General features: G+C 38.9%; 4 protein-coding genes across 6 annotated transcripts in view; 3 read left to right on the top strand and 1 right to left on the bottom strand.

Moving 5' to 3' along the window:
• The first annotated feature begins 11,506 nt into the window (after positions 1-11,506).
• LOC136677933 (piezo-type mechanosensitive ion channel component 2-like) lies at positions 11,507-92,168 on the top strand. Of its 3 annotated transcripts, none has more exons than XM_066655652.1 (54): positions 11,507-12,072; positions 18,438-18,533; positions 25,527-25,652; positions 32,823-32,865; positions 38,263-38,425; positions 40,872-41,154; positions 41,705-41,918; positions 44,529-44,697; positions 45,894-45,995; positions 46,633-46,668; positions 47,423-47,540; positions 47,823-48,016; positions 48,192-48,422; positions 48,657-48,771; positions 49,315-49,514; positions 51,205-51,353; positions 51,900-52,073; positions 54,094-54,308; positions 54,896-55,056; positions 55,290-55,466; positions 55,577-55,693; positions 56,040-56,240; positions 56,697-56,901; positions 56,999-57,097; positions 57,440-57,605; positions 59,012-59,255; positions 59,384-59,486; positions 59,880-60,036; positions 60,174-60,263; positions 60,906-61,027; positions 61,324-61,392; positions 63,503-63,600; positions 64,345-64,443; positions 65,157-65,277; positions 65,380-65,445; positions 66,269-66,435; positions 67,300-67,493; positions 69,194-69,367; positions 70,020-70,949; positions 71,873-72,131; positions 72,281-72,460; positions 73,547-73,835; positions 74,186-74,318; positions 74,955-75,102; positions 76,640-76,854; positions 77,149-77,307; positions 78,370-78,517; positions 78,654-78,842; positions 82,318-82,407; positions 82,633-82,802; positions 84,268-84,396; positions 84,490-84,569; positions 85,443-85,641; positions 91,961-92,168. In XM_066655652.1, exons 1-54 carry the CDS (start codon positions 12,009-12,011, stop codon positions 92,115-92,117), a joined length of 8,997 nt encoding a protein of 2,998 aa, XP_066511749.1. In that variant the 5' UTR covers positions 11,507-12,008; the 3' UTR covers positions 92,118-92,168. The 3 variants fall into 3 exon arrangements, with proteins under 3 accessions (XP_066511749.1, XP_066511748.1, XP_066511750.1); XM_066655651.1 differs by lacking the exon at positions 91,961-92,168 and adding an exon at positions 86,376-87,196; XM_066655653.1 differs by lacking the exons at positions 64,345-64,443; positions 91,961-92,168 and adding an exon at positions 86,376-87,196.
• Positions 88,035-97,115, bottom strand: LOC136677934 (gamma-soluble NSF attachment protein-like). The gene is made up of 12 exons (XM_066655654.1): positions 96,956-97,115; positions 95,671-95,738; positions 95,485-95,569; positions 94,111-94,128; positions 93,924-93,954; positions 93,621-93,730; positions 92,536-92,602; positions 92,175-92,245; positions 91,904-91,982; positions 91,650-91,729; positions 91,100-91,229; positions 88,035-90,457 (listed from the first exon to the last, which is right to left on the bottom strand). Exons 1-12 carry the CDS (start codon positions 97,009-97,011, stop codon positions 90,320-90,322), a joined length of 933 nt encoding a protein of 310 aa, XP_066511751.1. The 5' UTR covers positions 97,012-97,115; the 3' UTR covers positions 88,035-90,319.
• A 1,461-nt stretch (positions 97,116-98,576) lies between these two features.
• LOC136678712 (ras-related protein Rab-12) lies at positions 98,577-112,487 on the top strand. The gene is made up of 6 exons (XM_066656819.1): positions 98,577-98,995; positions 102,052-102,112; positions 105,566-105,704; positions 105,815-105,904; positions 107,036-107,140; positions 107,543-112,487. Exons 1-6 carry the CDS (start codon positions 98,758-98,760, stop codon positions 107,648-107,650), a joined length of 741 nt encoding a protein of 246 aa, XP_066512916.1. The 5' UTR covers positions 98,577-98,757; the 3' UTR covers positions 107,651-112,487.
• Positions 112,488-114,684: 2,197 nt separating this feature from the next.
• Positions 114,685-114,918, top strand: part of LOC136678558 (microtubule cross-linking factor 1-like) — an 86,521-nt gene continuing 86,287 nt past the window's right edge. The window contains exon 1 of the mRNA XM_066656602.1: positions 114,685-114,918. This exon is cut by the window's right edge and continues 882 nt beyond it. The gene's annotated coding sequence lies outside the window, so the exon portion shown is untranslated.

Genomic DNA, 114,918 nt, shown 5'->3' with positions numbered 1-114,918 from the left:
TTCAAAGTGGAAATGCTCAGACTAGTTATATGTAACGTAGCAGTATTTTTTTATCCACATTACTGGGCACATTTCATCTCACTTGAAAACATATGTAATCAATGTGAAAGTACTGTGAAGAAAGTACAGTGATTATGTACTATATATCAGCTATATCACCAGTAGAGGGCAGCAGTGGTGTAACGTACATAATACAGTCACGTAATAATGGCCTGTGTAAATTCACACTTACTGTTGAACAAATCATAATATTCCTGTAGAAGTACTATATGAGTGTCCGTTGTAATAATAATGACAGTATTAACAGTAGAAATATAAGAACTTCTAATAACAGTTGGGTAGAACTAATGAGCTACCTGTGATTTTAACATTCTCAAAACACATTAGCCTTGAGTCTACCTTTTTCTGTAGATTCTAGTTTGCATGTGCAGACATTTCCAAAGATGAATTCATGTCATTACAAGGTAGCACTGCTAAGTAGCATGTTAGCATATTAGCCAGCCTAGCTGCTGTAGACTTTAAAAGTTGCATAATATAATAAAATACAGTTATTTAATGTAATAGAATTTTGTAGCTGCAGTTATTTAAGTTGGATTTATAAACAGCTAATTACTGCCTTTTCTCTAGCAAGAATGCACATTGCCTGCACTAAATGCTTGCATCCATCAGTTCCATCATGGGAAGTATTAGGTCTGTTGACTGTACTTTTACATAATTAAATTCTTCACAATAGTGTTACAGCCTCGGATCATTACTCCACTTTTTGACCAGTCAGCAGAGTGCTTTGGGTTGAGATTGCCCTATGATCCAATTAGATGCAGCACGCTTCCCCTTAAATGCAGCCCATCACATTCTGCTTGTCAAATGAGGCAGGTATCTTAACATAATCAGTCAAATGTAGAGATCAGTGGTAATATGCACTCTTATGCTAAAAGCTGAAGAGCAACTAAATAGGAATTAAGCAGGGCTTTTGACTAAATGATGGTAAATGTTTGTTTATTAAGGAATAATTGCAGAAAATTCGATTTGGCTTGCACTGCGGGAGCTAGCATTAAAGTGACATTACACCACATTGTTCAGCCTGTTGTCCATGGAAAATGTGAAGAGACTGAAAATGTATTTCATATTTGGTTATTTATTGATTTATTTTTAATACTGTATAATCCAAGATGTGGGTGGCATGGTGGCGCAGCAGGTAGTGTTGCAGTCACACAGCTCAAGGGGCTTGGAGGTTGTGGGTTCGATACCTGCTCCGGGTGACTGTTTGTGAGGAGTGTGGTGTGTTCTCCCTGTATCTGAGTGGGTTTCCTCTGGGTGACTGTTTGTGAGGAGTGTGGTGTGTTCTCCCTGTGTCTGCGTGGGTTTCCTCCGGGTGACTGTCTGTGAGGAGTGTGGTGTGTTCTCCCTGTGTCTGTGTGGGTTTCCTCCAGGTGACTGTCTGTGAGGAGTGTGGTGTGTTCTCCCTGTGTCTGTGTGGGTTTCCTCCAGGTGCTTCGGTTTCCTCCCACAGTCCAAAAACACACGTTGGTAGGTGGATTGGAGACTCAAAAGTGTCCGTAGGTGTGAGTGTGTGAGTGAATGTGTGTGTGTGAGTGTGTTGCCCTGTGAAGGACTGGCGCCCCCTCCAGGGTGTATTCCCGCCATGCACTCAATGATTCCAGGTAGGCTCTGGACCCACCGTGACCCTGAACTGGATAAGGGTTACAGATAATGAATGAATGAATGATCCAAGATTCAGTAACATGTTGTATTCGTCTGGGAAGGCTTTAGACTAGAATACATTTTTTATGAGAATTTGGTTGCATTAGGTCACAATGGTGCGTTGATGTTCATTGGATGGTCAGTTTGGCATCACAAATGCCACCCCGACGCATTTCAAATGTATTTGAGGGTGCTTCATCATTTCAGAGAGCACAGTTCCCCTGCTCCTTATGCCTGTGGTCATTATAACTCACTAGCCAACACTTGGCATTAAACATTATGACTTTAAGCAAAACTACCACATCTCCAGAGCATTTCATTTCATTTAATCCTTTCTGTGTGCGGACAAATCAACATCTGTGTCCGGGGATTGCTCTTTAAAGTAGCTGAGTTCACTAAACTTTAGATGTGTTTCTCATGTAACTCATCTATACTGATTAAACAGATATGAATTCAAAGTAAAGTGTAAAGTGTATTTAGTGTCCTCTGATGCTTAATGGAAAATTAATTATTTCCATCAGCCTTGGCTTGACCGAGCTGTCCTTACTTAATTTAGTTATGTAACTCGTAAATAAATCTTTCCACAATAAAACAGCATTTCCTAATTAATTAGGACATTTCTCCTAACTGAGATCATTGTTCTCAGAACAGTTAGCACAGTTGTCTTAACTGGATTTATTTTTTTATAGAACAAAGTTATTTAACATTTGACCAGAATATAAGGTGCCTGCATTTTTATAATAAATGTAAAAGAATAAAATAAAAGTTCAAGTCTGATTTTATGTGTGGGACTCAGTAGTAAGTGAGGAGCAGTACTGAGCAGTCTGTAGTTTGAGTCGTAGTCTGAGAGTGGAGGTTTAATTGCCAGTGGTTTTGCACTATTCTTTAAGGCAGCTCTAGTAGGATGTTTACAGGAATGTGAAGGCACTGATGCAATGAAGACAAACTTATTTTTTGGAAGGTTTTATATCTAACTGGAATAACCCACTTTGGGCAGCACGGTGGCGCAGTAGGTAGTGTCGCAGTCACACAGCTTCAGGGGCCTGGAGGTTGTGGGTTTGAATCCTGCTTCGGGTGACTGTCTGTGAGGAGTTGGTGTGTTCTCCCTGTGTCTGTGTGGGTTTCCTCCGGGTGCTCCAGTTTCCTCCCACAGTCCAAAAACATACGTTGGTAGGTGGATTGGTGACTCGAAATTGTCCGCAGGTGTGAGTGTGTGAGTGAATGTGTGTCTGTGTGTCTGTGTTGCCCTGTGAAGGACTGGCGCCCCCTCCAGGGTGTGTTCCCGCCTTGCGTACAATGATTCCAGGTAGGCTCTGGACCCATCGTGACCCTGAACTGGATAAGGGTTACAGATAATGAATGAATGAATAACCCACTTTGCTAATGATTTCCTGATATTGGTTTAAGGGAAATTCTATGGTATTGTGTCATGAAGAGTCATTTGATGTGAAATCATATAACAGTATTTTTATTATAATATACAGTCCATGAATCAACATAAATTTTGAGTTTGAATTTGTAACGTTGCTTTTTGGTGGTGAGTCTGAAGACTTTGGGTCCATTTTGCTTTGAACTGCATTTAACTTGTAGCGTTAGCTGTTTCTGTAAATGTGAGTTTTAAAGTGTCTCTTTCTGTGTGAATGATGTATGCTTGAGCATTTATTTCAGTTGAAGAGGATCTCCTACTTCATGTTTGTTGAAGCGGACATATACAATAACCTATATGCTGTGTTTGCTGGAAGAGGTTGTAAAAAAGGGTGTGGTGGAATGCTCAGGTCATTGAACTGTGTTAAAAGCTTCAGCTGGCTAGCTCTTAATTGCAGATTTGCATGGTACAAATGGCCTTCTGTAATGCACAGCATGATGGGGAGATCTCAGTCCTGGAAGTTAACAGGACATTATAAATGTTTTAGGGATGATGATGATGATGAGGGCAATGAAGATGATACCGGCATCAAGAAACCCAGGAAAACCACATGCGCAGCAATGCATAACTGGACACATAACTCATTACAGACTGGTAATGGACTGTCTTTTATTGACATTTATATTATATTTATGCATCATTATGATTATATGACATTTTGACAGGTGATTGGGTCATATAAGTCATGTGATTCAAATTTGTCCAAACAAAGCTGTATTTAGGAGATTTCTCACTATATATGACAGGAAAGAAAATAATTGGTATCTCCCCTGATTACTGTCATCAGGAGTGGTTGAATGTTGTTAATATAACTTTCATGATGAATGTTTTTTTGTAAATCTAATTTTAAAAATAATAAAAGTATTAAGGTGCGGCATGGTGGTGCAGCAGGTTAGTGTCACAGTCACACAGCTCCAGGGGCCTGGAGGTTGTGGGTTCGATTCCTGTTCCGGGTGACTGGTGAGGAGTGTGGTGTGTTCTCCCTGTGTCTGCATGGGTTTCCTCCGGGTGACTGTCTGTGAGGAGTGTGGTGTGTTCTCCCTGTGTCTGCGTGGGTTTCCTCCTGGTGACTGTCTGTGAGGAGTGTGGTGTGTTCTCCCTGTGTCTGCGTGGGTTTCCTCCGGGTGACTGTCTGTGAGGAGTGTGGTGTGTTCTCCGTGTCTGCGTGGGTTTCCTCCAGGTGACTGTCTGTGAGGAGTGTGGTGTGTTCTCCCTGTGTCTGCGTGGGTTTCTTCCGGGTGACTGTCTGTGAGGAGTGTGGTGTGTTCTCCCTGTGTCTGCTTGGGTTTCCTCTAGGTGCTCCGGTTTCCTCCCACAGTCCAAAAACATACGTTGGTAGGTGGATTGGTGACTCGAAATTGTCCGTAGGTGTGAGTGTGTGAGTGAATGTGTGAGTGTGTGTGTTGCCCTGTGAAGGACTGGCGCCCCCTCCAGGGTGTATTCCGGCCTTGCGCCCAATGATTCCAGGTAGGCTCTGGACCCACCGCGACCCTGAACTGGATAAGGGTTACAGATAATGAATGAATGAATGAATTAATTAATCTTTATAAACTGTTTGTTGTCTTCATTTATCAGAAAGCAACAGACTGCAGAACTATGCAATAGTTAAATACTACCTATCACTTAATATCTGTCACGGTGAGAGGACGAGGAGGCGGACGTAAACACAAGGAATTTATTAACGAACAAATGTAAACAAAACAAACAATGAAAGGATACAAAAGCTAGACTAAACTGAACACAACAAGAAAGAATCATGAACTGATATAGAAACACACAAACATAAGACCAGCACAGAAGCAGATCTCTACACACAACACCAGTCAAAGGAAAACTGAAACATAAGGGTATATAAGCTAGAACACAGACAAGGAACACCTGGGAGGGATCACAGATGGGCAGGACCACAAAGGAGGCACAGGTGGGAACACTGATTATAAAGGCGGGGCTAAAGCAGAGACAGGAACCAAAACAAACAGAGCCATGTGCTAAAGGAGCAAATGATAGACTAGGGAACTCAAAACATAGAAACAGAGCAGGATGTGTGACAATTTCTGATCCAAATTATGTAACTTCTTGTTCAACACTGGTAAACGCTATAAGAAATATCTGTAAATGCTATTAATATAAATATAAGAATTCCAGCCTAAATATGCAGTAGAATTAATGACCTGTCAAACACAGTTAGAGAAAGAGATCTCTTCTCAAATGATAAAGTATATTAGGATATGTTGTTAGATAAGTCCAACAATGATCTATTATTTATACAGAATTTAAGTGGAATGTCAATCAAGTTAATCAATATTATATTTATTTTATCAGGATGATACATTTATTTACAGGATAAAAATTTCAGGACACCAGTGTTCTGGTCTTGATTGTCATTATTAATATCAATTATGGGAAGGTTTATATGGTCTTGGTATAATTAGCTACTTTGCTATTAATTTTGGCACAGTACACCTACGGTGCTTTTTAGCTACACAAATTAAATACTACAGTAGTAAAGCACTATTGTTTAAATGTAGTAGATATCTGTGAGGGGGGAAAAACACTAAAATAAAAGGATGAATACAGGGAGTGCAGTTCTTACACTAAAAAACATAATTATGTTGCCAATTGTAAAGCAACATCAACTAAAGCTACAAAGCATGCAACTAAGAGCAGTGTAAAGGACTTAGTATTATTAGAATACTTACTAAAATTAAAATTCAATATGTTTTATAAAGCATGTCAAGTGAGAAGTAAGAAACTGAACATATCCCAACAAATAATTTACATTTACTGTCGTAATTTAACTAAACCGAACTCAAACCCACCTGACTCCAGACGCTCAACATTAGTAGGAGAGGTCAGTGTAGAATGATCTCATTCCCCCTGTTAACACAGCTACTTTACTCAAGCAATTCTCTTCAGGAAGCAAAGAACCAGCAATAGTGCTTGAGTGGCAAGCAGTCAATCAATACAGGACAAAGTGGGATCTATTGACTGATGTCGATACTTTTTAAGATTGTTCTCCAAAGACCCAGTCCCTGTGACTAACACACACCAGGAAACAATTGTCTTTTATCCATAATTCAGGAGTGGTTAAGTTAAGCTCTTAGACAGAAAGGACGCCATTTTCTATAACCTTACTCCTTTTTCATTGGCCAAGGTTGGGGACTTTAATTGTCCTAAAGTTTCATGTTCATTGGTCATCAAATATGACTGATGGAGAAGCTCTCACTTAATGGTAGACATAATAAAACACATTGATTATAAACAGTGGATAAAAAAACCATTGCAATTGATCCTTTGATAATAAAACAATGCCAGAGGGAATTTGCTCATTCTGCTGAGTCAATTTGTTGGTGTGAAATTAACAAAGAACTTCTCTGTTATATCAGATCCTTAACCCTATTATTAACATGAATAAGAGAATACTATTTATTATTTAACAAGCTGGGCTGTCCAATACAGACGATTAGCATGTATTCTCTCTTCTTACACTAAATTACACCACTGTAGAAAACTAAAAAGAATTAAGCCTTTAATACTTTTATTCATTCATTATCTGTAACCCTTATCCAGTTCAGGGTCGTGGTGGGTCCAGAGCCTACCTGGAATCATTGGGCGCAAGGCGGGAATACACCCTGGAGGGGTGCACCAGTCCTTCACAGGGCAACACACACATTCACTCACATTCTTATAAAGATTAATGTAATTTATTATTTACATATAACAACTTTAATAACGTTGGCAGCACGGTGGCGCAGCAGGTAGTGTCTGTGAGGAGTGTGGTGTGTTCTCCCTGTGTCTGCGTGGGTTTCCTCCGGGTGACTGTCTGTGAGGAGTGTAGTGTGTTCTCCCTGTGTCTGCGTGGGTTTCCTCCGGGTGACTGTCTGTGAGGAGTGTGGTGTGTTCTCCCTGTGTCTGCGTGGGTTTCCTCCAGGTGACTGTCTGTGAGGAGTGTGGTGTGTTCTCCCTGTGTCTGCGTGGGTTTCCTCCAGGTGACTGTCTGTGAGGAGTGTGGTGTGTTCTCCCTGTGTCCGTGTAGGTTTCCTCCGGGTGACTGTCTGTGAGGAGTGTGGTGTGTTCTCCCTGTGTCTGTGTGGGTTTCCTCTGGGTGCTCCAGCTTCCTCCCATGGTCCAAAAACACACGTTGGTAGGTGAATTGGTGACTCATGTGTCCATGGGTGTGAGTGAATTTGTTTGTATGTGTTGCCCTGTGAAGGACTGGCCCCCCCTCCAGGGTGTGTTCCTGCTTTGTGTCCAGTGATTCTGGGTAGGCTCCGCACCCACCGTGACGCTGAACTGGATAAGCACTTACAGACAATGAATGAGTCTTATTTCATGTCATTTGTACCACAGCTGCATTGCTAAATTGAAGGAAAAAAATAGAGCTACACATTTTTAATAAGTCAGTGAAGATGTAGGATTTTGTGTGGCTCTTACCAAATATCTTAAGTTAGTTGCTGAAGAAATGTAACCATTGTTTATTTAGTCAAACCTTTTGAAATTCTATGCATGGTCCTCCTTGAGAGCTTTTGGTTTTGTGCTTTGCTCAATGCTGAAACAGCAGTAGCTTCTGAGTTGGATCAAATCCTTGACTCAGTTTAATCTACCAAATAGAACAAAGTTACAGAGCCAAGTGTATCTATTATTAGTGATGAGGAAGTTATTAGGCACTAAAAGCTAAAGAGACTTTAGATACAGTAGCCTAATTGCATTTGGAAAAAGTGGTGATGCAATTCTGTACCTAAAAGTGGTCTTTAAATGGTTTAAAACATAACACAGAAGCAACTTAAGATAACGTTACTTATTTGTTCCTAATCTAAGCCATTAATTGTTACTTTAAATATACACCTGTTAACCATAACATTAAAACCATCAGCAAGATCCTCTGGTGTCACCAAAGCAGCTGTATGTCCTGTAAGGTTGGAGTCGTGGCTGGATGTTTGTGCCAAATCTCACTGAGTCCTGACACATTTCTATCAGAGCCAGCAGTGACATTTATAGCAATTTGTTCCTCAAAAACTATTTTGTGGCAACATATGTGGGAGCAGACCACAAGCATCACTGAACCTTGGAAACCCATGACCCTTCAGAGGTTGTCTTTCATTGACCACTTTGATACTAAAACAGTGCAGTCTGGGTCCGAGCGCACATGACGAGACCTGCTCTTTTTTGGGGGAGATGCTCTGAACAAGTCTAACAGTCAAAATTTAGCTCTGGTCAAATTCTCTGACATCCTTACACTTCCCAGTTTTCTTGCTTGCAGCACACCTCACAAATTGACTGAACGATTGAGTGTTTTATCCCACTTTGCCTGACAGTGGTTTCAATGTTGGCTTCAAAATGTATTTCCCATTGATTGCAAATGATTGCTTCTTTTATGAAGATCCGTGCTGGAAAAATCCCTGATTGATCAATATCTTAGTTAATGTCTAGAGCAGAGGCGATTGCTCTAAGACTGCAAGGGGAGCTCAGCTTCCCCTAAAATGTCAAAAATTAAGTGATCAAATATATTCTGTTGTGTGTACATGTCAGTGAATAAATATGCCCTACAACGCGCTCGACTTTTGTTCAGAATCAGCTTCTTATCACGCGGCTTTCCTGCAGCTTCACGGTGCTTTAAACAGCGTCCACAGAGTTCAATAGCGAAGCAGCGAAGTGCAGCGAAACGAGACGAGTCATTGGATAAATGCTGGGCTTTGTCCCGCCCATCGGACGCTCAGCGTCTCTGGGGGTTTATGGGGCAGCGGGCTGACCTCGGCTGGCCCGGACGCTCAGCTTCTGCCTGATGATTGGATGATCTGTCTGAGGCTGAATCCCTTTTTGATTGACAGCGAAATGAGCGAATCAGCGATCCTTTGGTGTAAAGATCTGTGGGAGCATTACATTTTCATTCTGTTCTGAGTTGAACCAGACTTTCTTAAACCTCTTAGCGGCATTTTCTTTGTTAAAAACGACTAGTGACAAATTGAGCTTCTATTTCTGGTGGGTTTTTTGTAGCTGCTTGTGTTTGGAGACTGACTTCTATCACTCTTTCTGACTTCTATCGCAGTTTCTGTCCAGCGGGTGCTGCTGAGCCCCTCCACCATCACAAAGCACTCACAGGCGGACACACTTCACATGGGCCAAGGCCGTTTAAGCCTAGCTCTGCTGGCCATTGACAGGACACTAGTCAAGTCCCTGGAAAAGACGCCTTGTTGGTACGACAGGGTCACAGATCTTTTTCTTGGGTAGAATTTACGTATAAATAAACCGACACATTTTATGATGTAGGCCGAAATTGAGCTTCCCCTCCTTGAAAGACCAGCATCTGCCACTGGTCTAGAGTAAATGAAATGCGGTGCTTTTTAAACTTGCTATATTTCGACCTGTTTTATTTCATGATTTCATGACAGATTGAGAGAAGGGAGAGATGGATGTGTCCATTATTTATAGGGAATATTTGGCTTTAATACACTTATATCAACATTTTACAGGGCCTCCATTTACAGGTCATTTAACAGAACTGGCACCAATTTTGATAGCTTACAAATTAGTCTCCCTGTGTCATATAGGGCCAGTTTCCCGGACACAGATTAAACCTGAATATGCCTAGACTAAACTGAATTTCTAATGGTGATTCACCATCGGCCCTGCAGTGTAGTCAGAGACCGGGCTTAATCCGTGTCTGGGAAAGCAGCCCATCATGTCAGGTCTCTTGAGACTTGTTTAGGGACACTGCTGGAGAACCTTGGTAAAGGTAGACCTGCCATATATGTGACCTATTAAGCCCAAACAAATGGAGGTCAAACTCTCACTTCAGATTAAATGGTCTAAATTGAAGGCCTGTTTCTCAGCCGGTCCATTGTGTTGTAAGCTGAGACAAAGATAGGATAATTGTTTGTCTACATTCTTGGCAAAGTGAATGACTTCCCTTTCGGCTGCTTTTATTTTTTTGACTCTTATAAGCCATTTGAATACTCAACAACAGGCTGATAATCGGAAATGGAAAATGGAAGACGGAAAAATGGCTGTAATGTGGCAGAGAAACTATTTATGTTACATGTTAATTAGACTATCTGAAAATAAATCTGGAAGAAGGCTGCCAACAGGAGTAGCCTTTCTTTGGAAGTTCTCATTTTTAATGAGCCGAAGTTCCTACTGAATGCTAGCGCTACCCAATTCCCTTTTCCCTACCCGTTTTAAGACAAACCCCGCCCCCCGGGCGCTGTGATTGGTTTGTACAATATAGCCATATACCATATATAGCCATATATACACTATAACTGACTACTGGTTTATCAGTAATTCTACAGTTGGGTGTTTAGCCCTTATCATTCTTAAAAATGATTTGCTTTTATATGAAAGTATTTTCAAACTAAAATCACAATTTAAGGAAACATTCATTTAATAAATCTCAGCACCAATATCTTATTTTACAATACGTTATTGTTAACAATCACTTAAAGACTCCTTTAAAATGAAGTGTTTTTTAATAGAATGAGTGCTGTATTCCAAAAAAACTCTCAAACTGGAAAAATATAAACAGACAGGACTTTTTATGTGATAAACCTAACCCTGTCAACTTGCCAGGGACATTTAAATTGAAGCCAAGTAGTGGAGGGGTAAGCACTGAGAGAGTCAGGGACTATTGGCATATTCAGATCCATGCGTGCTCAATGAAGACAAAGTGTGCTTTGTGTGCTGTCAGGTTTACATTGTTTACATTGTTTTCAAGTGGAGCAGTGTATTTGAGGGGAAACAAATGACTGTAGTTTGCACGTGGCTGAAGTTGTTTGTAAGATGTCGCTCACAGCAGGAATAGAGCAATACTAACCCTTATCTCAGTTCATGATTTTCAACGTTTAGAGTATATTCCAGATGCCTTTGCCATGAGGAGAGAGAGAGAGAGAGAGAGAGAGAGAGAGAGAGAGAGAGAGAGAGAGAGAGAGAGAGAGAGAGAGAGCATTGGATTGAGTTTTTTTTATAGACACTGGGGATTAATAAACATATTAGACCAGTCTACATCATGCAAACAGACTGGAGATCTAGCAACTGGTGAGGAAACATCTTCTATATTTTATTTAAATAAAAAAACACACATTTTTTTCCCTTCAAACGTCACCTTTAACTCACTAATGGATTTTGGACTAGAAAATATTGAACTGTGATCAAATATATATTTAAAATTGAATACATGAAATAAACCTTTGTAAAGCTATTAGAGGAAACACTAACTCAAGTGAAAAAGAAATACTGATTTGTTTCAGAGTGCATTAGAGTTAGATATTTTAAGAATGGACGCTGAAATGTTTTAGTCGCAGGTTTCACCGGAAAACGGGTGGGGGGAAAAATCGCGGAGTCAGAGTTGAACGCGCTTCTTCTCATTGGTTGTGAGGAGAATGGCGTATGAGCTGTTTTGTTATTGCCCCTCAGTGGGCTCTCAGGCAGTCTCTTGGAGTTTGTTACAGAAGAGCGAAGGAAATTTGCCTTTTAGAAGCCTTTTCTTTTAACGTTGTGATGTAAAACACGATATTTATTCAAGCCTCGAAAGAAAGTGAACTTTTATTGGTTTTATCAGTGGGCAGCGCATCTGAGGAGGAGCCGTTGCCAGAAAAAGTCGGTTGACCGTTAATTTTGAATCCGTCCTCGCCGGTGATAAACGAGAAAAAAAAAAGTCTTTTTCAGCTCTTACCACAAAATGTCAGCGATAAAGTAGTCATTCTTATTTACTGGAAATGAGATGGAAAATGGGGAAATAGCCAAAATGTAAATAGAAAACACTGAGAGACTCATGTAGCGCGATGTCGGCTTGTTCCAGGAGAGAACGAAAACGACCGTTTTCTCTATCTGTAACTAAGCGGATAGCAGGTTCCTGAGTTTTTGACGTTGTGAGGGAATCCGGGCCATGGCGAGTGAGGTTGTGTGTGGGCTCATCTTCAGACTTATGCTGCCATTTTGCCTGGCGGCAGGTGAGTATAAAAAATCCTCACATCCAAATACCTTAACTGAGGACTTATTGAGGCGTTTTATTTGAATTTTACCTCATAACCTCGTGCTTTAAAGTTTCTGTGTCAGTGAGTGAGCGCGGACAAGTTGAGGTCCTTGAGGGAATACTCTAGAAACCTGTGGTAGAACCTGATACCCATACATTTTCTAACGGGAATTGACACAAGGGCTGCTTTAAGAGAAAAATTATCGCCTATACTCAACACAAATGTGTAATATACTTTATTCGAGAGTGTACATTCATGACTCTAATATAATAATATTTTATACAATATATTTAAAGTGGAAGACAGTTAGACAGCTACATTCGTTTAATTAGTGTGGGAGTAATATATCACTACGCACTGAATCAAATAGTTACTTAAACAGTACTTTCAGTGAGTTCCATTTAAAACGCACGAAATGCCTTTTGAGCCAGTCACAGGTCATCTGCTTAACCATTAGGTTCCTTTAAATTGTTTTTTCAATTCATAAGGGAAACAGAGGAAGTTACTAATGGAAAAGATTACCTAAACATACTGGTTCTTAGGTTTTCTTTTGTTTCTTTAACTTTCCAGCAGAAAAATAACTGACAAAATACATGTGAAGTAAAATATCATTGTGCTCACTTTGTAAGTATCTTACATTCTGAGTTTCAGAGTCCTACATGTGGAGTTCAGAATCAGGTGGCAGTTTTTTGGTGAAATCTTTTGAGCCATGTACGCAGGCTGTGTGTGTTTGGACTGTAATCATACACTCCCTTAAAGCTAAGTACTGAGAGAAAATGTGGTTGTTTAAATGACTAATTAAGGCCACTGGAGTTAATGATTCAGTTATAAAAATGCTTTTTTTTTTAATGTTATTTTGTAAAAACATACTTTGACAAAGACTTACATGACAAAAGAAAGAAAGAAAAGGTGTCCTATGATAAGTGACAACATAGTACATCACTTGTGTTCCTTATTTGATAATATTACATAGTTAAAAATGACATACTTAAAAAGAATGCTTAATTCACAATATCATAATTTACCATATTTTTGCCAATAGTTATGTTGATGTGGTGTATTTGATTACTTTGAAACGGTATACACATTTGAATCAAGTAAATGTTAAAACTAACCTTGTTTCATTGTGTTCTTTCAAACAGAATATACACAAGTTCATGTCCAGAAATCTCACAGGGTGTTTTCAGGCACATTCAGTCTTTAACAGTAGACAGATTTCATCACTGCCAGTATTCATCTCTGACAAAAAGCAAAATGGAAATCTTGAGCACGTTGCCAACACAGTTATTGAACTAGACTCAAGATATTGCGCGTTGTGTTAATATACGTTCCTGTAATCCATTAGGCATCAAACACAGAGCATTTAATTTTATGTGTAATAAATGACACGATGCCATTTAATTGTACATTTTGAAGGTCTTTATTTAATGTACGTTGGCCACAATTGACCATAATTAAGCCCATGTCACTCATAAGATTGAGACACACTCTCTCATTGTGAGCATGGGGCTTTCTGTAGATAAGACCCACTCAACACCATAGGCCGATAATGTATTGCTTGACAGGTGAAAAATCTGTTCTTTTTCCTCAGAAAGCAATCTCACCAATCTGTGGTGCATCCCCATTAATCGCTGGAAAGTCGCTTTAACCGCATGAATTAATAATGTGGCATCAGAGGAGAGAAAAATTGACTGCCCATTATCGTAAACACACCTTTAATATTTAATGATTTGATTTTTTTTAAAGTGGGGCTGAACAGAGGTCTTTCATAGGAATGTTCCATAGTAAAAAAGAGACAGAGAATCTACATGGATGATGAGTATGAATAGAACACAATGACTTGTGAGATATGGGGCCATTTGTACATTCAGTAGGTGATCTGCTGTTTCGGTGAATCCTTAATGAACATCACTTGCTGTTTGTTTTCACATACGCAGTGTTAAGATCCTCTTATAATGAAAAATATTGTAAGCTGATGGATGCTGTACTTTTTTTTCTACAGTCGTATGCTTTTATTAAATACCATGGGATCTTTTGTAAATACTTAATTTTTAATTGAAAGTAATAGTATGGTGCTGGTTTTACAGCACTGACACTTTAGTTTATATTTAAAACACACTGCTTTTAGCTTGGTATGCAGCTTCTTACATACAGATCTTTACTCTAGGGAGGCATTATTTATATACAGGACTGTTGCACCATAATATATTTCTGTATGATTATTTGTTAGATCTAGACTGCTAACTGCTGACTGGAAAGCTGGATGTTACATGTACTTATACCAGTCTTAATTCACAACTCTGGCCATAGCCCAGTGTCTGCTATAATATGCTACTATGGGATGAGCTTGTTAAATGAAACATACAACACCAAAGTGTCTGGAAAAACAAAGCAGTTAAAATCATCTTCATTGGGTTAAGAAAAACATGTTAAACAAGGACAACTTGGTGCAAGGCAATGAGCATACCTCATGAATTTAAATGATGTAAGTGTAGTGCTCTAGAAATAACAGATCATTTTTGTCAAATCCAGCATTTTATAATAATTTCTTTTGTGATTATATTTTTTTATTATACTTTTTTTCCACACATAACACATGCAAACAAGAAAAAGAAACAAAGACGCACATGTGAGGGAGAAAGCAAAAGGGGGAAACGAGTGAAAGAATGTTATACACTGCATACAATTTCACAAGTCAGCCAATATGTCTTTAACCAAAGCAATAGCTTCGGACCATCTCTCAACCGTTGTAGCCTTAGCATGATGTAGCCTGGCAGTGGCTGGCTTGCTCCAATAAAAGTACATCCAAATAATAATGCAAAAAAACAGAGTTTAAAGTCAAATCCAGCATTTTAATTTATTCATGGGGCTGTATTCTTCAGCATGCAACATTGCTTTCAAATTCAGCTGCATTCATTGTATACATTACATTGCTGAAGGGTTTTTGCTGTAAATTTGCAGCTGTTTTTTTTGCAGCGCTATCATTTCCCATTTATATTTGCTAGGCATGACATCTCAACAACAGTATGCATTGTAGGTTTTAAATGTCTAAATGTTCCTCATGTTGCCTATTTAGCTGAACATTGTTTTAAAGTTCTTATAATTTGTCTGATATACTGTAGCAAGGTCAAAAAAGTTCTTGTTCTATAACAAGGTGTTTGATGTTACCTAAACATTAGAGGTTTAAATGTTTTTAGACCACATAGGTTTGAACACTGCAAACAGCTGCTATGGCTCCCAATTTTTAAAAGACATCTATTATTCCTGAGTCGGGTTGCTGTATCTGTGGCCAAACCAACCGTTTCTAAACTAGACCTAGTGAGGAGAATATATATTTTTATTACTGCTTTTGGGAATTTATAAATGTTTAAATATTTGGCAGGTCTGCATTTGAAAGTATGCTGAAGTGTGAGGGTCTCAAAATACCAGAACTTTCCATTTGTCTAGAGGTACCAACTGATCGATAAAGCAGTGACCAGTATCTGTTTCTTTGATAAATGTAACATATTGGATATGACCTGTGCAGGAAGATGTGTTTAAGGAATCAACACAACTTTAATACATCGGTTCAGTATCTGTGAGCACTTTGGTGTGTGTTTTCCCTGTGTCTGTATGGCTTTCCTCCAGGTACTCCCAGGTCACAGTGGGTCAAGACCCTATACAGAATCATTGGGAACAAGGCAGGAACACACCCTGAATGCAACACCTATCCATCATAGGGCATAAAACACATACACACACACACACACACACACACTATTAAATAGCCAGTTCACTTACCAGCATGTGTTTAGACTGAGGAGCACCCGGAGGAAACCAATGCAATAGTAATTAAAATAAGTTATACAGCATTAAGTAAGAGTTAAGCTTTGGGTTAAAATTAATACCAAATTAAAATCTGCAGAATCTGAAAATGGCAGGAAGAGCTACAAGAGAATGGATACATAAAGGAATTTAAACTTGCAGTATAACTTACTTTAATTAGAGGTGAAATAGTGGGATTGAGGCTATCCTCCAGCTGCCACCATCTGGATGGCAATGCTTCCTAGCCGTTCAAGTACTTGAGAGCCGAGAGGGGATATAGGCTTCTAATTCTGTGGAAGGCTGCTTTAGCACTTGCTTGGCTACCTGTGATTGGATTTGTAACTTCGTAGGATTTGGTCATTTTAAATTCTGTTGAAGTAGTAATAGTTATTTCAGTCATTTTATACACCTACATATAACATACCACATAGTGTTTTTACAAGTTATAATGGTATCGCCCTAGTGTCTTTTATAATAACCATGACTAAAGGTCTGATCAGTGGGATGTCAGCACTGATACGCTGCATAAATTCACAATAACTTAACGCTGCATTAAGCTGCATTGATTCAATCTGCTGAAAGAAATTAATTCACCATATCATAAATATGTACATTGTCTCAAAGGCTTCACAAACCTTTTATATGCTGTTATAATAATAACATTAGAAAAAAAGTCTTATAGTTATCATGAAAATAAAGATGAAATTTAAGATTACAGGTATGTCTTGTTTCTAACGTTTGTATATGAATATTTTGGACTGTAAAACATTGATCAATGTTGTTCATATATAGTCATTTTCAAAAATATTGTGTCTGGGCAGTTATAATTAACTTAATTTTAACAGCAGAGATGTGGAGACAGCACAGGTTAGCCAAACATAGAGAGAGAGAGAAAAAAGGGACAGGCCTGTATATAGAAGTAACTGTAAGTCACTGTGAATAGGGATGATAGCATGTGGTACTGTGTAGATAAAGCAATTTGATACGCTGTGAGGAGCTGGTGTTTCTTTGTGTGTTTCTCTCAGTCAGTGTGAATAAGGTACTCTTCAGGTTGGCGTCCAACATGTCCAAACCTTTATTTATTTGTTTCCTCTATCTGCTTTATCCTGTTCATTGTTGTGGTGCGTCAGGAGTCTACCCAGAAGCATTGGCACAAAGCAGGAACCAGGCTTGGGATGGGCTTACTTAGCGTGTAGTGATGGATTTTGTTTGTACTGTGTGACGTTTATCTTGTAAATTGCTCCAATAACGTGCCTTTGTTTGTGAGCCTGGTGTCAGATTTGTTTGTAGTATTGCTGGGCAATTAATTGAAAATGAATTGTCTTTGATAATCTTGTCTATATGAATTATTTTTATTCTGTTATGTCCCCATTGCGTGTTCATGTACTGTCTTTTTAAAATCACGCTACAAAGCTGTAGTCACATGATTCTGCCCCTATCTGCCAAATGGAAGCAACCTAAACACAGAGGCCGATCAAGCGACTCAAGCAGCTAGTACCAATAAAAAACACATTGTCTGTGGTTTGGACGTGCTGTTTTTGACTGTAATTAAGACGACACTGAACAAAAAGAAGTAAATGCAGAGACAAAATGAGAGGAACAAGCTCCCAGCAACATTAATAATCGTTCATTAATCCTAATTGTGGTAAAATGTTAAATTAATCGTCATATCGATTTGCGCTCATATTGCCCAAGACTAGGTTGTAGTGTGGTCCAACTGAAGCAAGTTAATGGTATTACTGACTGCAAATTAACAATCAGTTTAAAAGTGCAGTTCACTTTGAACAGTATGTGTCACTTGAATCACTGTCCCCTTTAAAATATATGACACACACACACTGTATTTGCTCTGGCACCGGCCCTGGCAGAAACCCACCCTGGACAGCCATCACAGGGCACCACATGCTCACACATTCATTCACACAGTCACATTTATGGGCACATAAATGAATAGCTGATTCACCAACCAGCATGTGTTTTTGGATTAAGGAAACAGGAGCACCTAGAGGAAACCCCAACAGACACAGGGAGAACACACCAAACGTCTAATAGATAGTGTCCCAAAGAGGTCACAACCTTACGGAGGGGGACCCACAATCCCAGACTCCTGTAGCTCTGTCTCTTGTACTAAACATTCAGTGTTTTTATTCATAATAATATATTGCTAACAGTAATTTTAATTAGATAATGGTAAGATATCATTTTCATTGCTGTGACACGGGTTTATTTAACTCCTATTATTTTCCTCACCTTTTTCTACAGTTTCTTTAAGGTTGCATTGTAGCAAAGGGCATTACTTTACGTTATCTTAATATAATCGTTGGCTCTGGCTGCTTTATACTCTGTTCCCTTTTCTTGGAAACGCACCAGAGCAATATATTACCTGGCAGAGCCATGAAAGGCTTAATTAACCACAGGTTATGTACTGCAAACCTTAATTGCTGAATTTAGAAACTGTGCAGTATGACTTTGCTGTGTTGATTCTACAGTACACCTCTATTAACCTTTCTATCTTCTTTTCTGTGTCTTCTCTTCAGCATGTCTGTTCAGGTACAATTGTCTCTCGTTGGTGTACCTGATCTACCTCCTGCTCATCCCACTGTTTCCAGAGCCCACAACCAAGACTATGCAGGGTAAGAGCTACTCTATTTTACTACAATTCCAATGCTTACCACAGACCTGCGAAATTGAGGAATTATGTAAAAAGATAGTTGAACTACTTTTAGTACTGTGAATCAATAATAAATGATCACATTATTTTGTCTTCAGACATAATGCAGACATACAATTCACGCTGATATACCTTAAAGATAAACCTCCAAAGCTAAAGTCACTAATATAAAGTCACTTATTGCTAGAAACAGAGTGTGTTCTGCTTTAACCTTCCCTTGAACCGCTCCAGAGCTGCTCCTACCACTGACCTATAGGTATGAACCGGCCAGTAGTATGACGATAGTCTGAGGCATAATCAGTTTAAATCTTGATTTCAGTTTGTGGGCAGGACATTGGAGGCATATATCTAAAACTGCACAGCTGCAGCTTCAGTGAGAGGACTGCTGCGCTCACACTAATCTCAATTCTGGTGAATGTTGTAAATGTGAAGCACTAACTAATGGCCACAATTTATGTTAGGACATATTATATTTCTTAAATGTCTGGTCTGGAGCATTTCTTACTGCTGCTTGGAGACAGTTTACTGGATGAAATCTGAATGGCTTACATCATTTTAAGGGAGATTTATTAATATTTCAATTCAGTAACTGAGTAAACAGACGTGTCATTTAGAGTGGGCTGATGTAAAATAGCTCAGATCTCTTTACATTGTGAGTGATAGACTGTTTACTTTTAATGCATATTAAAATGTCTTATAAAATGTGTTTATATTTAGGGAATGAATACACACATAGTTGTGATATAAGCAGGTGGTTTTTTTGGGGTCTGCCTAAGCCAGTTAATATGGGATAAAACAAGCTGTTCTCATTTTTGTGCTGCACCTTAGGCAGAGTGCAGGCACTTGAGAATTGGCATATAATATGCCCCCTTTAAGAAATGAACTACACTTGTTTAGATTGCTTTTTTTAGCCCATCAGATTGAGTTACTGAAAAAGAACATGATGTACTTATTCCCTATAAAATATTTATGTATGTTTGTCTACACAGAAGACACGCTGATATAATTGCCATTTCATTCATTTCTAATGTATCTCTGTTTGTCACCGTGTCTAGCAAGTTCATGACAGTAATTCTCTAGCTGTGTTTATTCATACTTCTTCTTACCTTTTTGTTTTATTTAACATTTATCTAAGAAGCTTTAGCTTGAAGTTTTTTAGTGTTTTATAGTTACACTAAAGATATAAAGCTCATTAAACTGTAATTATTTAAGAGCTGTCCAGAGTCTGGGAAAGGACACTGCATTGTTCCACTAACATGTTGCCATTTTACCTCCCTTGATTAAAATTTTGTAGCTTTGTTTTGTGAAACCATGGGAAGAACCTCTACACCCAGGTTAAATAAGGACATCAGCTAAGTGTAAAATAAACACAGCAGCTTCATTCATGTCTACCACTCTTTTTCTATTATTATAATTATTATTATTTCAACAGGCTAGGGCAGTGGAGAAAATACACAATGCACACAGCTATGAATGGCAATAATAATCCCCAAGCATAAAAAAGATCATTAGTCCTACATTTGAAGCACTATAGGAATGTAGTCTTAAGTGACTTCTGTAAAGACATAGTGGTCAGAGTGGTCAGAGGAAGGGCAGAGACATTACTGCATTGTGTCTCATAGAACCAGTAGAGAGGGGAAAAGGATGGGAGTTTCTAAAGTGGACCACTTATTTCCTCATAAATAGTTAAAGAGACCTTGGTTCATTGTAAAGGAAATGCACTTCACCATGGTGTTTTTTGAAGTCTCATTATATAATCGCATATATAATCTGGAAACATAACACATTTTCAGATCCATAGAGTATAAAGTTAAGTGTTTGTACTCTGGGGATTTGGAGATACAGCGTGACAGAATACTGAAAATGTCACTTTATAAAATCCCATTATTAAAAGGTTAAATATAGGGGCTGCAGATTGATTAAATAAATTAACTAAATAATTTGTTGCAATAAATCATGATTAATGGCATTGTCTCTTCTTAAGACTGAAGCTTTTATTAATGGATATGTAAACACAATATAAGTATCTATGTGAGATCAACACAATGGAATTTTGTTTATATATATGTCTATTAATAAAAAAATAGAATAAAGTTAAAATGCTAGTACTTCCTTGTATTTTTAGGAAGGAGATAAATGTGTAGTGTAGGGGTGGGCGATGTGGCCCTAAAATAATATCACAACATTTCAGTGTATGTTGGCAATAACGATATACTTGGCGATATGAAAAAAACACTGAAAATAATTTTATTAATTTCAAGAACACACTATTTCAACAAAATAAATGTTATATTAATATTAATTATATTTAAATTAAAATTAATCATTCATTCATTCATTATCTGTAACCGCTTATCCAATTCAGGGTTGCTGTGGGTCCAGAGCCTACCTGGAATCATTGTGTGCAAGGCGGGAATACACCCTGGAGGGGGCGCCAGTCCTTCACAGGGCAACACAGACACACACACACACATTCACTCACACCTTCACTCACACCTACGGACACTTTTGAGTCGCCAATCAACCTACCAGCATGTGTTTTTGGACTGTGGGAGGAAACCGGAGCACCTGGAGGAAACCCATGCGGACACGGGGAGAACACACCACACTCCTCACAGACAGTCACCCGGAGTCTTAAATTAATTAAATTTTACTTTAGTTTATAGTACAAATATAACAATTTCAAACATTCAGAAGAAGCAACAAATTAATGTGTAAACATCTGCTTATTATGTAAACAACTGTAACTTACCAAGATTCTGACATTGTATAAAAAATATTTGAATATTGATATTTTTTACATCCAAACCACCTCCACATGACTGAAGTCAATCCTCTTTTGGAGCAAATATTTGAACACAGAGCAAGTTTCCACCTTACCTGTCACTGTGCCTCAATGACTCACGTAAGGAATGTACGCTATATTTCGTGTAACTGCATGATGTCATTACGTAAACATGACAGAATATCATAATAATAACGATATTGACATTTTCTATCGTTTAAAATTTTTTTCGAAGTGTTCAAGTCCCAGGTAACTGTCTGTGAGGAGTGTGGTGTGTTCTCCCTGTGTCTGCGTGGGTTTCCTCCGGGTGACTGTCTGTGAGGAGTTGGTGTGTTCTCCCTGTGTCTGCGTGGGTTTCCTCTGGGTGACTGTCTGTGAGGAGTGTGGTGTGTTCTCCCTGTGTCTGCATGGGTTTCCTCCGGGTGACTGTCTGTGAGGAGTGTGGTGTGCTATCCCTGTGTCTATGTGGGTTTCCTCCGGGTGACTGTCTGTGAGGAGTATGGTGTGTTCTCCCTGTGTCTGTGTGGGTTTCCTCCGGGTGCTCCAGTTTCCTCCCACAGTCAAAAAACACACGTTGTCAGGTGGATGGGTGACTCAAAAGTGTCCCTAGGTGTGTGTGTGTGTGTGTGTGTTGCCTTGTGAAGGACTGGTGCCCCCTCCAGGGTGTGTTCCAGCCTTGCATCCAGTGATTTCGGGTAGGCTGCAACCCACCACAACCCTGAACTGGATAAGCGCTTACAGACAATGAATGAATGAATGGTACTTTAATGTGAAAAACTTAATTGAAATAATTTACATTTGGTTACTGATGTTACGGTTAGGTGTAAGTAATCATTATTGCTATTAATGTCTGTGACCAACTGTGTGTTTATGTGTGTGTGTGTGTGTGTGAGAGAGAGAGGGAGAGAGAAGAGTAAGTAGAGGGGTTAGTTATGAGATGTAATACATATTTTATCACAAATACAATGTATCTGAGTCCATCTGAACTCAGCGGTAGCCATACAGTGTATACATCGCTAGATAACACTGATAATGTGTCACTAGACTCTGTAAAAAAGAGTGAATTATGAGATGAAGGTCTGACAAAGATTTGGTAAATAATTAGAGTAAAAAAAAAATAATGTGTTAAACTCCCATGTGTGGTAAGGCATTAATTTTGACAGCACGAGTTAAATCATTATATCATTAGGTAGTTAGTATTTATTTGTTTGTTTGTTTTATTATTATTTGTTTTTGCAGTAGCCTGCAGAATAGCGTGATTAGCTTTAATACAGACAAAAAAATTCAGAGTGGATTGCCAGTGGCTGGGTATTTGCACTGAGACAATAGTCTCAGAAATCCTAGATGACAATGGGATGTCCAGGACTAGGCTTAATCCTTGTCTGGGAAACCACCCCTTTAAGTTAAACTGACAAATGCTTAGCATATTTTCACATTACCTAATGCAAACATAGTCACATCATAAATGTTTTATATGTTTTTCCAATTTTTTCTGTTGCCAATTTTTGTTTTGATTAGTTAAATTACAGATGAGTTCATGCTTGCAAATATATACGTTTATTCAGAAAAAACGTTTATTCACTTTACAAATTAGCTGCATTAGGTGTGTTGGGATCAGTAAGGGGTTGATAATGAGCTGATCAGGTGTGTCAGGATCAGTGAGGAGTTAATAAGGTGATATAGCAAGTTGTAATAAGTTGGTCTAATACAAGTTGTAAACTCTGTGATCACACATTTGATCATTAATTAATTTAAAATGTATGTAAGGCACAACTGATGCTAGTACTTCAGATCATATAGTAGTGTGTGTTCAGTAGTTAATGATTTATTAACATTAAATAAGTATATATATTAAAACAATAAACTATCCCGTCATGATGTTTCATACTAGTTTATTGTAAATTATGACATTGCAAAATGCATAGATTAATGGATTTAATTTGATTGTGTGTGTGTGTGTGTGTGTGTGTGTGTGTGTTTGTGTGTTGAAGGGTTATGACAGAAGTTGTATTAGTGTTTCACATCTGTCTGATGAGATGGAACATTCCCCTGAAGGGACATTTTTAAGAATAGGTGCAGTAACCTGTGTTGTAGATAAATAGAGCACACAATGCACACAAACATGAACATATAAACACACACATGACACCTGGCGTATGGGAGCTACTTGTCATACCGTGTCATGAACAGAAAAATAGAAATACAAAGAAACAATAGCCTGGTGTAGATGGATTTGAAAACATTATTATTAGTAATTTAAGCTCTATGAATACACTTGTTTTTCTGATTTACAAAGCTGGTTTTCTATCAGTAGTATTTCACATATTTTTCTATATTTTTACATAACAAAATCAAGGATCATAAGGATCATCATTCATGGTTTAATGAGAAATGCACTGTAATGCACTTTAATGTCTGCTCACGTAATGATGGGACTGAACAGAAACAGTGGAATTATTTTAATTTTTGATTTTATGTAGGTGTTCACATAGGAAAAATCTTCATAATACTCATCTAGTTAAAGGGAACGTCTAGAATTGTGTGGAAGTACAGTTCTAAGCTCTGCGACTTTTAATGTGGGACGTTGTCAAAGACTTGTTTTTATTACTATCTTGAACTATGCATTAAAATACTATGAATACCTTCATATACTCTTGTTTGTTTTATATGGCTTTTATATACTTAAATATGAATTGACTGCTTGCATTTGAATATTTTATATTTTATGCACATTTTTTACAGTTGCTGAAAAGGTATATTTATTTGTATTGATTGGTCAGTAATAGAAATAAAAGATTCTATTCTGTTAATTTAAACAAGTAGTTACATTCTCTAATACATGCAGTGAATACATGCACTCTATTATACGGTAGATGTATTTTGTTCAGTATTATATCCTAAAATGTTTCTAATCATTTTCCCTGTCCTTTTTCACAGTTCTAGATAAACAGGGGAATTTGTGATGCATATTCAATTTTATTGACCATTTATCCTAAAATCAGGACTTCACACATCCAGATATTTCTGCACGTCCACTGTGACTATGTCATTACTGTTTAAAATTGTTACATTGTTAAAATAATTGGTTAAATAACAATTTTCTTTAAAAGGTTGAAAAAGCTTTCAGTTTTTCAGATTCTAGTCTTCCCTCATCACTGGTTATTTTGTTTAATGGGGACAAAAGCAGCAGCATCTGGAGTGGTGTGATGTGGTTTAGGGGTTTAGCAGGGAATTTGGACTGTGTCCTCCTGGCAGTCTATGTTCCCTCAGCCTCATATTAACGAGCATTCTCTAGCCTTTCTCGGACTGCCAACGGCAAACTTAGGAGGAAATTAGCACAAATTGTATTGCTCTCTTGGTTTTATGAAGCCATGACCAGTTTGAGCCAGGTCTGAGTCAGATAAGGTAGGTTAGAAGTGCTAGCAGCCGCTAGCAGGGTCTTTGTCTAAGGTCATGAGGCCTTTGTACATGGATGTGTGGCATCTGTGGTGTAAAGATGGGGCAAAAATGGTTAATCAAATCACATGGGTTTTTGGATTTTCACTTAATTGAGTGGTGCTGGTAGTGTGATATCTTCTTCAAAACTAAGATACATGAGAAAATTGGAATACTGCACCAGGGGTTTTGGATAATTGCATTACACTGACTTGTATTTAAATGTGAAATGGTCCTGTGTAAGAGTTATATTAAAATTTTGATTCAACTCTATGGCTGTTTTTAGTGAGAAAAGAATAAATGATTTTCAGTGGTAAATAAGGGGTGTAACAAATCCACACAGTGAAATTATCATTTTAACACCATTTTACCATCTCTTCAAAAATAGCTGTTGGTGCACCATAAAAACTCATCTGCATCACAGCCACACCTGTTTAAATATATAAACCTGCTCATTTTTTATTTAAACCAGAGTATTTAAACCATGTATACCCTCATGGTATACAGTTCAAATTTCCCACATCCACATAACCATATTTTCTGCTAAACCATAATACGGACGTTCTTCCAAACATTGGAGAAATATCTGACAAGTTGTATTTCCCTGCATATAGTTGTACATTGTATTCCTTTTTTTCTGTTTAAATAGCAGTAGGTTATCGACTGAGTATTTGATGTTGATCTTCTCTGTAATCTTGCAAATCTTTGACCTGATATTGTTTTATTGTTCTACAGGCCATACAGGACGTTTGCTGAAGTCTCTGTGCTTTGCCAGTATGACTTTCCTCCTGTTCCACATCATCTACCAAATCACTGTCAACAGTCTGGTGGCAGGAGATGTTGTCAGGTCTGACTTTAACTGTAAGTTCCACAAGTTTTTCAGTATAATCCTCAATCAGATAAAATGTTTAGCTACAGAAGGATATCCAGTGTAATGTACTTAAACTGCAAAAGTCTTTGCCTTTGTCACGCAGTGGCGATTGCTCTAAGACTGCAAGGGAACCTCAGCTTCCCCTAAAATGTCAAAAAATAAGTGATCAAATATATACTGTTGTGTGTACATGTCATTGAATAAATATGCACTACAACGCGATTAACTTTTGTTCAGAATCAGCTTCTTATCACTGGTAAAGACGCGGCTTTCCTCTCAATCATTCGCGCAGATTCACAGTGTTTTAAACAGTGAGGACGCTGAGCGTCCACAGAGTTCAATAGCGAAGCAGCGAAGGGTGGCGAAACGAGACGAGCCATTGGATAAATGCTGGGCTTTGTCCCACCCATCGGACGCTCAGAGTCTCTGGGGGTCTATGGGGCAGTGGGCTGGCCTGGGCTGGCCCGGACACTCAGCTTCTGCATGATGATTGGATGATCTGTCTGAGGCTGAATCCCTTTTTGATTGACAGCGAAATGAGCGAATCAGCGATCCTTTGGTGTAAAGATCTGTGGGAGCATTACATTTTCATTCTGTTCTGAGTTGAACCAGACTTTCTTAATCCTCTTAGCGGCATTTTCGTTGTTAAAAACGACTAGTGACAAATCGAGCTTCTATTTCTGGTGGGTTTTTTGTAGCTGCTTGTGTTTGGAGACTGACTTCTATCACTCTTTCTGACTTCTATCGCAGTTTCTGTCCAGCGGGTGCTGCTGAGCCCCTCCACCGTCACAAAGCACTCACAGGCGGACACACTTCACATGGGCCAAGGCCGTTTAAGCAGCCTAGCTCTGCTGGCCATTGAGAGGACACTAGTCAAGTCCCTGGAAAAGACGCCTTGTTGGTACGACAGGGTCACAGATCATTTTCTTGAAAAGGAACGGAGGGTAGAATTTACGTATAAATAAACACTTTTTATGATGTAGGCCGAAATTGAGCTTCCCCTCCTTGAAAGACCAGCATCCGCCACTGTTGTCACGCCCTTGTCCTGTCGTGTCTGTCAAATGAGCACATGGCTCTGTTTGCTACTGTCCATGTCTCCGCCCATGTCCCGCCTTTCTTTCTCCTCCTTGTCAGTGTCATTTGTAATCCTGCCCCCTCGTTATCAGTCCAGGTGTCCCTTGTGGTGGTGTTCATTTAAGTTCCCTTGTCTCTGTGCTTCTTTGTTGGACATTCCACCTTTAGTATGCTTTCTACCGTCGGTTTGCTTTCTCCAGTCTGTCTGTCTGTCTTGTCTGTTACTCAGTCCCTTTAAGTCAGTCTTTGTATCTCTTGTCTCAGGTCTGTTTGTGTCTAGCTTAGTTCTCTGTCTAGTTTCAGTCTGTTTAGCTTTCTCTGTTTAGGTCTCTGCCTGTTTAGATCCCTCTGTCTAGGTTTGTCTGTCTATCTCTGTCTAGGTTTAGTCTGTTTAAGCTCTCTCTGTTTAGATTTATGTTTAGCTCTATCTGTTTAGATTTGTTTAGCTCTATCTGTCTAGGTTTGTCAGTCCAGTTCCCTCTTTGTCTAAGCCCCTCTGTCCAAGTCTCTGTCTAGGTCTTTCTTTGTCTAAGTATTCTGTCTTTGTTTTGTATCTTTTGGTGTAAATAAAGTCAGTGATATTGCGAGTGCTTCCGCCTCCATCAGTCCGCCCCGCGTTCCTGACAACTTTGTGGTTGCTTCCAAACTGGAATGCCTGTTGTGAAGTAAAAGATTATAGTAGCATGAGTACTAAAGGCTACAGACCTTTTTAAGTATTTAGGAAAACATGTAACGGGAAAACAAGCTATAATTCCTAATTATTGCATTTTATTATTTTCATTATTTGCAGTAATTTTTATGCTGGAGTGCCTTTGAAAAAACACTAGAACAGAATTATTAAATATAATACAGAATATTAAAATATGAGTCTAATATATTATATGTAGTCCAAAGACTATTTGCATAAAGAACAGCTGGGATTTTGGCCCTGACTCTGAAAAGCCTCTCTGGGGCTGAGATATATATGGATAATTAGCTTTCAAAAGCTCATGAAACTCTGCCTCAAACCATTACACTCACATTTATATAGACGGTACTGCTCCTGAACTTGGAGAGATTTCTTGTCATAAAAGTTTATTTTAATATTGTGTATTATGCCTCCACAAACTTGAGTTGTGAATATGCACGCTATTGAGAGAAGTGTTCTTACCATATCTTATTTTATCTTATGTTTTTATGTATATTGTTATTGACTTTGAATAAAGTCATCAAAGTTATTATATGCTTTTATCAATGTGTTTAGATGTGATAAATGATTCAGTCTTTTTTCTTATGGTTTCACTCTGAGATGTCCTTACGATTTCTGGCTTTTTGTTGTGGAAAGTGGAAAAGAAGACAGAACTTAAGCCCTTCACACTGCATGGGCAGTTTGTCTGATGCTCTGATAACAAAAGACCATTGCGTCCGGTTTCTGTTCTTACCAAGGCTCTGTCTTCATGGTGCCAAGTAAGCCATTAATGCATTGACTTAAAGATACTCGAAAAAAATGGAAGAAATGTTATTAGAGCAATGTTTTATTGTAGAGAGCAATGTCAAATATATAATCCTGAGGTACTAACATAGTTTTTACCCTTATATATTTTGAATATAATTGGATAAGCGGTTACAGATAATGGATGGATGGATGGAAATACCCACAGACAACCTTTCTTTTATAGTGGTTTCATAATTTTTGGGACAAAGATGTACATTTGTTTGTGTAGAATTATAAATATGTCCTACAACAGTTCACATGTGGTGTAGTGCACATTCTCAGATTTTAATATTGTTTTTTAAATATTTCATTTTTTTTTATTTTGTAAGTTGCAAGTTGCGATAATTTGTTTAAAAAATATCCACGTGTGAATATATGCTTTCAGAGCTGACCAGGTCTGCTGCTGAGTTAATAATGTCTCACTAAGCCAGTGTTGTCTTGCCTCTCTTGGTCTATCTCAGGCTTCAGTGCATTGTGCTGACCACAGTCGTTTTTTATCACTTTTTAAAGGCATGAGTTACTGCTAGGTAAAAAAGACATATCCTACTGCAAAGAGAGAAGGCAGAAAATAGCACAAGAAGGAGAGAATGCATTTTACAGGAATCATTAAAGGTAACATTTCTGTCAAAAAAAATCCCATTTTGCAAAAGTAATGATCTTAAATGGATCTAAAGCAGTAAGCTGCTCTGAGCAGCACAGCACTACATCTACAAAAGGAGTAAAGAGAGACCAAACCAAACAAAAAAGACACACAAACAAGGAACCGTGACCAGATGGAACCCTGGGAAAACAACAAAAAAACTGATAAATAATGATGAACGTTGTATGGATTCTGAAAATTATCATAACGATTTACAACATAGATGTGTGACCGTTACAATTTCATAATAAACTCATAATATTTGGACATTTCTGATAATGCAAAAACAATAACATTGGATCCCTATGTTCTGAAATGGTGTACTATTCATTGAAACTAATTGAAAGTAATTGCTCTTTCAACAGGAATCCTTATGATCATGATTTAAGCCAGTGTTGTGAACTATAAAAGGCTGAGTCAAATATCTGTAGCTGTTCAGGTGTTTCATCCTTTGGAGTTGAGTGGTTTTATTGCTACTGATCTAATACCTATATTCCCTGGGGATGTGGGTTCAAACCCTGCTTTGGATCACTGTCTGTGAGGAGTTTTATGTGTTCTAACAGTTTCTGAATAGGTTTCTATGTTTTCATGAGGTGCTCTGGTTTTCATGAGTAAAACACATGTTGGTAGTTGGCTTGGAAACATGTCTCTATAAGTGTATATTGTGAGTAAGTGTGTGAGTGTGACTGGCACCCTGTCGAGTGTGTATTCTTGCCTTGCACCCAGTGTTCCTGGGTAGGCTTGGGACCCACTGTAACCTTCAACAGGATGAAGTTGTTATGGAACAGGAATAAATGAATGAAGTCTATTTTAGATGAAAACACACATGCCTTAGTACCTCCACTGCACTTTTGTTTTTCACTTCAGTTGTAGAATCGTGGTGAGTACTCATCCACCTGTTGGCAGTTTGAGTTTGGACCTGACACAGTTAATTGTTACAAATGTAAAGGATCCAGGAATGTCAATTTTTCTTTTATGGAAGAGCTATTCTGAGTCTGACTAGACACTTCTATTTACAGCTGATCTCTTCAGTACTGCCTCAGGCAGACTTGAGTGCACTGTCCAACTGCACTGGGGGATATTCAGATAGCATTGAAACAGGAACACCGGACATGAGTACCAATCTAAAGTTTTTAAACACATGTATATGATATGCTCAGTATGCAAAGTGGCGCTTTTTTACATGTAGATTTGTGCTGTGAATGAGTGAGCCTGAAGCTCAGTAGGGGCTTGATTTTATCATGATGCTTTGCCTTAATAAGCACTTTAAATTGTCCCAAATGCAGCAACAACTAACTGGCATTAAAAGGCACAATCAATTGTCCCAAATTTAATATCTCTTCGTTGGATTTTAATCCATTTCAGAATGCGGTTTAAGGGTTTTTTTGTAGGTTTTTAGCACTGGCTTTTAATTACTTAACTGACATTCTTTAGCTTCATATAATTTGAGAGCCTTGAGATCTTCAGATCAATATCTGAAAGGTCCCCATTCAAGAAAAAATCAAAATGGTGATTAAGCATCCTCAGTGTCAGCACCAAGTCTGTGGAACACTCTCCAAATAGAAATCAAATTGACTCCTTCTGTACTGTCGTTTAAAAAACTAAAACCACAATTAAATAGTTTAGCTTCTATAGGCATGTTGTTATTGTGTTTGTCTCTTTGTTTGATTTCTTTACTGATATATTTATGTATATGCATTTTGTTTTTACATGTTCGCTGATGTAAATGATGTAAGTCTGGTGTATTTTTTTAAAACTTGTATTATATATTGCTTGAGTTATTTATTGTTAATATGTGGAAAATATTGTGTCCACACATTGGAGTAGTGTATTTATACTTTTTTTAAAATTAATAATTGACTAAAATATTTGAGCTTACCACTTTGTTGTTGGTTCTGAAGCTAAATAATGTCAAGTTGTAACTCAGCTTCCAAAGGAATTCCCTAAAGTCCCTAATTAGACACTTAATTTACAAACAAAATAGACAGACATATTGATTTGTCATTATTGTAAACACTCCAGTTATAGACAAAGCTGTGAACACTTCTTGGCAGACTCCAAACACTGGCAATACTTGGCTAAGAATTTCAAGGCAAAGGATACCTAGAAAGTATATGCATTGTCTGGAATAATCATTAGGTGGAATGTACAATGTCTATCAGAGATCCATTTATTTATATTTGTTTGGGGAAAAAGTCCTTTGGACTGTTCAAATGAATAAGATATTGACACAATGAAGATTTTTACAGCGGTTTCAAAACTTGTAAATAGTTCTGGGCGATAAAGCGATATCGATATGGTTCGTGCGTGATAATGATGATAAGCTTTGGGTAATAGAGCTCAATAAACCTTCATTTCTATTCCTGGTTAGCACACTATCAGGCACATATACTCATGCTATTACGGTGAATGAACAGGCGACCACATGAATGTGAGACTACAAACAAGACTATAACAGGTTTAATTCAAGTGCCTGTGTGTATCTAACAAGATTTTCCTCACACTAAATTATTTTCTCAGCTCGCAGATTTTTAATTTGATCCAATGCCATAGATTAGGCTACTGCTCTTAAATAAACACTGCAAAGGTCAGAACTTTTTTTTCCGCCTTGCACTACAACCCTGAACTGGATAAACGGTTACAGACAATGAATGACATAACGTGCAAAACTGTAAAAAATTTCTAGCTTTCTCACTGTTATAAGCACTGTTCTAAGCCTTCTAATGGGTTAAGTGCAATATGTTTACAGTTCAGCACTTGGGATTGTTTATTCATTCATTCATTCATTATCTGTAAGCGCTTATCCAGTTCAGGGTTGCAGTGGGTCCAGAGCCTACCTGGAATCATTGGGCACACGGCGGGAATACACCCTGGAGGTTCACAGGGGAACACAGACACACACATTCGGACACATTTTTAGTCGCCAATCCACCTACCAACGTGTGTTTTTGGACTGTGGGAGGAAACCGGAGCACCCGGAGGAAACCCACACGGACACAGGGAGAACACACCACACTCCTCACAGACAGTCACCCGGAGGAAACTCACGCAGACACAGGGAGAACACAGCACACTCCTCACCGACAGTCACCTGGAGGAAACCCACGCGGACACAGGGAGAACACACCACACTCCTCACAGACAGTCACCCGGAGGAAACTCACGCAGACACAGGGAGAACACACCACACTCCTCACAGACAGTCACCCGGAGGAAACCCACACGGACACAGGGAGAACACACCACACTCCTCACAGACAGTCACCCGGAGCAGGAATCGAACCCACAACCTCCAGGCCCCTGGAGCTGTGTGACTGCGACACTACCTGCTGCGCCACCGTGCCGCCCTGGGAGTGTTTATTTATTTATTAATTTACGCTTCAGGTAGTAATGCCCTAACAAATTTTTCATGACACAAGACATAGATATCATTACTTTTGTGAAATTTGAATTGGTGAATTGTATTTGTGAATTGGAGTAATGTGCATACTGTATAGTAATGAGCTTTGCGCCCAGTGATTCTGGATAGGCTGCAGACCCACCGCGATCCTGAACTGGCCGGTTAGAGACATTGAATGAATTAATGTATAGTAATGAACATTTGGTGTATTCAGTTGAAATTTTTAGAAGGATGTCCAAAATGTTAATACTGTGATATATATCGAGATCAACCAATTTAGAATTTAGACAATTTAAACTTACTGCGATAACATTTTTGGCCATAACGCCCAGATCTACCTATAAACATTGATGACATTTGGCACACACTGAAAGTGTAATTTAAATCAGAAATTTTGATTGTGAGCTGTCTTGACATACCCACCCTTTCAGTCGTATCATAAAGATGGCCTGAAACATAATGGTCAGCAAGCGGTTAAAGGTGTCTTAAATTTATTACAGCTTTGAATTTCAGTGCATTGAATAAAAAATGTGCTCAACTTATATTAAATTCTTCTATTATTTTTCCTCCAGGTTCATTGTGGGAGAAGTCTATACGACAGATTGGATTTGAAAGGTAAATCATTTGGCTTATAATTCTCCATAGATTGTTATATATGTCTGTCGAATACATAATATTGCAATTTTATCTTGAAATAAGTTTGCATTATAGCATATTCCATAGTTGATAATTACAGTTAATGCAATACATTAATTTCCTCTTATATTTCAATTTAAGCCTTAATTACGTCAAATTTTAAATCTTTATATTAATACTTTGCTTCACTGCAGAGCTTAAGATGTCAGACTGCAGTCCAAGAGGGCCAAAGCTTTGCAGAGTTTATAGGTTATTTTCCCCAAATTATCACCCTTGAATCAATTTTTCGGTCTTTAAACCTTTATGAGTGGACTTGAAATTGTTAGAGCAGGGTAAGTGCTAAAATCTGCAGTGCTGTGACCTCTTAGTGAGTTCTCAAACATATTCTCCCCAAAGTGAGTGATGCGTGGTCATAATATGTTCTGCTGTGTAAGGCCATTTTCTTTTGCTAAAGTTTTCAGTTTAATCCACACCATAAATTTTGAGGCTGCTCTGTTGGGTCAATACATTATGAATCTATGCCCTATCATGGTCAATCAGCTCTGAGCACTTGACATTTATGGACACTATTGTGCTTCACTCAGGTGATTGAATTCTTTAAAAGTTAAAGCAAGTTCAGTAAGGAAAGAGTGTATTCTGCAAAGAAAATTGAGAGATGAGGAGATTCCACTGTTAGAGTAACTGTTCATGTTTCATCAAAATATATTTTTGCTTCTATCTTTGCTTGTGTGTCACATAGTTTCAGACCTATAAATGTCATGTATGACGGAAAAAGAAAAGTAAATTCAGCATAAAGTTGTTTAAATGATTATTGCATTTACTAAAATGCAAAAAAGGTAATTGGCCCCATAGGGTCGGGCAGTAGGTTTTTAGAGATGGTAAAACTGTGGTACTGGGAAAAGTTGCTGGTATTTAATAATGAAAATGATAGTGGTGAAACCAAGACTACTCACTATGCCCACTGCAAATCCAGCAAACCATGTTTAGAGCCCAGATGGAGGAAATGCTGGAGAAAATGGTGACAAAGCATTGAATCATTTCAGAAATGTTCAAGTGCAGTTAGTTTATGTAGCAGGACAACATTCCAAAGCACAAGAGCAAGGGTACAACCAAAAAATATGCCTCAAAAGCAAAAAGGTAAAGATTTTAAGTTATGTTTCAAAGTCCCATTGAGAAGCTGTAGCAGAAACCGTAACAGTTTAAGGTTGAAAGCCTTAGTGTGGCTAAAACATGTCGTTTTTTTGTGGATTATCTGTTCAGTGTCCACATGTATGAGTGTCCTTAAGTGTGAGTGATTCCACTTGGTCTTTGGACCCAACATGACCCTGAACAGTATGACATGTATACAGAAAGGGAACAAATGAATGTTTATAAATGTTTTTAGTTTCCTCCTATTCTAACTTTATTAGGAAACCATGTAGTCTGACTAACGTGAAAAAGAAAAAGAATTTGGGAGGGGGCAAATAAATTTTTCACTTACAAGAATCTATTATCTTGGGAGTGGTGACTGTTGGTCAAATTTGGATATCTAAGTGATACAGAGGGGACACAATATATCAAATGATTCCTAGACATTATTTTTGTTTGGTTTGTTATATATTAAATATATAATTATTATTAAAATGTATTTAAATATCATCATCTACCCCCCTCCTCCCCAGACATGAAGCTTATGTTGGCTTACCAGGTTCAGTCAGTCAATCAATCAATCAATTCATTTCACTTTATATATATCTTAGATGGGCAATTTATGTTGGGCACATGGACATCACACAAGAGAGACAACAAATAACACAGTAAATCAAAAAATATCAACAACAACAACAAAACACTCACTTGTGATTAATTAAAATACCTGTGAGCAATTAATGTAAAGGAAACGCTGGATAAGAAGCTAGAGTTTGAAAGCAAAATGAAGGATATCTGATGGATCATTAATAATAGAGCATCTATTTTATAATGTTGATTGTCTGTACAGTTTATTCAGAGATCTCAGGTTAAAGATGCAGAACCTACACAAACAAATGTGGACCTTCATAACTAAAACAAATATGCCATAATCAACTTATTTACACAGAAAATTGTACATCATTTCACTAAAATATCTGCCTTCGGTAATGAAAAAGAATTGAAGTATGTAAGGCTGAAGTTAGATTTAAAACACAGCAGTTATTCCTAACTTTCTTTGTTTAAAACACACATACCACAGTGTTTACACTGTTTATTCGTATATATATATATATATATATATATATATATATATATATATATATATATATATATATATACATACATACATACATATATACGTATATGTATATATATATACGTATATGTATATATATATATTTATATGTACTTTTATTGCTCCTTTAAGTGATATTCAAACAAGTAAATTTAAGCTCCTTTTTTAATGTTTGCCAGATTCATTCAAATATTTATTTATTTATTTATTTTTTGCAAGAGGTACTCAGTGGAACAGTACATATTCATGTGAAACTGAGGGCTGTTAAACAAACATTTATAGTTAAAAATAATGGTAGCTTTTTCTACTGTTATAAAAATAATTGTAGCTGGTCATAGGTAGATTAAATTCTGTTGTTTTTGTCAACAATTGCTTTTCTGATTACTGGCCTGAGGGAGGGGCAGGCCTTGTGGATGAGCATCAAGTTCCATATATGTTTGGCTCAGATATCACTCATGATATGCACAGCAAAACTGATAACATTAAGTGGTGGAAAATCATTGGCTAGTGCACTCTTTCACAGTTGGTTGTTTTGCGTCTAGGTGAAAAAGAGATGGTTGTGATATTTTTAAAGTATTGAACTGCTTGACTCGTCCTTCTTTCGCCTGTTAGCAGAAAACAGAATCAAACAGCATTATGGCACTTATGTGTGTGCTCAGCAGTCTGCCCATCACTTCATACGGCTCCAATCTGTACTCCCCTCTAACCGTGGGCTGAAGATGACTAAACCTAATTATACCTGAACTGCCTTTGACAGCCCTTATTTTTCAGATCCTTGACATATGGATGTGCTTGCGGGACCCTGATCCTATTAGCCGTGGTTTTCCTAAGTGCTGAAAAGTCCTAAGCATGTCTTTTGCCAGCAGCATTGCAAACAGGGTGTACAGGCCCCTGGAAAGTGGCAGGAAGCTGAACTGTAAACTGTTTATGTCCCTAATTGACCTGTTACTTCAACGAAGGCATTTAGCCATGACATTATGGCACGCTGATGCCTCTCTCCTCTTAAACCTGGCATGGAGACACAGAATGGGAGGAAACAAAGCAGCCAAATTGACTTACAGCTAGGATGGCAGGGAGAGATGAGTCTAAAGTGGCTGTGAAAAGGTAGAAACCAAGCATGTTATTATTATTATTACATAGTGTTTTTGCAGAGAGCTGTTATCTTGTATCAAAGTACCCAGGTGTGTTTTAAATTGACTCTTGACAACCAATACCACTGGTATTTAGTACATTTATTGGGTTTTTATCCTCCTTACACATGGTATTTCTTATGTAATACATTTTTGCTTATGTAGAACTTAGCATAAAACTTCTGTCAACATAGAACAGAGAACGGGCAGTAATATAATGTACAAACGTCAGTGTAAAACTTTATCAGTCTAATGTTTGGTAGTGAACTTACAAGCACACACATTTTTGGGGGTTCGGTACATTGCTCAAGGGCACTTTAGCAATGGACGATTTTGTTATTTGTTATAAACAGTTCCATTTGATTTAATGTGTAGCAGGACATGTAAATATACCTTAGAAGGATTAACTTGTCATTTCAAGAACAATGTTAATTTTCATCTTTAAGCTCTTTTTCTCTCCTGAAATTCAGTAATTTACACTTGAGAATTACAAACACCTTTAAAGATTGTGAAGTGTAAAATTTGGCATTTTGGACAAAAGTGTCCCATCAGTTGGTAGCAACTTTCTTGTCATTGCTCAATTCCTTAACAATAAACATACTTATTATTCACGGGTTTCACTTTGTGGGTACTGGTTTATACACCACAATGCCCTTAAAAAAATCAGCCCCCTTCGAAAACAGGATTTTATAGACATAATAATGGAATGCAGAAAAAAGGGATGTTTTGAAGAAATCATTCCAGTCCAGAATAACACTTTAAAGAAAAGTTTACTTTCATTGGGGATGCTTTAAAGGAAGTCAGTGTGTGTTAAATGAGAAATATTTATATCCTTTTAATATGGGGCAAGGCAGATTTTATGGAACAGGGTGGAGAGGCATATAAAACCAACACATTGTAGCACGTAACAGATGTGCAAGAAGCTGTATCTGGAAAATGCTGCAGGAAAAAGCAGCATTCCCAGAAAGTTTCCACGTTTCAATCACTGCAGATGGTTTTCATGGGACCACTGCAAATGGATGTGGTATTTAGTAGTAGGCATTTCAGTTATATTTAGTCATTTTTATTGAGAAATAGCAATTTATTAATTAGTAGCAATAAAGTTTTGATAAGTAATCAGTTCATTTATGTTGCTTTTATTTCACCTAGCATTGTTATATTATATAAATATATCTATTTTTAAAATGTACTCTTTGAGATTTATGTTTTGAGATAAACGTAACATAAATATAGGCAAATGTAAAAAGATAAGCTCGTGTTGATGTAGTCTGTGTCTCTGTGCTACACTGTTAGGTGTGTGGCACTAATGGCAGTTTGAAAAGAAGATTTCCTGGTATTACTGCATGCAAGGCAACAGTCCATCACAGGGCAATACACACTCGCACATTCACTCACACCTGTGGACAATTTTGAATAACCAGTCTGCCTACCAGCATGTGTTTTTGGACTGTGGGAGGAAACCAGAACACCTGAAGGAAACCCACACAGACACGAGGAGAATGCACAGACTGTGACCAAAGGCGGGGCTCAAACCCACAACCACAGAACCCTGTAGCTATGTGACACAGATTCTACGTGTTGAACCACCATGCTGACTTTGGGATTGAGAAATAATAAAAGAAAACACACACTTCTTTGTTGACTGTGTATTAAAGCAAGAGCACAGTGCTGCAGTGTGTTGAACTGGTTTATTGTGACTCAGATGACAAACTGCACTGGCCAGCGTTTTGTTCAGATATGTCTTTTGCGTTAGTTCAGTCTGGAGGATTAAATATGAGAACAAATGAAAGAGAAATGCTCAGTGGTATACAATGGATTATTCTTAATTATTGATCGGTTTCCAAAAGTTTTTTTTAATAATTTGACTAGTTGAGCCATCCCTAGTATTTAACTGACTATTGGCAGATGAATACCAGCCTCAGGAACTCTTCCTATTAGAATCTTATCAAATACTAGTCATGAAACTCAGCAACTCATTCCTGCTCTTTCCTCTGTGATCAGCGTTAGAGGGTCAGACGCGGGCAATGGCATCCGGGTGTTTATCCCCGACATCGGCATGTTCATGGCAAGCCTGGGAACCTGGCTATTGTGTAGGAGTCTTGAGCAGAAGAGGCCCGCAGAAGAAATGGCTCAGTTCAACCATGACTTTGAGGCAGATGATCAGGTGAGATTTATACGAGTTGTTAAAGCATAATATTAGCCTTATATTTTATCATCTAGGGCCCAAAGCAGAATTTTTGTTGCATGTTTTTCTTTTCTTTTTCCTCATCCATTCATTCTTTTTTGAGACATATCAGTGCAGTCCCAAATACTTTTAGTAATTTGATGTCTGAGCTCTGGGGCAATCGATATAGTTGTTATTAAGAATGAAAAATGCTTCTGTGTTTGATTAGTACATTGAAATTTTATCTTTAATGGCTACAGTTCCACATCCTTTCACATCCTTCCAGGCCTATTCTATTACATTTAAAATATATGTGCTTTTCTTGTGCAAGAGAAAATAAATATTTCTGAACATTTAATAAGATAAAAACAAGTAGGTATACCAGTAAATGTAAACCAAGAATGCTAAATGTATCTGATGCCACAGTTTGACTTATAATAGATTTTATGCTGCAGGAGTAGCTGTAGAACCGTAGGTCAATAAAGAAGTAGAGGGTCATTTACTTGATATTACTTTCATTGATTCACTTGCACACTGAAACGTGACCACACGGAGAGTTGAACAGTCAGACCAGTTGACACAGTAATGATGATAAAGAGATCTTCCCAAAATAAAGTGCTTTGACATTCTTACACATCCATACTTTACTGCTTTGTTCTGTGTATCAAATCAGTTCATCTTCATTTGCTTTTTATTACTTTTAAAGCAAATATTTTGAAAAGGGCTTGTGGCAAATTCACTATATATATTTTCTTGTAATAAAACCATATTATATTTAAAATTTGATTGACCTGTAAACATCAGAAACACAGTTAGAGACCATAAACAGAAAGCCATTTTTACCCATTGTTCCGGGTAGGCTCCTGATCCACCACAACCCTGAACTGAATAAGTGGTTACAAACAATGAATGAATGAATTGGACGAATACATGTTGTCATCCAGAATAATCTTATTCTCAGGAGAACACTTCATTGTGTTGTTGAGTTATTGTGGGTGAAATGCAGTGCCACACGTGCTGTGAACGTGGCCACAGAATAATTTATTTGCAATTGGTATTCAGACCAGTTTAGGGTGGTGTTTATAAGACTGCCAGTTTGAGTAATTTTCTCTGCGTTTTGCATCACAGTTGTTTTTCTGCCCAGCTTATGTGCTCATCTTTGAACTTCGTCATATATTTGTCTTGTTAAAGATATTGAAGAGCACAACATAAAGCTTTTTGCAGACCCGAATTAAACCTAATATCAGACAGAATAGATTGCAATGAAAACATCCAATGATGTAATAAGAAATTTCAATACAGAATTCATATAAAATCATATACAGCTGTATGAAGTACAGTAAGGACTGTAGTACAGTAGTACACTGTATTCTCAACTTGTCCAGTGTTCAGCACTAGCCTTAATTAATGTTCAGGAAACCAGCCCGTAGTGTTTAATCATTATTGGGTGTGTTCAGTAATGCCTGCATGCCGTGTTAATGTTAGCAGGGTGCTGGTTCCTGAGCCGCAGGCCACACATGTAGAGCAGTTAAGAGCTAGTTTGGTTTATTGTGTGTTATTGTTGATGGAATACAGATTTACTGAGGTGGGTTAATATGCAGCAGGTTTGTTATGTTGAAGTCATGCAGGGACACACACATTTCTACACAGACTTCAGGCTGATTTATATATTAAGAAGTGTTTCATGGATAAGTGTAAGTTCAGAGGCCTTAGTGTGTTTACCTTCAAAATCTCAACTGCATGTTGTTAAACTTATACAATGATCAGCCATTACATTATGACCTCCTCCTTGTTTCTACCCTCACTGTCCATTCTCACAGTTCTACTGACCACACAAAAGCACTTTGTAGTTGTAAAATTATAGATAGTACTCCATCTGTTGTTCTGTTCACCCCTGTTCTTCAATAGCCAGGGCCAGAATTATTTGGGGGTTGGGGGAGGGGGGATGGATCCCTCTCAGCGCTGCAGTGATATTGATGTGGTGGTGGTGTTTTAGTGTTTGTTGTGTTCATATGAATGGATCAGACACAGCAGTGCTGCTGGAGTTTTTAAGACACTCACTGTCACTGCTGAACTGAGAACGGATTGGGTTAAAAGCAGAGAACAAATTTCTCTTTGTGCAAGCACAGTGGCCAATGAAGTGATTCTAATTCTAATTCTATATCTTAAAATCCAAAAACACATTTCAGTCTTATTTCTACATGTTTCTGGCGGGTATTCTAGAGCACATTCTCCATGATTATGTCTGAAATATATTATTGCATCTTTGTGTATAATTACACCAGTAATCTAAGTACAATGAGAATGAATTGGCTTTGTGTTGTAATATGTAATTAAGTACAAGCAGCATGTAATATATTTTGTGCTTAGTTTGCTCTAGAAACCTTAGCACCTAGGTCTTTATAGGAGAAACAATTTCTGGCTTTTTCTGTGAAAACACACACAGGAGGAAGAGAGCAAAGAGAAACTGGGCCTTAATGATGATGATGATGATGATGAGATGCTTTTTGATGAGGACTTTGATGCTGAAGATGAGGCTGAGGAAGAGGATATTGGTCTGGAGGAGGAAGAAGAAGAGGAGGAAGAGGAGGAGGAGGAGGTGAAGGAAAGTGTTAAGATGAGGGTTCTGCGCATAGTTGCAGGAGTAGCCTCTAAAGTGAAAGAGATCATCGGTAACCTCATCACTACAGCAGGGAAGGTGGTGGTGACTATATTGTTGGGCCTTACAGGTAAGAAAAGCTGCTAAGACGAGGTATGATTCTTGCATCAGGTCAAGCTTCATCAGAACATAGCTATTACCCAATGACAATCTCTGTGCAGTGCATATAGTATTTTATCTTAATGAATTCTCTTTTAGATGACATTAGGCTAGTAAAATATTCCTTAAGTAATAATCTCTTCTAAAATACAAGGTAGTATTTGAATAACATGTAATTAAAAGGGCGCTTGGTCATCAGTACACCTTTTATATACAAATCACAGGAGCCATATTTAATAGCTTTCATGGTTTGATATATTTGTTATATTGTGTCCATTAACCATTTCAAAGTTGAAATTGATAATAAACACTAGGTATCATCGTTCATAGAAAAATACACAATGGCTAACTGAGCTTGTTATTACTTTAAGAAGATTCTTTCTAATCTAACACTGATAAATTGTATATATTATCATGTTTTATATATTGAAAGCATTAAGATAATTGAAATGCTTGCAGTCAGTTTGACAGTCCTTTAAAGCTATGTGTGGTCTCTTTGATTTTTCCCTCTGCACTCACAGGTATGATGCTGCCTTCTCTGACCTCAGCCGTTTACTTTTTTGCCTTCCTGGCTCTGTGCACTTGGTGGTCTTTACGGAGGACTTTTGACACCCTCCTCTTCAGTTGCCTGTGTGTCCTGATGGCCATCTTTTCCGCCGGTCACCTTATTGTACTCTACTTATATCAGTTCCAGTTCCTCCAAGACAGCATTCCTCATGAAGACAGTTACATCAGGTTTGGGACAGATTGTCTTTAATTCTTCACATTAGGTTTAATGCATCTCATTCTAAACTGACCTACAGATGGTTCTTGTTGCTTTGTTGTAGACTTTTACATTAAAATTGTTGTAGACTTTTACATTAAAATAGTACCTAGCATTTTACACAGTTCCTTTGACTATCACCTTTTGATTAATGAAGGTACTTTAGTTTCATGATTGTTTGATTTACTCGCACTGACGCTTACTTGGTCTTCGTGGTGAAACACAGAATTGACACATCTGTAATCAACTTTAGACTTTTTAGCAGTTGTGTTTGGAATGAATGGCAAAGTGACACAGCTAAACAGCTAATAATCTAATTGCTATTAATTTCCAAAAAAATGAATAACATATTTATAATCTTTGAAAAATATATTACTTTGGTTATAAATATGAACGGCAAAGAGTATGAAAACCAAGGCTAAAAATCTGTGATAAAGAACAGAAGTTGTGTGCGTTTTATGCTGTTTGCTATCTTAGAGCAGGTGTAGTACATTCATTGTGCCATTTACCATGGAACCCTTTTAAATGTACTGTACATTTCTGAATGCTGACTAATCCAAATCCAACAGTGTGTTCAGGAGGTAATATTATGTCTGGTGCATATCTTTTTTAATCAATACGGACACTGTAAATAATGCATGTCTAAAAGCACTCCTACCCCGAGGCATGAAGTTGTGTTGTAGTGCAGTATTAAAGATAACCTTTTTTGAAACAATTGAACAAGCTCTGTCTATCAGCCAGTGGTTTGAAGCATAGATCCGAACCCATTCAGCATCTGTTCTCATTTACTGTGACAACAGATTGCCAGTAATGGGCTCTGGGTTTGCATGTGAGTCATGCACTGGAGTTTATGTTTAAGTACAATGAACTGGTACACTTGTACACCAGGGTGTGTTCCTGTCATGAACCCAATAATTCTTTCCCAATGTGACCCTGTGACCGTATGAACAGAATAACACACTCGTTATGTTGTTGCCACCTCTGTCAAAGTTAATGTGTTGGTGTATTATAAATGTGGTAGCACTTTCATTGGGAGATTGCCAGTTTATCTCCATTAATGCCTCAGCCATACGAGGTGGGGAGTCAAATAGAGCTCAATTATCCTTGCTCTCTGGGTGGGCAGGATGATTCCCCCATCCACACAAGTACATTGGTAGCCAGTGTGGGCATCTGTTGGTTACGTTTTTCTGGTTTGGGGTGTAGTTTTGACTGACTGGGCATTTGGTTTTCTCCTCCAGTACATTGAGCTGTTCAGTGGCTGTGCAATGGTGGCAGTGCAATTAGAGGCAGTGTCTGTCCTAACGTGCCTTCGAGGGATAGTGCTGCATAGTGATTGAGTAGAATTAGTGAAAAAAACTTGGAATTAATGTTATTAATTGTGAAATTACCTTGATATTAAACTGTTGACCTACTGTATATGCTCATTGCACTAAAGATTTAATGAGTCATCATCTACTGCCACTTTGCTTATTGCATTTTTAACAAACCTGTAAGAGACCTTTGAAACTACCTGCCTAGCTGTCAGCACAGGGGCTGATGTGCAGACCTTTAGAGACAAGAGGGAAATTAAGCATCCCTCATTTGCATCATCTGTTCAAATGTATATACACATTATCCATGAACTTCAGACCAGCCTACGGATGAAAGGTACGCTGTTCTGAAATGTCACAACCTTTCCCATAATAATGACTCATCTTACTACATCTGATTGAACTGCTGATGGAGCTCAGATCTCTATATACACACAGCCTTTGTATTGTTGTCCTTGACTCCTTGGTTAAAAATTGATTTCAGGGGCTTTAATTCAGTTGCCTTGGAACAGTAAGGTCATTATTTCTAAGTATAGCCACATTGCCTTGGACAGCCCTCTATTCATTTGGCCTAATCTGGGGCTCCTTATAAAAAGCTGTCAATTCGATTGATCAGCATACTGCATTCTTTATCAGCACAAGCAAGAGTGGAATTTATGAGCCTGATGACTGTGTGTTTAATGCTTAATAAGCCATAAGGAATGTATGTAATACAGATGACAAATAAACAGCTGCAATGCTCACTGGGTTTAAATGCTGTAATGGGCACTTTTTTAGTCTTGTGTCAAAGAAAACATAATTGTGATTGAAAGATAATAATAAAACTGTTTTATAAGAAATGTGTTTACATGAGGTTGTGGTCTGTAAATATTTTGTAGAACATAAGGTTCTTGGGAGTTGCTTGGTTTGCCCTGAGCATACTTACTCACAGTGGCAGTACACACAGTAGGTGTTCCCATATCCCATGGCCTAAATCTGGCTGTTGACAGGTCCTTGGCCTTAGTCTGCTTGACTGTTGAGAGAGTGTGGACAGACACCACTTCTAATTTCACGTCCTGTGTGCATTAACAATAGAGCCATGGAACATGACTGTTCCCAGACACAGGAAGGAGCTCAAACAGGAAGTGACATCATCAGGATGTCTCATGTTTTAGCAAATGTAATACTGGCTGTAAACTGTGGCAAAGGGAAACTGAGAAATTACATTATACAAAATGTTTAAAAATACCTGTCTTTTTCTCTGTCTGTTTGTCTCTCTTTCTCGATCGACAGAGTGTTTGGCATCTCTTCTATAGTTCAGACAGACTGCGTATCTACGTGGAGGTTGAGTCTGCATGATTCACTGAAGTGGCACCATTTTGTTAATCCCCTTATGCTCCTGGTACTGTACTACACTCTGGCCACATTAATTCGCCTTTGGCTGCAGGATCCCACGATCACAGTTAAGACTAATGTCACTTTTTATTCCTTATATAATTTTTAGTAGTATACTTATAGCTCTTTTCCAACTGAAATATATACTTTATTATAGAAGTATCGACACAACAGAAGACAAACAAATGATTCAGCCGGATATCTATTGCTTTACACAGACTTAGTCTAGCTACTGACATATAAATGTTAGAGAATTTGGATCATTACCTTTAGGGCTGCAGCAAATAATTGATCAGTTTGATAATGTTGATAATAAAAATAAAAATAGATTAGTTCATTTAAAATCAATAATGTGAGTTAGTGATTCACTTGAAAGTTTATTTAACTGACAAAAATGGCAAGAAAACATTTCTGATGCTTTCGCTGGCTGTGTATATATTAGCTCCTTTAAAATGTAATACCTTCAACTACAAATGCTCAGCAATGAAGTAAGATGCTAAAACGTAATGATATATACAAGGGGTAAGGTAATGTGATTTGTGCATGTTGGAGGTGGGGCTATGACAATGCTGTATATATTATAAGTGAAAATAAAAAGTCCAAACCAAAAGCTGAAAAGTAGTGTTATAATTAACAAGGCTATAACAAGGGAATGTTTATTAACTGTGATTAAGTGTAACATTATGAATTATGTATAATTTGGATTAAACACAGAGCTGTAACATTAAAATTTAAAAGTACATTGTATTCTGTCCCATAAATGACAGAATTTCAAAAATCAATAGTTTTAGCACCCAAGAACAGAGTCATATTATCTGCTATCCCTCCTAGGACTACAAAACCCTGCAGTACATACTTTTATAGAGAGATCAATAATCTGTGTCCTTAAAACCTGCATGTATGAGAACTTATTGATCAGTGGGCTGAGTGTTTCTCTGTTTACTGTTTGGAAAGTTAGCAGTGATCATATCTTATTACACTCTAAATCTGTGGGTGACAGTACAGGGAAGACATTCCGGAAAGCAGTCAATATTAATGTAGATATCCATATTATTACATAATCCGGCTGTATAGGTCATGAATGTTATGTATATAGTTTACTACATAGCCACTGGGCGTTAATATTTAGTATTATTAATATATCATTTTTAAGAATTTCAATATTATGTTTTTAATTACTTGAAATTAAGTACTATGTCAAAACACTTCATTATGCTTAATTTTAAATCATTTATTTTATTTGCTTATTTACTTATCTCACAGGTGACTGAGAATGAGGAGGAGAATGAAATTGACACAGGTCAAACAGCTAACAGGAGAAGGCTGCTGTGGTGGAGGGCACACCAAAAAACGGAGGAGAAAAATGTGAGTATCATTCACTCATTGTAGATAAATTGATTTGTTGTGCACATATGTTTTGTGTGGGTTTGAAAGGGATGGGCTTTTGAATAGGATGGTAGTATGTGTCTCCTGAGTCTATCTTTTGACTATGATTGGTGTGTGTTTTCCTCTTTTTTTTTTGTCTGAAATGGCTTTGATGTAGAATACCATGTTTTTAAAGCCCTAACGCGGCACAGTTCCTTCTGATATAAAAATATATATGTAAATAATAAAAATCAAATGTGGCTGTTTCCCTGTAAAGGTTGACTTATAGGTATTAATATTTATTAAAAAATGTAAAGTTTTTAAGTAATTCATGAAAGAATATCACAGCTGATAAACTGATCAGTGAAGGGGCTTCTGTTTTAGCCTTTTCAATAGGCCAGCAAACTGCTGCTGTATTTTTGTAGCTACATAGTTACAGCTGTCCTCAGCAGGACTGAAAGCTTTTGCCTCGGGCCAGCGCAAGTGAGTGATGGTCTCTAATCTCTATAGGCTACTCCTCTTTGTTCCAGCTTAGCATTAACGATAGAGAACAAAGTAATGCCATCGACCTTTTTCTGCTGGTCAATACCTTCACTTCACTTTTCTTCTCTCTCCATTTCTCTGTCTCTCTCCCTAGCTATTGTCTACACAGGATGGTTACAGCACCTCTGAGGTTAGAGCACATTTGCGGTTTTCCCAAGTGTTATAAAAGCATCTGTTCAGCGGCAAATTTAAGCTCTGAGATATACCACAATTGATCCAGTCCTTATATAATTTCTTTGCCTGTGGTGCCCTTGCTTTGGCATGCTGTTTAACTGAAGTTAATAGAGTCAGAAACATGAAGTTCTCTAATACAAATATTAGTGCTCTTGCTTCCCTGTCATTTTAAAGCAAGACCAAATCTCTTGAAGTTAAACGCCTTGATTTTTATCCTCTTTTAAGAGGATTTTTACCCATTTATTAAAGACAAAATAAATTAATTCATCCAGCTTCATCCTGTTCAATGTTTGGTTGTTCCTGTAAGACAAGATACATTCCAGACATGGGATCAATTAATCACAGGGCATTTCAAATTCACACAGTCGCTCACACACTCACACCCATGGACAATTTTACACAGACAATCAACACAAAGACGTGTTTTTGGATGGTGGGAGGAAATCTGAAATCCTGGAAAAATCACAAACAAACACAGGGAGTGTCCCCAGGCAAGGTTTGAACCCACAACCCCACTACCTGTTGTGTCACCATGCTGCCAGACTTTTAGTAATAATTCAAATGTACGGGGAATGGACAGAAAATCCTGGATGAAACCTTAATTCATCTGTTTGTTAGAACTGTTTAGAATTTACACCTTAAGCTGATTGAAACTTTGTTACCCTTGAATGTTAAAAATGTAAACAATGAATAAAATTACTTCCTCACAGGCAGTAAATGTGAACTCCTTTGGATATAATTCCAATCTGAATGCAGAGAATGGACCCGTCTGCTTAGACCTCTATTCCACTCCTAAGTATAAAGAGGACAAAAGTAATGATGTCAATGGTGAGACTAATATCACAATACCATATTCTTAAAAAAGAACTTTTTTGTGTCTCTCAAAAACATAGAATATTTATTTTAGAAATACTGCACTATAATTAGTGTACTTAAAATATATTACTTACAAAATAACTTAAGTTCAAAAATTAAGAGTATAGCTTGACCATAAATGCTTACATGGATTATTTTTTAATTGGACTAAAACATGTTTTTTGCCCTGGTAACTAAACATTTAATGGCAATTTGTGGTGATATCTTATGGTGGCTTTGTACCGTTCAACACAGATCAGAAAGATGAAGAGTCATATGAAGTTGTGGAGTTACCACAGGAAGAAGAAGAAGAAAGAGAAGAAGATGAAGAAGAAGAAGACGAAGAAAAGTCTGAAAACAGTGAGCAGAGCAGCAGCACCAGTGCTCATGTTAAAGTCTTCAGGTTCATCATGAAGCAGAGCTACGTATGCGCTCTCATTGCCATGATGGTGAGCAATCAAAATTCGTATGCATATATCTTACTGACTAATGCATTTTACAGGATTGAATACGTTTACTGTTAGTTCTTTGGTAACAAATAAATAAATAAATATTGGAATATAAGTCAGTTATTTATTTATTTATTTTTACCAAACTGTTTCTCTCTGTGTATTTCTGTTTTAGGCTTGGAGCATTACATATGTGAGCTGGCTGACATTTGTATTTCTGTTGTGGTCTTGTGCCATATGGATGGTGCGGGATAGGAGGAAGTATGCTATGCTGAGTTCGCCCTTCATGGTAGCCTATGGTAACCTGTTATTGGTGCTGCAGTATATCTGGAGTTTTGAGAACATGAGTGACGTTGCCGGCTTATTCCGCAACCCTGATGTGCCCTTCAGTGAACTAAGTACAAAGGTAACAACAGAAAGTTGTACATTTTCAGAAAGTACATTTCTTGTTCATTCAGCTGGGGGAAAAAGCTAGTCAAGTTCACCTACGTCTTCTTAACTGACCATCTATTTTTAGTTCAATAAATGTGTAGTCAGTATTATATCGTGATATTTGTGAATGCTCTTTCTATTTCCTACTTAGAAAAATGTCTCTGTGTGTGTGTGTTCTTGATAAATCGCTCTGTCCGTATGTGGTTAGGTGCTGTGTATGTTGAGTTTTTGGCTGCTGTTGCGTCAGACACTGACTGAACGGCAGGACCAGCTGAAAGAGGACACAGCTCTTTCTGAAGTTACTGTTCACTCTGAGAAAAAGGGTGAGACTGACACCACATTTCACCAAAGGCCAGTTGCTTTACACTTAGACATTTAGAATGTCAGAAATAGAAAACATTACTATATATTTCCTCCCAACTGCATATGTCTGATGAAAATAATAATTAAAGTATTAAAATAGCATCTTAAACAATACAAACAACATATTAAGCATGTCTAATATATAGGAACAACTTTTTTATCCCCTTCATATTATTTTAATAAAGCTGCAGTATGTAACATATGGGAATTTGCTAGGAATGTGTAAATGCATGCTACATCACTATCATCATAACCTCAACTGTATATTGTTAATGTTACATTTGGGACCTCTCAAATACACTCATGTCTTTCTGAGCTGTGATTGAGATGCTAATATGTGAAGATTATGAAAAACTCCAGATCCTATCCCACAACACTGATTTTTGGATTGGATCTGGATTGGATTACACAGATCTAATCTCAGACTTTTTCACTTTGGATGGAATTCTGGCCATAAATATCATAAATATAAAAAAAACTAAAAACTTTCTGGATTTTTGTAGAAGTGGAGCAGGCAGAGGAAGAGCATGGTGCAGAGAATGACCTGATGCAGGTTGTGGGAAAACTGGTGATGGCCATGCTGGTGAAATATTGGATCTACATCTGTGGCAGCATGTTCTTCTCTGTCAGCTTCGTGGGAGGCAACGCCTTGTACAAAATCATCTACATGATGATGTTCCTGTTCTGTGTAGTCCTCTATCAGGTACTGCTTAAAAGATACATATGTACCATAAACACAGATACAATTTGTAGCAAAAAAAACAAAACAATATGCTTAGGTAGAAAAACTCATTTTATGAGCAAGTAGGTGTTTTTATTAGGTACCTGTGAAGTAACAGAAATTTGGGAAATAACAGAAGTAACAGAAGTCTGTGAACTGACCATGATTGACAGAAGGCAGAAGTCCAGTATTACATTTATTAAACTTTCTTAAATGAAGGTAACGCCAAAATTACTTTAAAGTAAAGTTTCTTGCTGGACTTGTTTTATGGACATTACTGTGCAGATGTGTAGTGTTTTGCTTTTTATTTTGAGGTCAGGCATTAAAGGATTAGACACTGATTTTCTACACACTGATTGTAAAAGTAAGATGTGAAATACTCCAGTACACATCTGTAAGATCATAAACTAACAGTATTCTTTATTAGTACAGCTAAGGCTATAGGACTATGAAAAGTGAAAGATTCAGCATAGTGCTAGCTAAGCTTTTTTCTAGACTACCATATGGAAATCCATACTGTGGGATTGCAAGTTTACCTTAAAAGTAGCATCTATGAATGTAGGGAACTGCAGTTCTCTCTGGTTTGTTTATGTTCAGAAGCCCTGATTCTGAGCCCTCACTGTTTGAATTACCAGAAAAATGTCACTTCTCTTCTCACACATCGTGCGTATTGGCCAGCTGTCCTTAATGAACCAAGCTTCATTTTGTCTGTAGCTGAAACACTTTCATACTTCTGATTTAATCTTGCATGATGGACGGAAAAGTTCTGGGCTCATGTCACCTTCCGCCATGCTCTGGCTACACTTTCTCTGTATACATTACTCCTACAGCTGCGCCGACTGTAACACTTGATCAGAAGAGTGTCCAGGAGTCCTTGTTAAAGCAGAGCTGTTTGGTGTCTTTATTAATGGAGTCAGCGTATGTGTCTGTGACAACATTCTTGTATGTGTTTAATATATCTGTAACATTATACGGCAACATACTTGCTATGTGTAGGATAATTCCTGGGGCTATGGGTTTATGATATATTATGGATTTCAGTAAGGCTAAAAAATTTGATTCCCAGTAATCACAAATGCAGAATGAGTCAGAATCCCTTTATTTCACTGACTATGTTAAGCATACAAGGAATTTGTCTTGGTGAGTGCACACATGAATTAAATACTGGGAAGGGAAAAGAGACTTCAGAGAACTGACATGTTCATAGCTGCATAGGTGTCTCCTGCTTGTAAGGAAATTCATGATCTACTGTGAGACATATGGCACCAATGGTTGCTCTGGTACTATGATGGTAAAGGCCAAGCTCAAGTTCACAACCAGAAGTCTGGCACTATGAAGTTGGACTATCTAGATGGCATAGCAAGTACTGTAAGGCCAAGCTGACTTCATTGCTGACAAACGTATTAACTCTGTAACTACAGGAGATCTGGCAAGGTTTCTGCAATGGCTTTCAGGCTAGGCATTCAAATAGGTGACTGTCATATATTCATTTGGTCCTAAAATACTTGTCTAATTTGGGGATCAGTATAATGATCGAAATCTTGAAATCTAATGGGAAAAGAAGAAAATATTTTGATCTGTGTTTTAGTTTTGATCGTTGAGATGAGTGCTAGATTTGGTGCTTTTTGCCACCTTTTGTCTTTAGATAAAAATCTGGCTGTGTCTTCCTTAGGTGCATTACGAGTGGTGGCGAAGGATCCTGAAGTATTTCTGGATGTCTGTGGTAGTGTACACCATGCTGGTAGTCATCCTCATCTATAGTTGCCAATTTGAAACTTCCCTCGGCATCTGGTCTAATATGACGGGCATAAGTATTAAAAAGTAAGTAGAGCGGCTGCCAACATAAAAGATTATTCCAGCAGAATTTCTATTATACGAACTGAACAGAGACAGGTATAACAGGAGACATCTTGTAGGTAAACTCAGTGTAACAACACATTAAAATTATATTTTCAATCACTAACGAACTCAGTTATATAGCCTCTCTTTTCTTTCATTCTTTACTTAATTTTAATTTGCTAAAATAATTCATGCAGGTCCCAACAAAGCTATGTATTCTATTCATGCTACAAGTTTAACATTCATTCAATTATACCTTCAGTGTCTGTAATGGCTTATCCAGTCTGTAGGGATAATTATTAGGGTGTATTTGCGATCAAAATACCTGGTTTCTACAGCTGTAACTGAAAGAAAACTACTCAACACAGGGAAAAGAGTGATGGAATGGGAAGAGAGAGTAAGATTGAGGATGTATTTAACCCTATGAGAAATACCTGCGAAGCAAATGTACACGATTGGAAACCGTGCAAATTACATTACAAATGATGGAAGAAACATTGAAACATGGAATGTCCTTTTATTTTACAGCCTGAATGCTCTGGGTCTGGTGAAGTTTTCCGTGAGTGATCTGTTTACCCAGATCTTCATCCCCACATCCTTCCTTTTAGTATGCATCCTTCACTTGCACTACTTCCATGAGCACTTCCTCAAGCTCACAGACCTTAAAACAGTGGCTGCCAAAGAGGATAGCACAATCTACAGGTGAGGAGCGTTCCTTTGAGCTATAGATTTGTTTTTCTGTATACTGGTCTTCACAATTAGTAACCATCATGTTTTTAGTTTTGCTTGACTGTAATAACCTTGTGTTATACCGTCCATCTTGTAAATTTGGTCATATTAATAGGGCTTAAAATGTCAGTAACTACATATTTTTTGTCATTATGATTTTATCTGACCATCATTACACCGAATCCAGTTGTTGTAGTTAATGCAAAGACAATGTCAGCTGTCACATTCGAATGATCAAATATGACTAGACTAGGGATGTTGTTTTGTTTTTTCACCTGGGTTGAAAGCAAACACACACACACACACACACACACACACACAAACACAATCACACACAGTTATTTTAATGTAATGGTGATAGATTGAGCAGCCATTACATTAAATTTACCTCCTTGTTTCTTCACTCGTTCTCTATGTTCGCTATGTTTTCTGAAACCAATAACTCATTCATGATATTATAGGGCCATGTCATTGTTTTGTCACTTCAGAGATTTGTATTTACTCAGATTTTTTAACAGAACAATGACGTATTCTCATGTTCATCCTGGAACCGTTGTAACCAACTGTCTGCTCTCATGTCTTCCTTGCCGTCTTTCATGGCACTTGTTCCACAGCCATGCCAAAGTCAGTGCTCGTATCTGTCTAATAATGGATAGGTGGGTGACTCATCTTGTCCTACAGCATCTTTGGATCCTCCACATTGTGAATGTGTGAATCTCCCTGCCGTTCTCTTTTCCTTTCAACCTCTTTTCCCCTACTTCTCAGATGGTCATAATATCACTTGTAAATGTATTTTAAAAAAGTTTGCTTCCCCTACCTAATTATTAATATTACAATTATAATGAATGATCTGTCTTTTGTAAATGAATGCAGTAATTTTATTAATGTATTTCATCATTTGTTTGTGAATGATGTATAAGTTAATGTTATTTCTGTCCTCGCCACAGTAAAGAGACCCTTCGGCCTGACCCGCAATGACCTCATTCTATATTACCTTCTGTCCCGCCCTCCAATCACTGCATTTAAATTCCCTTTCTTTCCTTAGCATGTTAGGAATGCACACATTCATTTCCATGTTTCCAATCCCTGTTTCTCCAAAAAATTTCTGATGGTGATTTTATGCTCTACAGTTATTTCTTTTGTCTCTGAATAAATTCTTGTTTAATATTTGATTTAGGACTCTCACTAATCACATTCATTTAAATTCAAATTAAATGATTTGCCAATTAATCATTGCTGTTTCACAGAGAAAATAAATAAACATCTGCTGAAGTTACTTTATCTGTAAAACAGCAATGATTAATTGACGAAACTTTATAATTTTCATTTTTTATTATAAGGGACTATTGGTCTGATTTTACATGTTTATGCTCTATAAATTATTGCTTTTTTAACAGCATCAAGCAAAAGATTCCCCATCCTCAGAGCAAGTGAGTGAGTTTGAGGCAGTGGAGAAAAAGCTTCACTGCCATACAACAATATCATGCAAGCCTTTAACTGCCTGATCCTCTATTATTTGAATTGACCATTCTTTTGGTTGCAGCTTTTGCACAACTTTTGCCGTTCACTGATAATTTGTGTATCATCTACCATACCCTTAATTCCAGTTGAGAATGCTGATTTGTTTCCCCCTTTCCCTGGTAATTTTGGCTCTACCCATGACTGACTGAGCAAAGGAAAGTCCAGGGTTTGCTTTTATGCACAACCATATGCCTGCTCCCTTTGGAGATCTGGAAACAGCATCTATGACCTGAACCCTGCTTGTAAAATACACCCCAAACCAAGTTATTATTAGTTAATTTATATTTTATAAAACCAACTAACTGTAAATACATCTGTTAATGAGAACATTATTTAAAGATTTTTTTGCAGAACCAAATAATTTCTTTTCAATAAAACACTGACATTTTTTAAAATGAATGAATATGCTATTAGTGATCTTATAAATAGGAATGTCTATCCCTTGAATCTAATGAAAATACTTATTATACAGACTTGCGCACCCAGATGGGAGCTTAGCAGACCTCACCATGATGAGCTCCTCCCCTGAGCCCTTACTGAACGAGGAGAGAGAGAAGGAGGTTGTGGTGGAGGCGATAGTGGAAGAGAAAAAGGAAGGTTCTACCCACCTCTCAAGCCATGAAGGCAGTCAACAGCATAGCGGTAGCATGGCTACTGATCCTGACGTCCAGTCAGAACAGAGCTCAGGTACATCCTAATTTCATTTTTCTACCACTAGAGGTACAGTTGGTTGTATGGGAGGCATGTGTCCTAATATTAAAGCTTTAGTTAGCAGTTGTGGACAACACAATGCTTTGTAAAACAGTATTTGATTATTAGTTCTGTGTCTTTGTCTCTTGTATTATCACAAGAGCACTGTCTTTGCTCTGTATGATGTATGTCACACAGTACTAACCCTAACTCGAAACACATTTTAAATTCTGTTCTGTTTTTCAGGTTAGGTTTTTGTACTGTAACACTACGTACAAAGAGAGTGCTCTTTGTGCTCAGCAAATATTTCAGTCCATGAGCACTGCCAGGAGTTATGGCTAGTTTATATTTATCTTTAAAACTTTATTATTTTAGAACTGTGTTGCCTTAATCTCTACAATAGGTTTCAGAATTCCTGATCTATTATTGGTTTGCATTTTTCCTACAAACCTGAGATCCAATCATGTTTTTCATTTATTTATTTATTTATTTATTTATTGCTCACCACAGTTGTGTAAGTAATGAACTAAACTAAATAAACTGTAATTATGACAGTCACAGTGACGCACTCTGCTTACTTTTAGATCTGAAGAGCAAGTGGCACCTAGTGGTGGATCGTCTGACTGTGTTGTTTCTGAAGTTCCTTGAGTACATCCACAAACTGCAAGTTTTCATCTGGTGGCTACTGGAGATCCACATCATAAAGATTGTGTCTTCCTACATTATCCTGGTATCTGTCACAGAGGTAATGGCAGCTGGTTTACTGTGTTAACAAGGCAATTAGATGTAGTGTACAACCTGATTCTTATCAATATACATTACAGCATTTAGCAGTTTTGTTTGTACACAGTGTTTTGCATGTTTTGTACACAGCTATTCTTAATTTCAATTTAGTCAATATTTTACACAAATAACAATTACTTTACTTGAGTATGGATTACAGAAACTATATGCATTCTCTTCCTGTGTTATTTGCAGGTGTCTCTAATGAACATGGTGTTTCTGGCCTCGTGGGCGTTTGCCTTGCCCTACCGTCAGTTCCGTCCATTAGCCTCCAGCATCTGCGCTGTGTGGACTGGTGTCATCATCATCTGCAAGATGTTATACCAACTGGACACAATAGATGCAAATAAACACTCCAAAAACTGTTCAGAGGTATGTGCTTTGGTTGAGGAGAGCTAAAAAGGCTTGCACACATCATGTTATGGTGCATGAAATGCATAGATGTTATTTAATTCATATTCTGTTTTTTGTGGATTTGATAGTATATTTCGGTTCAGCTCACTAAAGACATGGAAAAGTCGTTGCTGTACAGTGGTTTAGTGGACCCAGCAAACTGGGTTGGGCTGAAGAAATCGAAGTCACTCTTGCCAGCTTTGAAGGTGATTTTTATTTGTATTAATATAAAATGTTTGTGTGTGCTCTATTTTTCATCTGTAGTAATTAAACATGCCACCTGGGCTGCACTTGTGTGCTCTTCTTTAACTAAACTATTTTTTCTGCCAGCCCAGGAGATCAAACCAGTGGCATTTTTATCTAGTCCCACTTTTTTAATCCTTAGGCCATGGCCGCTTCCTTTGTCAGAGTTTATCTAGTTGTCTAGTTTTGAGGTTTTGTGGCTTCTAAATAAAATAATGATCAGATCATCTTTGTGATGTCTATTATTTTTACATGACAGTCACTGAATCAGAAACTGATTTTCACAATTGTTTGTCCTCTTTCCTCCAGAATAACTTGCTAATCCTGGCCATCTTAGCTTTTGAAGTGACTATTTACAGACATCAGGAGTATTTCCGGCTACACAACAAACTTTCTCCTCCCCCGTCTAGAACTATCTTCCACGATATTACTCGCCAGCACCTTGACATTGGGATTGTTAACTGTGCCAAATACTTCATTAACTATTTTTTCTACAAATTTGGGTTAGAGGTATGTCAGATAATTATTGATATATTTGAGACTGATCCTGTTTACTTTGGTTTCATGAGTAAGCAGGACATACAGGATGTTTACACACTATTTATATAAACATATAAATGCATAGAAAACACTTCTTCTGTTTGCATGTTAAAATACACATTTACTATGCAATAGCATAAAGGAGATAAAAAAACATAAAATGTGGTTTATGTAAAAGATGTTTAACTCATTTTCACTTTGAAAAATGTTTTTACATGTTAGCATGACTTTATCCTACCTCTTTATCCTCATTTTCTAAAATGAATACTTTGTTAGAGATTTGAATTAACAGTTTTTAAATTTATTTATGTATCAAGGTCATATTTTTTTTTTACAGTGAAATGTTTTCAAATTCTATACAAAATGTTTTCAGACTCCATATGGCACAATTTCTTTCATCCCTGATTTATTCAATTCTTATCTCAGGTGTGTTTCCTACTAGCAGTAAACGTGATTGGTCAGCGAATGGATTTTTACTCCATGCTACATGCCATTGCTTTGGCAGCTGTAATGTACAGACGGAGGAGAAAGGCCATAGCTGAGATTTGGCCTAAGTACTGTTGTTTCCTGGCCTGTATCATTACCTTCCAGTACTTTGTTTGTATAGGGATCCCACCAGCAGCTTGTACAGGTAGGTATGTGTTTGAGCATGTGAGTTTCTAGAGTATATTCATAGCTTAGCTGATGTTAGTTCAGTCCCCATAACCGATTTGTTGGTGTTTACACAGACTACCCCTGGAGATTTCCAAATGCTACACATTCTAACGTTATTAAATGGCTCTACCTTCCTGACTTCCAGACCAAACCAAACTCCAAATTTCTCATCTGTGAGTAATTGCAATATATTATTACAGTCAGTTATTCCTATTTAGGTATGAATAGTATGCCATCCGAAGGCCTTTACAAGTACTGAACCCTTCTGGCTTGTTAATGTCTTGAATACTGGCCCAAAATCTATAGCAGAAAGAAATGATCATGGAATAAATATCTCAGTTTCTCAATCTCCTCAGACTCTATTTATACAAACTGCCAATAGTGATTATGACTTCACCTGACAAGAAGGTTTCAGCCAGATTTTTTTTGTTTTTCTGAACATTTTATGCTTTAATTTCTGAATATTTCACAACTCCCTCTTCTCCTTACTCTGTGTCTCTTTCATTGGGTCATAGATGACTTCATGTTGCTTCTGAGTGCCTCTCTGCAGCGACAGGTGTTCGATGAAGAGAACAAAGCTGCGGTGCGTTTAATGGCAGGCGACAATGTTGAGATATGCAGAGACCTAGATGCTGCTTCCTTCAGTGTGCACAACCCTGTGCCAGACTTTATTCACTGCAGGTGAGTAAACTCATGCACACACTCAATTAGTAGTAGCGATTTGTAACTATTTGCGGGCTGTGCTGTCTCTGAACAAACAAAAAACCTGTCCTCATGTTTTGATTGTATGACATGACTGTAACAACTTATTTCACCTGTATAATCTTTCTTTATATTAGTTATCTTCATAGAGAAAAAAGCATTTTAATGCATATTTTATATATGTCACAATTTTAAATATAAAGGTTTAACCCCACATTTGTGTCTGTGATTGTAAGAACACCAGAAAATATTTATAACGATTTAAATTTGGTAAAAAGTTATTATTGTGAGTGAAAAGTAAAGCGGGAATACACCCTGGAGGGGGTGCCAGTCCTTCACAGGGCAACACACACTCACACATTCAGTCACTCACTCACACCTACGGATATTTTTGAGTCGCCAATCCACCTACCAATGTGTGTTTTTGGACTTTGGGAGGAAACCGGAGCAGACACAGGAAGAACACACCACACTCCTCACAGACAGTCACCCGGAGAAAACCCACCCAGACACGGGGAGAACACACCACACTCCTAACAGACAGTCACCCAGGGGAAACCCACGCGGACACAGGGAGAACACACCACACTCCTCACAGACAGTCAACCGGAGGAAACCCACACAGACACAGGGAGAACACACCACACTCCTCACAGACAGTCACCCGGAGGAAACCCACGCAGAAACAGGGAGAACACACCACACTCCTCACAGACAGTCACCCGGAGGAAACCCATGCAGACACAGGGAGAACACACCACACTCCTCACAGACAGTCACCCGGAGGAAAGCCACGCAGACACAGGGAGAACGCACCACACTCCTCACAGACAGTCACCCGGAGGAAACCCACGCAGAAACAGGGAGAACACACCACACTCCTCACAGACAGTCACGCGGAGGAAAGCCACGCAGACACAGGGAGAACACACCACACTCCTCACAGACAGTCACCCGGAGGAAACCCACGCAGAAACAGGGAGAACACACCACACTCCTCACAGACAGTCACCCGGAGGAAACCCACGCAGAAACAGGGAGAACACACCACACTCCTCACAGACAGTCACCCGGAGGAAATCCACGCAGACACAGGGAGAACACACCACACTCCTCACAGACAGTCACCCGGAGCAATACTTGAACCCACAACCTCCAGATCCCTGGAGCTGTGTGACTGCTATACTACCTGCTGCTCCACTGTGCCGCACCATCTGAAGATCATTGGCTTTTTTAATCTAATTTCATCTAATCTAATTTCTTCAGTAGATTGTTCTAAATATGTGATAAATTACACATTGCAGTGTAGTGCATACTTTAGTTGCTTTACGTTCACTACTCAGACATGGTACTGGTTGGGATAAGTTGGTGTCAATGTCTTTCAGGTCATATCTGGACATGCTGAAGGTGATCATGTTCAGCTATCTTTTCTGGTTCGTTCTCACCATCATCTTCATCACAGGCACTACGCGCATCAGTATATTTTGTATGGGCTACCTGGTGGCCTGCTTCTACTTCCTGCTCTTTGGGGGAGAGCTGCTGCTCAAACCAATAAAAAAGATTCTTCATTACTGGGACTTCCTGATAGCCTACAATGTGTTTGTCATCACTATGAAGAATGTCTTTTCTGTAAGACACACTGTTTTCTGAAATATTTTCGCTCTGAATGTGTTTGTTTCTTTAATGTAAAAAAGTATTTTTTACAAAACTTGTTGGACAGTGTTTTAAGGTTTTTATTTTATCTTTTTTCCCCCCAGATTCTTGCCTGTGGTTATATCAGCGATCTGATAAAGAATACCTGCTGGCTGATTCAGCTGCTAAGTCTGGCATGTACCATAAAAGAATATGAGATTGACTTAGGTAATCAGTACTTAGGTCTCAATACGTAGACACAGTGAATGCTGAATTAGCTTTATCTGGTATGAGAACACTGCTGAATTGAATTTTGAGGAATCAACCTCATTTAAAACCAGCAGTGGATGTATTATATTAGCTAAAATGTGTATATTATAGAATGTAGACTTCAATATGTGTTTATGAAATCCAGCACAGTTTATCAAACACTTGTCTTATATTTCTCATAGAAACTTCCTTATGGCCTAATTATTTGCTCTTGATCCATGGTGTTAATCAGACAGGACAAAAAAGAAAAAATATATATATTCCCTATGTCCTTTTTTATTACCATTTAATGTTGATTTTTAGACTTCATTTTAAACTTCTTTAATATTCTTTTTCTGGTGTGTTGTTCAGGGGACAATAAAACCTGTGAATTACCCAAAGATGAAGCAGGGATCATCTGGGACAGCATCTGTTTCAGTTTTCTACTACTGCAAAGGCGTGTCTTCATGAGCTACTACTTCCTGCATGTAGTAGCTGATATCCGTGCTGGACAGATACTGGCTTCTAGGTGAACTGTGAAGCATACCTTTCAAAGGACTTATGTTATTTTTGTAATTCTGTTTTGTATCTTCATAATACTATTAAAAAAATATTGTGCTCTATATATTGGTTTGTTACTGCCTCTTCTATGTCTCTAACTCTCAGAGGAGCAGAGCTGTTTCAAGCAACCATTGTGAAGGCAGTGAGAGCTCGACTAGAGGAGGAGAATACATCCATCGACCAGCTCAAAAGACAGTGAGAATATTAAACACAACCCCAAAAACAATACTAAAGATTGTAGGCATGTCAAGCTCTTAAACAAATAAGAGCTTTCACTAGTTTTCACTAATTCAGTGTTCAGCTAATGAAACAAGTTATATTACATTTCATTTATGTTTTTATCTCATCTTTGATTAAATGTCTAGGAGCAGATTTAGCTTTTGCAGTTTCTCAACTTTTCTGAAAATGGGATTTGTACATATTTCTAAAAAATAGTAATAATATTGTATTTACATTTTTAAAATTAATTTAAAATTAACAAGTGAAAGAAAGCTGGTGTATTCTTGAATTAGTAGAAAGCTGTGACAAATTGTGATGTAAAAATTGAGGAAAATATTTGTGATTGTGATTTGTCACCATTATTAAGGCTTCTTAAAATAAATGTGTTACTTATACAGGGACCTCAAATGAAATTTAAGTGAAGGGTAATTATGATATGGATAATGTACTCTGTCCTTTGCATTTGCTTAATAATAACTAAAAGATACAAATATATATATAAATAGGTGCATAAAAATGCCACATTATCACTAAGGATAATGCACGTAACTAGTCTTAGGCCTTTATGAGCTGAATTAAAAGATCCTGTTTTTCACGAGTCTGCATATATTAACCTAGGATGGACCGCATTAAGACACGACAGCAGAAGTTTAAGAAGGGAAAAGAGAAGATGCTTAGCATGACCCAGGAATCTGGAGATGGGCAGAATCTTGTCCCCCCTGATGGAGAAGAAGATGATGGTATGATGAAGGCGTTTGAAGTTAAGGGAAATAAGTTTGAGTTGTTGTAGAGACTGAGCTTAAATAGTCAATGCTCTAGACAGAAATGAAAAGTGATTTAAGTGAACAATAACTTCTCTTTTATGAGAGGTCTCATCTGTTTTATGATAAAAATGCTGTGCTGTGAGAATGCTTATAATAACAATTTATTAAAAAAAACATTGTTAAATATTATAAAAAAGTGGAAAATAATTGTACGTGATAAATGTGCTCATGGCTTCAGTTCTATTAATGATATTGCCACCATTTTATTGTAGGAGCAGAGAAAGAGAAAGCCAAGGCCAAAAAAAAGCAGTGGTGGAGGCCTTGGGTTGACCATGCTTCCAGTAGGTTTGCCATCATCATCTTCTCTGCTCTGAGTGCTCCTTGTGTCCTTGTCCAGAACTCAGAGGATTCCCAGACTGCATCAGGGCTCATTGAGACCAACCTGTCAACAAATACATTACCCAGGCCTTATATTTCTCCTGCATCTATTTAAGGCTTCACACAACACTGACAGAAAAACTAATGCATATATTCCTTATATATGTATTCATATAACGAACAGAAATCAAGGAAACATGTTTATTTTAAAAAATAAGTGTTTCTAAAAAGTCAATACCTTAAATAGATATGAAAGATAAGGTTGCTTGGTACAGGAAAAATGGTAAAGTCTGGGTTGTATTGAGTTTTTGATGATGACATTCACATGTTAACGAAAAAACATAAGTAGGTCTCAAGATCCCACAGTTGAGAATCTCTCTGCTGTCTTTCAAAGTAGTCGCAATTATATTAAAAGAGAGTGTTCACCCTTCTCAGACAGATGGGCATTTTGGACACTACTATTGATGCATTCTCTTTTACAGAGACAGATGCATTTACAGAATGAACTGATGTCTGTTCCTGTGTTGAGAGTTCACGTAGTAATCATGAAGATAAAGAAAATTATTTATTTAGTTTCCAGTGAAAACAGCCTCAGCAACTGGTTAGGTTTTTTTTTTCACTTTTTAACAGAAATCAAGACCAAGATTTTACAGATGTAAAGCAACAGTAAGGACTGGTTTTCTCACTAAGATGAAACTTTTTAAACCATTTTTCTTATCATGAGAACTGTGACGATAAATTTACAATGTTGTCTTTGTAAAATTTAAAACTTAAATATAGGGTTTAAATTATTTGGACGTTGTTACATTTTATTTGTATTTGTATTTTGCACAGTGTCCCAACGTTTTTTGGAAATTGTAACTGAAGTGTTCTGGATAGATAACATTTCTCCGAAGGGGAACATCAAGTCAGTGACGACTAGGAAAAACCTCTTTTGTGATAGGACAAAAATAACAATTGCTTGTTTTTGTAACAGAAAGGGTGATTCTAATATGTTAAAGTACCTTCATTTAATTGTTTTTCATCAATCTGATGTTTGGACTGGAAATTAAATATTTGTATAACATTAACGTTCGAATAAAATCCAAATTGAATCATATTCAAAAAGAAAAAATATTTCTAACTTTTGTCATAAAAGAAAATCTGAGAGAGTTGAGATTTGAAAGTGATGTACTTCTACTCAGTCTGTAAACTGAAGTCACTAACTTTGTAAATAGTGTTAGACATCATACACTAGCCAGATTAGCGTTTTTGTTTTACCCATCGCTAATTTTAAATACATAACCAATGTGTTTACTTAAATACTAAATGGAATCTCTTAGCCATGAAACAGAACAGTTCATCTGTGTGGGTCCTGTCTGTTTGATATTATACCAGACATAATTTGTTTTCGTTCTTTCTATGTCCTCATCCATAGAAATAGATTCTATTTCTATGTGGGTCATTATGTTTTGATTTAAGCTCATTCCATTCTATTACCCTCACCCCTGTCCCACCCTTCTATAATGTGGCGCTTCTGTTCAAGGACACAAGGCAGTATCCCTACTCAAATTCATGTGCTGCAGTCTGAGGACACCGGACAGAAATGTTTTTGTCCGTTCTTTTGTCTTTCAAATGATGAATTACCAACCTTAGAGGACACTTCTCAGAATACTTAGTGGAAGATTAATACTGTTGACCGTGTCTAGTACTAGACTGCTTATTATTTACAGATGTCATTTGCCATTTTAAGAGGAGAGTAGTATGTGCCATAAAATCTTATTAATCTAAATGTGTTAGCTGGCTTACTTTCTTCAAGCCCTAATAGTTTCAGTTGTCTCTGGTGCCTGTTTTAATTAGTAACATTCACTAGGCTTTGTAGTCACTTATATAAAAGTTTAGTATGATTAGATGTTCCTTGCTATGTTGATTTTTAAAATTAAAAAGTTAAAATATAAAGTTGTTTTAACTCATATCATTATGTTTATATCTCCTTGATAAACAATTTAATATATCAAATTTGTTGTTACCCTGTACACATTTTTGGGCTAGAGCCCATTCCTTAGGTGACCATTTACATCTGTTTTCTCTCAGTGGTAAGAAGTGGAGATTATTATCTATTTGAGACTGATAGTGAAGAGGAAGAAGAAGAGGAGGAGAAAAAAGAGCCTCCTAAGAAATCAGCTTTCCAGGTAAAGTAGCCCTAGATTTGAGAGAGAAAAAAGAAGCTGTGCCTAAATGTGAGCGTAGTTAAATATTTTTATATCATATAGCCAGAAAGTCTGTGATATTCAGCCTTTCATGTAATAAATAAGTGTAGAACACTGGCTCCGTACATGGTAGTGGGGATAATATATGTCTATCTTTATCATAAATTACAGTTTCATTACTGGCATAATTTCAATTCTCATCCGCTGCAGGGGCATCAACAACAAGGCTAGTTTGAGGGGGTTTATCACTAAGGCTCTCACTAGCACCAGCGCTCCTCTAATGAAGTTGTTTACTTTATTGTCATAGTGATGCCACTTTTCACTTTCGCTTTTAACTACTAATAACTTACATTATTTTACAAATACACATATAACTTTGGTAAATGCTTGTTCCCTGACATTTTTAAGATTAATGGACATTGCATGCTTAAACACAATATGTGGCTTTAACAAATGTGCTATAATCATGGAAATTTTGGATTTTGTCACAGCAACATAACTCAGCTTCAGCCTGTACTACCACTGATAGTTAAAATGGACAAATTAGAAAAATGTCTTTGGTTATGTATCATGATTAACATATTCATTTCAATCACTGCACCAATAGTGTTAACACTACAAACTGAAAACGGCACCCACAAACTTGTTCCTTTTCCTCTGACTCACTCAACGCATTTGCTTTGTGTGTTTCTTCTAATTGTGGCTCACTATGTCATTCTCTCTCAGCGGGCGATCGGAAAGTTTGCTTCAGCTGTCCTGGCTTTGCCCAGGTCTATCATAAAACTGCCCAGAACTATCCTGCAGTATATTGTCAGGGCAGCCAAGGTATCACCCTAGAGTTATGCTAGCTTGATTTTTGTTGTGTTTGATTATGGTGTTATTTTGGCAAGGCCTTGCCTTTCTCTTCCATGATGCTATTAATGTTTATTGGGCCTTAAGATGCATATAAAATATTGTCCCCAATGAGGCAGCATGGAATGGAAAAGCTCAGGAGAAATATGCAGGCTGTTTGTTTGTTTATTGGTCTGCTATCATCATGAGTTAGCATGCATTTCAGATGTGGCATTGTTGGTGTTTTTGCTTGTGTGATTTGTGTTGGGTTATGTGTTTTTCCATAAATATGCTTAATAATTTTTTTTATTATAGTCTATGTGGTTTGCCCCACTGTGTTATAGCAATCGGAGTGAACAAAAGGACTCAACTTTAGTTTTCTAAAGTGTTTTCTGTACTATCAATGAGGCAAAAAGCTGTAGGCATCTATTACTTTATTTTGGATGGCTTGTGTTGCCTGAATTCAAACAATCAAAATGAACTAAAATAATTAAATAAATAGTCTGTAAAAACTTTACATCACATTCAGATTTTCTATCACCTGATTCATGCTTTATGTTAGTTGTAAATGATTACAGAAAAAGTATGAGTTAAAAAATGATTATTTGACTTCAGGCTGGGATTTTCAATGAATTTCTCTCTCAAGCTTGCTCATGTAAAAGACATGTTTACATGCTTTTACTAATGTGGCTTGTGTTACTCCATAGTTTGTGTACTACACGTGGATCACAGACTCCAAAACAGCTCTGAAAGAGCGAACCAAGGAGCGGCGCCATTTTTGGAGGAGATACAGTAGAGGGCATAAACATCGAAAGGACAAGAAGGAAGGTGCACTATTGAGATATTACTCAGTATTTCACATTATATACAGAAATTAGATGTGTATTTTGTCAAATGTGAAGAATTGTTTGTGTATATGTGTTTGTGCAGGGCATGTAGCAATTGAGATAGGGGACAATGAACAGCAAAGTACAGAGGAGAAAAAAGAAGGGCCAGGTATGCTTGTAAATGAGACTTCATTGATATTTTCAACTTCAGTTGGTGACATACAAAACTGTACTTTTACTTTTTGTTTAACCTTAAAAGCTTACATTTATAAATGTTTTTTACTGACCAACTTAAATGTACTTTGTGAATACAAACAGATTTTGATTTATATACAGGAGGTCCTCGGGTTACGTCAGTTCCGAGTTACGATGTTTCGTAGTTACGACAAATCTCCCATTTACTGTATAAAGCCTTGTTTCGACTTTAGTGTTTTTGCGTCGTAAACGTCGTAAAAACTTCGTGTTTGGTGTGCGCGGCGGAAGAATACACGGTTACGCGGCTCGGGACCGAGGAGGATAGGTGTTAGGATACGATAAGTCCTTACAGGGTTTGTATATGTACAGTATGTACGTATGTTCCCAATTACACTGAAAATCGGTTTACGACGCGACGTAGGAAAGGATCAACGTCGTAAGTCGAGGACCCCCTGTATTTATATATTTATAAAACCTGTAACATTGAATTTTCTATTAGTTTATATTTACAGAAACATCAGCTTGCCTAGTGAAAACATTGGAAAACATAGTGAAAATAGTGGAAAACATCTTATGTGTCCATATATGTGTTAACCCAAATGAGGTTTTGGTTTTGATATTTGTGCCTGACTTTGTGAATGTTTGATATTCAATACAAAACACATTTTTGTTCTGCCACAGCATGAAAGAATTCAATTTAATTTATTTTAACTTTCTTTTAATAAAGAAAGAAGACATTGGCAGAGAGATGATGTAAGGCATTCTTGGATTTGAATTATTGTCACTTTTTCTGACAGACAACATTATTAAGAGGGTTTTCAACATCATCAAATTTACTTGGGTGCTGTTCCTGACCACAGTAGACAGTGTGACTCGGTGGATCAACTCCGTCTGTAAAGAGTACATTGACATCTCTACGGTCCTGCGCATCGAACGCTGTATGCTCACCAGGGAGGTCAAAAAGGTGCTGAACATACACAAATATTAATAAATGATAAAAAAAAATACTTGCCAATTTAGATGATTCATCTCATTCTTTTATTATTTATTATTTTTTGTGTTACATTTTTATTATTTTTTTTATTTTGTGGTACTGCGTAGATTCCGACGTTTTGTGATGGGAAATCAAGTGCTTAAACAGCAATGGGCCTTACTAGATCCATTTTAATCACTCTTTTAATTATATGAAAGCAATATATACAAAGCTGTGATAACATTAATAGGACCAGTGGCTGCAGTTTTACCACACCAGTGTCATTGACACTGATGTGTTGTGTTAGTTGTGTTAGTGCATGTTGTACTGGCACAAGTGGATCAAATGCTGGAGTTTTTAAAACCAATTAAAAATGAATGAATATATAATGTAAATTTAAACATCTAAATGATATGTATGTTGTTTATTCTGTTTTATTTTACTCTGTTATTTATATATTTCTCAATTTATTTGTTTTATTTACCATTTTTCTTTGAGGTTTGTGTCCAGTCCCTCATTTTTTGCACACATTTTGCCTGAACTTGAAAAATATGGATGAAGAAATACAGAAATAAATTAATTTTAAAAATTGATAAATTACTCAAATAACATTTTAAACATATGCGTGAGCAAAGAATGTGAATATATATTGTCATTAATAAAAACAGTAAATAATTCATCATTCAGAAGTATACATTCAACAATAAAAGAAAACATTATTTAGTGGTTTTAATGTATGTATGTATTTATTTATTTAATTTTGGCAGATCTGTTCCTCTATAATCATACCTTTTTACCAAATAACCAAAACTTGACGATCAATGATAAGTTGTTACATTCCATCTGATCTCACAGGGTAATGTACCATCACGTGAGAGTATCCAAGTGTACTACCAGAAACAGTTGCGTTTAAATGCGTCCCGTGAGTCAGGGCTGGACAGGATCAGCGAGGAGGATTCAAACTCAGGCTCTCACAGGGTCCGCCGCAGACGCAGGGGATACACCATGGACAGCCAAGATTCTGTGATGTCGAGAGACAGTATGTCCAGGTATGTATAGCTCTGTAACACTTGTGCTTGTATTCTGTCTATGCTGGTGCCCTGATGTTCTCCGACCTGGCCTGATGAGTAATGTTAATAAGTACAAATATTTAATAATAATTGTTTACTGTTTCCAAAGCAACATTTGTTTTTATAAAAGCAAAGAAATGTAAATACAGTTTTTCTGGCTTCAGATTCTTATTTTTGGCCATGAGAATTACTGGCTTGTTAGTCAAAGTGCATATAGCATCTCTTTTTGGGACCAAAAATCACATCCTATTGATAAGACACCATACTCTATGACACTGCCAGCCATGATCACCATTTAATCATATTTTTTTGTTTATAAAAATATCTTGAAAACTGCCATATTCAATCAAGATTTTTTCAATAGGAAGGTGGTCATGTAGCATATTTAAGAAGACCAGAATTGTCTTGGAAATTGATTGCCACAGTCAGATCTGCAGATCTTGTTGTTCAAACGTTACCAACCCAGAAGATTAAAAGCTTTTGTTGTTTGTTACAGGCTCGTTACAGACTGAGCATTTAGCGTCTAGTCGAGTCTGTAACTACGGTGACCAGATCTGAGATGGTGAAAAAGAGGACACGTCTCGCCCCTCGCTGCCGTTGTATGCTGGACCTATGTGTGCTTTTAGGTTCTTTACACCTTTATTTGCTACACATGGGAAAACATGGGAATTTTAAGTTCCCATGTTTTCCCATGTGTGAAAGTTAAAATGAACCAATCGGAGTAGGGGAGGGCGGGACTAGTTTGTGAACGAAACTTCTCAAAATTCTATGTAAGCGCTAGAAAAACAAAATTCCGGACGTTTGTGAAATTCCGCCCGGACGTTTTTTTAAGTCTAAAAAAGAGGACATGTCCGGGTAAAAGAGGACGTCTGGTCACCCTAGTCTGTAACGAACAATATATATATATTTTTTATTTCTGTGTTGAAAGCTTATAGCGCTTACAAATTGATTGCACCTATCAATTTCTGATCCTCTTCGATATGCTACATATCCAACTTCCCATTGGAAAAACTTGCCCTTGATCCAATATGGTGGCTTTCAAAATGGTGGAAATGTTCATGTTCTGGACATAGACACCCTAACTCATTATTTGCTAGGGTATTCAGATGTCATTTTCCCTTTCGTTTCTGAAATAAAATGTGTTCTGCTAATTTTGACACACCCTGTATATTTACTAACTGTAAATATACACATCATTTTTTGGGCATTTGTTTCACTGCATCCCTGAAGAGCCATCAGAATTATCCATGGATTATCAAACAAAACTAATGGCATATATTGGTGTGCACAAACTAGTCCACATCACATTACACATTTTGATCATTTTGGTGCACAAGTGAACATTTTCTGTTGTAATAACTATTACTTTATTTATTTTAAATGTTTTCTTTCACAAGTGTTAATTTCAGCAAATAAACAGTAGCTATACATGAATACATGTATAGAGTGATGTGCTGGGCACCCAAGCTTGAACACGCATTTACAAAATTGACTGATTTACTCCCATCTCTTTTCATAAGTGTGAAATTACTCAAGTGGTTTGTAGTTGGAAAAACATAACTTGTGCTTAAGGAAATGCCATTAGGATTCCATAGCAGTGTATTGTATTTTTTGCTCATCCTTCCATGGAATGTTTTTATGTTTCCATCTCTTCATCTACCCATGTCTCCATCCATCAGCGCATACACAGAAGCTACAATGCTATTTTCTCGCCAGTCCACACTGGATGACCTAGACGATATGCCTCAAAATGTGCCCAAAACCAGTGAACGCGCCCGCCCCAAACTGCGCAAAATGTATGGCCTGGATATGTCCAACTCATCTGAGGACAGCGGCAGCAGTGCCATCTCCAGGTCTTTAATGGAATTAATCATTCTCTTGTACTCTCTTTTATGAAAGCTTGTCTACAGTTGGGATGGGCTTTCCATTCAAATCTGATGATAAATTTGCATGGTATTAGTTGATTAATAATGGGTTTTGTTTTCATTCAGTTATGAGTTTTTAATATAATTTAGAGTCATGGTAGAATTTATTTGCTTCAGTAAAATGGCGGATACAGACAATGAATATATGAATGAATTCATTTTAAAGGCATGCTCTATTAAAATGTTAACTGCCACAAATTGTTGTGCCCATCCTTAATCTATAGCTGTTCTTAGAAACATGTGTAAGGTGTGTTGGAGTCATCTGTAAAGAGGTACAAAGTTACGGTCTTTGTTTTCAGCACTGGTTTTAGCTTTTGTTAAATGCTATGAGTTACGCCATACCCAGGGCATATTTCCCAATATGAGCACACATTACCCGTCCTTGGGGCAAAATATTTAATGTTTTTTTTTAATAACACTTTAAAAACAAGATCTGGCAAACTCTTGCTTGTAAGTAAAAACACAGATGAACACTGAGATCTGTAAAATGACATTCCAGATAATAAAAGTTTCAGGAAATGTCATGTTTTTTACAGTTTGTGATTTGGGTGTGTGATTTTTTTCTTTATTTTGTCAACAGCGAAGCCACTCAATGCATCACTTTATTTTCACGGCAAGGGACCAATGATACCATTGAAGAAGTGGAGGATGAGCAGGACCAGCCACAGTCCAAAAGTGAAAGTCATGAACAGGATGAGGATCACAATGAAGATCTCTGGACTTCTATTGAGCCTGACCTAGAGCAGGAGTTGAAAACTGAGGATGAGCCTGACCTAGAGCAGGAGTTGAAAACTGAGCATGAGCCTGACCTAGAGCAGGAGTTGAAAACTGAGGATGAGCCTGAACTAGAGCAGGAGCTTGACCGAGAGAAGGAAACTGAACCACAGCAGAAGCTAGAAATAGGACATAGGTTTGAACCAGAAGAAGAGCTAGAACTAGAAAAGGAGATTGGAGCAGAGCATGAACTTGAACTAGAGCTTACACCTGAACTGGAAAAGGAGCCTGAACCTGTGCAGGAGCCCAAATCAGAGCAGGAGCCTGAACAAGAACAGGATCTTGAAATAGAGCATGTGCTTAAATCAGAGCAGGAGCCCATATCAGAGCGAGAGTCTGACACAGAAAAAGAGCCTAGTGGCAAATTCCATGAACAAACAAAATGGGGACCTGAAGATCAGCAGGATGAGGATCAGTACATTATGCGGGATGAAGCCATAAACGAAAGCCCAATGCGGACTGACGGCGAGTCTTCAGGCGCAGAATACATATGCACAGACAGGGGGGCTGGTCAGCTCTTTACCCCTGATACAGATGCCCTCAACACATCAGATGCAGATGTACCACCTAGCTATAGCAAAGCTGTGAGCTTTGACAGGCTGTCTGTAAGCTCAGATGAAAGTGACATTGACAAGAGGCTGATGCTAATGACCTCGGACAGCAGGTCAGATCTGGAAGACTCACTGCTGCCTTCTCAGACCACTGAGCTCACTGCCAGTGAACTCCTTCTCAACAAGTAAGTCTTACACTTTATATACATAATGTGTCTGTTTTAATTGTAGATAAACTGAATGTGGATGACAAAAAACATCATAGATATTGCTTCTAAGATGCGTTTCTTAGAGATTATTTAGTCACAGATGCTCCGCCCACAAGTTGGTGGAAAGTCTGATAATCGGACCTCACTGTCAGGATTCTGCCAGTTGAATTCTAATTGGCTGTCTGCCTTCTTCTACATGTCTTTCAACATAGCCAACTTGTGATTGGTCCTTTTGCTTGTCAGTAATAATTATTTTCCTTCAGTAGTAGACGGTTTTGAGCCATGATAAGTGACAATATGTCTAACAATGCGAGACTAGTTCATATTAAATGGTTGAAATGGTTGGGTCTTTGGCCATGTAAAACTGAACATAGGGCTTTGCATTAATGACATTGTTGCCGTAACTAATAAGCTTAACTAATAAGCACTTAATTGATAAATAAACAAAACATTTTGTTCCTTTTCCAGTGAACCATGGTTTTCAAGAAAGAGTAAACGTATGAAACTGTAACTTAAATTAAAAAAAAAAAAGAAACTGTAGATAAGGTGTGAAAAGCTGTTTCTCTGAACAACAGTGTGAAACAGCAATGATTTCTTTTTTCAGAAAAGTGCACACTGGTTTTCAACAGAGAACCTGGCAGCAGGTGGTGACAACTTGCACATGGCATCTATTTTAACTTGAGCTAGTAATGAGAGGTTAATGTAAGTTTAGCACTTGGGAATATGTACGTTTAGCCTGTTAGCCTATCACTGTTTATTCCTGTCATTTTTCTCAGTGTCCTTGTTTTTCTATTATACTCATAATATGTTATGCCAGACCCATTCATATTGTATAATTCATATTGTATAGTTGGACCCTTAACAATGAAAGATGTATTTTGTTTTCTTGTCCTTTACAGAATGTTTTATGATGAGGAGCTTGAAGGCTCTGACGGGTTCTATAAGTCTCAGCCGCTGGGTCTGCAGCTGTGCTATGCCCTCTACAACCTGCTGGTGGCACACTCTGACATGGTCTGTTATCTGGTCATCATTCTCAACCACATGATCTCTGCCTCTATGGTTACACTGGTGCTACCCATCCTAATCTTCCTGTGGGCCATGCTGTCTGTGCCACGGCCTAGCAAACGCTTTTGGATGACCGCCATAGTTTACACAGAGGCAAGAGCATTTTTAGTACTGAATAAATTTATTCTGCAGTTGTTAAAACTACTGTTTTATATTGTTTAGCTGTAACTGATTGCTCTGCTTTATATAAATTTGTATCTTTTATTTCTTCAATTAAGAAGTGGGTAAAATTTTTCTTTCAGGTTACCATCGTCATCAAATACTTTTTTCAGTTCAGTTTCTTCCCGTTCAACCAAAACCAGCCTGATAGAAATAAGCCTTATTTCCCACCTAACATCATTGGGGTCGAAAAAAAAGATGGCTACGTGCATTATGACCTTGTCCAGCTCCTAACCCTGTTCTTTCATCGCTCCATTCTTAAGGTGCTTTCCTTTTTGAATTTTCCTGTGCTAATATTTCAACTCTGTTCTAGATTATGAAAACAAAAAACAAAACTGAGAATTTATAAAAAATATTTCAACATTATAAATGAGAGTTGTGAAATACTGGAGTCCCGCTCCAGGTGGCGGTCTGAGAGGAGTGTAGTGTGTTCTCCCTGTGTCTCGTGGGTTTCCTCCGGGTGACTGTCTGTGAGGGGTGTGGTGTGTTCTCCCTGTGTCCGCGTGGGTTTGCTCCGGGTGACTGTCTGTGAGGAGTGTGGTGTGTTCTCCCTGTGTCCGCGTGGGTTTCCTCCGGGTGACTGTCTGTGAGGGGTGTGGTGTGTTCTCCCTGTGTCCGCGTGGGTTTCCTCCGGGTGACTGTCTGTGAGGGGTGTGGTGTGTTCTCCCTGTGTCCGCGTGGGTTTCCTCCGGGTGACTGTCTGTGAGGAGTGTGGTGTGTTCTCCCTGTGTCCGCGTGGGTTTCCTCCGGGTGACTGTCTGTAAGGGGTGTGGTGTGTTCTCCCTGTGTCCGCGTGGGTTTCCTCCGGGTGACTGTCTGTAAGGGGTGTGGTGTGTTCTCCCTGTGTCCGCGTGGGTTTCCTCCGGGTGACTGTCTGTGAGGAGTGTGGTGTGTACATTGGTAGGTGGATTGGTGACTCAAAAGTGTCCATAGGTGTGAGTGTGTGTCCACGTATAAAGGACTAGCGCCCCCTCTCGGGTGTGTTCCCACGTTGCCCCCAATGATTCTGGGTAGGCTCCAGACCCACCATGACCCTCAATTGGATAAGCAGTTACAGACAATGAATGAATAAATGAATGAATTAATGTATGTGAAATACTCTTTAGCAAACCTAATTAATTAGTAAATGGCAACTTCAGTTTACAGAAAAATAAGGTTTTTAAGGTGTATTAATTTAATGATAAATAAAGAGTATCTTAACACCAATAGTTGGCCTAACCTTTAATAAATATTAAAAAAAAAAGACAGAATAATTTTATCCAGAATACAGTATGATATACAGCTCCATTTAATAGCTTACAGTTGGCCACTTGATGACTATTTGTTTACTCATTGTTTGTGTTTGTCAGTGCCATGGTCTTTGGGATGAGGATGACCCCAAGGCAACAAAGAAAGACACCTCTATTCATCATGACAAGTCTGAGGATGAAGAGAAGATGGCTGTGGCAGTCCCACCTGAGGAAGAGCAGAAGAGCTCATCTCCAGTCTCCATAAAGTCTATCAACATGGGTACTTCAGTCGACTTTGTGCAGGTCCATGTACATACGCGATTCCCTGGGCAGCACACATACCAGCGACGCAAGAGCTCAAGTGGGACCTCACACATTTCGCGCAACTCTTCTATGCGCTCAAAAAGAGGTGAGGGGTCACAGTATTCGTAGCATTTGTCCAAATGGCAAGCTTGGTTAGGTTTGGTTATTTCTCAAATATTAGCTTAGATTTTGCCTTCATACTTAATTCACCTTCAGCATTTATTTTCTGTATGTGACGTTTATCTGGACCAAAGCTGGAGACATTGTTTGATTGATGAGTTTGTTAAAGTAGAACTTTAATACGTATGATCTGATGATGATGATTGGCAACATACTGCAGAAATGATCGCTGGCTGTATTTGCCTTTAAATGTCAGATCTAGCTCTGGTTAATAGTTCCCATGTTATGACACACCTTATTTTAGACTTATATATGTCTCATATGTTCTACTCCCAGGCAGCACAAGCACAAGGAACAGCATCCATAGAGAAAGCATTGGTGCCAGCAGGCAACCAAGGACTCGTAAAGAGCTCATCATCGCAAAGCTTCGAGAGCAGCTCATCAAAGCCAAGGTCTTTGTACTCAAGAAGTAAGTGCGTAGACAAAACAATACCTGCAGACATTAAAATATACTGTATATATATATATATATATATATATATATATATATATATATATTTGTATATGTATGTATGTATGCATATATAGGTACAAGTAAATATATGCACATACATACACCAATACACCAGGGGTGTTCAATATGTTGTAATTAGATCATTTTAAAATGGTACTGAGACTTGACATTTTCTGAAGGTATTTGAAGAAAACATCATTAGCATTGTGGCTAATAAAAGAAATCTAAACCATTATGTGTTGCAAAAGAATGTTGCATGCCCATTAAAGGCATTTCCAGAGTGATTTTTACAACCAGAAAAAATTTTCTGGTGATAGCGATATATGATAATTGCTTGTGTAAAGGTGAAATGTATTTTTTCAGGGAACTAAGAGGCTAATTGCTAAATCTAAAAAATAAATAGAGTTTAAGTGTGATTACTTACAAAAAAAAAAAATAAAACATTCCATTAGTGTTTTCCTTCATACCTATACGGAAAACGTATTTAACGCCCCTCCTATATGAATTATGTTATGAATTAAAGCATTCTATAACATGTAAACATAAGTGCATACATCATGTCATGTAATCTGTTTTTCATGTTTTTGCCAGAGCGATGGAGATCTACATGCCTATCCGTCAGTTCTTTTATAACCTGATCCATCCTGAATACAGTGCTGTAACTGATGTCTACGTCTTAATGTTCTTGGCAGACACTGTAGACTTCATTATCATCGTCTTTGGCTTCTGGGCTTTCGGGGTATTTGAGATCAGACTTGTTTATGTAACAAAATTCCACAGCATTAGCAGATGTTTTATTAATATAGGAAGGTGTGGTTTGTTATGCATTAAATATATATGAAGCTATAAATAGCATAGAATTTAGTTATTAATATATTTACCAACTCACTGCAAATATAAAAACTCTCTCTCAATAAAATAATATGTGACTTGTTGCTAGTCAGTCAAATATGAATATGTTGTATGCCTATCCTTAATTCAAATACAAAAAAGCTACAGAAGGGTCGGCATGGTGGCGCAGCAGGTAGTGTCGCAGTCACACAGCTCCAGGGACCTGGAGGTTGTGGGTTCGATTCCCGCTCCGGGTGACTGTCTGTGAGGAGTGTGGTGTGTTCTCTCTGTGTCTGCGTGGGTTTCCTCCGGGTGACTGTCTGTGAGGAGTTTGGTGTGTTCTCCCTGTATCTGCGTGGGTTTCCTCTGGGTGCTCCGGTTTCCTCCCACAGTCCAAAAACACACGTTGGTAGGTGGATTGGCGACTCGAAAGTGTCCGTAGGTGTGAGTGAATGTGTGTGTGTGTCTGTGTTGCCCTGTGAAGGACTGGCGCCCCCTCCAGGGTCTATTCCTCCCTTGCGCCCACTGATTCCAGGTAGGCTCTGGACCCACCGCGACCCTGAACTGGATAAGCGGTTACAGATAATGAATGAATGAATGAAAAGCTACAGAAAATCAACCGCGCTTAGTGCTTAGTGCAAAATAGTCATGCATAGTGATAGTTTTGACAGCAACACAATATCCTCCCAAACCTGATAGAAGTTGGGAATCTGTGTATGTTGAATTATAGATATACAGTGTGCAGTGATGGGAGATTAAAGAAGAAATGTGGAAGGAGTAAATAACCATAAAAAACTAGTGCTATCAAACATGAGACTGTGGCTTCTTAAACTCTTTTAAATCTGCTTCAACAAACGTAAGAGCATGTGCATGTCGAATAGATGCTTTCTGTGTAAATTCATGTCTTTTTGATTGTATGAAAGATTTACGAGGCTTCCTTTAATATTGGATGCACTTGATTACATTTCAATTTGTGTGGGCAAAAAAGGGACTAATTCAAAAATGTGTTAGATCACATTATTAAAAGAAATTATATAGCACTTAGAAATAGAATGTTAATTCCTAGATAACTTAATCTTGCATGTTCAGTTGTCCAGTCGCTTTGTGTTGAAAGCAGCTCAGCAACTAAAATTATGGAAAAAGCTTGATGCACAATCTTATCTAAAGATAAGGGATGAGTGTGGATGAAAAAAATCAACCCCTTCCATTAGTTTGCCAACACAAACTTAACAAGGAACACTAAAGTTATTTATTTTCAAGTAATTTGGTGCAGCATCAGTGTCCAGCTGCAAACAGGAAAGAATAGGTAGATGGAATAAGCAGACAATCACTTTAAATAGAGTGTTTATAAGTCATAGACAAATAGCCTTTTTATTCTGTCATTTTGTAGATTGATTAATTGTAAACCAACATTGATCTGTTTTTTATTAATATGTGGCCTTCAGAAACACCAAGGAGGAGCAGATATCACATCTTCACTGTCAGAGGACCAGGTACCAGGACCCTTCCTTGTCATGGTCCTGATCCAGTTTGGCACAATGGTGGTGGATCGGGCCCTGTACCTCCGTAAAACTGTGATGGGGAAAGTGATTTTTCAGGTCATCCTAGTGTTTGGCATCCATTTCTGGATGTTCTTCATCCTTCCAGGTGTGACAGAAAGGTAATGCAGTCTAGACATTGTCTCTGCAGCCCAAGACACTCATATCTTTCAGTCACTGTTAGTAGATACTAATGGAGAAAAAACAGTTCATTATTGTCCACTCATTTTAAGTTTATTAAATGTAGGTTAATCTTAAAAAAAGCCACAAAATGTGCATTTAACCTTGTGATATTCAATAAATATTGTTATATATAACCCAAAAAATTAAGCAGCTGCTTAAGTTGCTTATTTTGTCAAGGCAGCACTGCTAAGTCATGTTAAATGAAGATGGCCCCCCTCTCTTTTCTTCTCTAGGCGTTTCAGCCAGAATAAAATCGCCCAGCTGTGGTACTTCGTGAAGTGTGTTTACTTTGGCCTGTCGGCATATCAGATCCGTTGCGGTTACCCCACTCGTGTGCTGGGCAACTTTCTGACCAAAAGCTACAACTACGTCAACCTCTTCCTCTTCCAAGGGTGAGAGCATAAGCTGTAAAGTTTGTGGAAAGAGTCATGTCATTTAAAATGGTAGAATACTGGAAAACATTATTATTGGAGATTGTGACTGCATGCAAGAAAGGAATTTATATAGTAAACTATAGATAGTACGTTTACATGGGAACCTTGAGAACGTGAATCATGTAGACATTCCCTACTACAAATCAAGTGGATTCACAAGTAATACATTGAAACATGCATAACATCTTTAGACAGAACAATGATTGACAAGACAAAAACAAAGACACAGGGCTTTTGAACATAAAGAGAAACAGGAACACCTGGGTGCTCTGTCACAGGACAACCGTGGTTAGAGGAAACATGAGGAACCAGGATCAAAACACAAGCAAAATAAACAGTAATAAAGCACAGGGCAGTGGCAGAGCATGATAATGTTAAATGGGTGTTTATACTGACATATTAGTGGATTCATAGCATGTTATATACTATTCATGAGCCTTTCAAATCTTACTTTACGAGTTGTTAAAGGCCATGACATATTGTTAAGCAGGACTTATGATGTAATATGCATTATTCTGATTATTAATTATATTTGTTTTAATGCTACTCAGAATAATGCATGAGTGTGTGTTGCCCTGTGATAGACTGCTGCTCTGCCCAGTGTGTGATTCTGCCTTGCGTTCAGTGGGCTCCAGACCTCCAATGACCAACTGAATAAGCAGTTACAGACAAGAAATTACTGAACATTAATGATTCTAGAATTCATTAAATGCATCAGTATGTTTGTAATATCATGCCATTCACACTCAGTACATTTTCTAGTTTAAAGCATTCTGTTCTGTAGTGGTAATGTAGTGGTAATCACTGGAATTTCAGGTCATCTGGACTTTCAAAACTTTTAGAAAAATACCTGCTGTTCATTTTTCGGAACATTTTCTGAGCTCACAAAAACACATGGGCTGAGTAATTACAGCTGTGTAATTCTTAATAACATGCGTAAATCAGAGGCAAGTCTCTGTAGAGTGGAATAACACTTCTGCCTTCTATGCAGGGAAGTAATTTTCTTACTTTTTTGTTTAGGTTCCGTATGATTCCGTTCCTGACTGAGCTGCGAGCTGTGATGGACTGGGTGTGGACAGACACCACACTCAGCTTGTCCAGCTGGATCTGTGTGGAGGACATTTACGCCCACATTTTTGTTCTCAAGTGCTGGAGGGAGTCTGAGAAGGTGAGAGACTGAAACATGTTGTAATAAAGAGGTTCAAAGAAGACATAATGGATACAAAGAAAAATCATAATTTTTTTGTATGTATCTAAAATAACTAGATGAGAGCTTGTCCTGACCTCCCCTGTTTGTGTTCCAGCGTTATCCTCAGCCACGAGGCCAGAAGAAGAAGAAAGTGGTGAAATACGGGATGGGTGGAATGATTGTGATGTTGCTCATTTGCATTGTTTGGTTCCCCCTGCTCTTCATGTCTCTGATCAAATCAGTGGCTGGAGTTGTCAACAAACCTCTGGATGTTTCTGTCAGTCTCATACTTGGAGGGTTCCAGGTACGTGTTTGTGGGGGTTTTGTAGGTGGTTGGATTTTTTAGATAAATTCTCACATTCACAAATAATCCACAACATCATTAAAAGACTTACTTACAAGGTTCTACTTATGTATTGTTTATTTATTTATTTATTTATGCCAAACACACATCTATAACTGAACAATCACAATGAAGCATAAACAAACCCCATTTTCAGAAATTTGGGATGCTGAGTAGAATATAAATAAAACAAAATGCATTCATTCATTATCTGTAACCGCTTATCCAGTTCAGGGTCGCGGTGGGTCCAGAGCCTACCTGGAATCATTGGGCGCAAGGCGGGAACACACCCTGGAGGGGGCGCCAGTCCTTCACAGGGCAACATAGACACACACACACACATTCACTCAAACGCTCACACCTACGGACACTTTTGAGTCGCCAATCCACCTACCAATGTGTGTTTTTGGACTGTGGGAGAAAACCGGAGCACCCAGAGGAAACCCATGCAGACACAGGGAGAACACACCAACTCCTCACAGACAGTCACCCGGAAGAAACCCATGCAGACACAGGGAGAACACACCACACTCCTCACAGACAGTCACCTAGAGGAAACCCACAGGGAGAACACACCACACTCCTCACAGACAGTCATCCGGAGGAAACCCACGCAGACACAGGGAGAACACACCACACTCCTCACAGACAGTCACCCAGAGGAAACCCACGGGGAGAACACACCACACTCCTCACAGACAGTCACCCGGAGGAAACCCACGCAGACACAGGGAGAACACACCAACTCCTCACAGACAGTCACCCGGAGGAAACCCACGCAGACACAGGGAGAACACACCACACTCCTCACAGACAGTCACCCGGAAGAAACCCACGCAGACACAGGGAGAACACACCACACTCCTCACAGACAGTCACCCGGAAGAAACCCACGCAGACACAGGGAGAACACACCACACTCCTCACAGACAGTCACCCGGAAGAAACCCACGCAGACACAGGGAGAACACACCACACTCCTCACAGACAGTCACCCGGAAGAAACCCACGCAGACACAGGGAGAACACACCACACTCCTCACAGACAGTCACCCGGAAGAAACCCATGCAGACACAGGGAGAACACACCACACTCCTCACAGACAGTCACCTAGAGGAAACCCACGGGGAGAACACACCACACTCCTCACAGACAGTCATCCGGAGGAAACCCACGCAGACACAGGGAGAACACACCACACTCCTCACAGACAGTCACCCGGAGGAAACCCACGCAGACACAGGGAGAACACACCACACTCCTCACAGACAGTCACCCAGAGGAAACCCACGGGGAGAACACACCACACTCCTCACAGACAGTCATCCGGAGGAAACCCACGCAGACACAGGGAGAACACACCACACTCCTCACAGACAGTCACCCAGAGGAAACCCACGGGGAGAACACACCACACTCCTCACAGACAGTCACCCGGAGGAAACCCACGCAGACACAGGGAGAACACACCAACTCCTCACAGACAGTCACCCGGAGGAAACCCACGCAGACACAGGGAGAACACACCACACTCCTCACAGACAGTCACCCGGAAGAAACCCACGCAGACACAGGGAGAACACACCACACTCCTCACAGACAGTCACCCGGAAGAAACCCACGCAGACACAGGGAGAACACACCACACTCCTCACAGACAGTCACCCGGAAGAAACCCACGCAGACACAGGGAGAACACACCACACTCCTCACAGACAGTCACCCGGAAGAAACCCACGCAGACACAGGGAGAACACACCACACTCCTCACAGACAGTCACCCGGAAGAAACCCATGCAGACACAGGGAGAACACACCACACTCCTCACAGACAGTCACCTAGAGGAAACCCACGGGGAGAACACACCACACTCCTCACAGACAGTCATCCGGAGGAAACCCACGCAGACACAGGGAGAACACACCACACTCCTCACAGACAGTCACCCGGAGGAAACCCACGCAGACACAGGGAGAACACACCAACTCCTCACAGACAGTCACCCAGAGGAAACCCACGCAGACACAGGGAGAACACACCACACTCCTCACAGACAGTCACCCGAAGGAAACCTACGCAGACACAGGGAGAACACACCACACTCATGTGTTCATGGTGCATGGGCATGTTCACCACTAAATTGCATCGCCTCTTCTTTTAGCAACACTTTGTAAGCCTTGGGGAACTGAGGTGACCAATTCCTGTACTTTTGAAAGTTAAACATTTTCCCATTGGTTGATATAGTATTTCAGCTGCTCAACAGCTCTGCGTTTATGTTTTTCAGTAGGTGTCAGATGTGGACTAGTTTACCAGTTTACTCTTTTACTAATGAGCCATGCAGTTGTAATCCGTGCAGAATGTGTCTTACTGAAAAAAGCAAGGCCTTCCCCAAAAAAGACATTGCCTGGGTGGCAGCATGTTGCTTCCAAAACCTGTAAGCATCATTCATGGTTAACAGTTAAGCCATGAAGCCATGCCATGCCCCTCAAACCATCACATTCCCTTCAATACTGGTTTTGGGCCTTGTCACTTACATATAGAGATTTCTGCAGAACTGTTAACAACATTATGTACAGTAGATGAAGAAATCCCTAAAAAAGAAATATTACTCTTGAATTGTTGTGTTAGTTTATGGAGTGGTGAACCCCTCCCAATATTTACTTCTTAAAGACTCAGCTTGAAGACTAAAAGACAAAGACAGAGACAAATAATAAGGCACTTGAACAGACTAAGAAAAAAAAAACAGGCGAAGAATAAGGCTGAGATGACCAAAAAGACAGAAACTAAACCTAAGCCAAAAGGAACACAAAGACAGAAGGAAACCATCAACGAACTAAAAAAATCCCAACCAAATGTCTAAGATAAATAGGAGAAACATGAAACAGAATTAGAAGTGAACTAGGATATAAACAACAAATCCTAACCTAAGGAATAATTTAAATTCAAGATAAAGTTAGAAACACATAAGGAGTCAAAGAGCAGGGAACAAACCATTGTTACCACAAGAGACCAAACAAACTCAAGAACCACACAAGACAAATGACCAACAACCCTCAGACTGGACAAGGCTTATAAATCGACGCAAACAAGGAACACCAATGAAAGTCACATGAGGGAAGGGGCGGGGCAAAGACAGGAACAGTAGGGTGAGTCACATGAGAGAAAGGGGCGTGGTTAGGCACGAGTTAGGGGCTTAGGTTAGAGTTTTATTTTAATTTACATTTTTCACAGCATCCCAAATTTCCTGGAGGTTTGTATAAAATTCATTACTGATTTTTTTAAAAGTCCCAGGGCTATCTTTTTTATTGCTTCAGGTTTAGAATAATTTTTCCTTTCATTTTAAGCTGATAGATATTGCATTAATATTATATTGTAAAGCTGTTTCTTCTTTTCAGTTCAAATCTTTGAATTCAGATCATTTTGTTTTCATTCAGCCGATCTTCACAATGAGTGCTCAGCAGAACAACCTGAAGGAGATATCTGAGGATGAATTCAGAGCCTTTTTTGTGGATTTTAAAGATTCTGTAAGTAACTGGCCATAGGAACAGTGGATGCATTTTATTCTGTTAAACATGACAATGGTATTTACTAATCATAGTGTATAAATACTTTTAAGTGTTTAAATGCTAATTAACGGTGATAGTAATCTGTGTAATAAGTTTTACTTAATAACTTCTACACCTTTAAATCTAAACTCTGCTACGTGGTGAAGGAAAAGATGTTAAAATAAGGTACTGTTTCACCTGTAGGCAGCTTTGCAGTTTCTGGAGGGGTATACCTTTGAGGATGTTACTATAGCCCACCTGGAGGGAAGCTCCAACTCACTGTGGACTATCAGCCCTCCCAGTAGGGTCAACCTGATAAACATGCTAGGCAACGAGACGCATTTCCCTTTAACCATGACCTGGTCTATTCAGAGGTACAGCTCACTCACTGTTTTACTGAACAACATGCAAATTAGAGTAGTAGAGTTTCCTTTACACTTTTAATAAACTGGTGTTTTAATGTTTGAGATTGCTATGGTGAAACTAATTAGTTATGACTAATTAAACTAAATAATGATGACCAATTTATACAAGACCTTTTTCTAATGTTATTTAGGCCCCTGTTAGAAGTCTGCACAAGGCGGGTGTCTCTGCAGGTCCAGCGTGAGCCATGCAATAAATAGCAGGCAGGATAACATTCGCAACTCCCATGGTCACTTCAGGCAGACAGTTAATAAGCTGGGGGCTTGAGCGGGCTGGAAATGCACGAGCGGGAGCTTGCTAGTGGCGGACTCAGACAGTCAAATTATTGAGTATAGGTGCAGTTGAAATGCAGGGAAAATCATGTAAATCTAGCTTGTTTTAATACAATGAATCAAACAATATTCAATAGGATTAACGCCTGCACTAAATATATTTGCGTCTTTGGCTGGATTTTGGAGCTGAGACGCAGCATGCTGTTTAATGATAGAGCTTTACAAGGATCCACTAAGTAGTTAGATACTAATGCTTGTTCTGAACACCACACTTAACTAGGAATGATGGAATGTATTTGAGTGCATTTTCAGAGTGAACATTCATACTTGTTTTTTTTTCTATGTTTTACCCTTTAATTAACTAACTAACTATGAGAAGGTGACGTATTAATATTGTTATTATTAAAACACATTACGTTTATAATTTCTATACATATTTGACATAATTTTGAGATGCAATTTAAGATGCAATTTTGTGTCACTTTGACATATTTTCAATTTGCAAGTCAACCAACCATGGCTAACTTTGCATGTCCGAAACTAGGCAGGACAAATTACAACAATGAAGATGTTAATAACAGTAGGCGCTGAAGAGATCGGCCAGTCAAAAACATGGACACGTCTACACAATGTGTAGTCGCAGTCAAAGCAGGCAGGTGTTGACAAGTGAATGGAGCAGGCGTGTGCATTAAATGCTGGATTTTGCCAGCAGCCATGGGTATGACTGATGCTAGATTTTGCAGGTGGTTCCCTGAGTGAGAATTTTATCCAAAGATCAGTTTACTGGGCAGTTCTGTTATTATGATTGATACGACTACTGTGTCAGTGACCTGTACTATGGCTAATTGTCAACTGCTGATAAAATAGATCCTTTAATTGCTGTAATTCAAACAATATTTCAATTTGGTTCATTTTTAGTGAAAGATCATTTTTAGCACAATACAAAGAACAGCTGGAATATTTAAATTATTTTTCTGTCACTGTTCCATACATATTTTATTATAGGGAGCTGCATAATTGATTTATATAGTTAGTACTGCAGTGTTACAGTGTAATATTGACTGCTGTATGTACACACGTCATATGATAACCAGCTAAGGGACTCTCTGTCTGAAAGCTTTCCCTAAATCTATTTTTTGTTCAGGAATCAGACTCTAGGAGCCAAAGCAGAAATGGCAACAGAGAAACACACCATCAACCTGCAAGATGATACAAAAAAAAGCCTAATAACTTTACTCTCCGGTCAAATAGATGATCCTAACAAAAGCACAGTGTGAGTCTATGCTTAACAAGATAAGTTTACATTTATTGCACTTTTTTCTTTATTTGTTGATGTATGATCAATTGTTTCTCAATTAATTTTTAGGCTTATCACTGAGGTTTTACCGAGGTATATTCGTGCACCCAGTGACTCTAACGCCAAACCCATTGAACAGCTGAACAAAGGTAAGAGCATTAAAGGGTAAGCACCACTTAATGGACCTCCATGAATATTTCACATTATTGTAGTTACTGACAGATATAAGTATGAATTAAAATGAAAATAGCAGCTTAATTTGCTTTAAAACTGACAATTTTATTAAATTGACGGAAAAACCCGAGCTCGCTACGGAAATTCTTGAACGCAACCGTGACGTCACTGGTGGACAACAGCTGAACAACGCCGCGGTAAAACACCGTTATGACTGACTGTTATGACAGTATCTAGCTAAATAACCAAAATTGTTCATGACAATAGCCTAGCAAGCTGTGATCGAAGTCGAACTCGAATTCATCCGACACTATAAACCTCCGTAATGCAGCTACGTAGCCGAGTATAATCTGAGCCACCGAGTTTAGCAAGTCAAGCTAACGCTAACTAACACCAACTAAAACAGGCGAAGTGAGTGTCCTTACCCTGTTTACCTCCATGTTACAGAGGCTCTTGAACACCTTTCGTTGGTTTCCTTACATGCCCATATTGTTGGAAAAGTGCCAGTGAAATGAGCACTACTTATTCCTTGAATTAGTAAGAAATAACATGTTTTCTGACTATCAATAAACACAAGTGAGGAACTTAAATTTCACTGTATTTATTTGTTTGACACTTTCATATCGCTAGTGCTTAGCCTTTAAGGGCTTTCATATTTAGCACATTTACGTAAAGTTCCAGTAACAATAGAAACTGCTGTTATTATTTGTGTGACAGGATGAACATTCACGGAAACTGTATAAGCATTTACAGTTAATTAATTAATGAATCATAAATAAGTATGTTTGTATTTTTATTTTCAAAATTGACATGAGATTGAAAACTATTTCTCTTTCTTTGTGCCCTAGCTTTTGAAAATATTACCATTACTTTAAAGCGTGGGGAAAATAACACAAAAAACCAAGAATGGTGGGTTGTGAACCAGCAACCAGTCAAAAGTTCTAAAGTGCGTAAGAATCTGTTGGATCCGAACAGCAACAGTATTGACCTCTTTATCTTCAGTGATAAAGTCAGCCCACCTAGCTTAGGCTTCTTGGCTGGATATGGGTAAGTGATGAGGGCTTAACACAATTTTTATATATAAACACACACACTGTCCACTCTACACTCTATGTTGCAGTGCAAATCCAGAATGTTTAATTTCATTCATGCCATGTTTTCGGATTTTGGCAGACAAAAATACTGACTGGGTTATTTCATTGCAGTTAGTTGTTTACTCAATTTAATATGCTACTGCACTGAAAAAGTGGGCTTTTTTTTCATAATACATCTGCTTTAAGCATTACCATAAAATCCGGTACATTGAAAAAGACAATGCCCTGGTAACTATTGTTTTACGTTTTAAAAGATTTTATGAAAAATACTATTATTTGATTTAATCCAAAGTTTTTAATTCATTACATTTTAAGGCATGAAATAGCATTTCAATGGTGGACAACATGTATTTTTTACAGCAAATCTAAACAGCAATAAAAGTGGTAAATATGTACTCAATAGAGTTATACATAAATTTTTGAAGCACCCAAACTTGCCCTATACCCCATGGTATAATTATATTTTTGTAGATTTTCTAAGTGAAACATAAGTTACATGCTCTACAGAGAACACGTTTATAAAAACACAACTCTTTAACAGGACTATAGTTAAATACTCAAGTGCTTTATTGTGAGTACTTCCACTTGCATGCGTTGTAATGCATGTGTAAATTAAATTACAGCATCAGTTAAAAACTTAATACATTCAGAATGAGGCATATGACACTGGCTTTAATTCTCTCTTAGCATCATGGGTTTGTACATGTCCGTGGTGCTGGTAATAGGCAAGTTTGTGCGCGAGTTCTTCAGTGGAATTTCACACACCATCATGTTTGAGGAGCTGCCCAATGTGGACCGCATCCTGAAACTCTGCACAGACATCTTCCTCGTGCGAGAGACAGGAGAGCTGGACCTGGAGGAAGATCTCTATGCTAAGCTCATCTTCCTCTATCGCTCACCAGAGACAATGATCAAATGGACCAGAGAGAAGAATCAGTGAAAATTTGTTTGCTGGTAGCAAAAATAGCAAAAAAAAAAAAGAACATTTCGTTCACATGGCACAAGGATTAACACGGAAAAGCACAAGGCTATGTGTTGGCCCATGCTGCTGCCTGCTGGTGTTTGTGTAAAGGTGGGTCATACAGCAGCAAGTAGCTACTGTTATTAAGTGTAGCTGCACCTTACAATATTTGACCCCACATACAGTATCTACATCCAGTGCAGTAGCTGCCCAGTGAGAGTCGGATCTGCAGCCACTTGTATTTTAAAGGGCTTTTAATGGACATGAAGTTTTACCATCATGCATCACTACAAATCCAAAACTCTTCACAGCTGGGATTGCATGAGCCAAGGATGTGGTCCCTCATGACTATGCATTGATTGACAGACCGGTCATCAATCAATACCCTGTGCGATTATGTTTAAAGATTTTTGAGTATGTTTGAGATTTCTAAGGGACCTGTTTATGGGAGACAACTTCTGGATTTGGCAGAAGGTTGGAGAAGCTCAACAACAGCAATCACCTGACAATCTTCACTTGCCTTATTTATTTTCTACAAGTAGCTGCCTTTTCATTCACCGCCTTCTTCTCAGGAACACGACCCAGTCATTTCATTACGAGATGTTCTCTTTTTTCCATTTTATCAGGGCACTAGACTTTATCTCATCTGTTCATCAGTTGTATTCGAATAGACGGTGACTATCAGGAAATCATGATGACGATCTGATACTGAATATTGTCTGTGGCTGGATGAGAGTGGTGAAGCATGAACTTTCCAGAGGTGGCTGAAATCATTTTTGAAGCTGTACATGACTTGGGAGTTGTTATATTTGTCTGACTGAAAGGTATACAGCCTTGTGTGATAGTGAGAGAATAAGTTGTTGCTTATATTAAATGGGTGAAGCAATATGAATATACCTGCATTAATAAAACAGGGGTCAAGGTATAATAATAATAAAGTGGGTGAGTGCACATAAAAATGGTGCGGTTTTCAGAAAGATGACAGTTGACTGTGACCTCGTGTGTTGAAACACATTCAGACAAAGTGAGAAAACTGGGAGTACTTAAGAAGAGGAATATGATTTGAATCAAAATGTCCCCCCCACGTTTTCAAACTATGCATTATTTAAAGTTATTGTAGCATGAGAGAAGAATTAATATTTGACTTGAGACGTTTTCATGACATCATATGTACATATGCTTTTACAGGGACAAAGAAATGTGAAGCTATTACGTTTACTATGTAACGGTACAAAAGGATGGAGAAATAAATAGCTGAACAAGATCCGTGACTTTCAAATAAAAGAACATATTGGAAAGGCACTGCTCTTGTCTTCTTTATGACTTGCTTGCAGTCGTTTTCTTATTCACCAGAAAGTTCAGAATGAAGATTCCATATCAGGAATTACAGTTTGCATTTTAATATCTTTATGTAGCATGAAGCAGTGTGTCATAGGCAGATAGGAAAAAAACAACAATTCAGGCAAGCACAAAAATAAAGTCTAAATCTTTCACCGTTTTCAGTCGAGACTCGTTAGATGTATGCACATGTGCAGTGCTCACAGCTGCAGCAAATCTGTTTAACTGGAGTCGATTAGAGGACACAGAAGTGGCGCTGATGGCATTTTCAAATACCTTAAACAATCCCCTGCTCTGCTGCCCCCCACTAATGCACTCTTACATCAAAGACATACTGGAAAAACATCAGCAACCCCACCACTTGCATACATTAATGATGAACTGAAGATGGAACAAGAGGGCAAGGGTTCAGCTCCATACTCTTCACCCTCATCAAATATAAATAGGAACAGAAAAGCTTCATGTCTGTTCTGAGGACTCTGAGTACACAGGATGGGTATTGAGATGCGTATAAATACTAAAGATCTAGTAGAGGTGCTTTACAACTGCTTTTAAATGTTCAGATTCAGCATCGTAATTACCTCAAAGCTTTGCAGAATATAATTTTGAAGGAATCTTTGTCAGGACTTTCTCGCTTTGTGTTATTTTAAACATCAAAGGGCTTAATTACATTAAAAACAATCTCCTCATCTCACACAATATAAATAAACATGCTGTGAACCAGCTGAGGTTATTTTTATTGCTGAGCATACATTAAGATATAATCTAATAGAATAATGTACTATACATACAATTGTGTTTATATCTGATAATCCTATGGTCTGTTGTGCCTTTGGTTGTCTTTGTGGCGCTAACTTTTATGGCACTGTGAATATTTCTTGAGGAGTTTAGAATGTAAAAGCTTAGCATCATTCTTGAATACACAGCTTAGATGTCACTGACTGTCATCACACTGAAATATTTCGGAGCGTTTTATAGAAGAACTGAACTAATAAATGCATTGATATCAGATTAATATGTGCATTCAGGGGAGTGTAGTGACTCCCAATGACTGTGCGGGCCATGAACTATAAACAAATGCACTGAACTGATTTGAATCAAAAAGTGTATAGTGCTGTTAAAAGTCAGACACTCTTAATTTCTTTGTTTTCCTGTCAAATGGTCATTAAGATTAACATTTTCAAATGAAATTCCCAAGTAAGCAAAGGAAAATAAATTAATATCTGTTCCCAAACGTCCAAAAATCCCTCTTCCACTGAAAAGACACCTCTGTGCTATTGGTCTGAAAGTGTGTGCAGCTGTGAGGAGGTGACTACAGTTGTTCTCAAAGCAATGAACTTTGTTGTTTTAACGTAATACTGATAAACTTGGCCTGACTTTTCCAGAGTACTCTACATCACTGCCACATAAATGAAATATACTATATATAGGGTAATAGTCTATTTCAAATAGAACAAATGTGGTTTTAAAAAACAAGGTTGTGCTTTAATTAAATTAATTTCCCAAAACTTTATTTGCTGCTATTGTAGCGTTGTGCTATTATACTGGCGTACACAACAGTACCAAACCTCTGAACACTGGCATTCATCACTAACAATGACAGCTCCCCCAGAGGTGATATGGCCAGTTTGCTTGCATCAGACTTTACAGCAGCTAATATTTCTGCTTTGTCATATTCCTGGATGGTGTGCATCATGCTTTATAGGTGGCTAAAGGACAACCCTGGCCAAAAAATGTCAATGCGGCTAACTGAAGTATGATTTAACGGAATTCACTGCTGCTTCATGGACTTTGACATTCCCTGTTAGGAACGTTAGCATTTTTAGCTAAACACGTCCTTTCAGTTAGCATAACACTCTGAAAAATTTACTCTATATTATGGTCCAGCATACATTAAATAAACAATCTTATACAAGACAAATTCACTATTTTACAGACAGTTCAATATTTAAAAATGAAAATATAAAAGAAAAAATACATACTGTAAACACGACAATACATTTTTATACCATGACAACACCATGAAAGACAAACTGATATTTAACATTTATATCTGAAACATAAAACATTTTAAGCATCATCTCAGTCATATTTAAATGTAATTTTACACCTTTCACATTATAGTGTGTTTGCTCTGAGTGGACATTTAAGGTCTAGGATTTCAGACAAAAAAAAAATCGGTCAGGACTTGGGGTGAATCCACCTTTCACAACCGGGAGAGTCACATTAACACGCATGTCCACATGTATATATACTTTGTCTCATCTTCTGTCTCTCACATTCTCACACACATACTTGTATGCAATTTGGAAGGGCCGGAATGTTCCCTGAGCTAACACAGTCCTCCTTCGTATTCATCTTCCACCTCTGGTGCAGGTGCTCCTCCAGCGCCCTCTTGTGGAGCAGCTGGGGATTTCTTCTTCTTTCCACCTCCTCCTGGTACCTTCAAAGAAATAGCCAGCTTTGCGTACTGTTCAAAAGCAGAGAGAAAACGGCACTTTTGGTCAAATTTAGCTGCACGTAATGTTTGTAAAGGTACAATAGGATGAAAAGGTCTCTCCCACTATATTCCTTCCATAATATGTCTAACTCAAATCCATTTATATTTTGATGTCACCTTCATGGCTATTTTTCTAACATTCAGTGCATTTTGGTGCAGAAGTCAAAGTTGTATCACCCATGTATTGGTACATGGTGGAAGCATGGAGCCATTTGTCACTGCTGGTGCTGTCTACTGACGGTGGCAGTAAGCGAATGTGTACAGGTAAATAGATGCATTTGAAAAGACTGGTTTTGACTTGTCCACACAGCCCTGAAAAAATCAGATCTTTTTCACATTAAAGCAGATTTGAGTCACTTTAATCACGTTAAAGTGAATGTAACCAAAATGTACAATGGGGTGGTTTCCTACCTTCCTCCAAAAGTTATATACTGCAGTAGCAACACAGTTATTATGAGGCTGTAATACTAAGACAAAAATACTTTCTAATGTTCCTTTAAGAGGGACATTTTACCCCTTAGTCCCTCGGTTATAACAATTTAACAACAATATTTACCTGTGTTTTGTAAGTCTTTTATTAACTTTTAAACTGCAGCAGAATTGAACACTCACGTCATTGTCCATGTACTTGAGAAGAGGTGAGTTACACACACGATACACCTGGTCCTCATCCTGCTCATCATAACCTGCCAACAGTGTCTCCATGGCAACACAGTCCTCACTGCCACTGAACCCTGGAAGACTGCCCAAAAAATGTTTGGACAAAAGAATGTGAAACTCAAGTTGAATGGATTTTAATATAAAACTTAATAATTTGGAGATACACTGTTTTCTTTTTCCTGGTGCCATCTGAATACATCAGTATAACAACAGGAGGATTTGAAAAGCTTATGATACACACACACATGCATAAACAGTCTTATTTTGAGGGCGTTTATCTATTCTATGGTATTTTTCCATGTTATTCTGTGTTTTTAAGCTTTGCTAGAACTGTGTCATTACAGACACTCATGTTTCTGTTTATCACTGTTGGGTATAGAACTAATAAGAATATTATATATTGCTCTGGAGAATCAACTCATTTTAAACACACCACATCTGAATATCTCTAGATCAGATTCAAAAATATAAAACTTGAAAATGTGGGTACAATGAAACTTACCTGTAACTTTCTCTAACGCACTTATCTGCTGCGACGAAGTCTCCCCGGTGGAGATGGACCAACACTTGGGCTATAGTTTTCTACAGAAGTAACACATGTAAAATGAACAAGATCTTTTAAAATCACACAAACCAAGCAAAAATTTGTAACTTGTAACAGGTTGAATCCTATTGAGAAATATTAGCGTATTAACTAGATTTAAGGGGATATCACTCACTAAGATATCTTTTTTTTTTTCCAGTGAGATAGTGTACCTTAAAGCAAGTGGGGTAATTCTCGATTTCCTTATACATGTTTTTCTCTTTCTGCAGGGAGACTGCAGCCTCATCCAGTCTGTGGAGCAGAGGGAGAGCACGTAAGCTGAGATGCACTGCAGTGAATCACCCAATAAAGAAGCTAAAATTAGGCCAAGTCTCTTCTGCATCCATCGAATGCTTACAGGAAAAAAAATGGGCAGTGGAGAGGTAGAGAGAATGCAAATGTAACACTGTACATCAAACTGGTTCTCACGGATCATACACTCACCTGCGCAGTCTCACCAGGAGTCTGGAGGCTTTTCCCAGCAGCTCTGCAGCCTGCCTCAGACGGTCCTCGTTCTACACACATAGCAAATGTTGTACTTGGACTTTCAGAAGTTTTGTGTAAGGCCCAAAAGAGTAGATGGGCAGCAGCACCATTTTTACACCTATATTGATCAATTACACAAGCTTACACAGGTGCTGTCTTTCAGACACACTTCAAATCCTGGCATTTACAATTTTAACAGCAGTTTGAAATTAAAAATTTAAAATGCTCTGAGGATTAAACAGCTAGTAAAACTAGTGTATGCCATTGACTATTATGACTTCACAGCTACGGCAGCTGTTTAAATTGAAGTTGTCCTTACTTCAAAAACAGATGCAGCTTTCTGATACAAGTCGACTGCTTTCTGTAGGTCCATGGGTTCAATAAGTCTGTGAGAAAATGGTTTGGCAGTTATACACCAGCTGATACATTTATTCATTCATTCATTATCTGTAAGCGCTTATCCAGTTCAGGGTCGGTGGTGGGTCCAGAGCCTACCTGGAATCACTGGGCGCAAGGCGGGAATACACCCTGGAGGGGGCGCCAATCCTTCACAGGGCAACACTCACACTCACACCTACGGACACTTTTAAGTCGCCAATCCACCTACCAACGTGTTTTTGGACTGTGGGAGGCACCAGGAGGAAACCCACGCAGACACAGGGAGAACACACCACATTCCTCACAGACAGTCACCCGGAGGAAACCCACGCGGACACGGGGAGAACACACCACACTCCTCACAGACAGTCACCCGGAGGAAACCCACGCAGACACAGAGAGAACACACCACACTCCTCACAGACAGTCACCCTGAGGAAACCCACGCGGACACAGGGAGAACACACCACACTCCTCACAGACAGTCACCCGGAGGAAACCCACGCAGACACAGAGAGAACACACCACACTCCTCACAGACAGTCACCCTGAGGAAACCCACGCGGACACAGAGAGAACACACCACACTCCTCACAGACAGTCACCCTGAGGAAACCCACGCGGACACAGGGAGAACACACCACACTCCTCACAGACAGTCACCCGGAGGAAACCCACGCGGACACGGGGAGAACACACCACACTCCTCACAGACAGTCACCCGGAGGAAACCCACGCGGACACAGGGAGAACACACCACACTCCTCACAGACAGTCACCCGGAGTGGGAATCGAACCCACAGCCTCCAGGTCCCTGGAGCTGTGTGACTGAGACACTACCTGCTGCGCCTGATACATTTAAGTTAACACAATTAACATAGTGAACATAACCTAAGTTCATACAAAGAGTTAGATCATTTCTATTAGTCTCTTTGGCAAAGGTAATAGCTTGACAAATTATAAACTGTATTTATTTAATCAAAACCAATCCACACAAACAGAAACTCTCTTCTTGATTTCACTTACTTGCCAGCCCTGTCCAGAGCCATGCCAGCTGTTCCAGATGTTCCGTTCTCCACGTACATCACACTAGCTTTCTCAATCAGTTCCACAGCTTCTGGTAATCGTTTCATGTCCTACAGAGATGAAATTTTAACTCTGGTGCTCGCAGCAGTAACACTGATTAGGTTCCAACTATGAATAGTTCTAGTAGCTGGAGATTTGAATCTATGAATGTGAATCTATGACTATGAATCTTTTTTTCTATCAAGAATAGAAATAGGTTTAACTGTTACAAGAGTGATTCAGTGAAATCATAAAACATCTTACCTTCAGCATCATACCTGCTGCTTCTATTGCCCTAAAGGAAGAACAGAATGGGAAAAAAGCCATAACCACACATTATATTATTAAATATATCACTTTTAAAATGTCAGCCTTTATTGTCTCCATTGTTTCCTTATTAACAGCTTCCTTTTATTTTGGCAAGACATTTTCAGTTCATTTGACCACTCACTTTGCAGCATGGAACAATCTGTAATTTACAGTTAAGCAAAGAACATGGAGAGATGGATGGCTCACTCGTCTATAAACATTCACATAAACATACCTTATATACAGGAATAGGCTATGGGTTCTTCATCCTAATTAGCTTCCTCTTTCCAAATCATTCATTCATTCATTGTCTGTAACTTCTTATCCAGTTTAGTGTTGCAGTGGGTCCAGAGCCTACCTGGAATCATTGGGCGCAAGGCGGGAATACACCCTGAAGGGGGCGCCAGTCCTTCACAGGGCAACACAGACACACACACATTCACACCTACGAACACTTTTGAGTCGCCAATCCACCTACCAACGTATGTTTTTGGACTGTGGTAGGAAACCGGAGCACCCGGAGGAAACCCACACAGACACAGGGAGAACACACCACACTCCTCACAGACAGTCACCCGGAGGAAACCCACACAGACACGGGGAGAACACACCACACTCCTCACAGACAGTCACCCGGAGGAAACCCACGCAGACACAGGGAGAACACACCACACTCCTCACAGACAGTCACCCGGAGGAAACCCACGCAGACACGGGGAGAACACACCACACTCCTCACAGACAGTCACTCGGAGCGGGAATCAAACCCACAACCTCCAGGCCCCTGGAGCTGTGTGACTGCGACACTACCTGCTGTGCCACCGTGCCGCCGCTTTCCAAATCAGTTCATCTTAAAGTCTTAGTCAGGCCCATTTTTGTTGGTTGTTTACTGATTGGTCATGTTTTGTAAGTGTAAAAGGTAATATAATTATTTTGACAGACCTAATGATAATCCTGTAGTTCCTGTGTTTACCATTAGAACCCTTGGGCTTAAATGTACATGTAGGAAAATGCAGCACAAATTATATCAGCCTATAATGTCTTATAATCTCAGCCTTAAATCAGCGTATAATGTGACTGCAGTGTGCGCACATGTGTTATCTTTGTATCCAGGCTCTAAATAACACCCATTTTGAATACATCAGTGAGCTTTTATTTCTGTTTTGTCTGAAGCTTTTGGCTCCTGTGTTTCATTGCCTCTTCTAGTGAGCAGTTAGTGGGTGGTTCTGCTGCACGATATGCTGCAGTTTTAGTAAATTAAATGTTCCATTTAGGTGCATTGTGGGCACATGTAGCAGTCACATCAAGGCGTATTTGGTGCTATATCTGTTTGTACATGTCATTGAATATCCAATACCCAATCCCAAAGGAATACAGAATTAGTCTAATATGGATCACTGTACATGTTTTATGTTACTGCACTGTTTAGTGCAGGCCTGAGGAGGTTCAGAAGCATAAAGTCACAGTATTTGTAATTCACTGTGAGTCTGATTGTGGCTCTGAGGAAAAAGGATACGCTTTGTTCTCAGTGTGGTATTCTGCTTCTTTCAGGTAGGCGTCCTTAGCTTGATCAAACTGCTTGGCATTCTTGAAAGCCACAGCTGTGAATAGTGACAACCAGCAATCAACACGCTTCATCATGTTTAAGGGTTTAAATACATTGATGACTACTCTCTTGGGTCTGGATCCAAGGTGTTCTCACCAGCTTTTGCCATTTCAGAAGCTGCTCCATCATAATCCGGCTTCCACTTTGTCATGCTGGTCTTCAGGCTGCGGAAATACATTCAACACTTTAGACTGTGTTTGTTTTGTTTTGTTTTGGTTTTTTTTCAACAAAAAAAATTTATTCAGTGTTTCTTCTAAAATGAAAGCAGTCAAGGGGTAGATTTCTCTCTCTCTCTGCTACAGTAACAGTAGAGAAAGCTTTACACTCAGTGGTGAAGCATTGCTTTATAGATCTGATGGCATTCCGCCATGAATGCACTGGTGAAGCGAGGCACTGACGTTTGATGTTTGGTTTTGGAACGAAAACCCCATTCCAATTCATCCCAGAAGTGTTAGATGGATTTCTGTCACTCTGTTGTTTATACCCCTCGAGCCAGTGCTTTACAGTGAGCGTTGTGATCTTAAGCTCACGTGCAAGTGCTCCAGAGCATCCCAGTTCATTTCCTTTTATTTTGACGATTACACCAGCTGTGTGTGCACAGGTGACAAAACTGTCTGTGCCAACACTGGATGAAACTGAACGAAAACTAGGCAGTGCCTGTCTGTGTCATTGTGGTTCACCTACATAGCTGCCGGAGAATTGTGAATTAGGCCTAGCCAAGGCGACCTCTGGCGGTCAAGCAGACGAACAACACCAACAAAGTCAGCCGTTCCATCCCAGAGCAGTGTTCTACATAGGATTTCCCTGGCACAGAATGCACTAAAATAGTTGCTAAATAACTGTTTTAATCATGTTTTTTATATTTTTGTTTATGGGCACTAGTTAGGAAATTAAATCAAAATGCCTAGAGCACTTTTAAAGTAGAAAAACTAATAAGCAAAATGTCTATGGACTTCTTGAATATTATGGGATATTTTGAAACTGTAATAATGTCCACATACAATATTCTAACAGTCTTATTCAAAAACGGTGAAGAAAATTTTGTTCGATATTCGGCAAGGTTTGTTAAAATTGTATACATTTCAACCTCAGCACCACTACAGCGGTCACCAGGGCAACCGCGGCACTGCACGCGCGGTTACGCAATCTGCTCAACGTCATAGTATATCTGCAGGGTATTGTAGAATAATTAAATGTTCTTAATTTTAACTTAGACGTACACGTAGTTGAATTAGTCCTAGGTCGCTTTTACATGCCCTTAATACCCTGCACACACAGCTCGACTCGTATCTAACGTCTGTTCAGTTAACAAGGTTAGCGCACGGCTAACGTCTCTGTTCCTCACAGAAAAATAACGGTCACACGCGACCCCTTTTCTCACCATTTCTCGGCTTTGGCGATGTGTTCGTGCGCTTCGTTTATCTTTTGAGCTGCCATTCTTCAGATAAAGCCCTCAGAGAGCAGCGGACTGGATTCGAGGAGGGAAGACGAGGGAAGAGGAGGCAGGGGATGATAAAACAATGGGCTGGGTCCAAATGGCGCCCTGTTCCCTATACATTGCAATTTTTAGGGTACGAACTAAGCACTGCTACACACAAATGTGTATGATATGTCGTGTGGAAAGCTGTTCTATTCATTCGTTTGTTGCCGAACTCGTAGCTAACATTTAGAAGGTGTTGGTGTTGAATCCACAGATTAATGTAATATGAAGTGAACTAGATATATAGGGAGCAGTAAGGCATTTGAGACGCGGCCAGTATGGCACACAGACACAGCCTCTACGTACAGATTAACGACTTTACTCAGCAGCTCAACCTCTCTCTGGTTTAATACTGGAGGCGGAGAGGAATAACGCCGCACTGGACTCATATTTCACTCATGGGTTATTCACGTCTTAACATAAATAATAAATCAACTCCTAAACGTCCCTACTTTTTAAAATATAAATCTTTATTTGGGATTCATCAATAAACAGCGGTATATTCATCAGTTTTGTGCCTCTACCAAAATAAATGTCATTTTCTTCAACTTGCATTTTCAGTTATTTATTTTTTTAAAGGCTAAGCACCACTTAATGGACCTCCATGAATATTCCACATTATTTTAGTTACTGACAGATATAAGTATGAATTAAAATGAAAATAGCAGCTTAATTTGCTTTAAAACTGACAATTTTATTAAATTGACGGAAAAACCCGAGCTCGCTACGGAAATTCTTGAACGCGACCGTGACGTCACTGGTGGACAACAGCTGAACAACGCCGCGGTAAAACACCGTTATGACTGACTGTTATGACAGTATCTAGCTAAATAACCAACATTATTCATGACAATAGCCTAGCAATAAGCTAAACTCAAATTTAGAGGTACCGTTATTCTTGTAAATGTGATCGAAGTCGAACATGTATTCCCCTGCCTTGTGCCCAATGATTCCAGATAGGCTCTGGACCCACCGTGACCCTGAGTTGGATAAGCGGTTACAGATACACACACACAGTCACTTTTGAGTTGCTATGTGTGTTTTTGGACTGTGGGAGGACACACCACAGTCAACCTCCAGGTCCCTGGAACTGTGTGACGCTACCTGCTGGAGCCCCAGTCGTGACACTCCTTCATAATGAATTTAAAGTGTGCAAAGGACTTAACTATGCGTAAGAACAAGATCCTAGTTTATTTGAATGATTTCATGAAGCACAGAGCTTTAACAGAGCATTATTAAGTCTCATATTCCCATGAATTATACATTTATTCTCATGCATTAGTAAGCAATTTCCTTGCAAATGTTAAGCCAATCGCACGCCTTAATTTATTTAGATGGGAACTCAGCAGCAAGGCTGACAAAGCTCCATTTGAAAATGATATAAACATTTCATTGGAGAGAGTTCTCTGATGAGTCGGTTCTTTGTTTCACTTAGGAGTCGGTTCTTTAAACTGAGCAGAGATTCCCAACGTCTGAATCCTTACGGAGCTCGACGGAAACGGAAGGCGCAATGACGTAATCGGTTGCTCTGTCCGTTACCAGCGCAGGGACAACAAACGGAGAAACAAACAAACAAACAAAACTTCAGCAAACACGACTCGAAAGACTTTATAAAGTTTCTAGAGGAGCTTTGGGCGGGGTGTGGGGGTTGTTCTGAGCGGCGGTATAGGCGCTGATGTGGGCGTAAAGAGCGTGAAGCGCGGATGGACCGGCGGGGTGAGGTGCCGCGGAGGGCCGGCGGAGGCGCTTCAGGGTTCGGCGGGAGCAATGCCACTGGCTCCCCCGCGCTCGGAGCCTCGGCTCGCCGCCGAAAAGCAGCCCCGAGACCTGCCGACTACAAGCTGCAAGTGATTATTATAGGGTCTCGCGGAGTGGGGAAGACCAGCCTCATGGAGAGGTTCACAGACGACACTTTTTGCGAGGCGTGCAAGTCCACCGTCGGTAAGAAAGTTCAACTCTGACTGCCGCCGTCTGCCTGGTGTCATCATCAGTGGGGGTGAAGTTACTTCACCAACACACAAAGCCGAAATACACAACTTACAACAGATGTACACTGTAAAACCTGTGGCTGGGAGGCGTACCATACAGCAGACTTTATTGTTTTAATCATATAACTTAAACCCTGAAGCCTGTCTGATAGGAAATGAGCTTATTGACATTGCGCAGTTCTCAACATTGGGTTGTAGTTACCTTAGTTAGCGAGTGATAGCTAACAGATAAATCCTTTTTAGTGGTTTTATCCTCTGCATAACTTCAGAAACTAACTAAAACTAAACTGTCCAGTGCGGTGTCTCTTTGTGTAAGTTAGCTATCACTACTTTTTTCCTCGCATTTGTCTTAGAGGGCCTTTGTCACGGAGAGGTACTTTGTTTGTAATTTATTTTATATATTTATTGTGTTTGTATAATATAACTAAACGTTGATAAAGTTTGAAAAGGTAGAATTCATGCTCCTGACAGAAAGCATTGCCTTTTTTTCCGTGATTAAATTATTGCTATATTTATATTAATTTGTATGCATCTTTATACAACATATGTGATGAGCTATAATTTATGCACATGTCGCATTGTAGGGTTAAAAAAAAAGAAACCCTGGCAGTGTCATGGGCTCTGTTTAAGCTCCCTTTTGATGTTAAGAAATTTTAAACACTTTGCTGCTAGTTTACAGGCGCAGCAGGTAGTGTCGCAGTCACACAGCTCCAGGGACCTGGAGGTTGTGGGTTCGATTCCCGCTCCGGGTGACTGTCTGTGAGGAGTGTGGTGTGTTCTCCCTGTGTCTGTGTGGGTTTCCTCCGGGTGACTGTCTGTGAGGAGTGTGGTGTGTTCTCCCTGTGTCTGTGTGGGTTTCCTCCGGGTGACTGTCTGTGAGGAGTGTGGTGTGTTCTACCTGTGTCTGCGTGGGTTTCCTCCGGGTGCTCTGGTTTCCTCCCACAGTCCAAAAACACACGTTGGTAGGTGGATTGGCGACTCAATAGTCTCCGTAGGTGTGAGTGTGTGTGTGTTGCCCTGTGAAGGACTGGCGCCCCCTCCAGGGTGTATTCCCGCCTTGCGCCCAATGATTCCAGGTAGACTCTGGACCCACCGTGACCCTGAACTGGATAAGGGTTACAGATAATGGATGGATGGGTAGTTTACAAATTCTGTATTACGAACAAGGGGACACTTTTGCTTTACTTTACTATTAAATTGTGTGGCAAGTTTACAGCAAATCAGCAGTATGTTCAGTACATTTCTTTGTTTTTTTTTAGCTTGGTCAAGGGTTTGGCAAAGTGACAAGGATATAACAACACTATTTCAGGACATATCCCAATGCTCATTGCCTTTTATCATTATTTAAGATGTAAAAAAAGGTGCAACATTTAGAAAATTAAAGTTAATCATGTTGAAATAATGTGTAATTCTGGGATGTTAAACAGACCTCTCCCATACTGCTCTACATTAACTTCAGTTCATCGTGACTATGAACTCTGTCATGAAACATGCAGCATACGTTTTAATATTTTATATAATTACAATAGGATAAAATACTTAGGAATATTTATAATAATGTAATGTGTTCTATGACATTGATAAATATCATATCACCTGCTTGATCTTCATTTAGTAGAATAAATAACTGTCAAGATGTACATGATTAGCCGTTCTTATTTTGGAATAAATTTGGGAGAGCTCTAACTTCACAGAACTGTTGAAATGTAAACAAATACACAGACTTATTTAACTTGATCTCAAACATGAATTACTGTGGTGCCTTTCATGATGTCTGCTGATTTAAGCCATTCATAGTTCCCTCAGTGACTGGGGAAATAGCTTTGATAATAAACTGACAGTAGAGGGCTTTATTACTTGATTGAGCATGTGTATGGTTAATAAATAAATATGCCCCAAATTAAACTAATTCTAGAGGTTTCCCAGTGCCCACATGGCAGCACAATATGTTTATGAAAACTGACACTGGGGCGTATCGCTCAGTAAAGACAAGCCTTCAGATTAGATCCATCACCAGCCGAACTAATTTCCCAAAATAGTCAACCTCGCATACAGCTGCCGTGGCATGGCTTGGCCTCCAGTTTCTGCACTGTCACCCCTGCGACACAGGCCACACGGGTCGTAACTGTAGCACGTAGTGCCTGCGCTTGTCTCGTAAACACACCAGCAGCAACATTTTCCAGCTTACCAAAGACTGTTAATCTAATCTCACTGTATCCTTTTAGTGATAAACCGCAGCCATCGAAGGAGGATAGAAAAGACTAAATCCATCCAAAATTCACAACAGTACAAAAGTAGTTCAAAAGCACAAGTTCGTATGAGATGTGATTAACAAATCAGTGTTTTGTTTTGTTGATTGTTTGTAAACAGAGTAAACAACCGTTGGTTAAATTGGCAAATTAATTGGCTTGCTTTCTTGTTAAGAGTACATTCCAGCTGATAATAAACACAGCTCAAGCTCAGATTTCTCAGCACTGCCCTCTAATATTGTTTATGAACAAATAAGGGAATCTGCTTAAATTTTAAATCAGAAAAACTTAGGACGTCAGGACTTTTTGTGTTATTTTTGCTTCTTTTTTTTTATTTATATGTATGTACCTCAGCCTTCACATTTTCTTGTTTAATAAAGTGAGTATGCATTTGTGGAAAGTAACAGCTGCATAACACTGTGGTAAAAATGCTACATAATTCTTAATTTAGATAAATTCACTTAGGTTAGGTGCATCTGCAAACATGAGATTATGAGATTTAGCCCCAACAGCTTGACTAGCATTAGCTTTGATTTTTGAAGTAGTAGAGGGAAAATATTTAAAACATTTTTAACCTGAAAATTTACCGAATTCATGACGTATTGGTTGTGCACAATGTTGAACTACTGTATATATGTGTGTGTTCTTGGCCTTTGGGCTTTTATCTGCACTCAAACACATGCAAGTGTCAAGTGTTCTGCTAAATTTCTGTCACATTTTTCATCTCTCCTTCTCTCTCTGTCTTCTCTTTCTCATTAAGGTGTGGATTTTAAAATCAAAACAGTGGAACTGCGAGGGAAGAAGATCAGGTTGCAGATCTGGTAAGCGGACAGGAAGTGCTCTTTCGTTATCACTGACTCAGGGTGGCCAGTTGGGTTCCTGTGTCTCAGAAGCACGAGATGGTTTTAGCTCTGCTCTCAGGCAGGAATCTCACACGCAAGACACTCTTCACTCAGCCTCAGTCTGAGACTAATCTGTTCCAGCTTTATTCAGGAGGTGAATCATTGCTGGAGCTGGCAAAATGTCAGCAGTGCATCTGTGAATATTAGTCTCATTTTGTCTCAGTATGTATTTTGGAGTAATGTGAACAAAGTCATAAAGAATAATTTAATATGATATGTATATATAGGGATTGTGCATTTCTTACTTTACCATTCATTTGGACTGTGAATCTTTAGGGAACGGTTTAACATCACTGTATTGAATTTGAATAAATGATGTTAATACAGTATACCTCCGGGTGCTCCCACAGTCCAAAAACACACGTTGATAGGTGGACTGGCGACTCAAAAGTGTCTATAGTTGTGAATGTGTGAGTGTGTGTCGCCCTGCGAAGGACTGACGCCCCCTCCAGGGTGTGTTCCTGACTTGCACCCAGTGATTCTGGGTAGACTCTGGCCCCACCGCGACCCTGAACTGGGTAAAGGCTTAGAGACAGTGAATGAATGTTGATACAGTGAGGAATTGGAATCAAGTATCAAATATCCAAAGACTAGGCTTAGTTCCAGGGCTCTGATGGCAAATGTTTTGGTACTTTGTGCAGTGGAAAAATGCCTTAACAAATGTATCAATTGCACCACTGTTGACATTCATAGCCTGCCTGCCTTTATAATGATCACAGCTTTCCTGAAGGAAGGTCATGCTTGCTTGCTTCAGATAATGAGTTTGCTGTCGCATGAAGTATGTCTGAAATGTGCTTGAGTCTGATGACTCGCAATAACATGTTATGTCCACTGTCTTTCCCCTGTACCCTTCATACTCTGTTGCTGGCTTTAACTTGGCTCTTTCACTATAAATTGCTTCCTAACTCACCCTTCCCGCTTTGTTGTATTATCAGACCACTGCAACCCATCGTGCATCTCTGTGCTTTTAAATGACATCCTAATGCAGCTGCATATACTTGGAGTAAAGTTTGTGTAGGTTGTGTTGGGTGAATCATCAGTTAAGTGTGTGTACCCAGGGTCAAACCAACTTGTTAATTTATTTATTCACATCCAAAGTTGATAATAAAAGCAGCAATACATTTTTATTTTTACATGTAATTGTTAATTGTTTATTTCTGTCAAATCAGTTAACTCAGTTGTTTTGAAAAAATTTGTGAGGATTAAAAATAAGTTAACTACTGTGGCCAGCTGTGTGGTAAATGGAGAATATACAGTTTCTTAACTCAGCGCTTTGCTCTTTTAGGTCCTGTACATTTCAAAGTACAGTGGAACCTCTACCTACGAACTTGATCCGTTCCGTGACGCGGTTCGTAAGTGGAAAAGTTCGTTTCTCAAGTCAGTTTTCCCCATTTAAAATAATGGAAAAGCAATTAATGCGTTCCAGTCACCCTTTTAGCACTGATATATGTTTACCAAACTCTCAAATTAGTAAAAAAAAAAATACATGTAGCGTTACTAAAAATAAAAAAGAATCAAAGTGTTAAGTGGTTACACATCGCTACCTTGAAGACGTGACAACTGGCTGGAGGAGTAACACAGGCACTGGCTGTATGACGGGAGGTGGGGGGTTGGGTGGAATAACGGAGAGTAGACGGTGAATGTGGGGAGACGAAGCGTAGATACGGTTTAACTTAGCATGAATTTCGATGTCTGCTATTTACACTAATGCTAAATTGCTAAAGCTACAATTTGCTAACCTTAAACGCTCACTCAAGTCTGGGCACTGGGAGACTCGCCTATTGGGGTCAGTGGCCATTTCCAGCCGACGGCTTGGCGGAGGCTCGGTTCGTTTCTAGAGTCATGTTTCGTTGGTGGAGGCAGAAAATATTCAAATGCCCGGTTCATATCTTGGAAAGTTCGTTAGTAGAGGTTACACTGTATTTTGTAAGCCTGCTCTTCCTCAGTGCAGGAAGAGCAGTTGTTTTCTGCTCTTGTATCAGAATCACTAGACTGAAACCCTGTAACACCATTAACCCATCTTACACTCTATTCCTCCTATTTATGATAACCTCTACCCCTGACCATCCCGACATCCATCCCAACTTGTCTTGCCTCAGTCTCTGCAGAGTCTCTGCCTCTAACTGTCACGTTGTCTGTCACATGTCCACTCACATCCAGCTACCAAGCAACCTTGGCTTCACCGCTGTTCGCGCTAACATGTCATCACTGCCATGTGACACCTTGCCGTCCATTCTTGTGACATCATATCCTGTTTTTGGAAACTGCATCCAGGTTAGGGTGAATAAGGTACAGTAAAAACAAAGGACATAACTCTTTTGTTAATCCAACAACATAGCAACACCATCTCAAAAGCAATACTTGTGTAATCAGGGTTTTTTTTCAAACACTGAACTATAAGCTACTGACAAGTAAGAGTTGAGAGACGGTGGTCCCTTAGTCTGGACCTCACCATTTTCCCTTTGTCAGAATCCCAAGTGGCTTGTTGAGGGCTATTCCATAAGATCACACCTTGAAAAGTGAGGAATTATATCCACTTACACGTGGATTTCAGTAATGGATCAAACATCAGTGTAGTCTGACACAGTGGCAGGTAAAATTTACAACACAGGCAATAATATACTTTTATATACTCTTATAAACTTTATTTTCTGCATTAATGTAAACTATTGCTCTTAAGCAAGATATAATATAATATCCAGTCTTCACTGTCCTCTTTTCCACTTGTTCTGTAAGTAGCTACTACTCTGTGTCATAAGACACCGTTTTAAACCGTTTTAAAAGGATCTCTATGATTAAACCAACTGAACCACATCATTTCCCGTTGACTGTTATGGCGGCAGGATGTTTGTTTTTGGTTTTTATTTTTTGGTTCAGCGTGTGGTTTGTTTATTTATTTATTTTTGGTCGTGATTTTTACATCGTCGCTGCTTGTCTGTGTGGTTCCAGTCCGTCTAAAAGACACTGTTTTGTGCTGAGTCATTGCTCACCCTCTACTTACTGCTAAATATTAGATGCTTGAATTATCTAAAAGCACCAACAGCTAAAGTCAAGCAGCACACTGAAAAACACAGTAAAGCCTTTTCTAGCTAGCGTTTTATAGCTGGGTGTAGTGTAGCACAATTGGTTGTCGCCTTGTTCCAACATCCAAACTAAACCTGGCAGTTGAATTGGGTGTGTTTTGATGGGCAAACCACCACAGTGCAGCGATCCAGCCCTTTGGTGCAGTTAATTAATCCATTAATTCAGTAATTACACTGTACTAGTTAATGAGGTGGCCATGTTGTTTTATGTATGAATGCAGTTTTTAAGTGTTGCTTTGTAGGAATACAATAATCTGGTGTTTTATTTATTTTTTTCTCTCTCCCCTAGGGATACAGCTGGTCAGGAGAGGTTTAACAGCATCACCTCAGCATATTACAGGGGAGCTAAGGGCATTGTAATAGTGTATGATATCACCAAGCAGGAGACGTTTGATGACTTGCCCAAATGGATGAAAATGATCGACAAGGTACTGATTGTGACAGGCTGAGGTTCATGAAAGCAGCTACTGATTATGAATGTTAAGTGTTTGAATGATACTCTTGTGCTGTGAGAGACTTTATGTTGTTTCTTTTATAGTATGCATCAGAGGATGCTGAACTCCTGTTGGTCGGGAACAAGCTCGATTGTGAGTCTGACCGCATTATAACACGACAACAGGCAGAGAGGGTAAGTGCTGTCACGTGTCAGTCCCTGTCAAATCAATAGATTTAAAAGAAAAATAGAATTACAGACTCTCTCTCTGGTCTCCTTTTGCTAATATTGTCTAGAACAGTTAAGGCTAAGCACCACTTAATGGACCTCCATGAATATTTCACATTATTGTAGTTACTGACAGATATAAGTATGAATTAAAATGAAAATAGCAGCTTAATTTGCTTTAAAACTGACAATTTTATTAAATTGACGGAAAAACCCGAGCTCTCTACGGAAATTCTCGAACGCAACCATGACGTCACTGGTGTACAACAGCCGAACAACGCCGCGGTAAAACACCGTTATGACTGACTGTTATGACAGTATCTAGCTAAATAACCAACATTATTCATGACAATAGCCTAGCAATAAGCTAAACTCAAATGTAGAGGTACCGTTATTCTTGTAAATGTGATCGAAGTCGAACTCGAATTCATCCGACACTATAAACCTCCGTAATGCAGCTACGTAGCCGAGTGTAATCTGAGACACCGAGTTTAGCGAGTCAAGCTAACGTTAACTAACACCAACTAAAACAGGCGAAGTGAGTGTCCTTACCCTGTTTACCTCCATGTTACAGAGGCTCTTGAACACCTTTCGTTGGTGTCCTTACATGCCCATATTGTTGGAAAAGCGCCAATGAAATGAGCTACAGATAACGGAGTGAGCGGATGGTCCTTTTCCGTTTAAAGTTGACAAATTTAGTCCATTTTCTGGATATTTTGGGATCTTTGGGCCATTTGTTCACAGATGTCCCACTGTACATTGAATGATTGCAGCCAAAAACAACACACCTTTTCGTCATTTTGCATTAAATTAAGTGCGACTTCTAGAGTGTTGTCCACCATCTACGTCACAGGCAAGACGCCTATTAGAGTTACCGTTGGGGGGACAACGGTCTTTTAAACCTTATTCCTTGAATTAGAAAGAAATAACATGTTTTCTGACTATCAATAAACACAAGTTAGGAACTCAAACTCCACTGTATTTATTTGTTTGACACTTTCATATCGCTGGTGCTTAGCCTTTAATACTGTAGCATAAGTTGTACATTTGTGAAGTGCCCTCATGCACAGCCTCTCATTTCTTACTTCTTACTGGCAGTTTGCCTCACGGATATCAGGGATGCGTTTCTGTGAAGCCAGTGCCAAGGATAACTTCAACGTGGATGAGATCTTTCTTAAACTAGTGGACGATATTTTGAGTAAGGTTAGTACTGGTCCATTTTAGCTTGGTCTCGAACCTTTACTTAAAAACAAAGCCTTTGTCCTCTGGATACAAAAGAGAACTTATGGCAGCTTCCAAAGGCAGTGTAGGTGTTTTTTTGTATAATTCGTATGATGGAAAACAAGAGACACTAACCATGACTGTAAATTAGTATTGTGTTATAGAAGTTCTAATGATGATCACTGGTTATTTCATGCGGTTTTAAAGATTTACAGAGTACTTAATTTACTCGAAAACAGGGATACATTGATTGGATACATTTGGCAGTGAAGGAAACAGATAACAAATGAATAAATGACTTAATTTTGCCAATTGACTATATATATATATATCTTGATATGCACGTGTATTCATTATAACATAGAATGTGTCATGCTTCTACAGATGCCTCTTGAAATGCCAAGCAGGGAGCTCTCCAACAGTGTCCTATCTCTCCAGCCAGAGCCAGAGGTGCCCCCAGAGCTCCCCCCTCCTCGTATGCGCTGCTGTTGATACCCCGCCCCTTCAGAACCCCCACAAACCACCACCTCCCACCTGTCGCCAACCCTGGGCACCTGCAGTAATGACCTCCTACCACCAGGGGGCTGTGGACTCCAGCTCATATGGAGCATGACATGTGGGTGAAGTGTTAGTCCTGCAGGGCACAGAGTGAGAGAAGACTTTAAAAAACACAACTAACACCTTCTGTTTGCATCCTTTTCTCTCTCCATCCCCTTGTAAGAATCCACCACTTTATAATGTAACCTTTAGGTTGTACATTCATGAATACACACATTAGCACATAACTACACGAGCTGGCCAACTCTGCGCAGGCTCTGTACTTAGATATTTAGATGTGGAAGACATCATCACACACACACACACACGGCCGCATACTCAACCCTTGACTCTACTTCCCCCCTCACGCTACCTCATGTCCAGGAGGCCCAAGGTTGTGGTGTCTTACAGGTGCCTTCTGAGTAAACATCCCCTCTCTTTCTGCACACACACGGAGAAGAAATGGGGTAGGTAGAAGATAACAATTCTTACATGAGCTCCTTAGTTTATTTTTTACATTTCTATACAGCTCCTTTAATTGATAACATTTACTCATTGTTTATTTGAATTTTCTGTTTGTCCGCTAGTGTCCGTTAGTAAGTGCTCGGCAAAAACCCTTTTCTCAAACGTCTGCGTGATGTGGAAAGATTATCATAGTTTGATTACATCGCTACTGTAAACTCAGAAACTGTAAAGTCAGAGTCTGCTCTTTGTGAATTCAGTTTAGAAATCTCTCTAACTTTGGAAGTTGTACAAACAGTACTTTCTTCTAAGACCACATCAGTTGTTTTCTTTGTAAATGACACACCTTTTTAATAACTTGGCCCTGATAGTAGCACGTTCTTTCAGACCCACAGTGTTATTTCTCTTACGTTTGACGATAGGAAGCAGTATTATTTCTTAACTAAACAATTTCATATTTAGAAATGTCTTAAATATGAATCATTTTTACTGAACATTGAGTAAATGAAAACAGACTTTTTGTTTTTCTTTTATTTAAAATGAAGATTAAAGAGCCTCTCCTAGTGCATCTGGCCGCCTGATTACCACTGGTCATTTCATGACTCTAGATTGTAGTTTAATTAAACTTTAACCACATGCATTTACTCTCAGTAATTACAGGCATTTACAGGTAGTTAGACTGAAATCTGATTGTTGGATATTACACATATTATGCACCTCAACACATTTACAGCAGCCTACTGCTTGTGTTTTTTCCTGTTTTTCCTTTTCTGTTTAAAAGTGATTACTCTCAATACTGGCTTCACACCAATGTTTACAGGAAGGCAGCTCTAAAGTTAATTTGAATGTTTTTGTAAAAACATTTACCCCTGGATTTTTACGCGAATCATGAGGCACAATTCAGACATAATCCAAAAAAACAAGAGTCATGAAACCACCAATGGGTCACAATGCTAACATTTTGACTCTAGAGTGGTTTGTGATTGGTTGGTTATGTTATTACACGTACTGCAAAAAACTACTCCCCAAAAAAATAGAAATAAAACAATGGTGCAGCTCTTTTAGGTCATTGCTCTAATGTTAAAAAGACCCTGATAAATTTGCATTCAAAACGTAATATAAATGTAATGAGACGAGTGCTTTCTCACTCTTCAGCACCTGTTATAAGCTGTTTGGTTCTGAAGAGAGGCTGTCGTAGACTGTTAGTAGTTTCCTTCGAGGGGGCAGTGGTCATATTTACTGTGTCCATGTGTTACACACTGTGCCAGTATTATTTTTATTCTTTATATATATATATTATGAAAGGGGCAGATTGCCCATATGTTTTTGCCCCAACATCCACACCTGTGTTTCATGAACAAGCTGAAATGCTGCACAGATAAAACAGTGTAGTCCATTTGTAGTGCTATTTTTTTCTCTCTTTTGCTTTAAGAGGAGCAGCCGAGTGACATTAATAGAGGTTTCTGTGGAGAGAAGCAGAACTGGAATTGAAAGAGCTACTACTTCTTGCAAAGAGCGAGCTGAATAATAAACGAAGTGACGTTGTCCAGTGGTACCTTCAAGTTCAGGAGAGCTCTGTGCTTCACAAGAACACGGACCTTTCTACAGGTGTTGAAGCCGACTAAACACATGCCCCGTTATTTGACTAGGGCCTATATAATGTTTGTGTTAAAGTCATTTTTGCGGATAATGCAGTGGGAACAGAAAGGCGGTTGTCTGCTTAACCAGCATCCTCTGTGCAGTCTCATGAGATGCTCTTTAGAGATGAACTCCAGTGTTTTTCAACCTAATTGCTGTCTGCTGCATCTGAAACATGATGTTTGTTTACCACAGGCAATCCTCCTGATACACTTCCTTGTAACTGGAAAGGAACAGAGAACCCATAGGCACATAAGATGCAAAGGGAAGATGACTGTGTGTTGCAGATAGAGACTAGCTTGAGAAAGTTGGAGTAGTCCTTTCGTGTTCGCCTAGACAGTCGAGTTCTGTCGCCGTCACCAGGCCGTCAGTATTTCCTGTTTATATTAGCATCTGCCCAAATTCCTATTGTGCCTCCTTTATCATAAATTAGTATAATGCATAAACCTCTATAAAGAGCGGAGGAGTCTGTTGAGAACTTCAGTTTATAGCCATTTGTTGTTCTGTTATTTACTGTGTTTATTAACTTTATGAATGCTTTACTCAACATGCACAGGTTGGTCCTGTCCCACTTCCCCCATCCCTAAACCATAAGGTCCTCTTTGAGGTGCTGAGATACACGATAGTGTCGAAGAACAAACAAGACCATGAGGTTTTAAGATGCTAGAAGCTTAAAGATTTGGGAACTTGACTCTCCGAGATTAACCAGGCTGTGTACGTAACGGTACAGGGTCCAGTTTACAAAGGGCCTGGCAGGTCGCGCCAGTCATCAGGGTAAAAACGTCTGTTAAATATACATTGTTGGGTTTGTTTGTTTATTTTTAATCCCTAATGTAAGCAGTCAGACGTCGTGTATTGTGTGTTCATCACAACTCCATCAGCATCAGCTTATTTTGAGTGGACACCTGCCCCTTTCCCACAGCTCCTTGTTTCTGCTGTACGCCTGTTCACACATTTCATTTATTCACTTATATAATCTTCAACCATGGCTTTATAAAGAAGAGGCATGAACCAAACTAACACCCAGTTCACACTCATTTTCTGAGGGACTTCGGGAACCCGTACTAACCTTTTACTTTAATGTTGTTGTTTTATCGCTTGTTGTGTTTGTTGACAAAGGGCCTTTCTTTATCACTAAGTGCTTTTTACTTTACTTACACTGTGCAGATATAGGTTTTCATTTTCCTTTCTTTGTATTTGGGATCCTTGTAGCGCCATGAGTCAGATTTACTAAGCTATTTATAAAGGTTGTCTTCCTCTTCTCCGACCCTTTGCCTGGTTCATAAACATGGATTTTATGTTTATTTCCTGATTGTTTGAAGACTTTTAAGTTGTACTCGTTTTTTAAGAAACACTGTTGTCCGTTTTGAATCAGACATTTTGAGGCAGTTGCACTTTGCTGTGGTCATTGTTTAACAGAGATATAGCCCTAAAAGAGTCATGAAGTCTTTAAGCACCAATGTATTCAGTTAAATACAATCCTGGTATTATTTAGATTTTTTTAAAGGCAGCCTGTCGGGTTTTGGTCACGTTTGAGGCCAGATGAATGTAATTGGATTAGGCATTTTTCTTAATTTGACCTGGGGTCATTTGATAGGCCCCGGGTTCTTGGGATCTCGGGGTCCTGGGTTTAGTCGTCTTTTCTGGTCACTCTCTCTGGGTTTGGTGTGTGTTCTTCAGGTCTCCTCTAGACGCTTGGCTGTAGGAAATTGTCCATAGGGTTGAGTGTGTGAGTGACTGGGTCAGTGTGAAGTGGACTGTTGAAAGTGTGTCCTTGCCTTGCACCCAATGAGTCTCTGGACCTACTGTAACTCGAAATATGAAGAATAATTAATGAATTAATGAATGAAATATTGACATTCAGTGTGTTATTCTGGTTTAATTTTGATTGGTTCATTTAAGAGACACTCACATTATTGTATATTGACCACTGAAGGTGTCGTCACTCTTTAGTGGGCATCGTGCCCATATATAGAACCCCAGGTCCAAGCTGGTTGTATCTAAGACGTAACTGAATGCCGTTTAATTTTGTTAAATCATGGACACAGCAGTGATTTTCAAGAGAAAACCTGCTTAGGATGCTGCATGACCCCAGAGGTCTAAATTTCCATTGTGTTGTACCTCTGTAAATCATTACAATTTGATTGTTTAGAAATGACTGAACTTTAAACCTTATTAAATTAATAAGTCGTTTGCTGAAATAAGTTGAAAAATGTACGGTTGTGTGTCCGACTCCTGAAGTGACCGGTTAAGCCAAACTTCTGATAAATCGCAGCAATAGCTTTAAGCTTAGCTAGTACCAGCCCCTTTAAGCTTAGCTAGTACCAGCCCCTTTAAGCTTAGTGAATCTGAACCGTGGTTATGACTCGTGATGAAATGTCATAGAACAAACCTGTCGCCTCATCAGCTGCACATTTTAAAATCAAAATTCAATCTTAAGTCACATAGCAATAACTGTTGCCTTTCTAAGTGTTCATTTTATAAGAGTAACCTTATCTTACACTTTCATCACCTTTATGAATATTTACAATGTATGATAAAGAAGTAAAAGCTAATGTGCCCTCATTAGGAAATGAAGAATTTGAAGATTTTAGGATTTTGAAAGAGTTTGGCATGTTTAAGTAATTTTGTGGTATTTATAACTTGTGGCATTCTTGGACTAATGAAGTGCAAATAAAGATTATATTTATTACCTACGTGTGTACACTGTGAGATTCTTCCTGAGTGGTTTTATTTGCTGTTTTCAGAGAAAGAACGGTTTCTTAAATTGGTGTCTTTCTAAATGAATTGTGGAATGTGGTTAATCACTTGGATATATTTCCTTTTACCTAGAACCAAAAAGGAATAAAGCATTTTCACATTCATTCATTGTCTGTAACCCTTATCCAGTTCAGGGTCGCGGTGGGTCCAGAGCCTACCTGGAATCATTGGGCGCAAGGCGGGAACACACCCTGGAGGGGGCGCCAGTCCTTCACAGGGCGACACACACGCTCACACACACACACACACTCACACATTCATGGACACTTTTGAATTGTCAATCCACAATGCTTTTGGAGCGTGGGGAAACCCACACAGACGCAGGGAGAACACACCACACTCTTCACAGACAGTCACCCAGAGGAAACCCACGCAGACACAGAACACACCACACTCCTCAAAGACAGTCACCCAGAGTAAACCCACGCAGACACAGAGAGAACACACCACACTCCTCACAGACAGTCACCCGGAGGAAACCCACGCTGACACAGGGAGAACACACCACACTCCTCACAGACAGTCACCCGGAGGAAACCCACACAGACACAGGGAGAACACACCACACTCCTCACAGACAGTCACCCAGAGGAAACCCACGCAGACACAGGGAGAACACACCACACTCCTCACAGACAGTCACCCGGAGGAAACCCACGCAGACACAGGGAGAACACACCACACCACAATTCTGCATTTGCACATTGACTTCTGTTTTAAATTCCTGTTGTTTCTACTCTGGCACACTGGCCGTTTTAATTTCCACACATTTCTCACCTGCCTCTGTGGCTGCATGGATGCGTGACTTTATGTTGCTGCTGCACAGATCCAGGGCCTTGGGTTTGTATCTTCAATCTCATCTCAGGTAACTATCTGTGTGTGTTTCCTTTCCATGTCTGGGGTGCACTTGCTGCTGGTCCCCCACCTGCATGAGATGAAGGGGTTTGAGGTTAATGAGTGGTTCACTGTGAGTTGGAGAAACCAAAAATTGGAGCAGCAACAATACCATCCTATTGGCTTTTCTGCTATACAGTCATTTGCAAAGATTTGGCATCCCTGCTCACAGTAATACACACACGTAAATGTCAGTGTTAACTGACCCTGTAGATTCACGATTTTCTAATCAGGTTGATAAACGGGCGAGGTACTTGCAGTACCAGCCTTGCGCCAGCAGATGGAGTTATAGGACTGACTCCTGCAGCTGAGAGGTATGATGTTTAACTGAAGTGGAGATGGCTGAGCTGTAAGTGCTCCATGAAGAGGGAAGACAAGCTGAAGCACTCTGTCTTTTGTCTGGAGATACGTTATGAAGCATGTTTCCATCACTGCCTCTTGTTTTTGGGGGCTGCAGGAGTAAATGTCCATTCAGGGAGTGCCACGAGGAAGCTACAGTTCATCTCATTTACTCTCTTAGAACTGTCCACATTACGACTGCTGAGGACGTCAGAGTCGACCCACAATGATGTGAACACGGACGTCTAATAACCGTGCAACCACCGTGCTCTAAGCCTCTCAGTCAGAGAAGAGAGAATCAACCTCCACGTTTGCCTTGAGATCTGAAAACACTGGTCCATCCTCCCACTGTGATCGGACAGTTCTGCTCTATGGGTCTGAAAGGACGTGGAGCTGCTGCTGTTAATGTGAAATATAGATATTAGACATAATCCCATTCAGGGAAGTACTGATTTATCGATCAGTGAATGATTATTGATGGACGGTGTGATCTATTGGTTGCTGAATTAATTCATTACTTCATTTTAATGAATGCAGGTTTGATGCAGGGGTCGTGCTTAACTCCTTCGTTGCCAGGGCAATATCCCAGAAACAAGACACACACCCTACTGTGTGTGTGTGTGTATGAGAGAGAGAGTAATAGGTGTAAAATCGTGTAATTTATTGCACCCTCACCCTCAACTCGTCACACGCGCACTCACGCTTGCATGTGCCGGAGAAAAGCACGAGGGGCGTGTGCAATGCTGCAAGTGTGTATGTGTGTGTGTGTGTGTGAGAGAGAGAGAGAGAGTAGACAGCAGGCTCTTGCGCATGCGCGCCGCGTAGTCCACGGCACGGGCGTCACACCGCAGCGGCCGCAGCGCGTTTTTTTCCTCCTTTTCACCGCTACACACCAGAGAGCGAGGGACGCGCTCGCGAGCGGAACGCGGGGGGACAGCGCGAGGACAGGGTGGGGGCTGGAGCGGAGAGTAAACATCCCTTTAAACTGATGCGGCTGCTTTGGCGTCTCGGTTGTGAGGAGGCAACGCACGAGCTCTGATATTCCCGGATTACTAATGAGCGCGCGCTGATTCCTCCTGCTTTTTTTCTCCTTGTTGGTTTGTTGTTTTCCCCTCGTGCGATGACTGAAT

This window comes from Hoplias malabaricus, chromosome Y, assembly GCF_029633855.1.
Source record: "Hoplias malabaricus isolate fHopMal1 chromosome Y, fHopMal1.hap1, whole genome shotgun sequence".
NCBI lineage: Eukaryota > Metazoa > Chordata > Actinopteri > Characiformes > Erythrinidae > Hoplias > Hoplias malabaricus.
The sequence above is the reverse complement of the archived record's forward strand: the minus strand, read 5'-3'. Positions and strand labels throughout refer to the sequence as shown.

Excerpts from the sequence above, each read along its gene's own strand:
- LOC136678712 (XM_066656819.1), top strand. The coding sequence starts at position 98,758 with ATGGACCGGCGGGGTGAGGTGCCGCGGAGGGCCGGCGGAGGCGCTTCA. Across the intron at positions 102,113-105,565 it reads AAGATCAGGTTGCAGATCTG|GGATACAGCTGGTCAGGAGA; the intron begins GTAAGCGGACAG and ends TCTCTCCCCTAG. Across the intron at positions 105,905-107,035 it reads CACGACAACAGGCAGAGAGG|TTTGCCTCACGGATATCAGG; the intron begins GTAAGTGCTGTC and ends TCTTACTGGCAG.
- LOC136677934 (XM_066655654.1), bottom strand. The coding sequence starts at position 97,011 with ATGGCAGCTCAAAAGATAAACGAAGCGCACGAACACATCGCCAAAGCC. Across the intron at positions 95,570-95,670 it reads TTCTGAAATGGCAAAAGCTG|CTGTGGCTTTCAAGAATGCC; the intron begins GTGAGAACACCT and ends CACTATTCACAG. Across the intron at positions 91,983-92,174 it reads CTCCTGGTGAGACTGCGCAG|ACTGGATGAGGCTGCAGTCT; the intron begins GTGAGTGTATGA and ends TCTGCTCCACAG.
- LOC136677933 (XM_066655651.1), top strand. The coding sequence starts at position 12,009 with ATGGCGAGTGAGGTTGTGTGTGGGCTCATCTTCAGACTTATGCTGCCA. Across the intron at positions 47,541-47,822 it reads CAAAAGTAATGATGTCAATG|ATCAGAAAGATGAAGAGTCA; the intron begins GTGAGACTAATA and ends CGTTCAACACAG. Across the intron at positions 59,256-59,383 it reads CTATGAAGAATGTCTTTTCT|ATTCTTGCCTGTGGTTATAT; the intron begins GTAAGACACACT and ends TTTTCCCCCCAG.